Below are 144179 nucleotides of genomic sequence, written 5' to 3'. Positions count from 1 at the left end.
TCTTAATGGACTCATTGATCTAGCGTTACGGGTGGATGCCCGCCTCACTCGGATGGAGAGGAGGGGGCTGTTCAACACCCCATCCAGGGGCCCGGCGGACGGGCGATTCAGTGGCGGAGACGTGGTCAGCCCCACCTACGATCACGAGCCCATGCAGGTAGGGCGAGCTCGGCTTTCCCGGGAGGAGAAGGAGAGGCGGAGATCCCTGGGTCTTTGCATGTACTGCGGGGGAGCCGGACATCAAGCCCATACCTGTCCAGTAAAAGGCCAAGCCCGGTAGTACGCATGAGGCTACTATCGGGTGGGATCTCTGCCGAGAAGACCTCATCACCGCCATCATCTACGCTCCTTCCGGTAAGACTGCGGTGGTCAGCACAGACACACCACTGTCAGGCACTACTGGACTCTGGGGCAGAAGGTAACTTTATGGATCGTCACCTTGCACACAAGCTCCACATTCCCCTCAAAGCCCTGCCGCACCACATCACGGTCCATGCCCTCACTGGACAGCAACTCCCCACTATCTCTCACAGCACTGAGGAGATCACACTCATCACCTCTGGCAACCACTCCGAAACTATCTCATTTCACATCCTTGACACTCCCCTGGCACCCATTGTCCTCGGGCACCCTTGGCTCCTTCTCCATAACCCCAAAGTAGACTGGTCCTCTAATTCCATCTTTTCTTGGTCTCGAAGGTGTCATGAGTCTTGTTTAGTGTCTGCTTGTCCGTCTGTGTCTGTGTCTGTGTTACAGGAGGAGGCGGTGGATTTATCTAACGTGCCCGCTGAGTACCTCCACCTGAAGGAAGTGTTCAGTAAGTCTCAAGCTGCTTCTCTTCCTCCGCATCGTCCTTACGACTGTGCCATAGAGTTATTGTCAGGTAAGTCTCCGCCTAAAGGCAAACTTTATTCACTTTCTGTGCCAGAGAGGGAGGCTATGGAGAAATATATTTCTGATTCTCTAGCTTCCAAATTCATCCGCCCTTCCTCTTCTCCTGCGGGGGCGGGGTTCTTTTTTGTGGGAAAGAAGGACGGATCACTGCGACCTTGTATTGATTACCGAGAGCTGAACAACATCACGGTAAAGAATACTTATCCTTTGCCGTTGATGTCTTCAGCCTTCGAGAGGTTGCAGGGAGCGTCTATTTTCACAAAACTGGACTTACGCAATGCGTATCATTTGGTTCGGATCAGGGAGGGGGATGAATGGAAGACCGCGTTTAACACCCCCAGAGGGCACTTTGAATATTTGGTCATGCCCTTCGGGCTCTCCAACTCCCCAGGGGTCTTCCAGGCACTCGTCAACGACGTGCTGCGAGATATGATTGATCAGTTCATTTATGTCTACCTGGACGACATATTGATTTTTTCTTCTTCTCTCCAGGAACATGTGCAGCACGTCCGACAAGTGCTTCAGAGGTTGCTAGAGAATGGGCTTTTTGTCAAGGCGGAGAAATGCGAGTTTCATGCACAGTCTATTCCATTTTTGGGGTTTATCGTGTCGACTGAGGGAATACGCATGGATCCCGAGAAGGTTAGGGCTGTGGTAGAATGGCCAAGTCCAGATTCCCGTAAGGCCCTACAGAGGTTTCTGGGGTTCGCTAACTTCTACCGGCGTTTCATTCGCAATTTCAGTCAACTAGCCGCGCCTCTGACCGCCTTGACCTCCGCCAGGACTGCTTTCAGGTGGTCAAACACAGCGGAAGCTGCGTTTGCGAAACTGAAGAGCCGTTTCATTTCAGCTCCAATTCTCATTACCCCTGACGCCACACGGCAGTTCGTGGTGGAGGTCGATGCGTCAGAGGTGGGGGTAGGAGCGGTGTTATCCCAACGTTCTCCCTTAGACGACAAGGTCCACCCTTGCGCGTATTTTTCTTATCGTCTATCTCCTGCAGAGAGTAATTACGATATTGGTAACAGAGAATTGTTGGCAGTCAAGATGGCATTGGAGGAATGGCGACACTGGTTAGAAGGATCGGGGGTTCCTTTTATAGTATGGACTGACCACAAGAACTTAGAGTACATTAGCACCGCCAAAAGGTTGAACTCCAGGCAGGCTCGATGGGCACTTTTTTTCGGACGTTTTGATTTTACTATTTCGTACCGCCCGGGTTCCAAAAATATCAAACCCGATTCCTTGTCTCGTATTTTTGACCATTCCGAACGCCCGTCCACTCCCGAGTGTATTTTTCCTGAGACATTAGTGGTCTCCACTCTCACATGGGAGATCGAATCGCAGGTCAGAACGGCCTTAGAAGGGGTAACGCCTCCGCCCGGGTGCCCACCGAACCGCTTATTTGTGCCGGAGGGATTAAGGTCCAACGTTATCCAGTGGGGACATTGCTCTAATGTGGCTTGCCATCCAGGGGTTAACCGTACTAGATTTTTAGTCAAGCAACGATTCTGGTGGCCACTTATGGCTCGCGACATTCACAATTTTGTTTTGGCTTGCTCGGTATGTGCCACTGGTAAGGCTTCCAATCGGTCCCCGGATGGGTTACTCCAACCGCTGCCGGTACCTTCAAGACCCTGGTCCCATATCGCACTAGATTTTATTACCGCCCTCCCGCCCTCCCAGGGCAACACGGTTGTTTTAACCGTGGTGGACCGGTTCTCGAAGGCCGCCCATTTTATTCCTTTGGCCAAGTTGCCCTCAGCCAAGGAGACAGCGTTGACCGTCATAGACCACGTCTTTCGTTTACATGGCCTCCCGATAGACGTGGTTTCTGACAGAGGACCCCAATTTGTGTCTAAATTTTGGCGAGAATTCTGTAAATTACTAGGAGCGACTGTAAGTCTGTCCTCAGGGTTTCACCCCCAGAGCAATGGCCAGACCGAGAGAGCCAACCAAGATTTGGAAAGGGTGTTGCGATGTTTGGTCTCCAAGAATCCTTCCTCCTGGAGCCAACAATTGTCTATGGTGGAGTACGCCCACAATACCTTACCAGTATCGGCTACGGGCCTATCTCCTTTTGAGTGTAGTGTAGGGTACCAGCCACCAATTTTTCCCAGTATGGAATCCGAGGTTGCGGTCCCCTCCGTTCACGCCTTCGTCCAGAGGTGCCACCGCACTTGGACCAGAGCCCGCGAGACTCTACTCCAAGTGGGGGCGCGCACCAAGGCCAAAGCCGATCGCCACCGGTCTAGGCCTCCCGTATACGTCGTGGGTCAAAAGGTGTGGCTTTCTACTAAGAACATTCCTCTCCGTTCCGTTCCTAATAAACTGGCTCCCAAATTTATCGGCCCGTTTACTGTCACCAAGATCATTAGTCCGGTGACAGTCCGCCTCAAACTCCCTCCGACGTACAGGAGAATTCACACCGCCTTTCATGTATCCAAAATAAAGCCTGTATTTTATTCTCCCATTAATCCGCCTACCCCGGTCCCTCCCCCGCCGCGTCTCGTAGATGGGGAGACCACTTATTTGGTTAATCGTATTCTGGACTCTAGATGGAGGGGACGTGGATTTCAGTACTTGGTGGACTGGGAGGGTTACGGTCCGGAGGAGAGAAGTTGGGTACCTGCTAGGGACATCCTGGATCATTCCCTTATCGATGATTACAATCGACAGGTAAGAGATTCTGGGGACGCCAGGAGGCGTTCTTAGGAGGAGGGGTACTGTCACGGTTCGTGAATGCACCGTCTCCAGCTGTAGTCAGGTTACGTCATGTTGATTGTTTCATGTGGGTGTGGTCGCTGATCACCAGTCTGTGCTGCCACCGTGGTTCCTGCGTTACTCTCCGACCTTTCATCATCATCATACTTCTAATAAACTTACTCGTACTTGCATTTGTCTCCTGTCCTCCATTAGCGCCGTTACAGTATCAGTGCCGGGTGAGGAAGCTGTTGCTGTGCGCATCTTGCGAGATACGGGTGCTGCACAGTCCTTCCTCCTTCGCGGTTTGTTGCCATTGTCCGAAAAGACTGCAACTGGTAGTAGTGTTCTTGTTCGAGGAATTGAGATGGGTTTTCTTGATGTTCCCTTACATGATGTGCATCTCGAGTCAGATTTGGTGTCTGGTGATGTGGTTGTTGGTGTGCAAGACTTCTTGCCAATCCCCGGTGTCACGTTCCTCCTTGGCAATGACCTAGCCGGTGGGAACGTGTGGAGTCGGGGTGATGTCCCACCAGAGGTTGTGTCAGTGCCGCTCAGTCAAGGGTGCCCTGATGAGTGCTCACTAAAATTCCCTGACGTTTTTCCCACTAGTGTCGTCACTAGGTCGCAGACTCGAAGGTTGAGGGATTCCGTACCTCCTAAGGATGTAGACCTAAGTGACAGTTTTGTTGCTCACCCCGCAGAGTGTGAGAGGTTATTCGAACCCCCTTCCACTCCATGCCACGGTAGTCCTGTACCTGTGGCGAACGGTGAGAAAGAAAGAAAAACCAAAGAGCCAGATGTTTTGCTGTCCTTAGAGAAACTTATTAATGCTCAACAAAAAGACCCCTCTCTTGTTTCATGTTTTAAGGCAGTTCAATCTGTTTCAGACCATGTCAGCGAGAGCCCTGCTTATTTCATCAGAGACAGTCTGCTTATGCGGACGTGGAGACCTCAGGAAAGTAATGAGTGGAATGACATTGAGCAAATCGTTATGCCCGCTGAAAATAGATGTGCTATTCTGAGTGTCGCACATGATGGTGTTTCTGGTCATTTAGGTGTGACTAAAACATTCAACCGCATTCTTCGTCATTTTTTTTGGCCTGGGCTGAAGCGTGATGTGCGGCAGTATTGTAAAACGTGCCATGTCTGCCAGGTTAGTGGTAAACCAAACCAGATAATTCCACCTGCACCGTTATACCCCATATCTGCCGTGAGTGAGCCTTTTGAGAGGGTAATCATTGACTGTGTCGGTCCTCTTCCATGGTCGAAAAGTGGATATCAGTATCTATTAACAATTATGTGTACGGCTACTCGTTTCCCGGAGGCGGTGCCTCTGAGAAAAATCACTGCTAAAATCCTGACCAGGGCTCTTTCAAAGTTCTTTGCTTTTGTGGGACTACCGAAAGTCATTCAAACTGACCAAGGAACAAATTTTACTTCGCGTGTCTTCTCCCAGATCATGAAATCGCTCCAGATTAAGCACCGAATTTCTAGCGCGTACCATCCGGAGAGTCAAGGCGCTCTCGAACGTTACCATCAGACACTAAAATCGATGCTGCGTGCATATTGCTTGGAGACGGGTACGAACTGGGAGGAGGCGATTCCTTGGATGCTGATGGCCTCTAGAGAAGTAGTACAAGAGTCAATTGGTTTCAGCCCTGCGGAGCTAGTGTTTGCACATGACATTCGCACACCTTTGAGCGTCCTTAAAGATAAGTGGATGAGCAAGCCTACTTCTCGTAGTGCACTAAAGTTTATAAGCGATGTTCGCACCCGCCTACACCGAGCTCGTGAACTAGCTAGAGAGAACTTAGAAAAGACCCAAACTGGCATGAAAACTTGGTATGATCGAAAGGCAAGAGCCCGTTCATTTAAACCTGGAGACCAAGTGTTGGTTCTCTTACCCGTGTCCGGTTCTGCATTCCAGGCACGATTCAGTGGACCATATACCATTGAAAAGAAAATATCTGATTTGAATGACGTAATTTCAACCCCCGACAAGCAAAGACATTCTCGCGTCTGTCATGTAAATATGCTTAAACCATACTATACGCGCAAAGATGTTAAGACTGACTTGTGTAATCTTATCGTACACGGTCTTGAGTCCTCTGTGTTGCCTTCACTTGTAGATGATGATGATGATGATGTGGAGACCCCTCCATCGAGATGTGTGATTGAAGGTCGACTTAAAAACTCTGCTATGCTGTCGGTCATTGCAAATCGATTACCACATTTAACTCCCTCTCAAATCGCTGACATATTATCTGTGATGGATGATTTTCCTGAGTTATTCGGAGATGTTCCGACTGTAACAACAGTTTTGGAACATGACATAGATGTGGGTGATAAAGGCCCGATTAAACAACACCCATATAGGGTAAATCCAGAAAAGCGTTCTATTCTGCAACGAGAGGTTGAGTATATGACAAGGAATAAAACCTAGCTCTAGCCCTTGGAGCTCCCCGTGCCTTTTAGTTGGAAAACCTGATGGCACTTACAGGTTTTGTACCAACTACAGACGTGTTAATGCCATCACTCTACCAGACTGCTATCCATTACCGCGGATGGATGACTGTGTGGACCGGGTTGGCTCGGCCACCTTTGTCACTAAAATCGACCTCCTAAAAGGTTACTGGCAAGTGCCCCTTACACCAAGGGCAAAACAAATATCAGCTTTCGTGACCCCGGATTCATTTATGCATTATAAAGTTATGGCCTTCGGAATGCGTAATGCGCCTGCCACATTCCAGCGATTAGTAAATCTTGTTTTAGCTGGGATGGAAAACTGTGAGGCATATTTGGACGATATAGTCCTTTATAGTACACACTGGTCTGAGCACATAACACAACTTCGAGAGCTTTTCCGTAGGTTGTCCAATGCAAAGCTCACAATTAATCTTGCAAAATGTGAGTTCGGAAAAGCCACTGTCACTTACTTGGGGAGGATAGTTGGCAGGGGACGTGTTTTACCAGTGATGGCAAAAGTGGCCACTATTCAGGAGTTCCCTGTGCCCTGTGATCGGCGTGCGCTACGCCGATTCTTAGGAATGGTAGGCTACTATCGCAGTTTTTGCAAGAACTTTTCAACTGTGGTTTGTCCCCTCACTAACTTATTGAGCCCAAAGACTAAATTTGAGTGGACTGAGTCTTGCAACAAAGCATTTGAAAACATCAAAGCTCTCTTGCTGACTAGTCCCGTGCTGGCTGCGCCAGACTTTAACAGACCATTTCAGCTTGCTGTGGACGCCAGCAATGTAGGTGCCGGTGCAGTACTTTTACAGTCAGGGGTAGACGATGTAATCCATCCTGTGAGTTTCTTTTCTAAGAAATTTAATTCTGCCCAGTGAAAGTACTCCACTATTGAGCAAGAGACCTTGGCTTTAGTTCTAGCTATTCAACACTTCGAAGTGTATTTAGGTTCTACGGTACATCCAATTAAGGTCTATACTGACCATGATCCACTCAAATTCCTCAATCGCATGTACAACTCGAACAGGAGGTTAATGCGCTGGAGTCTCCTGCTTCAACCATTTAACCTCCAAATTGTGCATGTCCGGGGGATAGACAATGTTATTGCAATTGCGTTATCTAGGGTGGATGCTTAATCGTGTTTTTTTTTTTTGTTCTTCTCGTCTTAGAGGAAAAGGAGGATACGTTTGAAAAATTAAATTGCGTGACATCTAGGTTATGGTTAGTAATAAAACAATACTATATATATAGTAGCTGCTATGTTTCTTTTTTTGGGAGGGGATTTGTTTTAACTGTTTGTTTGTTTGGCTTGCTGATCTAAGGTAAGTCATTTGCATCGCGTATATTCATAAGTAAAATGAGTATTTGTCGTGTCCAGAGTATGGTGACAGGTCACCATTTTGGGGTGGGGGTGTTACGTCCCCCAGCCCTGTTTGATCCTAATCATGTGTTTGAACGCGGTGTCCCTTCTCTTAATTACAGATGATCCACACCTGTGCGGAGCCCTATAAAGAGCTGCTGAAACCACACCTGAGTGCGTACACAGAGAGCTGGAGAACAGAGCTGATGCACTGCCGTGCTGGTTAACTTTATAGGGATTGCTGTCCACCCAGTTGTAGAAAACGTTCCACTTTTGTAGTTGTTTTTTTTGTTGTGTTACCATATCTTTCATTTTTCTATTAAACAAGCATACCCCTACCTTTGACACGAGCTGATCTGTGTGCGTCTCTCCTTGATGTTAAGGGTGGTGTCCGTGCGCCCGTAACAGTTCAGACTTGAGCAAAGCTAGAATGGTGGTGGAATCTACTCATAGTGTCACTGTATTGATTTGGAGGGTGAACTCACTATTCAAGAGTTGGGCTTATTGGGCACTATTCAGGTCAGCTCTAGTCAGGCAATACCCAAGGATGTGACAGAGTGAGGTAGTGAGATACTTGCCAACATAGGTAATTCTAGCTCACATTCACACCAGGATTTCAAAAACTAATCATGTACACTGTTAGACGTTTCTGTAATTTCTACAGTTATTTAATGTATATCACCCAGTATAATACTGCAAATTCCCCTTACAGTAAGTAACTTTAATACCCTTTGTATCATGGGAATTTTCTGTGATGTCAAACTCCACATACAGCAACTTGCTGTATTTTTTTTTTAATTGGTGTATACTAATATATTTGCCGTAACGGCCTCTGTGATGCCATTCAATTGAGGTTGTTTTATTTTCCTAATTTCTTACATTTTGATTGACAAGATTTGTCCTGCACCGTGTTTTGTTTGAATTAGATTTTTTTTATAGCAATTTACTGTAAAACGATACAGTTTGCTACTGGAAATCTTAATTATAGAAACTTACTGCCACTTATTGCCACTGGGTGTTCACAAAGGCATAGGAATGCACCTAACAGGGATGGACTCAAGGCTGGTCCTGGCAGCAAATACTGTAGTTGTTCAGGTTATGGGCTTCAAAGTGAAATGAACAATTACAAACCACTCTGTTCTTAACATTGTGCTGCACAAGATGGTGAGGGATGAACCATGACTTGTTCTGTGAATGAACTATTTCAAGTGGTAGTTTGATGACATAACCCAAGGTCTCTAGTTTCTTCATCTCCTGTTGGTAGGCGGCTTCTCTGATAGGGTTTTTCTCCAGGCATTTCTCTGTGTTCCTAAGGTTTGAAAGTACTACCTCCATGGGAGCTTGAAGAATGGGTATATCCTTCTTACACAAGAGAGGAGTGGCATAGCGACTCTGACAGTCTTTCACTGGAGCAAGTCAAGGCTTCTTGGTCCTGCTTAGAATGAGTGACAAAATTCTCTGATCTGTCGGGAATCACGTCTACTTGTCAGAGTCTCTCAACACTCCGGAACAACTCTGTTATAGAGGGATTAGCCACAATGTGTAGACACTGTTGCTGGGCCTTGTAAAGAACAACCCAGTCTTGTCCTGACTGCTGCCGGACCTCCAGGTGGACCAAGTCAAACTGGTTTAATCGGAGTGATAAGGTGAGGATGATCTGCTCCGATCAGTAACCGGGAACAGACTTTGTGAACAGGCTGTAATGGTAAGCCTCTCAAGTGTCGTTAACGTCAGTAAGGCTCTGCAACATGGTAAGTATGTTCAATCAAGCTCAATTCACGGAAGCTGGTGAGGTTGACCAAACCGGGTCTTCAGAAAGATGACCCAGAGGTAGACCTGAATCCACAGCTCAGTCCACACCAAAAAAAGGAACTGACAGCTCTCGGCTGAAGCTTCTGTGATGTGTTTGGTGTAACAGAATATGTTGACATTTTTCAAAAACTGTACATTATTGTAGTTCCTCTACTCCCTGCCTCTCTCAAACATGTAGTTTTCTACAAAGCCCCTCCTTCCAACAAGCACAGTCTGCTATAATTGGGAACAGAGTCGCACGACAGACACAATGATGATCCTTTTATTGTTTTGCAGTACACAAGCCGCGATTAAGAAAGCTGACTCCACTATGAAGACCCTGTCTCTCTCTCTCAGGCACACGCACACACACACACACACACACACACACACACGACATGATACTCAACACGATGCACAACTCTGCATTTGAAGAAGTCAATAGCAAATACATAAACTATAAAAAAACCCATATAGTAGCTTATTCAGAATAAGTGCCAAATTGTCATTGCAAAGTCAGAATTTACCCAATTTTTTTAATAGCCTTTGCACAGCCAGCCTTGGTACTCTCTTATGTGAGTTTCGAGCTCCCGTTGGAGGCCGGCAAGAGCCTCCATTTCTATGGTCGTCGAGGCTTACCTGTCTGATGCTGTGAGTATTGAGCCCCCATTGGACTGCCGGCGAGAGCCTCACAGCAACACAAGCTTACCTTTTCCATTCTATGGCCTGCGAGGCTTACCCAGCCGATGCAGTGTGCATGGAGTTCCTGTTGGATGCTGGTGAAAGCCTCCTGGCCACATAACCACATTACCTTTCCATCTTACATCTGGAGAGGCTTACCCGTTCAATGCCGTGTGTATAGAGCTCCAGTCGGACATCAGCAAGAGTCTCCCAGCTCTACAACATTACCTTTTCCATTTCTACAGTTAGTGAAGTTTACCCGTTCAATGTTTGTGCTCCCGTTGGACGTCGTCGAGAGCCTCCTGGCTAGACAATCTTTACCTTTCCATTCTACGGTCGGCGAGACTTGCCCATTCGATGCATGTGCTCCCATCGAGACACCATGAGTCTCGACCTCCTGCCAAATGCTGTCTAAACCATCTCAGCTATCCTCACATCTTTTCTCCCTGCATGACAAGGCTTATCCGTTCAATGTTCTGAGTTTGATACCCCATCAGATGCCGCGAGAGCCCTCCAAGTCGGGTTTTCCTTTTCTCTCTCCCTGCCCGGCGAGGTTACCCGTTGATGCATGTGCTCCTGTCAGACATCGGTGAATTGCATTATAAGGCTTAGCCGTTCAATGTTCTGCGTTTGATACCCCATCGGATGCCACGAGATCCCTCCAAGTTTGGTTTTCCTTTTCTCTCTCCCTCTCAAGGTTTACCCGTTGATGCATGTGACATCAGACATTGGTGAGAGTTCTACAGGTTGGGTTTTTATACTTGCCGCCCGGCAAGTGAGTCTCATCCATCTGATGCTGTGAGTATTGATCTCCTGTCGGATGTCGCAAGAGTTCTCCTTGTCAGCCCAAAGCCTTTTTATCTGTCAAACTGAGAGGACCCACACGTCCGTTGTCCTGAATCTTGATCTCCAGTCAGAGGCTTCATGGGCCCTCTTGGTCAGCCATACGCTGATACCGTGATATATTCCAGTCAAGGCAACTCTGGCCCTCCTGGCCACTCTATACAATCACGCTGCTCCTCCCCATTGGCCAGTAGGCCACACCCATTCCAACGCTTAGAGCTCCCATTTTGCATCGGCTCGATCCCTCCTGACTTGGCACCCCAAACCACGTAGTCCAGTACCAGCAGCTGGTAGGGCCTACCCTTCCAATACATAAGTCACTCCCTGTGGAGTACGTAGGCTCTTCCGACCTGCCAACCAGCTGACTTCTCAAAAATTACCCCATCCAGTACTCAATGCTTATTTTTCGGGGCGTTCTTAGTCTGTCGGCTGGCCTTTGCTCAATTCCTTTTTTTGTGTATTCTAGGTTCAGGCCATTCCCGAGCTGGCATTAAGACCCGTTCACACCGCCAGCGACACACAGCAGCAGAGTGACACGATCCCATTCAATTTCAATGGAGAGCTGACGACTTATGGGAACACGCGCGACAGTGACCGTTGGCGACGTTTTATAAAAAGCTACATTTTACATTTCAGCCTATAAACCATTTTTAAGAAAATGAGTAAAAAGTATTTAATATTATATTAATTTGAACAATTATTATTGATAAAATATTATATTAATTAAATAATATAAATTAGGGGTATGCAATATCGACAAAAAATTATATCTCGATTATTTTTTGGGATTTTATCGATAATGGTAATTCGATAATATTTCCCTATAGAGTGTGGTGTTGTGCTGATATCTTAACTCTAATTGTGCTAACAGCTGTCTTCTGAATTCTTTATGGTAAGTTCACAGCAATATTATAAATTAATAATTTCCAACTAGTTTTATAGCCATTTTTATTTTTAAGCCATGGTGCAAATAAGTGTGCACCAATTCTTGCATTCGGGCTTTTACCAAACAAATGTAATCTGTATTAGGGGTGCTCCTATCACGATAAAGATGCGCATATAAACGCTGAAAAGGAACGTGGATTTGCAGAGCTTCTCAGTTAACAATGGCTCTGTGTAGTAACAGCGGCTCTATGTGAAATCACGTACCTGATGGAATTTACCACTGATTAGAGAACCGGCTTTACTGACGAGAAGCGCATAACGATCGGCCGATCGTGATCTGAGCACCCCTAATCCATATCAACAAAATTGATCTTTGCAATGCAGAGGAAACACAGAAGCGGCATTAGAAGTGTCATTTAGATGCATTTACACGCTGTTTAATGCAGGGACATGGAATACTTTAACTTTTAATACATGAATAATGTTTCCATTCATAGGTCACTTTGATGCTGAGGTGACGTCACGGTATGGGAACACCTCTTGGTGTGTGTAACGATAAAACTCCATGATCACGGCAAGAAGGAGGCGGGAACCGGAGGACAATCAAATAAGATTTGATAATGACAAAATAAAGATAAAACAGCACCCGTCCCCGGCAACTCACTCTAGCCCACCGCCTCGAGCGTCCATTGTGGCAAACTCCCTCGTCAGCTTGTTGGCACCATGGATTCACCACAGCGGCGAGGGATCTTCAGCAGCGCATCCCTCCTTCTCCCTTGTTTCGGCACCACTATAACGATAAACCTCCATGATCCCGGGAAGAAGTAGGCGGGAATCGGCAGACAATCAAATAAGATTTAATAATGACAAAATAAAGACAAAACAGCGCGTCAGCCCCTCACAGACAACTGACGCGCCCAAATGAAAACCAAACACAACTAAAAACCCAGGCCTGGTCCTCTCTCGTCCTTCACTGTCGTCGCTCCAGTTTTATATCCTTCCATCTCCTCCGTGGGACTCGAGCCCAGTGGGTCGAGCAGGTGTCGCTCATCTCCAATCACTCCACCGGCTTCGCCTCGTTCCCTCGTTTTCCTTCAGGAAAATGAAATTTCTGTATCCTAGTAAAGCATCTCGCATTCTCAGCAACAACTACACGAGCTGTGTTCAACTCCTCAACGAAAGTGTAAGGAGCCATTTAACAGGTTTATCACGGGGGGACACTCATGAAAGGTGTGTCGTGTGCCTGGTCCTGCATCATGCGCAGACGGTGCTTAGCAGCCTTTCTTCATGTCCTCACTGTGATAACCTGTGGCTAAAAGTTCTGCACTTAATGTTAGAAGTCTTCTCCAAGGTCGTCCCTGTGTCCAACCCCCGCCGTATCACGTCTGTGGTTTCTGAGGCACCTCACGAGGCGATGGCTTGGGGCAACATGGACTATGAGGATAGTGCTACGCTAGTGCTTCCCCACTTTGCTCACTCTCCCCCACTCGAGTGCAAGAAATCAGCAAAAACTTTGTGGTGCTCTTTGCTTTTGCAAACTAGGATCTACGGCCCACCCCGTAGGCCTGCAATGCTATTTCCTTTGGCTGCGGGCTGCATGATGACAACCTTTTGTCCACTGCGTCTTTGGATTCAGAGGACGTTCTGGCCGACACGTGGTTCTCTCCCTCTGAGTGGACAGGAGAAACACACCTCCTCTTCTCACAGTGAGCTGTTGGATGTGGTTACCTTTGCGGTGAATAAACTGGGGCTGGATTGGGAAGTGGATGTGGACCAGGCCCAATCTTCATCTAAGCTGGATGACCATTTTTTTTACCTAGTCATAAACCTGCACAGCCCCGTAAGTCATTGCGCTTCTTCCCGGACCTCCACCAAGAGATTTCGGGGTCCTGGAAACAGGCTTACTCAACGCTCATTACAAACGCTGCAGCCGAGGATTTAGTCAACATTGCTGAAGTGGAAGAGACTCGAAAGTCGGCCTGGAAGTCTTGCCCCCTCCCTCCTTCGAAGGTGTGTCGAGTAACATCTAACATCATCGGTAAGTCTTACTTGGCTACAGGTCAAAACACTCCATTCGATGGTGGTGCTTCAAGACTACCAGGCAGAGCTTTTAAAAGAGCTTGATTGCTCAACCTCACCGATATTAAAGAAAATGATAAGTCTTTTCTTATGGGCTGTTTAGTGAGGTGGTCACCTCGGTGGTGGAGAAATTTAGGGCAGCAAAGCAGCAATCAGCCGCTTACTGGCAGCTAATTCCTCACAGGCCCGGGGAAACAAAGCGACGCCAGCTGCGGTGGCTTGCTCGTGTTCAACATCCCCACACCGTCAACGGGTTGCCTAACAGGAAGAGCCATCACCTATGACACCCCCTCTTAAGGAATGGGGACCTAGGGCTTATCCACTGGCTTGCCAATGCCAACGAAAAAGGCTAGACCTGAATTCCACGGCAAAGACCTCTCATCAGGGACTGTGCCCTCCACTAGAGAGTGCTGTTGAACCACTAATGTGCATCCAACACTCTCACTGCAGTACCCAGGCTCTAACAGTGACTATCTCACCACAAAAGGTGCCTCGAGCACCATTGGTCTGACCTACCACTTTGAGCGCCCCCTCAGACACAGTTTTAGGGGCGACCCAAGTATCTGGCAAAGATGGCCTGTTTATGACGGCCCACAAAGTTGCTGCTTTCTCGCTAGCAGTGAGGCTCAATGTTCATCCTGTTGGAATAAATCCTGTCGTGAACACACTTCAGGATTATATACAACGAAACGCAGTGACTTTGACACATACGTTTCCCGTGCTTACAGACGCCGCAAACCTTCCGTGCTCCGAAATTCTAACGCATGTGGAGACATTACAGCCACAGGCGGAGGTCTTGAGACCATTAATGCTTTTCGGGCTGTGTGGGAATGTTTGCCCGGAATTCAGCAATGGGTGTTACGCACAATTCGTCACGGACACACCATTCAGTTTCGAAAAGGCCCGCCTCTTTTCCACGGGATTCTTCCCATGATTGTGTGTTCAAAAGAAACTGCAGTGCTGCACAAAGATGTCGTCTCTACTAAAAAAAGGCTAAAGAAGAAGTACACCCCTCTCAGATGAAGTCTGGATTTTACAGCCAATATTTTGTTTTGCCAAAAAAAGATAGCAGCTTACGACAAATATTGGATTGATGCTGTTTGAATCTTGCACTCAGGATGAGCAAATTCAAGATGTTGACGGTAAAATATATTCTGTCACAGATTCAACCGAACAATTGGTTTGTCACGATCGATCTGAAGGATGCATACTTTCATATTCAGATCATCAAGAGGCACAGGAAGTTCCTCAGATTTACTTTAGAGGGCAAAGCGTATCCATTCTGAGTTCTGACCTGCCCTGGCTCCTCTGACTTTCATGAAATGCATGGACGCAGTTCTGGCCCTGTTGTGGCTGCAGGGCATTCATGTGCTGAATTACCTGGATGATTGGCTGGTATTAGCACAATCACAGACTCAAGCACGCTCTCATCGAGATCTTGTGCTGAATCATCTAAGCGGCCTGGGCTTATGCACGAATCTCCAAAAGAGTGTTAGGGGTCTGTTTTTGCCATGAGACTGTGATGTTAGATGCGTCCTTTACAGGATGGGGGGCTGTTTGTCAAGGATGCCTAGACCACAGGACTTGGACGGAGGCACAGTGAGGGTGGCATATAAACAGATTGGAGCTGGTGGCAGTCTTTTTGGCTCTGGATTTTTCAAGACTGCTGTATGGCTGTCATGTGTTAATCAGGATGGACAACATAGCAGTTGTGTGGCATTTGAATCACCAAGGAGGATTATGCTCTCGCACCCTATGCAGGCTGGCGAAGAACATCCTTCTATGGTCTCAGAACAGATTTCTGTCAATCCGAGCTGTTCATGTCCCCGGACACTTTTGCACTTGCGAAGTGTAATGAAGGTTGCACCCCCAAACGAGAGGCGGAAGTGGACTTATTCGCGTCGAACACGAATATGCATTGCCCACTATGGTTCTCCCTATCCTTCGCATCGCCCCTGGGACTGGACGCTCTAGCACATGAATGACCCAGAACAAGATTGTATGCTTTTCCTCCGATTCTGCTAATTCCAGTGGTGCTATCCAGAATACGGTTGGACAGAGTGGAACAGTTGTTGTTGGTTGCTCCGTGGTAGCCCACTCAGCAATGGTTTGCAGAACTGATCAGTCTGTTAAGAGGTTCTCCATGGGAGATTTCCCTAAGACAGAACTTGCTGTCGCAAGCATGGGGAATGATCTGGCACCAAAGGCCAGATCTATGGAAGCTGTGGGCATTGCCTTTTAGCAGAGTGAGTTTTAATGTCCCGGTCTTTGAGTAGAGGCCACCAAGACTATAATTAATTCTAGGACAGTTTCTACGAGACATTTATATGCCTTGGAAACTGTTTACTACCTGGTGTAGACTCCATAATATGGATCCAACTTACTGCCCTGTCGTCTCAGTACAGGAGATTCTTCAAAACCATTTTTCAAGGGGAGTTACGACAGCCACTCTTAAAGTATATGTGGCAGCCATATCAGCTAACCACGCACACGTAGATGCCATTTTAGTGGGCCATCACTGGTCTCTCATTTTATGCAGGGTTCGCGAAGGCTTCGGCTTCTCCGCCCTGCAGGAGATCTATCCATTGTATTACGAGGGTTATCAGGACATCCATTTGAGCCCTTGTAAACTGTGTCTGAAAAAATTCAGACTTTAAAGACAGTCTTTCCTTTAACTTTATCCTCCCTCAAAAGCTCTTTCTGTTTCACCTTTGTGCATGAATTTTGCACCAGGATTTGTGCAAGTTTTTCTGCGACCAAGGCCTGACTATATCCCTAAGGTCGCTTTGAATCCTTTTCGCTTCCAGCAGGTAGTCTTGGAGGCTTTCTCCCCCACAGAGGCAGGGTTAGGATATCTAAGCCTTTGTCCTGTGTTAGTGCTGAAGATCTATGTTTTATTGTACAGCCCAAGGGTATGGGTCCGACCAGATTTTGGGAATAAAAATAAAGGCCGTGCTGTCACAAAACATGTCCCATTAGTTTGTGGAGGCTATCTCCTTAGCCTATGAGGCACACAGGCTCGCTTTGTCCTTAGGAATTCGAGTCCAATCCATAAGGGCAGTGACTTCCTTAGTGGATCTTCTATGGATGATAATGTGCTGCGGCAGGATGGTCCTTAACAAGCACTTAAAAAAAAAAGTTTTACAGCCTGGATGCGAGGATGGCTCCTGGCTCCCGCGTTCTTTCCGCTTGAGCAGATGCTTTCCTCGGATCCCAGCTATATCAGGTACGTCAGGCGTGATGGTATAGTGTTCCCATTCACTTACCACAGCATCGAAGTCACCTATGAAAGGGAACATCTCGTTTACGTATGTACAACAACAACAACAACAACCTTTATTTATAAAGCACATTTAACACAATAGAAATTGATCCAAAGTGCTGTACATAGTGCATAGCAGGACTACACTATATATATAAAAAAACAATTACAAATTTCCAAAAGCTAAAGAATAAAAAATGTGTTTTCAGAGTAGATTTAAAAATGTCCAATGAAGGAGCAGACCTCACATGATAAGGAAGAGCATTCCAAAGCTTGGGCCCAGCCACAGAAAAGGCCCGATCACCCTTTAATTTGTAACGACTTTATGACACATTTAAAAGCAAGTGATTTGAAGATCTAAGTGACCTAGCAGGACAGTATGGCACAATAAGATCACAAATATACCGTGGTGCACAGCCAGACAATGCCTTGTAAACAAACAAAAGGATCTTAAAATCAACTGTAAACTTAATGGGAAGCCAGTGAAGGGATGCCAAAACAGGAGAAATATGATCCCTCTTTCTAGACCCAGTCAAAAGTCTTGCAGCAGCATTTTGAACAATTTGCAATCGAGAGAGTTGCAATAGTCTAATCATGATGTTACAAAAGCATGAATTGCAACTTCTAGGTCTTTGCTTGAAAGAATATTCTTCAACTTTGCAATAGATCTTAAATGGAAAAAGCTTCCTCTAATAACCGCACTAATCTGTTTATCAAAGAGTAGTGAAGAGTCAAAGATCACTCCAAGGTTTTTGATTTGTTTGCATACATTCGTTGAGAGAGGACCTAACTGTGCTTTCAGAGCAGGAGAGGAATCTGCTGGACAACCGAGAATTAAAACCTCTGTTTTATCCTCATTTAACTGCAAAAAATTATTTGTCATCCACCTCTTGATATCATCTACACATTCCAATAACACATCAAATGAAGCAGTGTTATCATTTGCCTGGAAGGTAAAGCTGAGAATCATCTGCATAACAGTGATATGAAATGTTGTACTTCTGAAAAATGAGGGCCAAGGGCAGCATATAAAGGGAAAACAATAAAGGTCCCAAAATAGATCCCTGGGGCACACCAAACAAAACAGGCGTAGATGACGAGGAACAATTTCCTAAATTTACAGAAAAAGTCCTCTTTTCTAGGTAAGAAGCAAACCACTTTAGTACAGTGCCCTTGACACCAACCATATATTCTTGTCTTTCCAGAAGAATGTTGTGGTCAATGGTATCAAACGCAGCGCTCAGGTCTAACAAAACCAGCACAACACAAGAGCCTGAATCTAGAGCAAGCAAGATATCATTGGTAACCCTCAACAGAGCTGACTCAGTGCTATGTAATGATCTAAAGCCAGATTGGAACATGTCCAAAATGTTAAAAGAATTCAAATAAAATTGGAGCTGTGAAAAATACTACTTTCTCTAAAAGCTTAGAGATGAAAGGCAGTTTAGAGATCGGTCGATAGTTACTGCACATTTCTGGATCAAATTGAGGTTTTTTCAACATAGGTTGTACAATTGCATGCTTAAAACTAGCTGGAACGACACCTTTGGCTAAAGAACTGTTTATGATAGCAGTTACCAAGTGACTAATGGTAGAAAAAAACATCCTTAAAAAGACGAGCTGGGATAATATCTAGCTTAGAACCAGAACACTTCATAGTGGAGATTATATCAGCTAGTTGAGTAGGACAGACAGGTTTAAAGTTAGACAGACAACTCATAGGACAAGGCAATTGCAAGTGACATGGTTCGGATGGAACAATAGAGATTCTAATATCATAAATTTTTTGAGTGAAATGTTTTAAAAAATCTTCACAGAGCTCAATAGAGGCCTCAGATAAAATATTTGAGGTCGGATTTAGAATAGAGTCAATCGTATCAAACAGGACTTTTGGACGCTTAGCCTTGTCAGAAATTAATTGAGAAAAGAAGTTTGATTTTGCCTTTTTTACTGCCGTTTGATAGTTGAAAAGACTTGATTTTAAAATTTCAAATGAAACCTGTAACCTATCTTTTTTCCACTTTCCCTCTGCTTTTCGACACTCTTGCCTGAGAGCGCGGGTGACATCATTTAACCACGGCTGGCCAGCAACCTTCATCTTTTTACGCTTAAATGGAGCAACAGTGTCCATAGTTAAAGAGGATGCTTTATAAAATATCTCAGTCAAGCATTCAGTATCTGTTTCATTCAGAAAATCATTATTAAAATAAATGTTCAGAAAACAAATTTGCACTATTTGAGTGAATAGCTCGAGAGAGAGATGAAGGGTGAGGGGAACTAGAAGACGGGAGAAAGCACTCAGATTCAAACGTAATTAGATAATGGTCAGACACACATGCATCAATAACCTCCAGATTTGAAATAAAAACCCCATGAGACATTACTAAATCTAGTGTGTGACCCAAATTGTGAGTTGGACCACAGACAGATTGTACAAAGTTCAAAGACTCTAAAATATTTACAAATTCTTTGACCAACGTTCTAGAAGGGCAGCAGAGATGAATGTTAAAATCCCCAAGAATCAATAGTCTATCAGCCCGAGTCACCAGATCAGAGAGAAAATCAGAAAATTGTTGAATAAAATCCTTATTGCATTTAGGGGGTCTGTAAATCAGAGCACATAGCATAGGACCATTTAAATCAACCTTCAGTAACTGGACTTCAAAACTGGAAAAGGTGTCCGTAGGCACAGACTTACATTTGAAACAGTTTTTAAAAATTGTTGCAACTCCACCACCATGTCCAGAAGCCCGTGGAGAACTGAAAAAAGCACAGTCAGGAGGAGCTATTTTGGCAAGAGACAACAAGTCACCCTGTTTTAACCGCACGTCCTGATTTTGCCAAGTCCGATGTGTTCCTAGGTCAACATATTTTGTTGACCCTGGAACAACATTTTACTCCAAAAATATATTCTTAACCATATCCCTACACCTAAACCTAACCTTAACCATGAGTAATCCCTAAAATCAGAGGAAATGATAGATGAATGACACTGATGTACAAGCACCAAACACTGATTTTAAGCATAAACTTCACAAAATCTATAAACTGGTTCTTCAAATCTGATTGGTTATTCACAATGTTGTTCCAGGGTCAACAACGATGTTGTCCCAGGAACATGTCTCACTTGGTAAAATCAGGTTAGGCGTTTTAACCAGGTCTCAGTCACAAATAAAAAGTCTAAGAAGTGAGATGTAAACAAATCATTTAAAATAAAAGATTTGTTCGATATTGACCTTGCATTCACTAAGGCCATCTTTACAGTAGCAGGGCAAACAGAATGCCGAGATGTGAGAGGCGCGTGTTTGAGCAAACAAATGTTTTCAAGATTGACACTCTGACTCTTACCATTTGATCTGACGGAAGAGCGACCAGATGACCGGGATGGGAAAATTATCCTGAGACACAGTCGAAGTCCTCACAAAGGAGTCATGGTGAGATCCACGATGGATGTACCTGTGGCGGCGTGTAATTCCCAATGCGGCGCAGCGGTTGTAAATTCCGCCGCAAAGACGGGAGAACGAATTCAGTCTCTGTAAGTCCACCAAAGAGTATTTAAGCACCATATTTGGAGAATTATCCACACCGGGAACAAAAAACAGACCCCACTTTGAAGAATAAACAGTAGAACTCCAGCACACCAGTGTGCAAATGATATAACACCACATTTCAATCAGGATTCACACCTCCACGTTCAAGTTCACCAAGCGAGTTTCAATAGATCTATGCATTCAGATCCTCCGACTCATTTCACCATAGCACGCGATGAAAATACCAAACAATAATCAGGTGAGATCCCCTCGATCAAAGGGCATAAAATATCCTCAAAATTAGGCTAAATTCTAAAATAATAAAATAATAAAACATTAAAAACTTGCACGCACTCTGTAAGCGTTTAGTTTACTTTTAGCGATATACCAGATAATATCAAATTGCACATAGTTAAAACAACAAATGCGATATTATTGCAGGATTCGCAGACCACATAGCACACTATCGGATTAGAATCCCGCCAAATGTATTGCAGTCACAGATCGAAAAATAATAAGCATAAATAAAATATTTAAAAACACGTTTAAAATAATAACCCACAAAACCGAAAAACAAATGCTATTTTTTTTTTAAATAACAGACAGCGCAGTCATGGATTACACAAAACTGAAACATGAATTAAAAAATTTCCAAATCGCAACCAAAATCAGGTTTCCTGCTCATGTTATTTTTTTGTGTGTGCTTGTGGTCTTTCCCCCTTTGCTCTTGTTTCCACGTTCTGCGCTTGCATTTCTAAAAGTTGCAGTTTGAGTTTCATGTAAATCAAAGCAGATGTCGTCTTGGTCATGTGAACTTGAGCGAGAAACTCAATGTATGGAAAATAAATCTATAGAGAGTGCCACTCTTAGAGTTCAATGTCTACGCTCAAATGAAAAAAATAAAATAAAATAGAAAACGTGTTAGCATGGATGATTTACATTACGTGTGTGAAATGCACAATGTGCATTGTTTAAGATGGCTTTCAGTTCAATAAAATAACAAAAAAAAAAATTACATTTTACATTTTTATTTAACTAAAGTAGGCATGCTGTGATCTGTGCTGTATTTTTTCACTGTAACTGACAGATTCCGGCTGAAAAAAAAAAATACAACATTCGAGTGGAAGAGATTTCCCCCCAGTTTTTCGATCCATGACTGCGCTGTTTGTTATTTTAAAAAAAACTGCATTTGTTTTTCGGTTTTATGCGTTATTTTACACGTTTTTAAATATTTGATGTTTGCTTATTATTTTTCGATCTGTGACTGCAATACATTTGGCGGGATTCTAATCCCATAGCACACCCCTATACTTTTTAGATTTTGATAATGCATTGTCTTCTTATCGATCCACCAGTTCACATTTAAAGCTCTGCATGTTTGCAGGGCAAAAACATGGGTCGATTTTCGCATTGTTCTGAACTCTGAACAAAACAACAATTTTATTGAAAATGCTCATTTATTCTGCCAGCAGGTGGAGCGTTTGGTACAATATAACAGTTTCCCTGGTAACAGCAGAAAACGAAGTAGCAAAGCAGGACTACAAACATGCAGCACTCATGTTTTTTTTAATGAATTTATAACGTTAGCCTTTTTAAGTTTAATCGTCACATTCAGACATACTGAAAGTCTGGTCTTTCCGTCCCCAAATTAAAAACCTCTTGAGATCATAATTAAGACTTAATTTTTTCAGAGGCCGCTGCGAATATAGGCGGGAGCAGGATATAATATCAGAGTTCACCAAACCTGAACTTTGGAATGCACAAAAATGCAATATTTTTTCGCATGAGCTTGCGTTTCCGGTCTAACGCATTCGCATGCGTACGAATGGAAGTGCTAGAGTGAGGCATTTTAGCCCAGTCTGGATCAGCCTTCTCTTTCAGATAGAAATAGAATAAATCATTTTGTTGGACCATTCCCAGCCGGCAAATGACCGACCTTCAACGTTGAAATATGGTTGAAATAAGGTCAGTTGTGGTTTCAACGTTGAAACAACGTTGATTCAACGTTTAAAGCTGAATGGTTGAAAAACATCCAGCACATGACCAACTTTCAATGTTGAAATATGGTTGAAATAAGGTCAGTTGTGGTTTCAACGTTGAAACAACGTTGATTCAACGTTTAAAGATGAACTGTTGAAAAACTTCCAGCACATGACCAACTTTCAACATTGAAATATGGTTGAAATAAGGTCAGTTGTTTTAATGAAACAACGTTAAAAATGTTTAATGCTAAATAGCAGAAAAAGGTTAACAAGCTTTTAAATTATTTATATTAAATTATTTAAATTAATTATTATTTTAATAGCATTTAAAAATATTTTAGTCATGATATCTATTCTAAAATCTAAAGGTATATGTTAAATATTATCATCATTAACAACAATAAAACTATACATTTCGCTGCTTTATCACACTGAAACAACTCCCATTGGTAGTTTTATTTTATTACTTCTATCATGATTGGTTAATCTGGCTGTCATTCAGGAAACTGTACAATGAATCGGTTCGCGCTTTTCTACATTTAAAAATATGACCGTTATTGTCGTCTTTCTGTGAGTGAGGCGGCTAACTGTGAGCTGCTGCTCGTTATGACTGACTGCTCGGTCGGTCCCGAATTATTTCATATTTGCCTGTACATTTTTTATTTATTTTGAGCGAATTTGAGTCGTGACATGTCAATGGAGAACAAAAACTGTGAACACAAGAAGGGTCAGGTGTTCTGCGAGGTCCTGAAAACATCCTGTCAAAATGAGGTAAGAAAATCGCTAACTTTATCTTTATTATATTTTGAAAATAGTAAAGTATTACCAGAGTTTACAAATGGGTAGTTTAAAGGACATGTAACCTGCAGATAAATAAATACCCGTGTGTCTATTTTTGCATTGCTTTATCACAGATGATCAAGTTAGATGCTCACCTAATGTGTTACTGGTGAGTTATGTGTTAATGTCTGTCTTTTAGAGATTTTCCCATATTTTCCTGATATGAATCCCATGCATTAGGTGTGTTATATATGTTTGTATTCTTATAATAGTTTCAAAGTGTTTTCTGCAACATATAAGTGCAAATGTCGGTATTTAAATAATATAATTTTAATGAATTAATGAAAAAAAAAAAAAAAAGGATTGTTTAAAGCCATGGTTCTCAAAGTGTCAGGCCCCCTCTAGTTGTTATGCAGGTGAATCACTAAATTAAACTAATTAATGTTAATATATTTTAACTTAATCTTTGAGTAAGTTTTTTTTTTTTTTTTGCACATTTAAGTATGTTACAGTTAAAGTACAGTACAGTTTTGTAACTTTTATTACATAATTACATTTAAAATTACATTTTAATTTAAACTTTTTTTTTTTCATTTACCTGTGTATGTAAGCACAGTTGTAGTGTTAATGTTCAAACTGTATTTACCATGGTAAAAGTGTCTGACAACAATTAATATTCTTATTAGAATAAAACTGCCTCATTTTTTAACTGTAGACCTGTAGCTGAATAGTTTGGTCTACTACGCTGCTGAAATGTAATGTTGGTCATTATGGTGCAACTTAATATTTAATAACAAATATTTTCTGAAGTGGTACTTGGTATAAAAAGTTTGAGAACCAGTGGTTTAAAGAAATGGTATAATATGAAATCCTGCTTTTTAAGAACTTTTCAGTAAACCATTTATTCTTTCCCCTTGTAGAGTCATCGAGGATCCAGCTTGTTCTTGAATCATTGGTAAGAAATTGTTCTTCTGCTACATTGCACTCTCACTTCTGCTAGAGATGCTTTGACCTTTTGTGATAGGTTTTGATTGTGCTTAGTTTAATAAAAATGTACTGAATTTGATTTGACTTGTTTTACTACACTGTAATGTTAGTGTTCTGATTAAAACAGTGTAACTGGGGGCTCTGAAAACACTGCTTGTGAATAATTTGTTAATATTGTACATTTTCATCTGAATATATTTAAATAAGTGTTTAATGAATAGTGTTGTCCACTTTGTTTCCAACCTCACTGTTACTGAACTGTAAAGTGAAAATATTGTGTGATTTATTTTGCATTCAGTTTTCAGTTAAATATATTTCACAATATCAAAGTTATTGTCAAACATTGTGAACATACCTAAACTCACTGGTTAAATCTTATGTGTCCTCCAGAAGTTTGTGCTCTGCAAGTGAACGACGCCTTGTGGTGCCATCCCAAAGAGGTTCAAAATCACTCTCTCGGACCTTTTCCTGGACTGTGTCCAGCTGGTGGAATCACCTCCCAATCTCAATCCGAACTGAGCGTTTACTCATTTTCAAGAAACATCTTAAGACTCATCTTTTTCACCAGAACTTAACCAACTAATGCTAGCACTTTTCCTTCTTTTCTTGTCTTTTATATATATATATATATATAAAAAAAAACTGGCTATGCGTTCTGTACTAGACTAACTGAGACTTGTCATGGCACTTGTATCCTGTTGTTGTTCGCTTGTACACCTGACTGCTTCTGTTCTTCTCATTTGTAAGTCTTAAATGTAAGATTAAATGTAAATGTTTATACAGGACGGTACAGAAAGTGCACAAGTGGGAGAGAGTGGAGGGGACGGCGTCAGAAAGGACCTAGCGCTGGGACACTTTCAAGGATCACCCGAAGCACAACCACACTGTATACACTAAGGCTGCTGGTTCTAACATTTTAGAGTGCCCTGCGGTAGAAATCTCATTCTGCATTGGTAAAGAAGACACAGTCCGGGGGGGTTCCCATTAGAAATCAACTGGTGGAAGGTTCCCTTCTCGAACTGTTCAACACATTTTCACTGCACAAATGTACACAACTCTTGTAATGAGACACATTACTAAAACATGTTTTTGACAGAAACTGTAGGTTTCCACCAAAATAAAAGATCCACTGGTTTCAGTCATAAAGGTACAAGGGTTTGTCTTGTAAGTGCTGCAAAAAAATATGCATTTATGTGCCAAATTATTTCACAAAAACCTTTAAATATTATTGTATTTGGATTGTTCTACTACATGTTTTTAGCATTACCTCCATGCATACTCTGCATAATAAATTGTGGGATTATTGTCATCTGTTTTATACAGTATGTTTCCAAAATTAAACTGCTGTTTGACAATTTTGAGCATGTGGTAGTTTATTGAAGTTGTTTGTAAAAGCCATTGCTGCCAGTCATTACATTTTTAGCCTTGCATGTACCTTGTTGATCTAAATGCCAACTAGGATCTAGGTGTATTTACACACCGTGCGAGGTACGACGGGGAAACAACGTCGTGTTATCAACGTTGATTAACTTTTCAAAATCAACACCTCATTCAGCTTTCATCCCAGGTCTGCAGCACGACCCTAATTCACCCGTAATGCAGGTAAGACGGTGAAACAGCGTCGCGATTTCAACGGTGAATCAACGTCGTGATTTCAACGTTGATCCAATTTGCAAAATCGAAAGGTTATTCAACGTTGATTCAACGTCGGGATTTCAACAGTGAATCAGCGTCGTGATTTCAACCGTACATCAACGTCACGATTTCAACGGTGAATCAACGTCGTGATTTCAACGTTGATCCAATTTGCAAAATCGAAAGGTTTTTCAACGTTGATTCAACCATGGTACCTGACGTTGTTTCAACGTTGAATCAACGTTGAAATGCCGGCTGGGTTGTAGCTGCAGATCTTAAACATGCACAAATTGTTACAGAACACACTAAAGAAAAGGAAAAATAGAAATTGTATTAAATGTCCCCTTTTACTTACTTTGTGGGCCTTTGGTGAGAGTTCCATAAACCCTTCTGATTGACACAGAGCGGCTGTTTACGGAGTTAACGCTCAGCTGGTGCTGGTTAACCTGATTATCATCAGAACCACTTAAGCAGGAAAGATGTTGCTGTTTTTTAGTGACTGAAGATGATTTCAGGATGGCTGCTATTGATGTTTGTGGCCACTGCAATGGCAAATAATGGTAAAATTCTCATAGTGGTAGACAGTAACGGAGTAGTTTTACTTCATTACTGTAAATACATTGTTCAAGTATTTGTACTGTACTGGAGTAGTTTTATTTTGAGTAACTTTTACTTCACTAAATTCCAATGCATAAGATCGTACCTTTTACTTAACTACAATTCATAAAACATATCGATACTCCTTATATCATGTGCTCCGACATGTAGAAGCGGTGTCTGATTCAAGAACAAACTTTTAAGTGAACCTTTTAAATCGGTTCGCAAATGGCATCAAACGATTCTTTCAAGAATAAGAATGATCCTATTGCAGCTGTTCTCAAGTCGACAACTCCCTGATTCAAATGAACCATTTAGTGTGAGACTCCAGTGAACTGCTGAACTCCCAACCGGGAGATCTTGTGAGCACGCGCTAGTGATGCTGCTAAAAGTAACTTCACTAATATCGAATTTTTTGATTAATTATTGTAACTGAATCCTGAGGTCAAAGCTGTCAATTTGTTTGTGAACTAAATCTGCTGTACAGGGTAATCTGTTCAACTCCACTGAAATGCTTTATTGCAGACACATCAACAACAGTGTTTCTATATTTTAGGTAAAAAAACTAAACGTTAAAATAAGATTAAATAAAATAACTATTTGTACGTTCAAATTCCTCGCTGCCGTAACGTTAACCGTTTTAGTTTGTTTTTATATTGTTTGGATTAACTAGCCGAGTAGACTTTTTATTCACAACCATACTGAAAATAAGTAAATATTGTTAGCTGATGTTAACAGTCTAGCTAACAACCTTGCTGGTGCAACGTTGATGTAATTTTAGCTATAAAGTAAAAATGTGTGTGTAATATATATATATACCACCTATAAATGACATCTTGGGGGAAAAAAGAAAGGATGTGCTGTTCAGAGCATTGTAATTATCAAAGTGGGAAGTGATGCCCTCTGGGGTCATTAGACCAGGGGTGTTTTTACACCACAGACAAGGTTTGAGAAGGGGCAAAATCATTATGAAAATATATTTTTATATATTTCTTCTTAACGTCAGGCCACATGTAGCCTATTTTTTTTTTTCTTACTAGTGAAAATCAGATGTTCGAATTATCTCCAGGAGATCGCAAAGAAAGCTCCATAGTGAACATTATTTCATCACTCTTGTCAATTTAGTCCATATCAACAACAAACATCTTTTGAGCTGTGTGTGTGTGTATATATATATATATATTATTATTATTATTATTTTTTTTAAGTAGCCTATATAAAATTGCTTTTTTTCTTTTTAAGTACATAAGTTCTTTTGATCTCACTCGAGTTAAACTGAAAAAGGAGTGCTTTTAATTTTACTGGTGTAATATTTTATTATACCATCTGTACATTTTACTCAAGTAACCTGCTTGATTTGTGTACTTCGTCCACCACTGGTTAATTCTCATCTCATTCTGTCTCAGTATTCACTAACTGGAGTGGTTTGCATTTAGATTTGACTGTAGACTGTGGCAGCGGCAATTCAGTCACTGTCCGCTGGAGACCCAGACTGGATTCATCTCAGAAGCTGGATCCTTCCAGAGGTTTGTTGGGAAACTGTCCGCCGAGCTTCACAATGTCCGATGACATGCTGATCTTCTACGCGTTACTACGAGACTGTGGCTTTCTCAAGCAGGTACATGAGTGTGATTCAGAGATTCACCCGGACGAACCATCTCGCTGATTCTCTTCCACCGGTCTGACAGGTAACTGCAGACAGCGTGACGTACTCCAACATGCTGATCTATGACCGACAGCCGGAGCTGCCTTTCATTTTCCAAAGGGTCCAGTGCGTCTATGACTCGTAGGTGATGAGACAGTGGTACACAAGACCTCTCCAATCCGCAGTGTAAAGTGCAATTTATGCAAGAGCTATTTATACCTAGTGGCTAGTTCTTACCCCTAAATGTAGTTTTGCCTTCACAAATCTGTCTGTGTTATTGAGCGCTTCTCTGTTTGCCGAGATAATCCATCCATCCATCTCACAGATGTAGCATATCAATATGCTGATTAGACAACATGATAATTGAACAGGTGTGCCTTAGGCTGGCCACAAAGGATAGAAATCTTTGCATTCAGCTCATGAATAATAGGGGCAAAAACAAGTGTTGCGTTTATAATTTTTATCAGAATAAAGTGTGTATATTTATCCTAGAATGTTGTTCCAAATGCATCAATGCAAAAAGTCACCACATTCATTACTGATGTTGGATATGCAAACTGGGGAGAGAGACTCAATAGTAGCCTATGTTACAGCAGGTGCAACAATTTTCACACATGACATCACTGGTGGGAGGGGCCCCATCTCATTCTTGGAGGGTCTTCATAGAAATCTGGTGTGCCACTGTGATAGCACACTGGATTCTTGATGGCGCGGTGAGATTAAGCTTTCATTCAGTCTTTGAGCTTGTTTTCCACAGAGCTGTAAGCAAGATGACCACATTCAGCGCTGTGGAAGATGAGAAAGAAGGACTGGTGACCTTCAGCATGGAGCTTATGAACAGTTAGTGTTAAACTCTCATTTACATCACTCCTCATCTTCAGCACTCATTCCTTGATTTATTTTCTTTGTAGACTTTCAATAAAAGTAACAATCTCCAAACTAATTTACAGACACTTCACCACAATCCTCATGGATTTAATTCACATTATAATCGGTGAATATCCTTTTTCACTTGTCACATTGGGTCATTCTGGTATTCAGTGCCTTTTTGTGTCCAGTGTAAAGATCATGCTCGTACTGTACCTTTAAAAACTTCTAAAAACTGTGGCTTAAAATGGTGAGGAACATAAATGTTCAAGTTGTCTCGCACATATCCCCATTTGAACTTTAAGCATAAGGAAGTTGATGACATTTTACAGCATTTTAATCCACCAAATATCACAACCTTTCCTGTTTTATGATAAGGCACAAAAGAATACCAGGAATTAACTCATTATGAAAGTAAATGGGGTACAGATGCAGTTTCGTGTGGCGATGCTCTAAATGTGTATATAGCCCTAAAATCAACATCAGTGTAAGTAGTTAAGACCTAAGCAGAGAGTGCATGTGCTGCTAAACTGTCACGCATGTACACCTGAGTTCATCATGTTCCGGAAGATAACGACTCCTCTACTGATGATCTGCAGGTGATTTCAGTGCCCCGGCTCCGTCTATGAGGTTCCAGCTAGGGTCTATTATTCCCATCAGAGCCACTGTGGAGTCACCGAGCCACAGGCAGCTGAAAATCTACATGGAGAGCTGTGTGGCTGCAACAGATGCCAACATCAGCCGCGCCGCTCAGGTGCACCCCATCATCGCCAATGTCGGGTAACCACATGTGGCTTTCTTCTCCATTTACTAACGTCCTTCACCTAATTTGGTGTTCCAAGCCTTTATAAAACTATACAATCACAAAATATCAGATTCAATCTTTGTGAACCTGTTTTTTCAATTAGCAATGGTTCTGGGTTTCATTCTGGAGTTTAGGCACCTCAGTTTTTGAGTGAAAAAAGTTCTTGCAAGATTATTCACCAAAAAAAAAAAGACTTCTGTCATTCTCGGATCAATGTGCTAACTGTGAAAGAAAAGCTAAATAATCCATGTCTGCAATGAACCAAATAAATATTGTTCACAAATGTTCCAAAAAATAATTAAGCATGGGAATAGATTCTTTTGAAACTTAAGTTCAGTGTGTAGACATTAGTTATATTTGCTTTAATTCATGTTTTATCCTGCTCGTGAGCCTAATAAAGGGTTCTGGATGTGCATAACAACCATATTTAATTTTGACAAATTAAAAGAAAACTAGTTTATGAAGCTTTTAATCCAAGATGTAGCAATAAGATACAGGAGACTTGGAATCAATTTTTTTAGGCCAGTCATTTGAGTAACAAGGTGTAAGTTTCATAAATCACATTTATTTGGAAAAATGTTATACTTTTTGTGTGGGCTAAATCAGTCAGAATAACCCAACATAACATGGGCTCATGTTTATGTGTATTTAATGATGCTTGTCGTTTGTAGGTGTTTGATGGAAAGTAAATCCGGAAACTCCAGTTTTCTGCCGAGGCGTCATCCTGCTGAAATGCGTCTCCATCTCCAAGCCTTCAAGTTTGCTCTTGGACAGAATGTGAGGGCTGCGCATTCAGCTTGTATCATGATGTTATGCGTTTTGTTTGTCATTCTCAGTTGGTCAGTGTTTTTCCATGGCAGATTTTCCTGCACTGTGATCTGGAAGCGTGGGATGTCCAGTCCATGGACAGGAAGATGTGTCACTACAGGCAGCAGCAGCGCAGGTCAAACTAATGAACTTGAGGTTCTGGATCTCGCGCAGACTCTGAGCAGCTTGTTGTGTTGAATATTTTTGACGTGTGGTTTGTGGTAGATGGGAGCTCCTGGATGATCCATCCCAGAGCTACGTGTGCTCCTGCTGCGAGTTCTCATGCTTCTGGAGGATGAACTGCACAAAAGGTATGCCACTGAATGTTCTGCCACCAGGAGCGTCTGATCTGTGAGGCATTACCATAAACAATTGGCATGATTTTCTCCACGAGGCTTGTCGGCTCGTAAAGTTCTGGGGCCGTTTGTGATGGAAGGTGAATCTCGGAGCGATACATCTCTGGACACACAGTCTAGTGCTGAAGGCGGTCTGTGCTCTTCAATCGGATGTTTATTAAAGGCCGTGTGACTGAATAAGTTTGACGTGTGTTTGTTCTGGATTGTGTAGGTCTGACTGTAGCTCTGCTGTGGCTGTTGGTGGTTTCTGTGACCGCAGCGCTGGTGACCATCATGGGAGTTTTGGCCGTGAGCTACTACCTGTGTTTCTGGAGAGGAGGACGCTTGGGCTACAGGCCCATCAGAGATCTGCTCACCAAATACTGATTATTAGCTTTAATAAATAATAATAAAGATAACATTTAATGTTATTAAAATAGCTGGTTGCAGAGTTTCTCATTCTTTTGTTAGTGCTGTTGTCCAACAGGGGGCGCTGGATCACCGATTATCAAACGATCTCCTCTATCCTTTTCTCTCAGTGACTGATATCTGCGTAAGTTTGAGCAGATAGACATGTAAAAGAAAAGCAGAGTGCTTGAAAAACTGGGTTTAAGAAATCTTTGCAAATTCATAATTTGTTGTTGCTTGATTCACATCAAGCTTTTCCAAGACTCTGTGAACACTGATTCTTCAAACAGTTAAAATAAGAAATACAGTAGGCCTGTATGAGTTTAAATCTTTATTTTTGGTCTTGTATTTAAGCTGGTCTTATTTTGAGTCATACTGATGCCTCATGATGAGTATGCGGAGATCTACTTTTTTTTTTTATTTTTTTTTATCCACTTTTAAATTCATGCTAAGATAAAATTATGAAAAGCTGAAAAGTGCCTGTAAAAAAATTCAAAACAAAACTGACTTCATAAACCGACTGGTTATGTAAAATGATGCTGTGCAGGTCATAAGGCACTACAATATGAGATGAGTCTCTATGGCGTTTGGCTGCTGTCTGAGCTCTGGATTCCGGTTTGACGTCACTGCGTCTCACGTTGCTCTCAAACATGAGTGTTTCTCCTCTTGGTGGCCCCAGGGCTGAATCTCTCACTCATTACAATAATTAGAAATCAGCAATTGGCGGGTTTGAGAAGCACAGAGGTACTGTGAGAGTAATGTTTTAATTTGCCTGAGCAAACGCAGGCCCCTGATCACATCCACAAACACTCATTATGAGGAGCCTCCAGCAATATCAGGTCACATTAGGAGGCCCAAGGAGACAAAGGCCTGATGAATTGAATTAATTTGTAGAAGCTTGTGATGGAGGCTTTGTTCGGAAAGGCCACACTGTTCATCTGTCACTTACATGGCTCTTTGATTCAGGCAGGAGTCGCCCACACCTCTACATGCTTCGAAAAGCTCAATGGTGACTGATCTTCTGTAAATATTCAAAGAATAAAAACATTTGTTGACCTTCATGTCAACAGATGAAAATCCATAGTTGATAGTTTCTTGTAGCACATAAACTTTGACAAAGCCTCAAATTAGGTTTACTGTAAATTCAATAAAATATCAAGTAAAAATGATCTTAGCTGGGTATAAGGCTTAAATAAATGGCATAGTATTTTAGGACGGGTAACTTGATGTTCTTTACATCTCTGAGGATTTTAATGTTAACTGTCAGTAATACAATAATTAATAATAATTCTTTACATTTATATAGCGCTTTTCTAGGCACTCAAAGCGCTTTACATAGACAGGGGGTATCTCCATCCACCACCAGTGTGCAGCATCCACCTGGATGATGCGACGGCAGCCATATTGCGCCAGAATGCCCACCACACACCAGCTTACTGGTGGAGAGGAGACGGAGTGATGAAGCCAATCAGCGGATATGGGGATTGTTAGGAGGCCATGATGGTCAGAGGCCAATGGGCGAATTTAGCCAGGATGCCGAGGTCACACCTCTACTCTTTTCGAAAGACATCCTGGGATTTTTAATGACCACAGAGAGTCAATACACTGGGAGTCTGGTTCAGTTCTACGGCCTCATTTATGAAACACACGATCGGATTGATCATAAATGTAATTGAGTTTATATAGTATACATAAATGTGACCCTGGACCACAAAATCAGTCATAAGTGTTACTTTTTCAATTTGTACATCAGCTGAAAGCTGAATAAATAATATTTCCATTTATGTATGGTTTGTTAGGATAGAACAATATTTGGCTGAGATGCAACTGTTTGATAATCTGGAATCTGAGGGTGCAAAAAAATCTAAATACTGAGAAAATCATCTTTAAATTTGTGATATACTTAGGGTAGGAAATTTGCAAAATATCTTCATGGAACATGATCTTTACTTAATATCCTAATGATTTTATGCATAAATTATAAATCGATACGTTTGACCCATACAATGTATTGCTACAAATATACACCAGTGACTTAAGACTTTTTGTGCCCCAGGGTCACAAATACGGAACTAATCAATATTTATAAGGGCATAATCATGCACATGCCAACCGCAGTAGCCTACCATGCAGTAATTAAATGTATTTACCATTGTTTATAAAAAACTAAAACATGGAATTAGAATATGCATTAATATAATTATATGCACAAATGAGCACTATTTTAACTGTTTTAATAACTAAAATGTTCACATTTATTGGGGTCAGTTGTGGGCTTATACTGGATTACAACCTAAAACTGCTTATAGATGAACTGTTATTGATCTGAATTTAACGAACACTGAATTTAATAATGACACTACTGTCTTTTAGAGCTGCTTTACAATAGAGTCCTGACTCTCTCCATAGTTGAGTTTCCATCAGATTGTTATTTTCCTGTTTATCTCTGTGAAGCTGCTTTGACACAATCGGTAATGTATAAAGTGCTATAGAAATAAAGGTGAATTGACTTCATTTACAGTCATTTTCCAGTACAGTGTTGTCAGGTCTAGAATGTTGGTCTTCTTCAGGATTATCTTTTTTTTTTTTTTGGTTCTTGTTACATGGATTCATTCACAAATCAGCTGTGAATCTCAGAATGTCATGTTCATAAAACAGCTTACAGGAAGGGCTTGACTGTTACACAAACAAATAATGCTCAGTTCAGTCCCCAGCATCTTTCATGTATGTACAGTATTTGGTGTTTTTTCATTTGTGAATTATATTGCGTTCAGTGTACAGATTTAATGCATTATGCAATTTTTGCATTCCCTGGCAATCAAATAAAGTTGTACAGCATGCAGCCATGATATTTCCTCCTGAATTCTGATCAATTCAAGTGATCACAGAAGATAAAGTACACTGTATGGAGAGATTAGGAAATACTTCTTATACAATTCAGGTGTTTCAATCAGACATATTTCCATTTGTGTGTAAAATGAAGCAGCTAGTCATACAGTCTGCAGTTACAAACTTTTGTGTAAAAAAGGGTGATTATGAAGAGTTCAGTGAATTGAAGCATGGTAATGTGATAAGATGACAGCTTTGCAATAAGTCAGTTCATAAAATTTCTTCCCTGATATTCCACATTCAACTATTAGTGGTGTTATTAGAAATTGAAAGAGGCACATGGTGTGTAAAAGTTGTCAATGCTCTGCTGATTCCAGAGGTGAAGAGTTCAAAACTTCCACTGCATTAATATCAGCAAAAAAACGTTGCACCGGGAACTTCATGGAATGGGTTTCCATGGCCGATCAAGTTTTACCTCACCGTCCAGACTGCATTGGGCTGGCAGTAAGGTTTGGTGGAGGAGGAATAATGGACTGGGTTTGTTTTTCAGGGGTTGGGCTCAGTTCCTCACTTCCAGTGAAGGGAAATCTTAAAGCTTTGGCGTACCAAGATATTTTGGACAATGCTATGCTTCCAGCTTTGTGGAAGCAGTTTGTGTAGGAGCATGACTGAGCCCCAGTGCACAAAGCAAGGTCCATAAAGGCATGGTCAGATGAATTTGGTGTGGAAGAACTTGACTGTCTGCACAAAGCTCTGACCTCAACCCCATCCAGCACTTTGGGCTAAACTGAATCAGTGATTGAGAGACAGGCCTTCTTGTCCAAAATCAGTGCCTGACCTCACAAATGCTATATTAATGGATGAGCAAAAATTCCCACAGAAACACTCCAAAATATTGTGGAAATCTGTCCTAGAAGAGTGGAAGCTGCAAAAGAGGGACCAACTCCATATTAATGTCTATGTATTGTCACGGGGTGAAGAACCACTCGACAAGAGGTACGTGAAATCAAAAGCCCCGGAGGGTGGGTTTATTGAAAAGTGAAGGGTGCCTGGTGAAGTGTCCTGATCTGCTTTACGCTGGTTGGTGCTCCCCGTGTGCTCTCCGTGCTCCTCTGTGCCAATCAAGGGGAAAGTGGGTGTCCAGACGTGCTCCAAAGGGTGTGTGCTGTCGGTCACTCGCTGCTTTCTGTGGGGATAGGAGAGAGGGATTAGTCCAGCTTTGCGTTCTGTTTGAGAACCTCTTCTCAGTGCAACATGTGCTGCTTTTCAAGGTGCTGGCTGATGGGGAGCAGCTGTGACCGATCAGCCGGTGACGAGGGCGTGCAGGTGTTTTGGTTTGGTTTCCAGGGCGACGCTGATTCCTCTGGGAGTGCTCGTCACAGTATTTAGAATGCAATAAATCTCCTTCAAATTCCTGTTGGTGTAATTGCCATGGGTTCCAATGTACCTTTGTCCAAATAGTGTACATTTCCCACGTGACAACCAGGTGAAAATGATCCATCTTAGATGACCACTTGTGAGAAAATCAGTTATAAACAGGAGCTAGGAAAGGCTTTTTGTAGTCTGCAGGGCTTTGCAGTCTTGACTGGAGCTGTTCCCATACCACACTGAGATATTGAGTCAATACACGTTCTATGGCCCCTGAATAGAAATTTTTCAGGATTGCTGGTGAGACCCTGAATTTCCTCAGCTGTCGCAGATGGTACATTCTTTGCCTGGCTTCATTAACCTGTTATTGAACAGTGAACACCACTACTCTCTGCACCGGGGGATCTTGAACGAGCCTTTGTTTGTATTCTGGTGTGAGGAAAATGGCGGCATGGTCTGATTTGCCAAAAGCCAGTAATGAGTGGGCTATGTAGGCATTCTTAAACTGAGAGTAGCAATGATCCAGTGTATCCGGTCCTCTGGTTGGACAGGATACATGTTGATAAAAGTTCGGCATGACCTGCCTGCGGTTGGCTTTGTTGAAGTCCCCAGCGATGATAAGAGCAGTGTTGATGTTTGTTGATGTTGCTGCTGAATGCATTGTGAAGCTCAGACAAAGCTCAGACAAAGCCAAGCCAGTGTCTACTTGTGGCGGGATGTAAACAGCAGTAATGATGATCGATGAAAATTCCCGGGGTAGATAAAATGGATGGCAAATAATGGATAGATGTTCCAGATGAGGCGAGCAGGAGTGTGACAGAGTGGAGATATTCCTGGGGCCACACCATTTCTTGTTAATCATGAAACTCACTCCTATACCTTTGGATTTACCAGCCTCAACTGTTATATTCCCTTATGTCCAGTTGGAACCTTATTCTGGCTCTAAGATCGTCCATCTTATTCTCCAGAGATTGGACATTGGCATCCTCCAGAGGAGGACTGTGAGCTCTTGGAGGATAAAGTGTCCAGGTTAGTGAAGCGGTGTCCTATGTCTAAAAGTGTTCCTTTGTCGTAAATGATTAGTGCAGACATTGTGTGTTAAAAGAGAAAGCAAAAGAAAGTAAAAAGGTAAATGAAAGCACAGTCTTAGTGGAGTGACCTGGACGGCGTCCAAACTCGGCAGCACCATCTTGTATCAGTCAGCATCTCAGACATGGTCAAACAGAGGATGAGCACTATTAACAGAAATTATTAAATGAAGCAAACAAACTTGTAGCAAAATTTGGTAGTTCGGTATGTTGTTTCAGGGTTGGCATCATCTGAGGTCCTCTGAGGGGTTGGGATAATCTCTTCTCAGGTGTTCTGGATCCAATAAATCCAAAAGCAGAGGGAGTGTTGGTCATCATGTTGCCTACAAGGTGGTGTTTCTGAAACACATGCATAGCTGTAGTTCAGACATGGGTTGGATTTGAGATGGACCTTAAAACTGACCTTGACCATGTCTGTGATGCTGAGGTGTGTCTGGGCTTTGGCCGCAGTACAGAGAGCAGGAATGATGTGAACCTAGTCGTCATACAAAGATCTGCTCAATCTCAGTCCAATCCACCCTCCCTCCATCCTCACAGCCATGTCATCATAGAAAAATGTTTCTTTTCTTTTCTATTCTTTTTTTTTTCCCCTACCATGTTTATTGGTATCATCTGTTGATATATTTGCTTTCAACAAATTAATCTGTTGTTTAAACAGAATACCTAAAAATTCCCCTTTTTTTAATAGTTCAGTTGAATCATGAATGAACAGGAAATGTAATTTATACCATTACAGTGTTGATAAATGTTATGCTTGTTATTTGTCTATATTTGTCTTATTTGACTAAAGTTAATGGATTTTTTTTTCTTCAGCACAGGTTTTGTACTTCTTTTTGGAGCTGATTGATTGTTATGTCTCACTGATCTGATCTTGTTGAGGACATTATAGCCTGCAGTTTTGAGTACATTTTGCCAGAATTATCAACAAATAAATTTAATATTAGTTAATATTTTTAACTCAAAAACTGAAGTACATAAGCTCAGATCAATGAGACCTACAATTAATCAGAATTTAATTTACAAGCATTTTTTAAAAGGTGATCATTTTTGACCAGGAAAAAAATAATACACAAAAAATTATATCTGATCAGCAGTAGCTTTATTCAGGAGAAGGTGAGTATGGACTCCATGTTGTTGGAGCAGTGCTGTGTCTTTGTGAAGTGGTTGAGAGAGGTTCTCGCGCGACCACAATGCTATAATTTTCCCTGGCTGGATGATCGATGAGCTTGTGTTAGACTCTGTTCATTATAATGCGCGCCATCTATTCTTCTGCCAGACAGCCACTTTTTCCAGGAAATGCCATTGAGGTGTTTGGAGTCTGTATGAGTGTATATGAGTTTGTGTGTGTGCAATGGATGTTTGGGATGTTTTTGATTTGTTGGTGCACTAAACTGTTTTGATGGATTATACACATATTGAGGACAACATTTTTGTATAAACTTAGAATAAAACTTGCAAGATTGCAAGCGTCTCTAATATCACAATGCAATGAGATAATTATGCACTAGTGTAAGAGATCTTTTGTTCTTTTGAAGTTTCCAGTGTCAAATGCTTGATTGAAGTCACAAATGTTATAAAACCGCATTAGTCAAAATAATAAGCATGTTATGACTCCCTCAACTCGGGCTCATTCTGTGGCATTAAGGAGAACCTTTGATTTACCAGAGAATGTATTAGCTCTGAAACTCCCCAAAACATGACTGGACTGCTGCTTAGCAGAGACCTTTCCAGACCTGCTGGGCATATTAAACAAGATGAAGAAACTACAAATGAATTCTGTCATGTTCTTGAAGCAGTGAGATCGATATGTGCTATGCTCAGCTCTAATATGTCTGACACATTGCTCTCTCTCTCTCTCTCTCTCTCTCTCTCTCTCTCTCTTTCTCTCTCTCTCTCTCTCTCGTTTAGCAATAAGAAGAGGCATGATGCCAGAATCCTTTTCACCAGCAGAGCAAGTTATCAGATACAGCTGGGCTTTACAATGCATTACGGAAATAACTATAATTTGGCAAATGGGATATGAGCTTTGTTCTTATCACAACACTGATTGCTCCACTGAAGTTTATAGCATTTGGGTCAGGCCTCGCAGGACTTCAGTTTATTGTTCTGAACAGCCCTTATATAAAACCAGCCTTATAACTGCATGATCCAAATTAGTCCTGATCCATAAGACTGCTGTTAGTGGTTTATCAGAAACTGAGTTTAATATATACTGTGAGAACAACCTGATACCTACAATAACTAAACACAAAATTATGATGCGGATTTCAAGAACTGACCAACTAATAAGATGTTTGACTTGAACCAAGATTTTGGTTTGATATAACCTACTTATTTTATCTTATGCAGGGTACTGAAAGGTTTCTTTGTTCGCCATGTCCACATGTGTTTGTGTATTATTGTGATCAACAGCTGCATATATTGTAGATCACAGGTTTCATTTGTACTACAGGCAATTATCAAAGATGTAGATGGACTCTTGATATAAAGGAACATTATTTTACATTGTGTGGAACAATTATCATGGTGGCTTGAATATCATCCATGTCAGAGGCAAAAGAACAATACAATTAGCCTTAATTTTAAGCTATATAGGCTCCAACATCAGGATCTCATTTGCAAACAATATAAAATAATCACATCCTATAATAATGTATTTTTTTATTTTTTATTAATGCAGAACACAAAAGAGCATACAAAAGTATAAACATACATCACATAATATCAACCATAAAAAAAGAATAAATTAAAACAAATCCTATAATAATGTATAACTGAAATTTTTAGTGTGTCAAAACGTAAAAAAGAGTTTAAAAGACAACACCCTGTTGATCAGCAGCGCTACTAGTGGCCAAACCGCGTCATCACCGCAGATTCTCCAGCGCTGCCGTAATCCCTGATCACATGACCACAAACACATACACACACACACTCACACGCACGCACGCGGGAGCGCGCTCAGCGCTGCTGTATGAGCCATGCGTGAACAATACGCGCTCAAACTGGAGTCATTTTAACAACGCTGCGTGTTTGTGTGGATGATTATTGGCGAATGGACGGTCTTTATAATGTGTGACTGGCGTCGTTGTTTCGTCATGGCCTCTCAGAGAAAAGAGGAAGATGCGTTCACTGCTCACTTCAGTCTGAGGAGGAAATCTGGAGGATTTTAATGCTCTGTTTCAGTGTGTGTGTGTGTGTGTGTGTGTGTGTGTGTGATTAAAGTGAAAGCTGCGTGTGATCATGTGCGTGTGTGTGACATCTGACCGATTCTTCATTTCACTGTCAACCGGATGATCTGAAACTTCACGAGCGTCATACTGTCCTGTTGTGGATTATATGATTTATGGGGGCTTCATCTGTCATGGATTAAAAAAAAAGAACACTCGAGACTGAAGATGACTCGGTTCGGACCGATTACGGATTTAATCCAGTGAGAAATTATAAAGCAGAAGAATCTCATGCGCACATGTTTATTGCTTTGGTTCATCTGATCTTCTAATGTTCGGTGTGGATTCTGCGGGTAACTGCGATTAATTGTGATGATCGGCTCTGATCGGCTTTAATCGGGATGTTCGGCTCTGGATGATTATGACTACAGCAGCGAACTGGGCGGCGAACGGGGCGAGTTTAGAAGACTGTCATTCCAACCTCTTCTCTCTGGTACAGATCCCCAATCTCATTTATGTCTCATGTGTGTCTATATTACATTTATCTGCTCCTGAGGTCATGGGTCAGCTGCCCATAGTTTAGAGGTCATGCTCTGTCATTTTTTAGAAGTATTAAGGCCCCAATATAGGCTACTTCAAGCTAAATCGAAGGCGAACTGATATGACATAATTTCAAAAAATCTGGGCAAAACTAAGTTCGTTTTGTGTTTGTTTTGGCAATGAGTATAGAATACCAAGAGGTGAAACGCTAATGCTTTTAGTGTAACAGACACTAGGTGGCTGTTCGGTATGGCAGATGCTATTTTGGGGTGAAAATTCCAAATGAATAACAGCAAAGTTACACAAAAATTACGGAGCCCCGCATGGCATGCAGGAAAAAAATAGTCGACTAAATCATGTGCAAGATTTACTATTTCGTTACTTCGATTTATACATTGTGCGCACAATTTAATTTCGTTCCCTTGATTTATAAATTGTGTGCATGATTTACTAATTCATTCCATCGAATTTGTAAATTGTTCGCATGATTTAGCAAATCGAGGGAATGATATCGTAAGCTTGTTCATTGAGGCAACAAAATTAGTAGATCGTGTGCCCAAAGACCCTGACAGGTAATTATTAACAAAAGTGTAAAAATATTGTGTTTCGAAGTGGAACGTAGTGCTGTCTTATGCACCTGCTAACTTTAACTGTTTTTATTACAGTAGTAAACTTAAATCCTTTTAGGAACTGCAGGTTGTAGAAACCATAATAATGATTTATATGGATATGACACTAAATGATTACAATAATTACTATATTATTACTTACTATTACTCCACTAGGTCTGAAATATATATTGTATGTTTTAATCCCTTGGAACACACTATGAACATAATGCAATAGATTAGAAAATGATGCACATATAATGAAATAAACACAAATTTGGAATTTCTTTATTTATTTTTGTTTTTCAGTCTTCCTTTAATGGACAGTAATATAAGACAATACTGCACAAACAATTTGCTGTCAAAATGGTGGAAGCGCAGGGATGCTGCTGGGAGCTGCTGATGCAATGGAAAGTTTTACAGATTTTCACCTTTTGGTCTTCTATACTCTTTGGTTTTGGGAGTTCGAAACTTCTTGCCAAAGCAAACTTTCTTGAAAAGTTAATTCGAGCTGAAAACACCGTACTGCCATTGGTCCATGATGATTACATCATAAGAGGTGTGCACTTAGGCTCCACCTTCTTTCACATGGAACTCTTCAGTTATAGTTGCTGTATGTAGGATTGACACCGAGTGGTTGAACTAGGAATTGCAGTCCAAATTCAAAATATTAGAGAGGGTTCTTTTACCCCGGCCCCTGCTTAGACTTGACGCACATGCAGGTGGCAAAATTGATGGCACAAACAAGAACACACTTGACAATGAATTAAATTTAATACGCTGCGTTATCAGCCAATTAGCAACCCAGGGTGGCGAAATACAATTGGGTAAACTGGCAGTGGGCGGGTTTCACAAACCAAAACAGAGACTTACAAGTATGTTTCTTAAATATTTGCAAACATATTACGGTATTTTTATGGTTTAGTAGAGTCAAAAACTTACTTTAAAGTCTGTAATTATAAATTGAAAGTTCTTATTTTTTTACGGAATACTGTAGTGTTTATTATAAATAATTTACCTGTATTTATCGTCATTATTTTTTTCAAATGAATGTGCCCTCATAATCATTAATCAAAAACATTAACCTCCCTTCACCTTCAAAACGACTTATCTTCCAGTTATGGCGCAAGGGCGGAGCTAGTGGCGTGAGGGATAAATGCTGATGCTTCACTCTATAGAAATCAACAATCAGTGCTGACTCGATGGTGGAGTACAATACCCTTAAAGTCCCCATGCAGTAAAATATTGTATCCCTTAAAAATGATCTTTGATAATCAAATTGATATATTTAAATGTTTTTTTCTTGTGAAAATAATTTTCTCATGCCTTAAAATAGCTTGAATTTAACTCTACACCAGGAATATTCAAATCTGGTCCAAGAGAGCCACTTTCCTGCATAGTTTATCTCTAACCCTAATAAAACACACCTGAGCATGCTAACCAACGTCTTTGGGATCATTAGAAAATCACAGGTAGGTGAGATTGATAAGGGTTGAAGCTAAACTCTGCAGCAGATTGGCCCTCCAGGGCAAGATTTGAGGAACCCTGCTCTACACCCTTAAATCATTTACTATATATGGGTCTATGAATATACAAATTAGTCCCGCCTCCACTCAGTCCGTTTCACTAAGGTCGCTGTGATTTTGCGGAGTAAGACATGTTCCTGGATCAACATCTTTTGGTGAAATCATGCTCACTGTTCCACTAAGGAGGTTCAACCAACACTGAGATGGGAAACTCTTGAGTTTTCGCGTTCAGAACAGCTGAATTGTGTAAGTTCAGTCAACTCTGAGTAGGCTGACTGAGTTTAGCACGTGCACCATGACCATGAAAAGCCATAATTTATGGAGCTCCGATATTATGATTCACCATGGCAACAGCTCCGCTAGTTTTACTCAAGTCAAATGATAAAGTGCTCATAAAGTGGCGAAAGGGCAAGTGTAATGCAAATATATTTGAAAGGTCTGGGCGAGGATATCGTCACATTCTTGCGAGATCAGTCAGATCTCGTGAGACACAGGGTAGCACTTTATTTTACAGTCCTGTTCCCCATGTACATACTATGTACTTATTATAGTAATTACAATAACTATGTAATAACTAGGTTCTAACCCTGAACCTAGCCCTAAACCTAACCCTACCCCATGTAGTTACATTGTATTACCAGAACTTTCTTAGATAAATACACTGTAAGTACACTACAAGTACATGTTAGTACACGTACTGTAAAATAAAGTGCAACCAAAACCTGCTTACCCCCATTGAAAGACTTGGAGGGACCAGGACAGTTTTTAATATAACTCTATCACATACACCTGATGCTGATGCTTTGAGGGATAGTAAAACACAGGCTAATTTTCATTTTTGGGTGAACTAAACCTTTAAGGCTAGATGGCATAATCTACAGCAAAAACTACTGGGCATGCACACATCAATATAGCATAATATTTCTCACACTCTACAACAATAATTATTTTTGTGTGTTAGTGAGCACTTCTCCTTCACCAAGGTAATCCATCCACCTCACAGGTATGGCATATCAAGATACTGATTAGACAGCATGATTATTGCACAGGAGTGCCTTAGGCTGGCCACAATAGAAGGCCACTCAAAAAAGATGTCACAAGTTTTGAGGGAGCGTGCAATTGACATGCTGACTACAGGAATGTCCACTAGAACTGTTGCCCATGAGTTGAATATTAATTTATTTACCATAAGGGGGAAGTCATGGCTTAGTGGTTAGAGAGTTGGACTCCTAATTCTAAGGTTGTGGGTTCGAGTCTCACAACTGAGGTGCCCTTGAGCAAGGCACTGAACCCCCAACTGCTCCGCGGAAGCCTTTGCATAAATGGCAGCCCACTGCTCCAGCTGTGTGTTCACAGTGTGTATGTGTTCACTGCAGTGTGTGTGCACTTTGGATGGGTTAAATGCAGATCACAAATTCTGAGTACTTGGCTGTATGTCACTTCACTCACTTCACTCACTCACATAAGTCGTCTCCAAAGGCATTTCAGAAAATTTGGCAGTACATCCAACCGGCCTCACAACTGCAGAACAATTGTAACCACACCAGCCCAGGACCTTCACATCCAGCATCTTCACCTCCAAGATCATCTGAAACCAGTCACCCGGACAGCTACTACAACAATCGGTTTGCATAACCAAATAATTTCTGCACAAACTGTCAGAAATTGTCTCAGGGAAGCTCATCTGCATGCTCGTTGTCCTCATCGGGGTCTTGACCTGACTGCAGTTCGTGCCCACTTGAGTGGGCAAATGCTCACATTCGATGGCCTCTGGCACTTTGGAGAGGTGTTCTCTTCACGGATGAAGGCCCATTGTTGTGCCATTCATTCACGGCCATCACTTCATGTTGCAGCTTGATAATGCACGGCCCCATGTAGCAAGGATCTGCACACAATTCCTGGAAGCTGAAAACATCCCAGTTCTTGCATTGCCAGCATACTTACTGGACACGTCACCCATTGAGCATGTTGGGATGCTCTGGATCAGTGTTGTCAAAAGACCCGGTACTTCGGTACCTAGTCGGTACTAAAAAAATGAAAATGTCACGGTACCAGATTTATTTGCCCGGTCAACCGGGTTCTTGACGCATTCAGTGCTATGATTTCCGCGAAGCAGAAAACGAGGACGGATTCTCAAAATCCAGCCATGAAAATGAAACTTACATTTTAATATGGACAGTCACCGAATTTGTCAAAGTTAGCATAAATTAATCAAATCAAATCTCCATATGGACCAGTATCTGTAAATGTTAAGCCACAAACGTTGGTTGAAATATGAATCCTGCATGTTCTGCGCCTCTGTGTGAAGGAATGAATGGCAGAGATGTGCGGGTTTGTTTACTACATAAAACTACGACTGAAGCCCGTTATGCTTGCAGTAATTTCAGCATCTGCCGTCTCAATGAGGACATAAAAACATAAACATAAACAACATCAGCAGAACTGTTTTGAGTCACTTCACAAGCATTTTTCATTTTTTTTTTTATTTGAATAAAACCAGTGTCTATTCAAAGGTATTCACGGTAACACGTCAAAATAAAAGTTTTTTTTTTTTTTTACACAAAGGCATTGTGCTAGACATATTACTATTATTTAGTAGAATGTATGTGATACTGCTACTACTGTTGAAAACATTGCTAAAACTTTTTAAAGAAATAAATCACACAATATTTCTTACATGTTACATTTTTATAGCAAATGCCATTTATTTACCAAAAAATAAAATCAATAAAAAATAAATACAATTTGGGTGAAACTTGTTTACAGTTTTTCATAATTATATTACTTGGAGAAAAACTTTAATCACAATTGTAAATAATCATAAAGAATGGCATTGGTTTTATTTTTAATGATAAAAAAATGTGGGTTTTTTTTATTAGCATATTTTTGTGTTTTGCTTTGTAACCGAAATTGTGGATTTTCACTGGTATCGGTACTGAATACTGAAATTTTGGTACCGTGACAACACTACTCTGGATCAGCGAATACGACAGTGTGTTCAAGTTCCTGCCAATATCCAGCAACTGTAATTATATTTATTTATATTGATTTGTGGGCTCCACACTGGCAGCAAGTACAGTACCCAGGGATGCAAACTATTCGTAGGTTACAAGGACGAGCACCCCTCCAAAATAAAACCCTACATTTTTTATACTTATAATAATGTAAAGCCTTTATTATTATTATTATTATTATTATTAGTATTATTAATTTTTTTAATCTAATTTTTTTTTTTTTTTTTTTGCCAAAATTGTCTCTTCATGGAAAGTTATTATAGGAAGATATGTGCGTAAAAACAAGAACGCAGTAAAGAGTAAAGAGTGGAAAACTTAAAATCGCATCATATTATCCCTTTAACAATGTAATCAATATTCTGTTTATCAAAGCCAAGATATGCATATCAAGTTAGTTTTTTAAGCATTTTAGATTTATTCAAAAATATTAACTCAAGGCAGTAACAATTTAAACAAAATATTTATGTTAATAAACTTATGTTCAGATATTCGTTAACTGTCAACTTTTTTAATTATTCGGTTCATCGTTCATCAAAGCTCAGTAAATATTGGTCGCAGACACAGAGATTTACTTAACGTAGTGAGTTGTTTACTTAATTTTGTAAATGAGTCTTACCACTATCACCATTGTATTGTTCATTCAGACTGATTCGCTAATGTGGAATGTGCAAAAGCACAAAAGGCGGGATTTATCACATGGACCAATCACAACCTAACATAACCAGTCAAATCCAATCATGTCGCGATGGAGGCATTGCCTCCTCTCACATAATTTACCCTCCATCAAACTCACAGACAGTGTTGACAGATTTGCCTTCTTTTGGTAATGTCAGACTGGGAAAAATTTGTTGGGCAGGTTGATAAATATTGTGCTGCTTTATTATAAAACTGGTGGGTGTTTCAGCGTGCTTGTAATGCGGGATATACCCATAAATATTTCAGCGTGGAAGTTGGACAGATTACGGAATGTATCATTTGCACATGCTTTTGAGTCTTTCGATTTTAAACTGTGAGACTGCTTTATGTGAGCTCACACCCAAAGCGCACACACATAAAGCTGCATCTGAGAGCACGCAACTACATTAAGCGGTGTTGTGACTTATTGGGCCCTATTTTAACGATCTGAAACGCAAGTGTCAAAGCCACAATTTGTCAGATGTCCTTATATACACATATGTCTTGCCACTATTTGGCCAACAGGTCTGATCCTTAATTACTACAATTAGCCTGAATAATTTGTAAGCTAAATGTATGCCTATTTTTTCACATCTTCGTGGCACACCACAATGATTTCCGTCATCTCACGTGTTAATATTTTTTAGTGTAACAATTTATGATTTGCAAAAATAACTGTTGCATCTGTGTAGATTACATGAGGAAAGTGTATGCGCGTTGTGCACGCTATACATTATGGTCAAGCATGCGCCCTTAAAATAGCATAATGAACAACGCTCAACGCGCCGCAGACTTTAGACTAGGTTTTTTCTGGTCAGTGGCGCAATTGTTTAATGGAACAGCAAAATAGCACCAGGGATTGTTTGCGCCGGAACACGCCTACTTTTTTGCGCCGAACCACCCAGGGAGCGCAAGTTCATTCACTAGTTTAGCGACGTGCTTCTGTGGAGGGAAAAGCGCGCTTTGCGAGGGTGCAAAATAGGAATGCCACATGCGTGGGTGTACAAAGTCAATTGCGCTGGGTGCAAGATAGGGCCCATTGTATGTAAACGGCCAAATACATATAAAATTATGTATTCACGTAATCAGTCGATTTATACTAAACATTGTTGGTTACAGACTATTAAGTGAATTGTAAACAGTTGAGAAACAAAACTGTCTTAAAGAGACAGTAACCTAAATAAAGCTGCTGCTGTCTGTCACTAATGTTTATTTATACATTTAAGACTAACCAGTGTTATTTTAAAGTTAAATAGATTATTCAGTTTCTGTGGTATTTATGTACGTGCATATTTCTGTTATACTTACCTGAAAAACTTCAGGTAGCACTAGGGCTGTCAGGATAACTCCTATAATAGGGTTACGCCCTTCTCATTTTACACTTCGTGCATGTGTACTGAATATTACATATGTTAGTAATGATAACATACTGTGTACCATGCTGATTTGTACAGAGGATCCATAGATTTGCACTTAAAGGGATAGTTCACCCAAAAATTAAAATTATGTCATGACTCATGTCCTTCCAAACACGTAAGACCTCTGTTCATCTTCGGAACACAGTTTAAGATATTTTAGATTTAGTCCGAGAGCCTTCTGTCCCTCAATTAAAAACCTATGTACGGTATACCGTCCATGTCCAGAAAGGTAAGAAAAACATCAAGTAGTATTTGTTGCAGCATCGAAAATACATTTTGGTCCAAAAATAACAAAAACTATGACTTCATTCAGCATTGTCTTCTCTTCCGGGACTAGTTCAACGATACGAACTGAATAGTTTGAAATGGTTTGCGTCACCAATAAGCATTAATCCACAAATGACTTACTGTAAGCAGTGAAAACACCCAAAAAAAATTAATTTTGATTTTATGGGGACTTTAACAAGCCTAAACAGACATCGAATGAGCGAGAGATCAACTGATCATGTGCGATTTACTTGCGAGTCATATATATTTGTGAAAATAGGTTGTCATGTTCAAGGAACATGTCTGTCTTAGCATCAACGCATTGGTCAGCTGAGCCTTCTAACATGGCGATCAAAGTTAAAATGATTTCAACAGCACGTTTCATTACATCTCTCTTTGAATGAATCAGTGTTTTTGAATGTGTTGTTGAATGAATTAAAGTCTCTTGTCCAGTCGGACAGTTATAGCTCATTATAGCGTAACACATACACACACATACACATGTACTATGCACACACACACACACACACACACACACACACAGAACTACGTTTTTATAAGCTGTCGACCCCCCCCCCCCCTCCCAAAAAAAAAAGCTTTTAGGACACAAAAGTAGAGTGCAGCTTATCATATTACTGAGAACTGCACCCACTGGAGGGAAACGTAATGGGCAACAAGACTATTTATTATTTTTAACCATGTCAAAGGATTTTTTCACCACTCTATGTGAATCTGAGAGGAGGATATATTAAGAAACTACATTTTATTGGTCTGTATCAGTGCCCCTTTTCCTAACCTTTTGTTTGAGAAATTATGAATTTCTTGTTGTCTTGGAGAACTTGCATCATAGAGTTGCATTGCTGTTTGGTCAGTTCTGGTCTTGCAAATCCTGCAATGCTGAGCTGTGCAGCATCTGTTGGTTGCTGCTGCTGTCTTTGGTACTCGGTTGCATCTGTTTTCGGATCACCAGTACACTGAACCGAAAACCGTTTCTTTCGGAGGCGTCCGATTTGAGAACCGATGAACTGATGATACTGCGCATGCGTGTAATTTTTCAAGTATTTTGTTAAACATCGGAAAGTGTGATAAAACTATATATATATATATATATATATATATATATATATATATATATATATATATATATATATATATATATATACACGTTTTTTGTTAAGATAGGGGCTACATGTTTCTAATTTGTATATTGTAGATTATGTATATGGGCCAAAGGGGTTTTCAGGGAAGTTGGACAATAATTAAGACTCTAAAGACTCCATGTTTAATATGAATAAGGGATGATTTATGAAATATCTGTACTGTATTTATAGTTAATGATGACAGATTCACAAACTGAGTTTGTAGTAAACAGAACATGAACACGAGTAGAGCAGCTGATGATACTGAACTGCAGCATGTGCCGGTGTCCTGACATTTTATCCTACCCTGTCAGATTTTCCTACCCGGGTTTTGAGCGATTCTCGTTCTCGAGTCAAGAACCGGTTGTATCAGTTTTCAGATCGTCAGTAAACTGAACCGAAAACCCTTTCTTTCGGACGCGTCCGATTCGAGAACCGAGGAGCTGATGATACTGCGCATTCGTGATTCAGCATGAAGCCGACTGACTCACAGCGCGTCTGAACCGAACTGATTCTTTTGGTGATTGATTCTGAACTGATTTTGTGCTAATGTAATGAGTGCGGGTAAACCGAGGGCTTGAATGAAGGGCAATCTGACGAAACGTAAGTTCATTTAATAACAAATACATCGCAATGGATTATGTATCCGGTGAACTGTTTTTTTTTTCAACCGGTTTATTGAATCAAACCGTCCGAAAGAACCGGTTCGCGGAAAAGAATCGAACTTCCCATCACTAATCCACATTGATATCCAGTGAGTGGTGCGTGTGTTTCGTCTGCAAGCATGAGACTTCTGCCTGCCGGTGAGGTGCAGTAAAATGACAGAAGGGGAGACATTCATTAATTTATCATTTCAATTTTATGCTGGTTTTATTGTTACACATGACGTGGACTCGACTGTACTCGGAATATTTTCCGAGTCCAAAATGTTCAAGTCCGTGTCAAGTCCGAGTACAAATTCACCCGAGTGCGTGACAAGTCCGAGTTCATTCAAAGTTGGACTCGAGTCCGAGTCCAAGTTCGAGTACCCCAACTCTAGTAAACACTGTAATATTGTGAAATATTATCCATTTAAATATCTATTGGAATGTTTTAACATATAGGCTACTGTATTCTTGTGATGGAAGCTGAATTTTTAGCAGCATGACTTCAATCTTTAGTGTCACATGATCATTTTAATATGCTGATTTGCTGGCCAGTTACCATTTCCATTATTTTAATCATGAAAACAGTTGTGCTGCTTCATATTTTTGAGGAAACAATATTTTTCACTATTCTCCTGTGAATATTTGAAATGGTTATTTTTATCAGAGCAGCGGAGTTTATCAGAAATAGAATGGGGCATTCTAGTTCTCTATTTCTACAATATATAGTATAATATCACAAAAGATAGAGCAGCCTTTCATGTTTGCATATAGTAATTTAACTAATGACAGATTGCTTGTGTCTTTGTATTAAACATTATCAAAATTAATAATTTGAATTCTTATTGATTCATTTCAAATACCTAAATAAATAAAAATGTAAATGTTTAAAGATAATTATAATTAAACACAGCCTTATTTACCTTACAGACATTTCATCTTGTGTTAGTTTGCTAGTTTGATTATTAACTTTCAAAATGAAGACAGGAACTGTTATTTAAATGTCACAAAAAGTTAGATGTGTTTTGGATGATAATTCAAGTTTTTTCATTGGCTCATGACTGTGAATGAAGGGTATGCAATGATGGTGAGACTGTGATTCACAGAGTGACAGCTGTGCATTTGTGTGTTCTTCAGTAAGAAACTCTCTCTTCAAGTCAATATTGAAACCAGTGCACACATTCCCACAAACACACTTTCACAGAAGACTGACAGAAAACAGCACGCATGGAAACTCTTGCCACCAATAGGAAAACAAGACAGCAATGTCTAAAAACGTGTTTGAGCTCCAAAAACATGTCCAGCTGCATAGAGAGAGAGAGAGAGAGAGAGAGAGAGAGAGGAGTGTGGGAGCAGAGGAATCTGTTTTCGTTTTAGGAAAGTATTGTGTGTGTGTGTGTGTGTGTGTGCATTTCCTGAGTTCAAGCTACAGCCCAGTTTCTGCCTTGCTCACTGCAGTCACCACTGAAAGTTTGAGTCAGAGCAACAGACACACCCCCTTCAGGTCGCACACACACACACACACACACACACACAGTGCTCTGATCATGACGTGATGATACACAATGAACTTGTGCAACCACCTAGTTATTGCTCTGTTGCAGGATGTGTGAGAGAGATATTACTACTGTTAAACTGTAAATGTTGGTTTGCATGAATCATATTTGCAGTGAAGCTGAATGATAACGTTTAACAGTGCATATAAGCTATTAAATTATACATTTATTAAAGGACTGGTTCATCCAGAAATGAATTAATTTACTTACTGTTAATTTACTCATTCTATGATGGCCATCCAAGATGAAGCTGAGTTTTCTTTCTTTCTTTAGTAAAACAGTAAAGAAGATTTTTAGCTGAAACTGAGGTCCATGGTGATTCAGTTTAAGTCAATGTGTACCAGCTCTTCGAGGGTCAAAAAAGCAACACACAATTAATACCCATGGCTCCTGATGATATATTAAGGTCTTATAATGTGAAACTGTCAGTCTGTGCAAGAAACTAAACATTATTTACACCATTTTTACTTGTAATCCAGAGCCTCAGGCAAATGTCCAAAATGATGAAATGTTTGCAAACAAATCATTCTTCAGGACAGCAGATTTTCATTTTTGAATGAACTGTCCATTTAAATTTGTTTAAAAAGGTCAGCATGTGTCTATATGAAGTCCTCGCTGGTGTAGCTATATTAAACCATCAGTCAGAGTTCACATTTGATCAGGCTCAGTTTATACAGTAATCATATGGGAAAAAATCCTCTCTATGAATGTGATTATTGGTTATTTTTCCCTCTCCAGTTAAAATGAGATGGATTCACAAATGGATTTTTAGACCCCAATCATAGTTGTTTTTTTATTCATTTTATTGTGGCATTATCATTTCAGGGAAGGAAAAAAGAATACAGGCAAAATTGAATTAGGGGATACTGCTCATGACTGGCAGGACACTGAACAAAGCTCAGGACTGTCCTGCACGGTCACCCTATAGAGAACAGACAGATGGAGCTGACAGTGACACCTGGTGAGACCAGTGTCTGGCAGTGGGATACTAGGAGACTTTGCTGCAGTGTTTGAGGAGTGTCTGTAGATGTGTGTCATGTTCCTTCACAGTGGTGTAGGGAGGCCTTCAGAAGTGGGTATACTCTTAATTTATGCCCCCAATTTTTTTTTTTTTTAAAGCAAGCATGGTGTTTCAGTCTGAGATGTTTATTTTTAACCAACATTAACATATCATCATCATTAAAATAATGCAACAATATATTTACCTTAAAACAATATGTTAAACAAATAACAATATTTAGTTAAATATAATGTATACGTAAAATGTATACGTTTTTACAATATAATTATTAAAACCACAGTGATATATTCTCTCAACCTATTTTTTTTTTCTTTACAAAGACCATTTTCACTCTAAAAACAGACTGCACATAGTACAAGACTTGATTTTATGTTTTATTTTATTATTATTATTATATTGCTCTTATATTGTATTGCACGGATGTAGAATGCAGGAGACTGAACCTAAGTATTTAAGTGTGCAATTGTCTCTGACATTGTACACATGATAAATAAACTTGAAACTTGAACTTGCCAAATATCTCAATAAGTGTTCATATTTTTGGCTCAAGGTTAGGTAAGGAATGACATACTTGAAATAATATGAAATAACAAATAACTGATTTTGAACACAAGATTTATTGTCAGTGCAGGTTTTTACAGAATATTCCAGACAGACTTGCTCTCTGCAGGGGTTTTCACACTGCATTGTCTGGAACGCACAGAAGAGGCAGCACGGTGGCTCTTCAACCAGGTCTTTGTATACTTTCTAGGTTTAAACTTGGAAGTAGGGGTTCCATTGATGTTAATAATCATCAAGTTTGATATGTTTGAAGATCAGAAGGACAAACTTTTAGTCTGTGCATACATTGTTCATAAGGCTGAAGTTCCTCTCACACTCTGCTTTGCTGATAGGGAATGTTTTCAAATAGTTAATGAGTGGTTTTAGGTCATTGGTCTCACTGTTGGGCTCTTCCAGTAGGTCCCAGATCCCATTCAGTGCTTGGTTTGTGTGCGAGTTAAATTACTTGCACAGTCGCTTAACTTGTGGGGAAGGGGGAAGTCGTGGCCTAATGGTTAGAGGGTTGGAATTGTGGGTGGGGGGAGTGCATGTACAGTTCTCTCTCCACCTTCAATACCACGACTTAGGTGCCCTTGAGCAAGGCATCGAACCCCCAACTGCTCCCCGGGCGCCGCAGCATAAATGGCTGCCCACTGCTCCGGGTGTGTGCTCACAGTGTGTGTGTGTGTTCACTGCTCTGTGTGTGTGCATTTTGGATGGGTCAAATGCAGAGCAAAGATTCTGAGTATGGGTCACCATACTTGGCTGAATGTCACTTCACCCTCACCTTGTTTTTCACCATGGCAGATGCTGGGGTTCGATGGCCATATACTCTGATCAAGAATGTTGAGGTCCTTGATAGTCTCTTCTTCGAAAGAAAAGCGTTGCTCAAGATTCGTCACAAGGCTTTGTAAGAACTGGCCTGGATTGATAGAATTGAGCTTTGTATTTCTTTTCAAGGCTATAGATTGATACACCTCTCTTTCTTTTGCTTTTAAAGCCTCACCATATTTCTCACCTGGACTCTCTATGAATGTATGCATCACTCCGATTGCTCTGCTCTGAGGAGAGTTAAAGAACTAGCCTGATGTGACAGGACACTTAGTTCATGGAGTGTGTCATACATGAGCCCAATGTCACAAAGAATTTCAGTACTTTGAACACAGCCAAATAATCCTCTGTACATTTGCTTCTCTTTGTTGGACCTCCTCTCATCAGAACAAGCATTCTTAAAGGGCTTCTTAAAGGGCTTTTTATGCCAAAAATCAATAGGATATTAAGTAAAGATCATGTTCCATGAAGATATTTTGTAAATTTCTTACCATATTTCAATGGTGATTTCTAAGTAATTTTATTGTTTTGCATTCCATATGTTCAAATAGTTGTATCAAGCCAGATATTGTCAAATCCTAATCCTGATCATGGAAAGGTTATTTATTCAGCTTTTAGATGATGTATAATTCTCATTCTCTTTCGAAAAATTGACATTAAGACCAGGGTCACATTTGTGTAACTGTAACAAAAATGAAGTATTAAGCCCATCTTTATACCATTCAGTCCCTGCAGCTCAATGAGGTTTTCATGGTCAGAAAAGGGTTTGTTCTTTTTGGCCAAGTGGTAGGCTGTTTGAAATACAGCTTCAGTTTCCTTCATGTAGGACTCACTCAGCCTCCACTACATTCTCAATGACCGCTTCTTTCTATTGTTCTACCATCTTCACACATGAAGTGTGTGCCCTAGAGCATGTTCCTCACCTTTCTCAAGGCTGACAAACTTGTCTCTCTATTTCCCTGGCTAGGTGCTTGAATTTCATTCATTCTCTTTCTAGAGAGATACACCTCGATGCTCCTTGATGATATCAATGGACTTCACACTGCTAAAGAAGAGACAACCTGTGAAGCATAAACAAAAAATGTATCTAGTTGTGTGTTAGTGTAGTTTAGTGTAGTGTCCATTTCTCCCACATACATACAAGCACACAAACACACACACTGTACATTTGGCTGTCCACAGGTCTGTCCAGTTTTTACTGGTGTCTTACAAAAACAATGAGTGATTGAATTATGGGCTATAAATGTAACAATGGACATCGAATTACCATAACTAGAATATTACCGATTTTATTTCATTGACAAAAGAATTTCAAAAAACAGCCTCATTATATTAAATCCAATCACTTTTATTGTCACATCACTACAGCACATGTGCCTTGGTGATTGAAATTCATGGGAACGTGCTCCAGACAGTGCAGAAACAATTTACATATAGACATACAGACTTATACAGATGACAATGTGCAATATTCCCCATACATACTGTATACTCAGTACACACAGTGTACTTTTAGACATACAGTACAGTTAGCAATACTCAGTTATACACAGTATGACTATGTACATACTTACAGTTAGCAATACACAGTATGTACACATTCTGCATTTTGTACACATAGATTTACATAATTCATTTTCATTTATTTATTAATTTATGCATTTAGCAGACACTTTTATCCAAAATGGTATCCAGTGGTAGCAGATACATTATTGTATTTAGTGCATTATGTATGTATAGTCCAGTATTGAACTGTGTTGGAGTTAAATTGCAGTGTGTGGCATACTGTATTGTAGGAGTATGCTGTAGGGTGCTGTATGGTGTATTAGTTCGGACTGTTCATTAGTCATTAGGAAAAAGCTATCCCTCAGTCGGCTAGTACAGCAGAGAGAGCAGTCTGTAGGACGGGTGGCTAGAGTCTCTGAATGTCCTCCAGGCTTTCCTTATGCTCCGATGTCCTGGAGGAGGGAAGCTCACCTCCAACAATGTGGCGGGCAGTTTGCATGACCTTTTGCAGACCTTTTCAGTTTCCAGCGGTGCTGTTTCCAAAAAAAGAATAACCTGTATAAATCCAATTTGTTTTTTAAATAATAAAAACTAAAATAAAGTAATAAATAGACTGCAGCATTTTACAATTTTTCTGAACCTCTAGTAAATTACATGCTATTTTGTTTAGTTGTCTGTTCAGAATCGTGGTCTGTATTTGAAACAAAAAAAATTGTGATTCGCAATAAATCCAAAAAATCCTTCCCTTTCACACTGTAGTGGTGCTTCGCCCAATTGCTCTAATGAAGAAACTGCCCGTTTTAAGTTACTAATAATCACTTTTAAAGACCTAATTTGCAGAAAATATTAATATAAACATGCATTTGTATGACATAATACTAGGATGTCCCTAAGCTTGCAATCCAAGGTGTGTACTTTTTCATCTTCACCAAATAAGTACATACTTTACTGTTCACACTGGGGTGAAGGGGCATTATGTCACGAAAGTATGGACTCAGAGGAAGACCGCAAGGGTTTAGGGTGCAATTTGGGACAGGGACTTTCTTGAATGAATCAAAAATGCTGGACTAATTTTGGAAAACCACAAGCTACAGTGGCTGGTGAGCACAAAAGTTAATGTCATGCCCTGTATACAAGGAAGGTTTGTATTATTGCAGTTAAAAATGTGGTGTTTAACTGGAGTAGTGCGGTGGGGGTGATAGAAACCAAGGAAGTGTGGGAACCACTGATTTAGACTAATGAAGAACACTACTGAATGATGCACATCAGAGGGCATAAACAATGCCAACTGATAAAGCAGTGGGTATGCGCCATATACTTGGGTATACCCTGTCTGCACTACAACAGTGCTTCTTCTGATCCAGCATGTGAAAATGGTCTGATCACTCAGTGAAGTATCAGGACACTCTTCTCAACATCACGCCTGATCTGAGGATCATTCATGACTGAAGCATAAACACGTACTCAACCACCTCAGTGATAGAGGATTTGGCGCATCACTGTCATCGCTAGTCCTAGTGAACAATTGACATCTAACAACACTAATTAAGCGAATGACCTCTAATTTGAGAAGCAGCTCTGGATTTAATGGTGTTGTTAATGTTTTAATGGCTGAAGTGCCGCAGACACACAGCTTCATTGAGTTTCATCAGTGCTGCGTCTGCAGGCTGATATTCGTGAGCGCTGGTGGTTTGACTGTGAAATATGTAAGCCCTGCAGTGCCAGCTGTGTGCTATTCTTAGCTTCTGGTGTTCCTGCGTGCAGAGACACACCAGGGAATAGCAAAGAAGAACTGGCAGAAATGCAGGCCGACTGGCAGCCCGTGCTGGCCCTGCTGCCACGCATGCTGGACTTAAAGGATGGTGATGGTCCTAGCCGTCTGCTCCACCTCAAGGTTATATTGATGTTTCCAGTGGTGCTGCTGAATGCAGCCGACTGTTACATTCCGACTGCAATATAGTCAGAGCATTTAGTCTTTATATGTGTCCAAAGTTCAAGCAGTTAGTGATGAGGACTTGATATAAAGATAAGCGTTGAAGAAGAGGAAGCCACTGTGTGAGGTTTGATGCTTTAACTGAAACTGCAAATTCAACAGTGCAACTGTTGTCCTGCATTGTTATGATGGATGTGCAGTGAAATCAGGTTGTACTTTATGAATCAATCCCACACCCATTTGGCAAGCAAATAAGTGGTAGAATATAAATGGCGATCTACAGTGGTAGGCTGTGACCTGTTCAGGGTGCAGTGCTCAGATGATCACTGCTATGAGCTTTGACTGAGGAACTTTGTGAATTAAACACTAAAAAAACACTAAAAATCGAATGGAAAACAGAATTTAGGGGAAAATAAAACAGATTCCACGAAGCCCTAAATTAAAGGGTAATCTGTGGAGTTTAATTGTGAAAAGAAAATACAAATAATTATCTACATTCATTCTCAAGGTCTAACAAACTTGTGAAAAGCATTTCCTTCCCCATCCATAGTAAATGCATGTTGTGATAAATATCGCTATCATAAGATTTGGAAAAAATAAAAAATATATTGTTATCACACATTTGGCCGTGTTGAGCAGCCCTGATGTTGACTGCAAATGTTTTCTTCAGCTGCTGCTCATTTTGCATGCAGTGATGTTTCATGAATGGTGATCCTCACAACAGTGCTGTAATGTTATGCATTCTGCTGTGGATTATTACACTACTGTGATCTGCGAATCATGTGACTGATCTCCTTTCCCAAACAAAGATTTCAGCTCAACAACTCAACAGAGTATGGCTTTATCAACTGCAAGGTCGTATCCAAAGAAATGCATGAAGTACGGTATATACCCTTAAATGCAGTGTGAGTCCCTTTGGATAAAAGTGTCTGAAAAATGTAATGTTTACAAAGCTACACAGTGACTGACCAGAGTGTCTGCCAAATGAGTCTGTTTGGGTAGACAGATAGTTATGAGTAGATAAACAGGAGTACTGAAGATCTGAGTGGGTGATCTTTGAACCTTTTGAATGCCAGGTTGATCCAGCGATACGATCCTGCCGGACAGAAGCGTGCAGTCAGCTGTCTGGCGACAAATCAAGACTCTGTTCACGTTTTCCAGTGAAGTTATGATCATGGAGCATGTGAAACCTTGAGCTGGTGCGAATTACATCCCTTTTGTCCTGTGCAGTCAATAGAAAAGCCTTGCGAATGGCTGGCAACAGCATCACTCTGCTGTAACCCTGGAGACAGAATCCTGAAAATGGAATAAGTTGCTGAAATCCTACAGATGTTGTATGTTGCCTAGCAACTGTTTCGACTTCCCTCTCTTTCTCGCTCCCGTCTCTCCGTGCCTGTCAGAGTTAATTAAGTCACACAGGAGATGAGCTGGTAAAGGAGGCTTTGGTTTATTTATCTGCCTGTTAATAATTTAGCATAAACAGGGACAGCGGTTTAGGTTGCTCTGCCGTGTTGAACTGAATCTGCCTTGTGGCCTTTGTTTGCCAGCAAAGCGACTTCAGTCAGCTTTGTTCATTGTTCATAACTACAGTCAGGCTGTTTGCCCGCTGAGACGGCCCTTGACAGGTGAGAAGTCGGCGCTTGACACGGTGTTTTGTGGTGCGAGGCTCCTGGCTGATGATTGGCAGGTCCATCCGTCACTCTGCCCTGCGGGACGATGCCTGCTCTAATTAGGTCGCTTTTCTTCTCTGCACTCCCGAGGCTGATGTCTGTGACGGAACGGGTACAGCGGCACCTTCTGCTGTTGTGTGGCCTGGTAAAGGTGGCAGCAGAATGAAAGCCTCTGTTTAGAGTCCTGAGGCCGTCGTGTGCTCCTCTCAAACTCGAGCGAGCCCAAAACAAGAAATGACACAGTGATTGGGTTCATTTAATTCCAGTGGGTTATAATTGAAGGGGTCGGACTGTTGGCTTATTATCTGCTCTAGAATTCTCCTACTGTCTCTGTGAGTTTTGTTATTGATGTCCTTTGTGGAAAGCATGGAGATTCTTTTATTACTGATAATTTAAGAGGAGCAATGAAAGCGCCTCGGTTCATGCTGTTGAGTCTCCAGTGCCGATCAGAACATGTCTAATGTTTCATGGACACTATGTTTTGTGTCGACAGACCCTAAAGGCTTCCTTTTGTCATTGATACCCTCTTTCTGATTTTCAGAGAACAAACACTAAATGAATACAGAGCCCTGCATATGACAGATATGACAGAATCATTATTAAGATCAGTTCCGTTTTGTTCTTATAGTGTCAGTGCTGTCAAATTGATAATATGACTGAAAATTAAGTGTCTTTTGAGTTCTAACTAATCAAGCCAAAGGCGACAGTAGCAAAAAACCTTAATTCCACAAGGTGACTGTACTTATAATGCTAAGAAAACATCAGTAGCTTCCTTGGTTTCTGGAGACCTGTCACAGGACGGTGACCCTTGAGGTCCAGACCCTGGTCTACAGTCTCTGATTCAGACTCTCTGTTGGAGTGCTTGTAGAGCTAATGGAAGTGATAGCAGAAGAAGCTCTGGATGACTGTGTTGGTGAAACTCATTGTTTATGTGCAGTTTCTGCCATTCTCATTGATGTTTCTGCAGTAGGTTTGTCATCCAGTGTGAATGACTTACTCATTGACTTATGTCTTGTACTACAATTTAGATTTAAGTCTTGCTGTTAACACTAATGTCATCCCCAACTAATTCACCAATGAATAACCAGCTGCATTATGGTATGTTTATAGCATATTTGTGGTTGTTAAAGGAGTTAAGAACTTTATAGAGTATATTAGCAAATACTTGCAGGAACACTTTTGCAGGAGAATAGACTGACATCAGCATTATTTCCTGATCCCGTGAACACTTCAATCCATGGATATGATTGGAGATGACAGCAGTTCTGCAAGTGTGAGAGAAATATATTGTGTGTGTGTGTGTGTGTGTGTGTGTTTCAGAAGTCCAGGAGATCAGAGCTGGGGCCATCAGGAGCTCTTCCTTGCTTCAGATAATGTTTGTTTTGACACCCGCCAAGTTTTTTGCTTGAGGCCTGTCGATGCAACAGCATTTCTGGGTCATTCTTAGGAAACAATTCTACAATTGCAATTTTGCAATTTGTGCCGCAACATCTCAGGAACATTTAATCTTTGTATCATTCACGTGAAGAGGTTACAGCTGCACTGTTAGGTTTGTTGTGATCAGTATAAATTGAGTAAACACTGGTAGAGTCACCATGTTTTATTGCGTAGCCAGAGCTTTGATCGAACAGGAGATGATCGCACCGCTGCTTATTCTGACGACCTGACCAACATCTACAGCAACTAACAAGATGTTTACCTGCTGCTTAGAGGCACTGTTATTTGAAATAGTTATTACTTCAATAATAGACCAGCATGAAAAATAAAATAAATCATTTCAATAATGACAACAGGACACATGTACTGACTGTGTGATCTGTCTGTTAAAATATATAAAATATCTTTTGTGTTGTGTTGCTTCTAAAATAAATGTTTATTGTTTCAAGAATCTCTAGATATTTGGAAGATACATTAAAAATATTTATATTTTTGCTCTGTACGTCAATGTTATTTAGTATCATTGAGATACTATTTTTTTATTTATTTAATTCGTTTTACTTTGTATTTTTCATTTTTATTTTCATTTTTAATTGTTTTAGCAATTTTGTGTTTGTTATTTTTATATTTTTTTAAATGTCTATATAGTTTTTATTTTAGGTTTAGTTATTTTAGTACATCGAATAAAACTAAATGAAAAGTTTTTTTTTTTTTGATTTAGTAAACTTTAATAATCCTGGTACACATACCTCATAACATTTCTGCTTTTGGTAATCTTTAGTTGTTAGAAAACTCATGCACTAGTTCTCCTTAATAGCTCTTGCTCTATTAACCCAGTAACTTGTAAATTCACTTTTGTTTCCAGGTGAGCTAATAAAAACCTTTTATTGCATTTTGGAAGTTGCATACTGTAAAACTATGACAATGACAATTTATTTATATAGGACAATTAACTACAACTTCTGTCGTAAACATAACCAATGTGCTTTCCATTAGGTCATTAAAAACAGAGAAAAACACACAACGAAAAAAAAATAAAAAAAATAATTATAACATTGTACAATCGCTTTTGAAAATAAAAATGTCTTTAGCCTGGACTTAAAAATATTAAGAGGCTAGTCTAATGGACAGTGGCAAGGTGTTCCAAAGCCTGGGGGCAGCAATACAGAAAGCACGGTCTCCCCTGCACTTAAGCCTCAACTTTGGGGTAAACAATAGATCCTGGTTGGAAGACCGAAGGGATCTAGTGGGTTTATACTTGGTCTGCAACTCCCTGAGATAAAGTGGAGCCAAACCATTCAGAGATTTAAAGATGAGGAGCAACATCTTAAAATCAATTCTAAAACAAACAGGCAGCCAATGTAGTGAGCATAAAATAGGAGTAATATGCTCCCTCCTTTTGACGCCACACAAGAGTCTAGCCGCATCATTCTGAACAAGCTGCAAGCGGGATAAAGCTGTCTGGCTAATCCCAAAGTAAAGTGAGTTACAGTAGTCCAGCCTTGATGAAATAAAAACGTGAATTACTTTTTAAAAATCTTTAAAAGAAAGAAAAGGCTTAGCTTTCGAAAGCAGACGCAGCTGAAAAAAGCAAGATTTGACAACTGAATTTATTTGTCGGTCAAACTTTAAGCCATCATCAAAAGTGAAGCCAAGGTTTTTTACCCATGATTTTAAACACAGATTCATCCCTCCCAAATCAATTTTTGGGGAATTTGAAAATTCAGATGGACCAGAAAATATAATTTCAGTTTTCTTTTCATTGAAAATTAAAAAAAAATAAGGAAAGCCAAGTCTTTACATCTGCCAAACATGTCATAAGAGACTCAAGACCCACAGAGTTTCGTTTGACAGGCAAATAAACCTGAGTGTCATCCGCATAACAGTGAAATGACAAACCATGTTTTCTAAAAAATTGAGCCAAGTGGGAGCATATAGAGGGAAAAAAGCAAAGGAGCCAAAATAGAACCCTGAGGAATCCCACAGGGCAAAAAAGCATTACTCGAGTAATGTTCACCCATCTTGACTGAAAAACTCCTATTTGCAAAATATGATTTAAACCAATCAAGAGCAACACCTCTTAGACCAACACAATGTTCTAAACGATCAATGAGAATAGCATGATCGACTGTATCGAAAGCAGCCGTCAAATCCAAGAGCACCAGGACTGCAAAATCACCCAAATCACATGATATCAAAATATCATTAAGAACCCTCAAGAGTGCAGTCTCGGTAGAATGGCATTTACGAAAACCTGACTGAAATGTTTCAAACATTGAATTGTCAGATAAAAAAATTTGTAACTGTGAATTTTTTTTTTTCCAGAATCCGTCCAGATTCTGTTTTTTAAGCAGTGGGTAAACCACTGCATGCTTTGCCAGATTCTAAACTGCGATTAACGATAAACAAAAGATATGGAGCGATGTCAATAAAAACTTGCTTAAGTAAAAAAGGAGGAATAATATCCAAAGACGTGCCCGAGGGCTTTAGGTGCTCAACTATTTGCAGCAAATCTGGAAGAGAGATTAGTTTAAACTGACTAAAAAATGTATTTGCGATGGAGCAATTAGATGGATAACAAACCGAGGGAGATATCCCCAGCCGGAGATCCCTAATTTTACCATCGAAAAATAATAAAAAATTCTTCACATGAAAGAGAAGAATCCTCAGAAAAACGACAGGCCGACGGATTAAGAGTAGCATTAATAATGTTAAAAAGAGTCTTTGGTCTAGAACAGTTTTTGTTAATAATATCTGACAAATGTCGACATGTCATATTTAAAAAGAGAGTCCTTTAATATCTCAAAGGAAACATGAAGCCTGTCCTTTTTCCACTTTCGTTCTGCTCTTCTACAACAACGTCTGAGAGAACGAATAGAATCATCAATTCAGGGTTCAGTACGGGCTTTAGACTGAAAAGCCCTTAAAGGAGCCACAGCATTTAAAACATTAGAACAGGTGGAGTTAAATCTGGAGAGAAGTTCCTCAACGCTAAAATCACAGCTAACTAAACAACTAGCTAAACAGATTAGATTGTCTTACATGGAGAAAGTGTTGTGTTCAGTTTGTATCGGATGCCGAGTGAAGGAACTATGGAGCATCTGAGATTAATAAATCACACATAATCATCTAAAAAATATTAACCTACAAGCCAGTCCCTTTCCAGAGAGGTTTTGAGTCAATCCTTTAACATTGCCAAAAATGACCTCAGCTAGCAGATATCATTAAACTCCTCCACATTACTTACAGTCAGTGTTCTCATGCTTAATGAGGCCAGTGAAATACTGCAGCATGTGATAGGAAATATTATTGAAGATGTCATCATCATAAATACTGTGAATATCAAACCATTATTTTTAAAGGGTAAATGCCGAAACATAACAAGATTGTATAGAAAGTGCAGGACAGGACAGATTCTGTTATGACAGAGTGATATTATAATTTGAATCGAAGTAAAAAGAGGTGACTGTGCTGGTAATGAAAGCACACACGTGTATTTCATGTTCATGTTCTTCAGATATCAGCTGTGAGATCTGCTGGATCAGTGATGCTCGTGAAGCTTCTCACTCACTTCTCTTCATTAAGAGAGAATTCTCTTAGTTCAGTTCCTCTGTGATGAAGCATGTGTTTCCAGCGCGTCCGATCACACACAGTTTCACACGCTTCTCTTAGATCTGATCCTTCACGCTGAAGATGTCAAACACTGACTGAGAGGATTTCTCACAACACTGTCTCTCTCAGACTCAACACACTGATCACTGGAGTTAAAGTGAACAGCTGTCACAGTTAACATTTGTCTACAACAATTTACCTGTTTATTTGAATCTTTGTTTATCCATTCTCATAAAAATGTGTCTTTGGCTCCCACAGGTGGAATATATCACACTCTTTCAGCTTATTCATAACACAAAATATGCATACTACACACATCATAAAGGAAAACAATGATCAGCAATTGTTTAATAAACCAGTTGACAGTATAAGAAAGGGAAACTTTTTCATTTTATTTTTTATATTGATTTATTACATTGACAGTGATGTGTTAATGAATGAACAGATTATATGCAGCATTCACTGATGCTCCCAGGTAAATGTCTGTGCACACATGCTGTTTCAGACAGGGATGTTTGCAGTGACCCAATGACTATTAATCTCCAGAGATAATGGCCTTATAAACAGGAGAATTGCACACAGATAATGCAGCATTATCAGATACAAATAGAGCTGCTCTTTATTGTGTATCATTGACTTATCAAAAGCGTTTCATTACAGTGATATGACATTATAAATGGCATGTATAGATCCAGGTGTTGTGATTGTCTGATGTGTTTATTGTTCTCCTGTGCAGGCCGAGCTGACGGGCATTAAATGGCGCTGCTACAGTGCTGGCGCTCTGGCGTATGGGCCAGGGATTTCCGCTCCAGCGCAGGACGACCCGGTTCTGCGCAGCTTCATGCAGTGCGTCCGTGCGAACCTGCTGTGTGTGTGGAGGCGCAAGATCAAACCGGATGCCAAAGAGCTCTGGATCTTCTGGTGGGGTGAAGAACCGAACTTGACCGATATCATCCACCGTGAGCTGGAGGGTAAGACTGACTAACTGGTGCTGAACAGCAACCACAAATAATTTCATAATTACTTTTGTTGTCTTTGAAATATGGTTAAAGTACTGCTGAGTGTACTAATGTCAGATTGTGCCAAAGTACCTTTACAGTGTTAAACAAGAAAACAGTGATTCAAGAATGCAAACAGAATTCATTATGCTGCAATGCAGTAGTCAGTTTTGTTCAATTGAAGTCAGTTGATTTTTGATTCAGTTCGATTCAATAACTGTGTCAAGTTCATCAATTATAGAATGAGCTCAATTAAAAAAAATACAATTTGTATATATATATATATATAAACTGTACTTGTGAGCATGATTAGGAGCTGGACGCTCATTGCTCGAGTTGTTGTCTTGATGATACAGGGATGATATTGTTTTAAACAGCAAGTTTGTTTTCTTGTGTGCTGATGAAGCTGACCGTGGCATGTGTGTGTTTTGGGTTACAATTTAGTTTAATAGGTGCAGTTTTGAATCATTTAATGGTTATTTATGCACTGTGTTTGAGAATGTAAGAGCGGTCGTGTTGTGAACGGCATGTTGAGCACTGAATGCACTGCTGTGTGACAAAGAAACTCCTCTTTGCTGCTTAGTCTGTTCCTTTTCTTGCTCTCTCAAATCTGTGCCGTTCCCAAATATCCTCTCAGCTACAATTTTCACATTTTCCCTTGTTCTCCTCGGGATCCACTCTGAAATGATTTTTTTCAGCATAATCGTAAATCTCTCTCATGCTGATGATTGATGGAGAAAATCTTTTGCTTTTATTACACAGTCTCATATTAAAAGATCCGCGAGCGAATACTGTACAAGAGCTGCTGTGAGAACGGGGTGGTCTGAGAGCCACACTTGTCAGAAAATAAGGTTGTCAGTCCCAAACTCAGAGTTTTAAGTTGAATTATTATATTGTGATGTATACTGTTACTGAGATATAATGACTGGAGTGGTGGTGATTAGAGTGACAGTTGATGACATGTGTTCACCCATAATGACTCATTAAGCAGAATCGTCTACATCATTATTTACACACACAGGATTACTGCACCTGTAATAACGCTGTGGTCACTCGCTGAGATGTTTTGAACCGGCAAGGAGAATCTGACGTCTGCGAATGTTTCACAGGACTTCCTGTTTTTTTTGGGCATGACCACAGTCACTTCCTGTTTATGCCCCAGTGCACCTGAATAGAAGGAAGGAATGAATGAGTCAAGAGCAGTGTTAAAAGCGTCATCATCTGAGTCATGAAAAAGGAAGCACAGCATCACTGTTTGCTGAAGTGAACAATTTTTTTTTTTTTTTCGCAAGAAACCAGGTGACTCACACTACTTCCTTAAACAGCAGAAACACACAAAGTTCAGCTGATGAAAATAGAAACAGTGAGCGATGATGACAACTGCAGTGAAGATCCTGAATGCTAACTGGCTTCTTCTCCTCTCATACACTTTTATTATAAATTGTAGCAGTGGCCACTGATTGGTCCATTGTGTGTTTCAGTTTTGCCTAAACACATGACATATTAAAGGTATAGTTCACCCAAAAATGGCTCTTCTGCAGTGAATGGGTGCCATCAGAATGAGAGTCCAAACAGCTGATAAAAAACATCACAATAATCCACAAATAATCCACACAATTGCAGTCCATCAATTAATGTCTTGTGAAGCCAGAAAATGCATGTTTGTAAGAAACAAATCCATCGAGACATTTTTAACTAAAATACAGGTAGTCTAAAAAGTTGTCTGATCTAAATCAGGAGAGAAATATGCAGAGACCAAGCACCATTTACAAGCCAAAGATTTTGATGTTGAAGAAAACGGGATGGACTTTTTCCCTGGACAAAGCATTATTATGGATTATTGACTCAGAACAGAAATAAACATCAGCACATTCTGACACAGAACATAAAAACAACATAATGAATGTCAATGACTTTTAGGAATGTCAACATTGCTAAACTACTAACATAACTGAATTAATATCCCCATAATACAGTGATTCATAAACTTTTTGACTTCAAAGGTCTCTACTGTCCATAACAGAATTTAACGGATTAATTATCAGGAAAATATGTGTTCTCATAATTTGAAGGATTTAAAAATTATGCACGTATGTTTTACTTTACATTTTTAGAACTAGGCATATGCAAAATCTATATTCATTTTAAATTAGAGTGGATTATTAGTGTCATGTAAATGCCACTGGAGTGAGATCTACAGCATGAGTTGTGTGTATAATATGACGTGTTGTGTCATTCACAATCACATGCATGCTGCCATTGCGTCGATTTAAAGCAGAACTCAACACTGCAGCTTTATGACTTCAGTCGAGAGAATACAGACATCATGAAGGGAACAGATTCTTATCGCTTGTTTCCCTTTCCATAAATCAGAGCAGGTGGCTTTAATGAAGAGCTGCTGATGATTGGCTGATTAGAGTCAGTGCAGTTTGATTCCTGATGTTGTTCCTGATGGATTTGTCTCTTCTGTTCGCTGACACATTGCTCTGTTCTTCATGCACAGTCAGTCAGTGAGTGAGTGAGTGTTTATGATAACAGAAACCAGTGATTGGCATGTGAGTGTGTGTGAATGTGGAGTTTTTAAGGGATGAGCATGAGATGATCTGATGTACTAGATGGATCATGATGTTATGCAGAGAGAGAGAGAGAGTGACAGAGTTTCTGGAGATTCCTACAGTTGGGTCCACTCTTATGAAAAATGACTCATACGTGCAAAAGTCAAACAAAAGTTTGAGTCATGTGAATGAGTTTCTGGAGTTTTGTGTTAGCTGGAGCTTTGTGTGTCGGTTTACTCTGAAAGATCAGAAAGTCTTTTTACCTGGAAACACAGATGTGATTCTATTTTTGAATGTGCTGTCGGACTGAGTTCCTGTGGTCATACAGCTCCAAAAGTACTTACATTCCTTTCACTGAAGCCTGAATTACACAGACCAGCCTGTATGTGCTGTGGATGGAGAGTCAACATTACATGATTGTTTATTATGACATCTTATTTTACTGCTGTTAATGGACGTTTGAGACTGTCAGATGTCTCTCTCGTGTTTTCATACTTGATTCATCTTTAAAAGAACCTAAAAGCTGTACATTTAATCATTTAGCAGACATTTACATTTAATAGTTTATCCAAAGCGACTTACAAATGACAACAATAGCAATCAGACCAACAAGAGAACAACAACAGTATACAAGTGCCATGACAAGTCTCAGTTAGTCTAGCACAGAACACGTAGCTTATTTTTCTCCTCCTCCCAAGAATAAGAAAAGGTAAGTGTTAATATTAGTTGGTCAAGTGCTGGCGAAAAAGATGAGTCTTTAGAAAATGAGTCTTTCAAAATATATCAATGGTGGATTAGTAAAAAAGAAAAAAAAACATAATTCTCAGAATGTTGCTGTGTTTACCACTGTGTCAGTCATCAATTTCATGAGTGATGTGTGAACTGTACACACCCTTGATCACTGAGGTGGTTCAGTCCCGCATTCAGATTCTTTCAGAGTGCAGTGTGGCTTCTGCTTCTCAGTATATGGATCAGGACTGGACGGACTGAAGACATGCTGGCATCGGCTGCATGACTCTAGAGGAGCTTTACCACCAGCAAGACTCCCACTAGTGGCCAGACTGAGGCCCTGCAGCACATGCAGTGGCGACCCAGTTCAGTCACTGCTCATTTGTGTTGAGCAGAGAGAGAGAGAGAGAGAGAGAGCAGCCTGAAATAAACACGTGTGAACTCACTCAAGATCTACTGGCCAGTTACTGAAGCATGTGAGATCATACAAGAGTGGAAGTAATAACAGCTTGAATGAGTGCAGCAGATTCAAAACAAGCTTTGTATTTCAGTACTAAAATCTCTTACCACTTACCACCAAATAAAAAATAAACTCATCTGAGACCTCATGTGCTTACAGTAACATGCTTTCAGTGGATGTACAGGACACATATCTAGACTGTTTCTGAAATCACCAAACACAATTGCTGTCTGTGAAGTTACATACTGTATTTCATATCATGTCCATGTAAAGCCATACAGTGATATTGTCTATTCGACTGAAATATCAAGAATAAAGAACTTTACTATGACAAATAAAATTTATCAGCTGAGAATACAACACCCTGAAAACACGGCGGATTCAGTTACCCCCAAATGTAATATGGAAAATTACAGACAAACATTGGTTTACAACTAAATAAAACTTGACAATTTTCGGTTTCATTGTTTCTGTAAAACATTAAAGCTGTGGTAGGTAACTTTTGACGCACTAGTGGTTAATAAACAGAACTGCTTGCGTCTTGCGGAAGAACATCGTAGCCGGAGCTACTTCTCTCTGTTTATGTCTATGAAGAATCACAAAGGTACTGGGTTACTCCGCCGCGGTACCCCCGAAGCAATCTCGAATAGTCAGAATATAAACACTTATTATAGGTTCAACCTAGTGATTCAGGACAAGCTAAAAACACGGTTTGGAAAATGGATTCATGGTGTACTCGCTTATTATATAAATTTTTCTACATTTTGAACACAAACAAAGTTACAGACCGCAGCTCTGATTGGTTGTTTCTTACCGGGAGCGGATTACTTTCTGCAAATGGAAATAGGACCACTGGGAGGAGCCAGAGGAGCTTGATTTTTTCACAGATTATCTGTCTCATATTCTACTGTCAGGACATAATGACAGGTTTAACAAATATGTAAAAAATATATTTTTACAAAAGTCACCTACTGCAGCTTTAATGCCAGTGCATCGTGTCTGTGTGTTGCAGACAGCAAATGCACGTCAGGAACATGTCAGTAGATGTTCAGCACTGCAGCACTATGATCATTCACATGCTTTACAGATCAAATCATAAATCATTGAATTAAACAAAACATAAGCTGCACATTTCTGCTTTCAAAAGGCAAACAGATCAATGAAAAGTGCATGGCTGTCTTTAAAGAATAAATACACAGAGAAGAGATGATTTTTTTACTTGAATTGACAAAAACTGTTGATAGGGCTGAGTGTGTGTCACATACTGTCACATGAGACACGTAGTAGTGTGAAGATCTCATCACGTGTGTGTGTGTGTGTGTGTGAGAGAGAGAGCTGCAGGTACAGACAGTCAGATCTTCACTCAGTGCTGCTCATCTGTGTGTCTGTGTCCATTAACAGTACAGTGTGTGTGTTTGTGAGTGTGTGTGTTCTCTAGCTGTGTTGCCATGGTTATGAGGGAATTCTGGCAAGTATGAGATTTCATTCAGTCTGCTGTGAAACATCAACACAGCAGCAGCTCACGGAGTGCCACCACACCCAAACATCAGCGTGTGCTCCACGGTTTGTGTCTGTGATAGAGATTCAGCTCTCTCAAAGCCTCAGTTCAGTGCTTTATGCATATTTTAGCTTATGACTTTCACTCAAAATGGCATAGACAGACAATTTTTTTTTATGTTGGTGAAGTTGGAGCTAGTGGCTTTAATTTCCCCTCGATTAAATCAGTTTATCTTCTCAAAATGTTATAGTTAAAAAAATAATTCCTCAAATTCAAATTAATTTCTCAGAACTTCACCACTATGTATTAAAAGCTTTCTAATATTTCACACTATGGCTGTATGTTTTTCAGTGATGTATTGATGTGCATGTCATTGGCAGCATGTGTACAGAAAAGGGTTTAGTGAGGAGAAACATGCCTCTTAATTTGTTTTGTATCTCATATTTCTGTGTGTTTGGTCCTGTAATGACTGTTTGGCAGCTGTATGTTTCCTTTTGTTTTGTATGTATATGAGCATCTGATGTGTTTCTGTGTTGTTCAGGGGCCCCGGGGGCCCTTCAGAGCAGACATTGAGTGCTGCTACTGAGGGGACATCTGAGCGCTCACAAGATGAGATGACAGATGAGCAACACACACGATAATCCTCAGATCAACTGCTCTATGTGTGTGTGTGTGTGTGCACAGTTTTGTAACAGTACAGGTAGTGGTGATTAACTTCTGTGTTGTGCTATTGTCTTACAGTGGTGGAGGAGGGATTGTGGGAATGTGGCCTGTCATATGAGTGCCGGACACTGCTTTTCAAGGCTATTCACAATCTGTTGGAGAGGTACGTGTTCATACTGTACATGCTTCTACTGTACACTCGCTCTTACTGTACATGTTCATTTTGTACATGCATTTATACTGAACAAGCCTCCATACTGTACATGCTCATACTGTAAACACACTTACTGTACACACATTCATACTGAACATATTAAAGCGGTCATATGATGTTGCTAAAAATAACATTGTTTTGTGTATTTGGTGTAATGAAATGTGTTTATGCTGTTTCAGGTTCAAAATACCTTATTTTACACAAACTGTACTTTATTGTTTCTCCTCTATGTCCTGCCTTTCTGAAACAAATTATTTTTTACGAAGCTCTTCGGTCTGAAAAGCGATGTGTACGCTGATTGGCCAGCTGTCCAGTGCTTTGTGACTGGCCCAATGCCTCAAGCGTGTGACGGAAATGTTACACTCCTTGTCATACTGTAATGCATGTCTCGTTCAGAACATCAGTGCTACAAGACAAAAACAATAAAACCCGTTACAAACGATCCATTTGTAGCATCCAGTGGGGACATAATTATTGATTATAATGACTTATACTGTGTTTTTATGTGTTGCGTTGCATTGCATTGCGCTGCATAAACATAAAGCCATGTCTGCATTTTTGATCAGAGAAATGAACGACAACAAGCTCTACCCTACACCAGCAGTTCTCAATTCCAGTCCTTGTGCCCCCAGCTCTGCATATTTTGTCAGATGTGTTAACATATATCTCTCTGTTAACACATCTGATTCAGATAATCAGCTCCTTAGAAGTAAGCTCTGTGCATGAACTGTGTTCCCATTGACATGGTCCCTACACAGTGTTCATTGCTTCCTACTCCCTGAGCAGGGGAAATCTGTTCTTTACCTCACTTCAGAACATTCATTCACAGATTTGTGCTGCGCAATATCTCCACATACGGGAACCAGAGGACTGGAATTGAGAACCGCTGCTCTACACTGCTCAAAACACGTTAGGGCTGTCAAAATTGCTCAAAAATGACGTTTGAAAAAACACGAATATTCAAACTATTCGGACATCTGTTTGAATGTTGTCAATGACACGCATTACGTCAATAACAGGACAAAATAATACAAATGGACATTACTACTTGTATAGGTAGTCTATTTACGTTTAAACATATATGACAATGTAATACCTACACAAAAACAAGGGAATCAACTAATAGGCAAAACTGCAGACCTCACTCTCTCTCAGCCTCACGTTCCCTGCGCATAACGGTTTAAATGAACAAACTAATTTTGAGTGCTGATCAAGAGTTTTGTGCAAGCAATTTAAGGTCGCGATTGTTGTCCCAAATATAGCAGGCTTCATTCAGTGATTGAAACAAATATTATTAATATTAATTGAAGTTTTACAGCATATAGAACTGACATTGAATATTCCCGAGCGAGCTGTGCTGTGGTAAACATGGAACTATTCCTTGACATGAAACGATAAATAATCAAATCTCGGTTCCATTGCTTGACAGAACTCCCCGAAGCCTGCCCCATCCGTGATACTGATCGGTCTCATGTCCTTACAAATGAACGAAATTATTTTATCCGTTATGGCCTCTTGTCGTGTTGCAGACAAAGAACTTGTGGCGGGTGATGCAAAGTAATGTTAAGTGTCAAGACGTGACTGTTCAGCTGGAGTTCCACACATTCATTATGCCATACTCATTTGGGTGCACCTTTTTGAGATGTGACCTCATGTTGCTAGTGGTCGAATGGTATGCTAACTGTATCTTAAATAGATTGCATACAACTTTTATCTTGCGGTTCAACAATTTTACCCCACTTTCTCTGCTGTGGTCGAGTTGGGCTCTGCACTTGCTGGCATCTTCCATGAAGACGCGTCAACTTTCAGCAGTGATGCTGTGCCAGACAGTGCGACTCCTGTGACCTGTCCCTGAACCCTCAGGCCCGCTCGCGCGCCCACTCGCAAAGCAGACAACCACGCCTCTATTACTGCGGGCGTTTTTTTCCACATTTCTTTTTATTCGAATATAAATTTTCACCTTCGAAATCAGTTTTTTAAAAACTATTCAAATACATATTCGAATTTAGAATATTCATTGACAGCCCTAAAACACGTGTTTGAATCATCGGTGGCAAATCGTTTAAATATGTAAACGTACTTATAAGACTGTGAGTCAGAAGCGCCAACATTGTAGTCTATTCTCCCAGGATCAGAAAACAGTCTGATGTTAGCTGAATATTTGGGTTGAACTGTTCTTGAACAGTGTTGTTAATACAAATTGACCACTGATTTCTAGTTGTGTCCTCTTTTGGAAGGCCAAAAAAGTATTTTCGCTTTCACAGCGAAACAGCGTCTCCACGGCATTGGCCGGTGGCAACAGCGAGAATTAAAGTTACGCCATCTTTCTATGCGTAAAAATTACACAAATCTTCCCACATCATGATGTAGACATTGGGATATGTTTAAACGAAGTTTGTAGGAGGTTTTGAGAGAGTATTAACGTTTATAAAGAATATCTCTTTGGGTTTGAGACTTTATTCTTTGCAGTTTTACAGATCTTATCTATTTATGAACAGCATTTTAACACTTCAAAGAGAAAGAAAAACTTGAAAGTGCATCATATGAGCCCTTTAATACTGCACATAGACACAAACCTGCCCATAATACAAAGTTCTATGTAGCTTCGCTGATTTGAATCGCTGATGTGTTTGATTTACAGATGCTTGATGGATAAAGATTTTGTTCGCATTGGGAAGTGGTTTGTCAAGCCATACAAGAGTGAAGAGAAACCCCTCAGTAGCAGGTAAGTGTCCATCCAGCATCTTCATCTACAAGCCTTTCTTCACGTGTCACTGCAGAAGAGAAACTCTAAACATCTCTGATTATGAAAGTGTGAATAACTCACAACAAACTCCTCAGAGGAAACACTTTCACAACAGCAAGTTGCCACACCAGATAAGTGTTTGAAGGGCTTTTGAGGAAAACTTAGGGAGGAGAGTTTGAGGAGTGTATGGGTTTGTCGCCCCCTGCAGGCTCATACAGTGATGAACACACGCACATGTGGTTTCATATACTGTACTTCAGACTGTTTAGCTCTCTCTCTCTCTGTCTGTGTGTGTGCAGTGAGCACCTGTCGTGCTGCTTCTCATTCTTCCTGCATGGCGACAGCAGCGTGTGCACCAGCGTGGAAGTTTCACAGCATCAGCCACTGTATCATGTGACAGAGGATCACGTGCATCTGGCCCAGAGCCGCTCATTGCAGGGTTCGTCCCATCATCCTCACTGCATTCACTGCACTGCTGAATGAACCAGCATCATACATGATGATGAGTGCTATGTGTGTGTATGTTGTAGTGGTGTTGAGTCCGTATGGCCTGTGCGGGGCACTGACGGGTCGGGCGTTTAAGATGAGCGACCCTGCAGTGCGGAAACTCATGGAGGACTGGAGTCATTTCTACCCCATGGTGCTGAAACACAGAGAGATGGATGGCGAGGACGGCTACCTGACCTTTGACCCTCACAGTTATGTTGCACTTGAGGTCATCGTAGGTCAGCACTTCATAACAACATGTGTAAATGTGTGTGTCAGTGTTGTGAAAGACCTCACGTCTGTGTGTGTGTTTGTGTTTAGGAGGAGTTCGGATGGTTTACCCAGAAGCCCTAGTTCTGGTGGCTCAGAGTGACGCACCTGCGCAGGTGTTGCTCAGAGATTCTTCCAGCTGTGGGACACCTCTCACACCCCCCACCTCACCGGGAAGGGCCTGCTCAGGTAACACTCCCAAAACATCTTGTAGAGTTGTACACCCTCACAAATTAATCTTCTTAATTGGCATCTGTGGTTCCATGTAGAACATTTTCAAATACATGAAACATTTGGGATTTAAACACTTGATATAGACTTAATATTCAGTAATGTCATCAATTTGACAGCAATGACACTGATCAGATTAATAATGGCACTATTATATTATGTCTTAAACCTGAATAATTTATTTACATAATACATTTTTGCACCATATACACTTATTAAACTGAACTGAATCAACACTGAAATTAATTGATCTAAAAGGGCAATATTGTCTTCTGTAGAGCTTATTCAGAGCAGAGTTTTGAGTTAAGTTTGCATCATTATTTTCCTGTTTATTTCTGTAAAGCCACTTTCATATTGTATAAAGTACTATATAAATAAATGTGACTTGACTTTCCATTACGAAAAAAGTTCTTTATAGTGGAAAAAGGGTTTTGAGATAATTAAAATGTTTTTCACACCGAGAAAAATTTGTTAGTTCACCCAAAAATGAAAATTGGCCTGAAAATTACTCACCCTCAAGGCATTCTAGGTGTATATGACTAGAAGATGCACAGTGAAGTGTAGTTAGAGGTTCATCTGGTCATCCTCTTCAGATATCCGTTGATCTCTAAAAATCTGCAGCATTTCTTCATGACATAAATGTAAACGTGTGTAATATGCACGTGTGTGTTTGAACTGTCATCTGTAGGAGACAGTGGCTATCAGATGACCATCTCCAGTGTGTCTGGTCAAGAGAATGCTCCAAACGTCAGCCCAAAGCATTCTGGGAGGAAGCTGATGAATCAGATGCTCCATGAGGCCTGGAGGGAATGTCACGTCAACCCTCTTCAGTGCAAGTAAGCACTGCATGAGATGAGTTGCTGATGTGTGTTTATTTGTGTTTACATAGATTATCTTTTAATACACTAATTATTGTGGTCTTTTATCTTGTGTAATCCAGCAGCAGTAAGTCTAACAGCAGTCTATCTGTGTGGGGATTCACCTGCCCAAGAGAGCGAGTCCCTTGTGGCTGCTCCAGGTGAGCATCCTCATCACAGCACAGACACACATTTCCAGCTGCTTTCAATTTATGATGATTTCCGACTTCCCAATCACATTAAATCAGTGCTTTCAGTAATCATACAATAAATTGCTCAACTGAAACTAGAAAGTGTTTTTTTTTCTTTCTTTTTTTGAGTAATGAAGAAGTTTTGATTTCTGAAAACCGTCTCAGGTTACGAATGTTACCATGGCTCCCTGAGTAGGGAAGAAGACACTGCGTCCTCTATTGGGCGCTATGGGCAACACCTCATTGTGACCCGTGTCTGAAGCATATATTGGACTATAGAGCTTGGGAAACTACATCACTGCGCATTGCATTCTGGGTAGTCGCGGCCATTTTTTGGGACACGCTTATCAGTAAAAGTGAAAGTGAAAGTGACATGACATACAGATCAAGTGTAAGATTACATATAAAGAAAAACTCAACAAGGAAGCAAAGATGCGGTATTTAGAAAAAAAATCAAGACAATCAACTAACTCAATCTGCACGAACACAAAGAGTGGTTGGATGATCTTAAAGAGCTGCCGCTCGTAACCTTCCCCAATGTGTTTTCTAACCTTGTTTGTAGTGTCAGAGCGTACACCTCTGATCAGTTTAAAAATGATAAATCTCTCGAGTCTCACCTTCAATTTACAAATGGATGGGTGCAGAACCTACACATTTTCCGCGTCAACGAGCGAGTTACACTGTCCCTTTGCTTTTTAATATGCGTTATTGTAAACTGTACAAATTAACCTCAGTGTGTTATGATGCACAAATAAAGAGATACAGAATTGATCAATTTTTGCCGTTATTACTGTAACAGGTGGTATGCAATATGCATAACACTGATAATGCAGGAGATGTGGTTCATGCATAGGTAACATTTAATGTAAGTCTGTCAAATCGATTAATCACATCCCAAAAAAAGTTGTTTATATAACGTACATTTCTGTATATTTATATATATATATATATATATATATATAAATGCACATACATACGTGTGTATATATCAGACCAAAGGGACAATCCTTCTTTTCCTTCTTACTGCTGCTAACCAAGCTATGTGACGCCGCTTTGTTAACTCGGAGACCTGAGATCAAGGTGCGGTTTTCCAGCGGGAAAGCTGAAAAATCGCACTCCATTCAAATTATTTTTCCATGCCGGTCATGAGTACGAGCATGGCAGTTAATGACACAACAAGGTTTTACCATTGTAACTTATTTTTTAGCTGTAGAGAGCAAACAAAACAGTCTATTATCAATCCAATACAATACATACAGCAGTGCCCGTGTCCTAAAGTCCCAGAATGCATTGCGTTGCTGACGACGTCATGTTCCCAGACTCTATTGGACATATATCCTACTCAGGGAACCATAGTTACATTCGTAACCTGAGACGTTCCCTTTAAAGGGAATTTCGAACTGCGTCCTCTAGGGGGCGCTATGGGGAACAGTATACCAACACCGCTATGCTGAGGGGAGTGCAGGTCCGAATAATGGCAAACACTAAGTACCAACTCTACCATTTCCATGGCAGTTTCCCCTGGGATGTTTAGACAGCTGTCCATGACATTATCCCCTACTGCAAAAGGCCTACATACCCAGTTTTTATTTGTTAAGGCCTCGGCCCGGGGTAGAGCTAAAGGCTTGGAATCAGGAAGGATTCCTTTAAAGGGATATGGCTAAGAACCCAGTATTTATACAAGGTCTTGCCTGTCACACAGGGGCTACCGCTTGCTCTTTCATAAGCTTGCTGAAGGAGCTGTCTCAACAGATCCCTTTTAGCAACACCCTGTTTAGATAGGTATCTGAGGATACATAAATGGAGTGACACCAAAGATGACGGGGCTTTTATCAACTCATGAAAGGGCACAAAGCAACCGTGCAAAGCCCTCATCATATAGGATTTTGGAAAGAACGCAGAGCATGAGCACTAGGTTTCAGAAAGTGCGCAAAGACCTCACATGCACATTTACCATAAAATGGATTTTGAAATACTGTTCTAGGGAGGGGCTCTTGTGGCACTCGGATCGAGCAGCTCATAGATGGAATGGTGCATCTCAAACAATATGTTTGAGAGAAATCAAGTCGATCTGTTAAAATAATGTTGGAGCGCTCTTGGGAAAAGACAGAGAACTCAGTCTCATATGAGAGGAGAACCCCGAATTCAGAGTAGCGCACTCATAGGCGACCCTTCCTGGAAAAGGTGAGTGCTGCTAAACTACCATGAGAATCGCCCAGATAGCCCCTCACGTTGAGGGAAGCGATGCTTGGAGTGTATAAACAAATACACTCTGGCTGAATGTAGCCCAAGGAACCAAGGTCTAACCATCTCAAAAAGGGAACGAAGCTGAGCGCGTAACCCTTACCGTACAGGATTTCAGTACAGAGCTTAGCGTGTGTAAGCTTCCTAAGCATCGCAGAGATGCTGAACCGCACGGGAGAGGCAAGCTCAAATTTTACAAACCTCTAGCGAGGGGTGCATCACCTGAGGCAGTATATACAGGAAGACTTCCGTAATTACCACCTCCACTTCCCGCTGGATGCGATAGCACAACTAAGCAGCCAGGAGGCCCCTCAGGGTGACCTGGCCGGACATCCATTAAATTCCCTGCAGTGCTGTGCCAGTTCTGATGATCAGCGAAGCTCCCACAGAAGCCTGTGATCTCAGCCACCTAATACCAGAGTAAACACCATAATTGAGCACTGTAAGGGAAATCACAGAGTTTGTTAGTAGACACATAACCACCAGCAATTTAATACAGATAAGTATATACAGAAAGGGTTACATACTCACCCACTCTCATGCACTGGAGCCCCACTCAAGGGGCTCCCCCTATTAGTCCTGACCATAAGTAAGGTGGTTACTACGAACATAGTACCAGCCAAAAAGATCATAGGTCCAGCATAGGAGACTGTTATGCACCTAATCTCGATCAGGTGGAGAGCTGGTGGTTACAGGGGAATTAGGCAGGGCAGGATAAAAGCAGAAGTTAAAAACACCCAAAGGGAATGAGTAGCTACCTAGGTATCGCTCCGATTTGGATGAGAACGCTGCCTTGTCTGAATCACATCCCTCAGGCCCTGCTTATCTCCACGTGACCCACAATTCCTCTTACCCCTGCCCTTACACTAGCCTTTTGCGCCCGTCTTTGATCCTCAGATCGAGACAGGCCAGGACCCCTATGTTGTTCGGGTTCGGACCTGGACCTTCATGGAATGAAGGATTTAAAGGCAGCTGAGCACACCCTTGCCTCCCTGAACTTCTCGACCACAGTGTTAATTTCGTTGACTAAATATTTTCGTCATTATTTTCGTCACGAATATATTTTTGCCGACGAAAACGAAACGAAAACTAAAATAGAAGGCACTGATGGAGACTAAAACTATGACTAAATTGATTGACATTATCGTCAACGAATAAAGGACGAGACGAAAATAGACTGTGACGAAAATCAAATCAGCAGACGGGAGAGATGCGAGGAATGAGCAAAAGAACCGGCAAAACAGAACAGACTGCATGAGAGAAGAGAACCAATCAGAGCCTGACTTATTGAGACGTGAAGCGAAGGTTTTCAGCTTTTATGAGCTCCCGGGAAGTCGGCATTCGAAGAGGTGATAGGGACTTTAAGCAACAGCCTCTGGTGGAACGGCAACGCCATTCTGGCGTTGTATTGCGCCTGCGCGAATTTAACTGCTACTTTATGACGTTCTAATTTAACGGTCTACTACGGGAGAACAGCTGATTTGCCAGAGTCGCTACAACGTGAGAGGTTAGGTAAATAAATGTTATGTTTTTAGACTTATTTACATCATACAATATTAAAAACTCCTCTTCTGACAAAAGATTGTCATTTAACGCCAAAAGCAATCCTTCTCTTGCTTTTTTAAATTATATATTTTTTTGGATCTCAATAAATGAATTAATGCTGCGTTGCGCTGTTCTGTTTTACCGTTGCTTAGTGACTTTTACGTTCTTGGCTACAGCGGTGTGACGGCAAACTTCCGGTCGCTGTAGCCGTTCCATTCGCAGCTGTTGCTTAAAGTCCCTACTGTCTAAAAGAGCGACAAAATGTCCACAGCTCACTTCACGTTTGACGACGAACAAAACAAAACAAAGTGTAAAGCACGCAGAGCGCTCATTCGTGGCAAGAACACAACCAATTTGAAAAGACATTTACAGACGAGCCACCCGGACATTTTCTCAAATGTAATTTCACAACGATGTTCTTTTGTTTATTGAGCTAAGCAAAATTGGAATAGTGCAGTGCGTAGATGTTGTAGCATTAAATATTACGAACTGAAAAGTACTGTAAAATAGCCCCTTCTTCAAATTAGATGCGAGCACAATACTAATACGTAATATCATGATAAATACATTTGATTAATACTAATGTTTAGTATATTTTATAATGTTCTACTTGTTGACAATATCACAAATATTTCTATATTAGTCATGTGAAACATGAATGTTCACATCCTATCATTATACATACAAATCTAGCAATATTGTAGTATTTAAAACATACAATATTGCTAGACAAATGAATACCTTATAAAATCTTGTTCCTTTTTTTTATCCACCTAGCTGCCAACTTATTAAATATTTACTTTAAATGTATGCACTTATTGTTCAGCTCAGCTGTAAGCTTTAAGGTCCTGGACCTAACTTTATTTTTCTTTTATTGATGGTCAATTGGCAGCTAGTTATTGTTTACATTATCATGACAGTGTTTGTTGCTGCATAAAAGCTTTTGAATCGAAATAAAGACACAGTTGTGTTGAAATAAAGTTGAATTTGTGTTTCATATATTTTGGTTAAGTTTGTTTCCTATACCAGCTGTAAAAAATTGTCTAGTAAATCTGTTATTGATTTTAGTCTTATTTTAGTCGACTAAAATACCAAGCAATTTTAGTCGACTAAAATACCAAGCAATTTTAGTCGACTAAAATAAGACTAAAATTAAAACAAATCAGATGACTAAAACTTGACTAAAACTAAAAAGAATTATAGTCAAAAGACTAAGACTAAAACTAAATTAAAATTTCGTGTCAAAACTAACACTGCTCGACCACCATCTCGATGGATGTAACGAAAAGTTTAGAAGGCGAGACCGGAGCATCAAGAAGAAAGCCCCTTTCTTTCCTCCCGATGTCTGCCAGGTTCACCCACAGATGTCTCTCCGTTACCACCATGGCCACCATAGAGCTACCCATGGTGGAGGTGTCCTGCTTGGTAGCACTAAGAGAGAGAGGTCTGTGGTGCGGCACAGCTCGGCTACCTGGTCAGCTGAAAGGCCCTCGCCTTTATCCAGGTCATCCAGCAGATCAGCCTGATAAGCCTGAAGCACTGCCATCATGTGCAACGAAGCCACAGCCTGACCTGCTGCTGCGTATACTCTGCCATTTAAGTGGGATGTATTCTGGAGGGGCTTAGATGGCAAAGAGGGAGATTTAAGAGAGGATGTTTCCCCCACAGAGAGATAGCTAACCAGCGTCTCTTCTACAGGGGGCATCCTTTCATAGCCGTTTTCGCACATCGCCTCGATATTGGCATAACTTGTATGCTGAAACCGATGGATGCGAGAAGAAAACAGCCTCTTCCATTCTTTTTCGACATCTGCATGTAAATCAGACAAGAATGGAAGGCTCACCTGGGCTGGGGGGCTATGGTCAGACAAATAGTGCGATGCGACCTTGTGGCATCACTTTGCTGGCACGCTTCCATGGCAAGCCCAACTTTGCCATGGCGTGATCCATAATCTCTAACAACTTCACATACGCAAGGCAGGAGGATTGAGAAAGCTCAGCCTCAGCATCTTCGCCACTCTCTGACATCTCCTGCTCTTCCTGGGCAGAACACAGCAGAGCACTAACTTTAGTATCAGAAAGGGTTAATGACAACACATCTTCCTCCTGAAGTTCACTCTCGTCTGTCGCCGAAAAGCGCGAAAGGGAAAGTCCCTCTCTAAACTCCTCAGCGAGATTCACCTGCGATCCCTAAGAGCTCATTCTCCTCCGTGCCTCAGCAACGGCGGGTCCCGAACCGTGGGAAGCAGATGGCTGTCCCTCTTTCCCCGAAAAGAGAGACAGACGAGAGCGGAGCTTTTTCATAGAAAAATGCTCGCAATGCATGCAGATCGCCCCCTCAAGGACATCGCGCACGTGCTCTTTGTCCAAACAAGAGACGCAAAGACTGTGTGTGTCATAAGGTGTCAAATAATGCAGACACGGATGTACACAATGTCTAACCGCCTTGCTAGTGGATGCCATGATAAACAGAGAAAAATCGCTCTTACTGTGGTCGTTTCTCAGATGCACGCTTCAAACATAACAGTCAATGAAGATGAAGAAAAGAATGATGTGTTCTCCTGGCGCTGATTTATAGTCGCGCCTGTAGTGATGTCAGAGGCTGTCACCGGCCAACTTGTTGGTGTTTTTTCAATGTATGCTTCACACACGGGTCACAACGAGGTGTTCCCCATAGCGCCCCCTAGAGGACACAGTTCGAAGTTCCCTTGAAAGGGAATACAAAGTTTTCTTTTTAGACTCAGTACCATTAACTCACATACCATATTTTCCGGACTATAAGTCACACTTTTTTCATAGTTTGGCTGGTCCTGCGACTTATAGTCAGGTGTGACTTATTTATCAAAATTAATTTGACATGAACCGAGAGAAATGAACCAAGAGAAAACATTACTGTCTACAGCCACGAGAGGGCGATCTATGCTGCTCAGTGCTCCTGTAGTCTACACTTGATATCATATAGTACCCCCTCGTGGCTGTAGATGGTAATGCTTTCTCTTGGTTCTAAATAAATGCGACTTAGTCCAGTGCGACTTATATATGTTTTTTTCCTCATGACGTATTTTTGGACTGATGCGACTTATACTCAGGTGCGACTTATAGTTAGAAAAATACGGTGTGTCAAAACAATGATTTCTCAATACAGGACCCCTATAACCATTAACCAATGAATTGATTAATTTATTAACAACCAGTAATGAAAACATCCTGCTTCTTATCTACTTCTGGTCAATGCAGGTCCTGTACGAATATGATTTGACTTTTTGATTGTGTCCAGAGATCTTGTGTACTTTAATTTTGAGCATCACAAATGTGCTAGGCTGAAAGATGGACACTGTATTCAACTATTTCAACAGTATATTAATAGTATAAAAACATACAGAAAGACCCTACAAATCATAAGCTACTCTCAGACTGATCATCTGCACTCGCTTTAATCTCAGACTGCATCATATCACAGTTATTATGCGAAGAATTTCTGAGAACATGGACCTCAAAACAATCAATTAAAAATTTCATTTTTTAACCTTAAAATTACAGGCTACTCAAAATAATATTCCAGAGTTTGATCTTTCTTTAAATATTAAAGCATGATTCTTTACAGTAAACATTCTTTACCATGTGCATTCTCATTCTTCGAGGTCTGAATCTCTTTCTGGTGTAGGTTGAAGCCGGAGCAGATGAGCAGCATAAGTTCATACACCGGCTCCATCCCTCCAACCTCCACCCAAAAACACAAGTCAGTCGAAAAGCCTGATAAACCCGAGAAGATCCCCAGACGTATGTCTTTGACCGCCTTCCACCACCGCATGTGTGTGGATCCGCAACTCTCCTCTGGGCCGGAGCTCAGCCTGATGCCTTTGGATGCTACTCTCCAGCCTCTGTCCGACTGCAAATACTCCAAATCTCACTCCGTCACTAGAAAAGCCCCTGAGTCTCTTGTTCAATCTCCTGTATCACCACAGCCACCCACGCTGAGCCCCCATCCGCGGACAGGGGACCCCGAGCTGACGGAGACCCCTATGGCTGTCCCAGACTGTCTGGAGGGGCAGTCAGGACCCATGCATGTGGAGACCAGTGAAAGTGTGCTGTACGGGATGCCTCTAGGAACAAAGAACGATGCCAACAAATGGTGGAGAAGGTACAAGATTCCCATGGCAGATAATATGGAGTTTAAACCTCCGGATCTTTGCTGCGACTCAGAGGAGAACCGGCCACAGAAGGAAGGAGCCGCCCTTAAAAGGTACAAACACATGTTAGGACAGAAATACGCTCTATGCAGACGTGAAGCAAGTGCATGTACACACGTAATGATGAAGAAATATCTGTCATTAATATGAATGTGCTATCCAGATAGTTCTCACTAGGTGATTGTGGAAAAAATTATAATCAAGATGAACACGATTACTCATGGATTTCATCCATCATGCATTTCTTGAACTTTTACCAAAAAGCTTTTAATGAAGCACATTAGAATTATAGTTTTTGTCATCTTTGGAAAACACAAGTGTAATTAAAATTATATTTGATTAATTATCCAGCCCTAATTTTCACTTAACTAGCCAGATTAGCATGTTTCGCTCAAACCATTGATCTGTTAAAACTAATGCTCCTATAGCGGCCCTTGTGATGGTGCTGAGAATACAAACACATACAGGGTTTGGACAAAATAATGTGAATACCTCAAAACTAGACAATATTTTAAAGGGGTGGTTGATTGCGATTTCATATTTTAACATTAGTGTGCAGTGTTGCTGTTTGAGCACAAACAATTTCTGATAATTTGAAGCGCTGAAAGTTCAATGCAAATGGAGATATTGTCTTTTAAAATTCTGAAGAGAAGAATAGGGGTGTGCGTAAAAATCTGTTCATATATGAATCATGATTCTGTCTTCTAACGATTCTAATGGATTCACAAGTTTCAAAACCAATGTTCTAAAGCAGCGATTCTCAATCCTGTAACTAGCATCGCCCTGCTCTGCATCTCTCTCTCTCTCCCCCTCTCATTCAGATGATCAGATCAGCTCAAACAAACTGTTCCATCTATACACTTATTTTCACATAGCAATGAGAAGCATTATACATGGTATCGCATTATACATGGTACATAACCAATAAAGCCTAGAAAAAAGACAGTCAACCACCCCTTTAACACAGCTTTGTGCATACACATTCTGAATAGTCTCCGACTCTTCAGTTTAAAGGTGCCATCTGTAACGTTTGGCAAAAAAAATCAAGTCATACTCCACATTCCATAACAGATGGGGGCAGTATGCCTCAATAAAGTGAATTGGTCTACTCTAGAGTAACAAACGAGAAACGGCATAGTCTCTATGCTCCGCCCCTACTTTCACAACAACACTACAGCCATAGCTGAAGCCTAACTGTGCGTTTACACCGCCGGCGTCTAAGCGTCAAAAATCGCTCTTGCCGCTCTGCTCACGATGCTGCAGAAAGATTTGTGAGCGCTCAGACGCTCTAACGTAGCTCGAATGTTTATTTTGTATTTAAAGCGGCCGCAAAGCAAACAAGCTTGTTGATCTCGTGCAGACTAACCACAAGGAGTTATAACCTAAAATAGGTTATATTAAATATTACGGACGAAATATTAGGATCCTTTACTTAAAATGAACAATCTCAGACACCTTGGTCCACGTATCACTTTTAATTTATTTTTTTATGTCCCTGTAGGCAAACAGGGACACATCATAGATTAATACAAACGCTAAACAGCAATAATCAACCTGTCCTTTATTCTGCTTGAGAACTAATGTGCCAACTCTCAAGCATTCACCGTGAGACACACGCAGTTTTTCTCTTTTCACACGCTTTCACGCCACACATCAATTTTTTTATGCACAGAAAAACCACGAAGCAAAGAGGACACGGAGACCAACAGACTAGACAGAGCAGGTTAGTTATGATACATAGGGCTGTGCAAAAAATCGAATGCGATTTTCATGCACCTCTCATCAGTAAAGACGCTCCTGTAATTAGAAGTATATCTCCAGCATGTGCATTCAGATCAGGGTTGCCAGGTTTTCACAACAAATCCTGCCCAGTTGCTTCTTAAAACTAGTCCAAAACTAGCCCAATCGCGTTTCCGGGAGGTTTCCCGATAAAAATTGCTTCCCGGGGTTAAAATAAAAAATCGCTTGCAAAATCGACAAAGAATCGCCTGCGATTTTAACATCGATGTTGTGTAGATTGTCAGTGAATTACGGCTCCGTGTAGTAAATGCCAACCAGCGTTGCCAAGTCTGTGGTGGTTGTTTTTCATGTCCGCTGGTCACAGCGACCCCAATACAAATAACGTGATACTTAGCCCCTAAAATGCGAATTATACCAAGGCAACCCCGCTAAAATAACTATATTTTAACCCCGGGAAGCAATGTTTTATCGGGGAACCTTCTGGAAGCGAGATTGGGCTAGTTTTCAGAAGCAACTGGGCAGGATTTGTTGTGAAAACCTGGCAATCCTGATCTGAACACACGTACTGGAGATATACTCCTAATTACAGGAGCGTCTTTACTGATGAGATGTCCATGAGTAAAGACATGCACAGCCCTATATAATAAAATGGGTAACGTTAAGTTATAGCTAGCTAATTATCAAACGCAGCTACGGTTAGCCATCGCTAACATTAGCACGTTTATCGAACAGCCTTCGATACATTTCTATGTTATAACTTCCCGAAAACAAATACACAAACATATAAAACAAACTTCTAGCGAAATACTAACAGCATCTAACTTGCAAGTTCGGAGTCAAACCTCATTTCTTTCAGGTCCATCAGTTGTCTCCAGCGATTAAAAGCAGTGCCGATGTTTACTCTGGTATTCTTATCGGATTTGATTTGTGATTCCGAGCGCGGTTGTTTCCCTGTAGCGGGTGTTGGTCTTTTGCCAAGGGCTTCAGCTATCCTTACGCTCTCTTCTCTGAACTGAAAGTAGTGGGCTGTACTTTCCACACGATTGACATCAGGTCCAGGTACGCCCTGCGAGTTATTCGTGTATTCGTTGCAGGTTGGCTGGTGGTTATGTTGTCCGCATACCGCCTCCCACGGCCGAAACTGGTATTACAACACCTGCCGGGCGGGGGCTAGTAATGCTAATGCTAATTAAGGTTGATATCTCTGCAGCACTATAACTTGAAAATTTTTTAATGACATCATCGCCTTTATTTCTTCTCATTCTTTTGATGCGTGTAGGTCATGTAATGGATATTTTTACCTCAATTTCTGCATATGGCACCTTTAATGTAGTCTATCAGAACATCCGTCAGGTGTTTCAGAGATGTTGGAGTAGGCAATCGGCATCTCACTCCAAAACTCTCCAGTGAACATATTCGGCTCAAATAATATGTCTGGTCAGATGTTGAAGTTTATCTTGGTGCTCCAACTGTCCAGGTTTTGTGATCATCACAACATATTTTTCACATTTTGCATTGGTGCCTGTGACCAAATGTTAAGGTTACAGATGCTCCTGGTAAACAGGCCATAATTTGCACTTTTTGGAAGTCTGACCATCTTTCTTTTTTTTTTTTTACTTGTACTAAACACTGCTGAACACAATGTTTGTAAGCTACACAAAATTATATTAACCCTATAATAATGGGTGTTCGGATTATTTTGTCTAACCCCTGTACTTGCACTGTGTGATGAACTGCATTCAGAATTCTCAGATATACATACACATACACAAACTCACAATATCAACACACTTAAATGGCTCACACTTCCTCTCAGGCTGTTCAAGCAGATGCAGAAGAGGTTAAAGATCTCAGAAGAGCATGTGAGGAGAGACATACTGCCACAGGCTGAAGTGGACGATCCTGGCGATGATCCATATGACTTCAAAGAGGGAGACATTGAGTACAGCTTCCCTGCCACCAAAAAGCTGAAAGGACTGAGCCGAGACCCAGACCGCAAATCTAAGGTTAAACTGCTGTTTATTGCATTGTTGAGAGCAAAACATTCTGGTCCATTTAGACAGGAAGAGGCACATATATTGACAACCCACCGTTTAATGAATTTTGTTGCCATTAAAAATTGATAAATCTTAAAATGATCGCGGAACAGTGCAAGACGCAGTAGTGATTTCAGAAATCCCACAACTAAAGGCAAAAACAGAAATGTAAGCAGAATTCACTTCAGAAAGAACTTAAATGCAGAAGTATTAAGGAGCTTGATGCTTGCTATAACATGACTCAAACAAACCTAAATATATTGCACTTAGATTCTGTCAGATGAGCTATTTTTTCTTTGTTAACAGGACTTACTGTATAAACACTGAGACCTGTGACTATGACCTACTGAAAGTGTGTGAAGTCAGCCATAAGATAAAAACCGGCAGATTTTGGAAACTCACATATTTTTGTGTCTAACATGAACAAGTTCAGCTGTGTGTAGGGTTGATGCTCTTTTGTTTGTTTCATGTGAAAACAGTTCTTTGTTACATCTTTGTCTTGTGTTGTTCAGGCAGAGGAAGTGAATGGTAACAGCGTGGTTCCTGAGGGGAAAGACGCCATGTCCATCTTTAGTTCAGCCCCAAAGTCAGGTCAGTTCACACTCAGTCATTGAGATATTCAACAAATAACTGACTAAATCTGATATCACTAACTCTGTCTGTCCTATTCAGAAGAGTCAAATCCAGATGAATCAGATGCCAAAGTAAACCCTCCATTGACCAGAGAGAAGGATCTCATTGTGCTCATCTCTGACCTGGAGAATATCTTTGGGGAGGAGGAAGATGAACTAACGGTGAGATATTGAAACTTCTTGAAAGGGCTGTGAATGCATCCTCTGAATTGTGAATTGTGAATTGTTAATGTGCTGGAATAGACAAACCTGATAAACAAATAGATAAACAACTGGATTGCTTGTCACATCATTACCAATAACACATTACAAGTAATGTGAGTAATGTAGATCAGATTTCTTTTTCAATTAACAAGTAAAGAAAGGAGTGAAGCGCACACCAGAGGAACTTCCTTCAGCCTGATGCTTATTAATTTCACTTTTGTTCTGAAAAGGCCTTTACGGTCCCAAAAATATAACTTTTGGATTTTTGTTCTAAAACAATTAAAATCATAAATAAGCAATTCCATCCCAATCCAAAAGTAACACAAAAGTAATGCAATGCATTATATTTTCAATTAAAAGTACCTAAGTAATGCAGTAACACAATACTGTAATGAATTAATAACTTTCCACAACACTGGTCATAACAGTGCTGCCATATTTAGCATTCCCACATTCTGCTGTCTTAATAGTAAAAGCTATTTCATTTGACCATTCAGTATTTTTATATCTGAAGTCTCCCTGTACTTTATACTCTAAGACTAGAGGTTTAGTGATAAGAGATTTAACTACTAGATATTATACAGTTGTCAGATATTGATACGCTCTGGTGTTTGGGAATAGTAATATAGCTTCTCAAACTCTTCCTAGAACTTCACCTCCTTCTCCTGGTTTAGAACTCCACTAGCAATTATGTCAGCCAATGTCAGCCAATTTATCACACTGTGCTGTGTTTTCTGTGTTTTAGTTTTAGAAACTAACGCTCACAATGATCTATTTAGACTTACGATGCTTTTGGTAAACACTGACCTGGCCATCAGTATTCTAAAATGTCTCAAGTTTGGCAAGATTCAGGAAAGTTTGTCCATGTACCCAAACCAGAGCACATATCCGAACCAACAGTCAGCCAAGTCCGGGTCTGTGGCAGCAGAGGAGCGGCCAGTAGGGGTCGAGGGGAGAGCTCCAGTGCCGTATCCCTCAAGTAAGTTCCGCAACACTACAGATCAGCAGATTCTAGGAGACCCATCATCCCTTACAGTGTATGGATGTGTCTTCTCAGCAGTAGCAGAGCTCCAGCGCATGTTCCCCACACCTCCGTCTCTAGAGCAGCACGCCGCCTTCTCTCCCATTATGATGTATCGCGACACCCCCAGTCAAGAGCCGGCCGGTCCCGCAGCAGCTCATGATCAGCCCAGCTGCTCTCAATCCAACAGCCAGATCACAGACTTCAAAATGGACATGGAGGAAGAAATCACAGAGGATGTACTTGTGCGTTTTTCAAACCCTTGTGTGAAAGTTTCAAATGTTGAAGCCTAGTTTGAAAGGAATAAAGGATTTACAGACAGACATATAGTATTGCGGGCAGCTTGACCAGTTAAACACTGATTCATCCTAAGCACAGTTCTACCCATTTATTTTGTTTCTATGTTTATTCATTTGTGTCCCATTTATCCCCTGTCCAGCCGCTGATTGGTTGCTCCATGTATGCCCCACTGCGTTCCTTACCCAGCCAGTGTTTGACTGCTCTTAAAATCCCTGAGCACTGCTACTACAGACCATCCTGGACAGATATGAACAAGATGGAGCAGTACTGCTCGACTACTCAGAATCCCTTCAGCAGAGACACATACGTGTAAGTCAAATGGTCAAACTTTTCAAAAATTGCTTGAAGAAATGTCTGTGTACTATTTGACCCCACAATACAATGTGTGAAATATGAAATAAAAGGCGAAATTATCTTGGTATTTAATTTTAAAGATGTTTATGTACTTCAAGGTTATTATGAACTTTGTTGGTGGGGATTTTTGCAAAATACATTTGGCCATTGCAGTGAAAGTTTCTCACATGAATGTTCTTCAGCAGCAGTGCTCTTCTGGAGCAGGACTACGCCTCCATGACCATGAGTGCTGCCTTCACTGGAACTGCCACAGGCGTCCTACCCTCCCCGTCCGCCTCTCGCTTCTCTGTGCCGACCCCTCGAACCCCACGTGGCATGGGTGCAGCCAGTGGCCAGGGCTCCGTCAGGCAGGACGGCACTGAACTCAGCTCACCAGCATCAACCCCCTCCACCAGCGTGCCACTCAGCTCAGTCGAGCCATCTGTATCGGGACCACCGCTGCCTGAGGCGCACAGTCTCTATGTTACACTGCTGCTGTCCGATTCAGTCCTGGATATTTTCAAAGACCGCAACTTTGACAGCTGCTGCATCTGTGCCTGTAACATGAATGTTAAAGGGGCAGATGTTGGTGTCTATATCCCAGACTCCACCTGTGAGGACCAATACCGTTGCATGTGCGGCTTCAGCGCGATTGTAAACCGAAGGCTGGCGCACGGGGCAGGCCTCTTCCTGGAGGATGAGCTGGACATATTTGGCCGTGGCTCTGAGGCGGGCCAGGCAGCAGAGAGGAGACTGGCACTGTGTAGACGAGACCCTACCGGCCGAAGAGCTGAGGAGCAACAGACGCCTGCCTCAGTGATGGCTCTGTTACAAGAGCAGTGCTCTCAGCCAATCACATCCTTGACCTCCCTGCACAAATCACCCAGCTGTTCCTGTCACGGCCGCCAGGGGGCACTATTGCAGAGCTGGGCAGCAGACAGGCTGTGGGTGGACAGCAGTGATGCGTGTGTGGAGTGTTATAATGCATTGATGCAGGGACTGCAGTATGTGGACAACTCAGCTGGAGGAAAGGTGGAACAGGCTACAGTGAGGAGCAGTGCACTGCACACCTGGCCACAGACTAATGGTAAGACTCATTAAAAGGCAGGACTCAATCCATATCTAGAGACCAGAACATTATGCTTGACTTAAAACCATTATTCAGAATACCTTTGAAAACCAAATCAGTTGCATAGTAGTGCAACTAAAAAACATATAACAGCAACATCTTAACTACCACTTTAAAACTTATCACCTGTATTTCAATGCTCTGGCAACCACTCAAAGTTCTCTAGCACAGGGATGGGTAACTCCAGTCCTATTCAGCCAAACTCTCCAGGATTGCTTGAAAATTGTAAGCAGAGGTGTGTTCCTGTAGGACTGGAGCTGAACTCTGCAAGCCAGTCACCTTCCGGGATTCAAATGACTTAGGACTCTTGGGGGGGTCCCCTAAAATTTAAAGGTTCTGAAGACTACCTTGCTACACTATATACTGTAGGCAAAATTATATGGACCAATGTTGAAGGTGGGATAATGGTCTTGGGATGTTTTCCCTTGCCCAGCTGCAAATATCTAGACACTAACATCGCCACCAACCCCTGCCACCCCTGTAGGCACATAGAGTAAAATGAAATTCTGACAAACTATTACACACTTCTTGCTTTACTACTCCTTCCTCTTCTTCCTGAAAACAATTTCACCTGATGATTTAGCTCTTTTTGTAAAGTTCTAGGATGATTGGGGTAATTTTGTAGAGTAGGCCTAGTGCCTCTGCATAGAAAATAATAAACAAAGTACCAGAGGTGGACAGAGTACACAGCTTCATTACTTGAGTAAAAGTACAGATACCCCTTGCAAAATTTGACTCAAGGACAAGTAAAAGTACTACAAACAGATGTCTACTTAAGTAAAAGTACTGAAGTACTTGTTTTTAAAAGTACTTGAGTATCAAAAGTACAACAGAACATTTTCTAAATATTGAATTACTACTGCTACAGTGCTTGCATTTATGTACAGAAATATCCTACATGGAGTTATGAAAAATGTTAATAACTTGGAGAATGTAAAAGGAATTGAAAGTAAAATCAAGTCATTTTCGTCTATTTACCATGTTGCTTTATTTAACATTTCTCACTTGTCCACAAGGCAATAGCACAAGCACAAGTGTTGGCTCTGAAAACGTCTGCTAGAGTTTTAATGGATTTTTGCACTCACATTCGAACCTGACTGTGTTAAACACATGGCATATTCAAGAACATCAAAGAAAATGATTTTTGAAACAGGGTCCCAGAGTGGATACATTTGAGAACGCTGTCTATGCATTTTCGTCTGGACGGCGAATCCGTACATTTTGTGAAACGATGATGTCATCAGCCCACTAGATGTCATCACACCGCTACGTCACGTAACAGAAACAAAAACATGAACAAACACGGAATGATTGTCTTTTTATTAACTAACATTAACACAGATCAATAAATGTATTGTTCCATGTTCGTTTGTGTACCACTCGCAAGGTTTATGAGCATAGTCCGTCTCTTCTTAAAGCGCGCTGTTTTTGCATCCCTGATATCTACAGTTTCCCCCAACAACAGCCATGTTATCACATAAGCACAATTTACCCTTGAAAAAAGTCGGTGATCTTTGTTTTTCCTCTTTTTCTCTACATGTTCAGGATTCCAAATTGAGAAAAATAATATTAGCTTCTTTACCAAGCTCTCATGTACAGTCATGCTCAAATCACATTCATTTTAATCAACTCACAGACTTGAATTAAGTCCTGGTTATCTTTCGTAATCACTGACTTGACAAGTAGGTTGTTAAGCTAGCTTTGAATAACTAGTCTAGCTGCTCATTCTGCTGTTAGCTGGCAGATCATTTGGCTTCATACACAAAGTTACAGCTAGCAAGAAACGTTGACAAACGTACTCTTCTAATCCTTACACTGGGTATCTAGTTAATGCAACTTTTGATATATGAACTCGAACTCATAATATTTTACTATAAGCAATTATGGAGATATAAACACAATCGAAGCACTTACAGGATTTTCATTTAGGATTTTACTCTTTGTAATGTCTCGTTTTGCCGTGTTCATCTAGTACGTGTCTGCGGGAGCACCACAACAACAATCTGTGATGCTGAACTCCCATTTAGCTAATAGCTGCCCTGATTGCTGCCTCGCGCTTGGAAATAAATTAATTACTGTTATAAATACAAAACGTCACTAGACTTAAGGAGTCATTAGGGACCCAGAACCCCCTCATTTCGAACCCTGCAAGAAATGACCTGGTAACCGCTCGGAACACTCCATCATTATTGCGTCGAGTTTATCGAAGTGTGTTCTTATTGATGCATCTTATGCATATTATTGCATTTCCTCAGTGTTGGACATCAGCAAGCTGTCCTCTCAGGATGTGGTACGGATGCTGCTGTCCCTCCAGCCATTCCTGCAGGATGCGATCCAGAAGAAGAGGTCAGGCAGGAGTTGGGAGAATATCCAGCATGTTCAGGGTCCTCTCACATGGCAGCAGTTCCACAAGATGGCTGGACGAGGTTCTTATGGTGAGACTAAACTCATCATTACACAAAAGATCTTCATTACCGTATTTTTCGGACTATAAGTCGCACCTGAGTATAAGTCGCATCAGTCCAAAAATACGCCACGATGAGGAAAAAAAATATATATAAGTCGCACTGGACTATAAGTCGCATTTATTTAGAACCAAGAACCAAGAGAAAACATTACCGTCTCCAGCCATGAGAGAGCGCCCTCTCGTGGCTGTAGACGGTAATGTTTTCTCTTGGTTCATTTATCTTGGTTCATGTCAAATTAATTTGATAAATAAGTCGCACCTGACTATAAGTCGCAGGACCAGCCAAACTATGAAAAAAAGTGTGACTTATAGTCCGGAAAATACGGTACTTGTATTCGTAATTGTTATTAAAAAAATATATTTTTTCACTCTGATCTTGAAATCGTGTTGCAACTAAGCATCTGTTTCCAATGGTCAGGTTCGGAGGAATCCCCAGAGCCTTTGCCTATCCCCAGCGTGCTACTGGGATATGATCGAGATTTTCTGTCTCTGTCTCCGCTTGCACTTCCCTTCTGGGAGAAGTTTCTGCTGGAGCCATATGGAGGTCAGAGGGATGTGGCCTTCCTGGTACTGTGTCCTAATTATGACGCCCTGCTCAGCAGTGCCAAAGCGTTCTTCCATGAGCTCAGTGCTGTCTATGAGGTATATCATTATCACTGGCATGTTCTATCCTGCTAGGCACGTATCTTCCTTATGTAAATGAGTGATTCTTCAATTAGAGGCACTTTTTGTTCCATCCATGTCAGGGGTGTCCACTCCCATGCAGAGTTTGACTTAACCAGCATATCTGCCTGGATGTATTTAATAATCCTGAAGACCTTGATTAGTTGGTTCAGGTGTGTTTAATTAGGGTTGGTGCTAAACTTTGCGGGACAGTGGCTCTCCAGGAGCTGGATTAGTGTTCCCTTATCTATGTTCTGTTATGCAGTTATCTCATAAAGCAGGTGAAGAATAATTCAGATATGTCCTGAGTTTAAAAGAAAAGTTGCTGCGACTGAACAAAATTCTCAAATGCATAAATCTTTAGGTACACAAAACATGTATGTTGCAAAAATGTATGCTACTTTTGGTTTTATCATATATGTCCTCTTAATGTGAGTGTACTCCTAAAAGTTGACAAACCCTTTCCTTTGGGAAAACAAAAAATGCTGAGGTCTTACCTTGCACTCAAATTACAAATTGTTGTCCAATCAAATACCTCCATGCAGTAGAAGCAAACTGTGTCCATCAACAGATTTAATGAGGTCTGTCAACTCTCTCACACAGATACTCTCTTTTGCTCCTCTTTCACACAGACGTGTCGACTGGGGAAACACCGTCCACTAGCACGGGTGTCCAGAGATGGGATTGTCCCAGTGGGATCAGTGGAGTGTAAGGAGGAGACAGATGATCAGTGGCTCTCAGGGCTCTGGGCTGGACAACAGGAGGAAAACCTCAACAAACTCAAACTCTACAAACAAATCTGCAGACACACACTCGGTAGGAACCCCTCGTGTTATTCTGTTCCTGTTTCATTGGAGTGAAACACCAATCATTGTGCCAGTGCTCTGTGCCATAAATGTGACCATTATTTGGCCAAGTAGGATGTGTTCTTGGATTAACTTCTTCTGTTAGTCCTGGAGCAACATTTTTCTCAAACAAACTTAACTCTTACGACCGCCCAAGTCCTCACTATGTCACATGCTACAATCAGACTCGTTCAAACGTCGGGATTCCAGCACTGATCTCAATGATACTACTAGGGTCTGATGCAGTATGCTCACCTGCAATTTCATGGTAACTTTGCAAAATTACAAGGTCTACAATCCAATCCTGCTCCTGGGGAGCCATTGTCCCACAGAGTTCAGTTTTATCCCTAATTAAATACACCTAAACCAAATAGTCATCACCTTCAGGATTACTGGAAACTTCCAGGCAGGTGTTTCGGGGCAGGTTGGAGCTAAAATCTGATGGAAATTGGACCTCTAGGGGCAGGTCTGTACACCCCTGTTAAAAAACAACAACAACAACAACAAAAAAAAACTTTTGCTGGTTAAGTATGTTTTTAAGCATGGCAGCTGGTTTAAGCTGGTCCTTAGTTGGTCCCTGAGCTGGTTATAAGCTGGTTATGAGCTGGTCCTGAGCAAGAGCTAGTTCCTTAGGACCAGCACATTACCAGCTTATAACCAGGTTATAACCAGCTCATGACCAACTAAGCGACCAATTTAAGCCAGCTCAAACCAGCTGTCATTCTTCAAAACACACCTAAGCAACAACATGAACAGTTGGTCTACAGGGTGTAGTTTAAAGTTACACTGCACTTTTTCAGGGCCGCAGCTCTCCACCCTGATTCTGGACAGTGGCCTCCTCCTCCCACCAAAGCCTCCACCTGCTTCTGATCCTCTCACCCCGCCAGCATCCACCCAACAGCCTATATCCGCTGATGGAGACAGCAACTCAGGAAACACCCCTAACCCCGCCTGCGGTGCCATATGCCAGTCCAGCGGCGCAGAACCGGGACAGGTAGTTACGGGCGACTCAAACACCACTCCATCAGCAGAGAGTGCCGAGAGGTGAGACGTCACTCCACAGCACAGAGCACCGACAACTTCAGTCTGTAACAGTAGTTGAGAACGTCATGATGTGAGAACTGGTGTAATTCATGTGTGTTCCATGACTGACTACTGATATATTTACCAGCATACTGCATACTCACATTATTTCATAGCTTTTACTATTATATTTTTTGGATCCCCCCTAACCTCTATGTGGTGTGATATTTCCTGTAGTGTTACTCAGTCCCTCCAGAAAAATGCGATCGCTTGATTTAATGCATAATCAGCCAAAGGCCGCATATTTATGCGGGGTCACATTTTTTCAAATACGCCGCTCTTTTACCGCATAAATTACCGATTTCAGAAAGCAAAATATGCGGGGCTAGCATGATTTCATAATCCCTGTATTTTCGTTGAAAAAACTTTTAAACTAATATATAAAACATATATATTAGCAGAAAGTTGAAAAATTTTGCGTTTACGTCACACAAGTAAAGCGCAATTTTCCCCTATTGCCATGGGAACCTTATAAAGTGACGTAATTACGTGACGTGAACATCATCTGCAAACCCCGCGGTGAAACCAGGGTGAAACTTGAAACGCACAAATCATTCTTATTTGCCAACAAAAATAAGCGCAAAGCAGTTTCCCGATTTGTTACATGACATGGGGCCATATTATATTGCGATAACTTGTGAAAACTGCGGTTTGATGAAATAGAGAAAAAAAGGTGATTCCCCCAACACCCCCTTATCACTAGGCTACTAACACTGTTGTAGTTTCATTCAGAAGTTGATGCAACTTTACAGTTCAAATATTGCACTTTTTTTGTTACAGAACAGTACCAAAAACTTACAGTTGTAATTATTTTAGTAGTATGTAAAATAATTTACGATGCAGTAAGAGATTGCAACTTAAATATTCTGTGATTTAGTATGCCTGCTTATCATAGGAAGTAATAAGAAATTACTCTTTACATTAATATAGTAGCCTAGTGAGAGAAAGGTTTTGGGGGAATCGCATTTTTTTCTCTTTTTCATCAAACCGCAGTTTTTGCAAGTTCACGCAATTTCATGGCATAAAATTGCAAAAATATCCCGCATATTTCATCGCATTTTTTAAGAAAACGTCTGCGTTTTTCTGGAGGGACTGGTTACTGAGTGATACTACCAGAATTTACTCAATTATCTCGGTTAGATAAAATGTGCCAGGGTTAGAATAATGCAGCACTTTAAGGCCAGTAGCAGTAAATTTGTTGAAAAACCCACATTTGTATATTTTTCTAAATGTTCAGCAGAATCCTTTTCAAGTGAACAGATTAAAGTGTGATGCACAGTTTACAGATGTGTATATAATGTCCCAAATTATTAAATCATTATCATACTTATTCACTTCTATTGTTAGTTACTCAGTGTTGCATTTAGATATTAATGTCATTGTTGTTGTAGCTCAGCAGAGAGGGACCGGATTGGCATTCCTACAGGGGCGGAGTCAGCAGACAGCCACGCCCACCCACCAGCCATCGTGCTTTATGTGGTGGATCCCTTCCTGTGCTCAGGGGCGGGGTCAGAAAGTGAAGATGGCGGGGAGGACGTGGATGTGAGCAGCGTGTGGCTTTTAGCACTGCTGCGCTGTTACACAGATATGCTGAGTACGCTGCCAGAGAGCATTCAGCCTGCACTAGTGCTACAGGTCAGGACAGATTCAGGTCCTAATGACTCGTGCCTTTCACAAATCATTAGTGGCGTTTCAATGGTTAACTTTGATTTGCAGGTGTTGCCGTGTCAGCATCTGTTGCAGCCGGCCAGCGGAGAGAGTCCTGAGTACCTGCAGCACCTGCGATCGCTGGCTTTTTCCACATACTCACAGAGTCGCCGTCTGTTACCCAGACAGACGCACATCAGGTCCCTCACTGGATTCGGCCCAGCGTCCGTCGTACAGTCAGCGCTCAAGAGCCCAGAGGTCACACTTCATTATACTGTGTCTGCACTGGATTAGAGTAATGTGTTGTGATGCAAAAATCACTCTTGTCATAATAAAGGGTGCTGACATTGACATTTAATCATTAAATTGATGCTTTTATTCACAAAATCATGAGACACAGGGCAGGGGATGAAACAAAATTGAGACACTGCTGAAGATTTGTTAAACGCGTCTGTCTAGCACAACGTTTCTCAATCCTGTCCCTGCAGCCACCGACACTGAATACTTTCAAGGGGCTTCAGGAACGGTTGAGAAACACTTGTGTAGTGCATATTCACATAGACAAACAAATACAATTAGTTCATTTAATTAATCTTGCTGAACAATGCTAATAAAATACATGATTATAAGTACTTTTATTGAAACAACTTTTCTGTTACATTAAATCCAACTTATGTGTTTGCTGTTTAAATCATCAAACAGATTTTTACAAATGTTTTTGATATGAAGTCTCTTCTGCTCACCAAGGCTTCATTTATTTGTTTCAAAATACAGTAACACTGTAATATTGCTAAATATTTTTACAACTTAAAACAACTGCTTTTGTATTTTAAAGTATTTTGAAATGTACTTTATTCCTGTGATGCTAAGCTGAATTCTTAGCAGCCATCAGTCTTCAGTGGAAATTCTGATACACTAGCAGTAATTGAATAAAATAGAATAGATTAATAAAAATACATTAATGCTTTTATTCATCAAGGATGCAATAAATATATCAAAAGTGACAGTAAAGACATTTATAATGTTACAAATTATTATTTTTTCCAATACATGCATTTCTTTTGAACATTCAACTCATCAAAGAATCCTAAAAACATATAATGTATCACAGTTTCCACAAAAATATGAAACAGGACAACTGTTTTCACCATTTATAATTTTCAGAAATGTTTCTTGAACAGCAAATCAGCATATTAGGATGATTTCTGAAGGATCACGGGAGACTGGAGTAATGATGCTGAAAATTCAAAATATTTATAATATATTCACATAGAAAACAGTTACTTTAAACTGTAATAATAATAATCTGTATTTTTGATCAAATAAAAGCAGCGTTGGTGATCAGAAGAGACTACTTTCAAAAACATAAAAAGTATTAACCACCCCAAACTTCTGAACTGTAGTGTATTTGCATATTTTGCAAACTGTATATTACATTCATTTCATTTGTATACTTGCTACTGTCTTGTGTTTGTTTTCTCTTGAGGTAATGATATTTCCTGTGATACAGAGCCCCAGTGTCACGCGTCTGTATTCTCCGCCCTTCATCCTGGGTCTGACCCGCAGTAAACAGTCTGAGGCGGGTGACGTGTGTTCAGACGCTTCCTCGCGCTGTAATGTGCTGTTCGTGGGATACTGTCTGTCACATGACCAGCGCTGGATCCTGGTGTCCTGCACAGATCAGCAGGGGGAGCTCCTGGAGACCTGCGTCATCAACATTGACGTGCCCAACAGGTGACACCTGCTCATTTGAGTTCATCTACCTGCCATATTTTCAGTTCCAGTATAAAGAAACAGAACCTCCTCTCTTTACTCGCAGAGCCCGGCGGCCCAAGTTTTCTCCTCGTAAAATTGGCCTCCAGAAGTTATGGGAATGGTGCGTGGGCATTATTCAGATGACATCATTACAATGGAGGATCGTGATTGGCCGTTTGGGAAGACTGGGCCACGGGGAACTGAAAGGTTGGTCAGTGGGTCCGATATATTTTCAACAAAGACCCTCATGAATATTTATTCTCTCTCTCTCTCTTTCTCTCCCAGACTGGAGTGTGCTGCTGGGCGAGCATTCACTGCATTCTATTAGCCGTCAGCTGCGGGAGGCGTGTCTTGTGTGTGGTTTGTCCACTGCTGATTCGCCCTCCATTCTCAGTGCCTGCCTGGTTTCCATGGAGCCGCAGGGATCTTTTGTGGTGATGCCAGGTGAAATGTACTTCTGTGCCGAGCTGCTTCTGTGACACCAGCATAAAGACTTAACAGTGATAGGGCTGCACTGCACTGACTCGATGGAGATGATGATTATGATAAGCTAATCATAAAAAGTGTCAGAAAGTGCAACCTGTTGTGTGCCAACAGTCGTGTGTCTGTGTGTGTGTGTGTGTGTGTGCAGATGCGGTTACGATGGGCTCAGTGTTCGGCCGCAGCACCGCGCTCAACCTGCAGACGTCTCAGCTCAACACTCCTCAGGATGCGTCCTGCACGCACATCCTGGTGTTTCCCACCTCCTCCACCACACAGGTGGCACCCAGCACTTACCCTGCCGAAGACAACCCCGGTACCACAGCACATCACACACACACACGTACATCCATACACCTGCTGCAACACAGCACACGTGACTGCAAGTGTGTTCTCTAATGGTCAAGAGCCGTAGAATAAATCACTCTCACATCACAGTAAACAAAAAGACCTTGAGCATTCAATCCATGAACTGAAGTCCTGAAATCATTCATACCACATTAGGCTTGCACTTTATTTTGCAGTACGTACAGTACACTTACAGTGAACTTCCTTAAAGAAGTATTCATTAATATGAGGTATAAGGGTTGGTGCCTAGTTATTACTCAGTTATTGTAATTACTATAATAAGTACAAATTATGTACATGTGGAATACAGTAGGACTGTAAAATAAACCGCTACCCGCTTTACTTAGAAAATCAGAGGATTCCCTTTTAAAATAAAAGCTGTTATATTGTGTAGGAGTAATAACATATCATACGCATAAAAAAATAAGACGAACATTAAAGTGCAAAACTAATATCATTTTTTGACTAATATCAAAAGATATTGACTAATATCACCCCCCCCCCCCTCAAAAAAAGAAAAGAAAAAAAAGTCACAAAAAATAATTTTAATATTTATATCATCTTAATATTCTTCACATTTAGCAGATTAGAGCTGGACAATAATGGTTGCACTTTATTTTACAGTACGTGTACTTACATGTACTTATAGTGTACTTACAGTGTACTTATCTAAGAAAGTTCTGGTAATACAAGGTAACTACATGGGGTAGGGTTAGGTTTAGGGGTAGGGGTAGGTTCAGGGTTAGTACCTAGTTATTACATAGTTATTGTAATTACTATAATAAGTACCTAGTATGTACATGAGGAACAGGACTGTAAAATAAAGTGCTACCATAATGAGTTGCGTTTTGCAACAAAATAAACAATCAAGCAGATGATATTTGCTATATAGTATATATCTGGCTTCTCATGAGTGAATAGATTTTAAATAAAGAGTCCAGATGATAAATGAATGTAAGCACTGTGGAGTTCATGTGATCTGCCGAAGATGATATCTGTCTTTCTGTCCGCTCTGTAGATGACATGTTTGGCTTGCCTTTCCCCGATGAGCTGGAGAGTGACATCGGCCATGATGACATGATGCTGCTGACAGGGACACTGCATCCGTCACCCAACACGTCCCCTGTCCCGTCTCCTGGATCACCATCTTGCCTGGGCTCTGGATCACACTTCCAGCACACACGGGTGAGTCCAACGCATGCTCAGTTCCTGTATGTCATGCTGTCGACGTGCCTGTGCGAAACAATCCGTTTGGGTGTGTTTGCAGAGTCAGGGTGAGCGCCTTCTGTCCCGGGACGCTCCAGAAGAGCTGAAGCAGCAGCCGCTGGCTCTGGGATACTACGTGTCCACAGCTCCGGCTGATAGCCTACCGCACTGGTTCTGGGCGTCCTGCCCACAAGCACAGCATCAGTGTCCGCTCTTCCTCAAGGTACGAGACGCTGCAGTCAATCATTAACTCACTGACTGACAGAGATGTATGTGTATTTTGCATCAGTCAGACATATATCTCTTGCAGTTTCCAGCTGGTTGGACCTGCTTACACTGAGAGATAAGATCGATTTCTTTACAGTTTGTTGCTGACATCCTCATTGCCACAAAAAATTGTCTACAATTAGAAGAAACTCTATATCTCACCAGAGTCTGATAGCAGATGAAATAGGGAAAGAGCTTCAGGACGAGCATTGATTCTGATGTGCATCTGTTGCTTTTTCTATCTACATTTATGTCAACCTGTCCTCCAACCAATATGCTTGTATAGGTTGTTTGTCCAAATCCCTGAAATAAAACCCATCAGAGCGTATACTACAATTGCGCCCCTATCGGCAAAAGGTCATTTTCATATTAATGTTTTGTACTATTTTATTTGCCCTCTGGTTTGCGTTTCGTGTAGCTCAGTTAGTAGATTATTGCGTTATACCTTGATATGTAATCATGCTATCATGGGTTCTATCCCAGGGAACAGACATGCACGAAAATGTATATGCTCAATAAATCATAATTTAGCATTATTTCTGTGAGGGTTAGGTTTAGGGGTGGGGTTAAATGTGGTCATTCGAACGAATAAGCCACCTAGTAAAATATGTAGGAAATACTGTGAGATCAGTGTAAAACGCCCACACATTGCATTTAAATAAACGTGCGTTTTGATTGGTAATGACATTATACATCAATTCATGAAGACAGATGCAACGCGATACTGTCATTATTTGTACGCCCCCTAGAGGGCGCTTAACTTTAAAACGTAAATATAGGTCGTAATAAATGCTTGCACAAACGACCTATATGGTCATTTTTTATTGGAGGACAGGCTCATTTATGCAACTGGAAGACACTTTTATCCAGAGAACTTTTATCAGTTCATGCATTTCCTGGGAATCTGCTGGTGTTGTGATCTACAGGAATCTATAGGAACGCAGATGACTAATGCAAGTAAATTTGTGGCACGTCTCATCCTGTGATCATTTAAGATGTGTTTGTGTCTGCAGGCATCTCTGCATCATCACATATCCATCGCTCAGACAGATGATCTGGTGTCTGGTAAGACGTCTTCAAGGGTTCACCCGCTGGACTCCAAAACCACCTCAGATGTGCTCAGGTCAGTAGTAGTAACCTATTTATTTATGTTAAATGAATCCTTTATATGACTCAGGAGTACCGAGATGTGTTCAGAGTGAAAAGTTTTTGTGTGATCGTGATCGATGATGTTAATGAATGAAATAATTTCTGTTTCCTGTATACTCTGTAAACTCTGTATTAATCACTTAGTTCACCTTGGTCCGAGTCGTTTGTTCTTTAGTCTTTAGACAGCCACATGCTATGTACAAAATGATTAGTAATCACCCATTAGAAATTATTAGTTCACCCATGTCCCGATTGGACGCCATCAGTTTCACACTAACCTGACCATAAACCAGCCTGGACCATCATGAAGGTTTGCTCTGGTCTTCAGAGAGTGAGGTTTGTATTGTTTTCTTTCAGGTTTGTTTTGGAGCAGTATAACGCTCTTTCCTGGCTCACCTGCAGTCCTGCTGCTCAAGACCGGCGCTCCTGCCTTCCCATTCATTTCACCGTCCTCACGCAGATGTACAACGGCATCCTCAAGCTCCTGTAGATCTCCGATGGGATACAGAGCCATTCCTGCAAGTACCTTATGGATCCGGACAGCTGGTGTTTTCACAGGATGACCAGCCAAGTCCAATCATGAGCCCTCAGATGAGCTGGACCTCTGGACAGACTGCTGAAAACAGGGAAGCGGTTTGATGATGACAGTGTAATGCTCCCCTGTCACTTCATGCCATAGAAATCCTACAGAGTGTAATAATGAGCTGTATTTATCCATATAAGAACAACTCAGCATCATCATGTTTCTGACGAGTTCTCTTAAAAAGGCACTTTCATGATCCGACATTAAATTGATAAACTTGATAAGTAATGTCTGACACTCAAAATGTTTATCGTGCAAAAGCAAAATTTACAGAGAGTTATTTTTGTCAAAGTTTGAATCAATTTAATCAAGGCCTTTTTTTCCAGATTCAGAATGGAAGCCTTGAGATGAGAAAAACAAACTCTAATTTTAAATGATGCTGAAATGCCATATTTATAGATGAATTGTATTTCTGAATGTATAATGTTGTTGTAGTGAGCAGCTGTGCTCCGGTCTACATCTTAAACACTTTCCAGAGAGACGACACATTATAAAACCTATATGAATAACAGTGCATTACTTTTTACTTTCTCTTGTGAAATTTCTTCAGTGCTTTTCTTATTTAATAACTTAACTAAACTGCAGCGTAAATTATATTTATAAAGCATTTTCTGCTAAATAAACTTAAATTGGCAATAGAGTTCATTCAGCTTATCTCAGCATACAATTTTAACTGATATGCATTATTGCTATTTGCTTTTTTAAGATGTCAAATCGGTCCATCAACAGTGAGCTGGTTGCAGAATTTGTCCTGCTATTTGTATTTTCCTGCATGTTTTGTAAATACACTTTACAACAGTGTGTTTTCATATTTCTTAAAACTGTACATTTCGTGTCAGTTTGATTCATTTTACTCTACATGACTCCTATGAAGTTCTTTTTACTTTTTGCCTTTTTAAAATATGAATATATACAGTATATATATGAATATATATATATATATAACATTATTAAAGTACAGCCACGGGTGTGTTGCCAAGATATGACACTATACCAATGACAGCATTTGTTACTCAATCATCATTTGAAATATCAAGCTGATGTGACTCAACAGTGATTTGTATCTTTTACACATTTCTAAGTAAATGACTGACAAATGAAGATTGACCTGTTTGTGGTTTATGTTCAACGAATTCATTTGTTTGATCTTCTGCTCTGTTATCTGTCACATCTGCAGCATCTTTGAAAAGTTAATATCACACCAAACATGACTAAAGTCTTCGGAGAAACTTCGGGGAAACTCACATTCAGATTTTCTTTTTAATTGGGTTTTCTCTGCTGTTATTTCTGCCCTCTTGTAAAAACAGAAATGGTTGCTGAGGGGACTGAACTAATGAGACAAAGATATTTCAGATTAACGTTCCATAAACTGTGTGCCAGATGTAAGCAAAGCTACTCAAGAGTTGATATAACAGATCTCAAAGAAGTGCTCATTCATAGCAAACTCGCAATCTAACGTAGACGTGGAAAACACTTTATTTTTATTCTAGCCAAACCTGCCATGTACTTTTTAGTAGATGCACAGAAATGATTCAGAATTAGTTATTTTTGGCCTGACATTCTATTCTTCTATATAGATCAAATACATAACAGATGATATATTGATGTGGGATTTCCACTGTGAGTATCACACTTCAGATCATTCTTAAATATGCTCACAAACGCATGGCTTTATAATCATGGAAAATGTTTCAAACATAACGTCCCTCAATTAAGTGATCCTACATAAGGTTGTGGAAATGTTGGCACGTATCCCAGTGTACTGGCCAAAGTCTGGGAAACACCCGGATCAGGTCAGTCGTAATGGCTAATATGAAATTTGAGTTGGTTACACTTTCTATAAATTGACATTGTTACATTATAATTACACAAATGAATAAAATTAATTACATTTACTTACAGTACTATTAGGTTAAAGTTTGGTTTAGGGTAAGTTGCTTGTAATTATGCATAACTTAATGTTTTACAATTACATATTAAAATGAAGTGGTACCTCTGAGATTGACACTATTTTTGTACACACACACACTCACACACAATATTATTTAATATTTAAATATATGGATATTTAATATAAATGTAAAGCAATAAGATATTCAGGAGAAAATAAGACTTTCCAAAACTTTCTTTAAAATCTGTTTTTAAAAATACAACAATTTGTGGTGAGAAAAAATTAAGGACATCAAAGTCAAAGTCACCTTTATTTATATAGCACTTTAAACAAAATACATTGCTTCGAAGCAACTGAACAACATTCATTTGGAAAACAGTGTCTCAATAATGCAAAATGATAGTTAAAGGCAGTTCATCATTGAATTCAGTTATGTCATCTCTGTTCAGTTTAAATAGTGTCTGTGCATTTATTTGCAATCAAGTCAATCATATGGCTGTAGATGAAGTGACCCCAACTAAGCAAGCCAGAGGCGACAGCGGCAAGGAACCGAAATTCCATCGGTGACAGAATTGAGAAAAAAACCTTGGGAGAATCCAGGCTCAGTTGGGGGGCCAGTTCTCCTCTGACCAGACGAAACCAGTAGTTCAATTCCAGGCTGCAGCAAAGTCAGATTGTGCAGAAGAATCATCTGTTTCCTGTGGTTTTGTCCCGGTGGTCATCTGAGACAAGGTCTTTACAGGGGATCTGTATCTGGGGCTCTAGTTGTCCTGGTCTCCGCTGTCTTTCAGGGCAGTAGAGGTCCTTTCTAGGTGCTGATCCACCATCTGGTCTGGATACGTACTGGATCCGAGTGACTGCAGTGATCCTCTGGTCCAGAGATGTATAGTAACGAAGTAGAACTACTTCACTACTGTACTTAAGTACTAAAAGGCGGTATCTGTACTTTACTAGAGTATTATTTTTTTTCTCCTACTTCCACTTTTACTTCGGTACATATTTTCGCTGAGTTTAATACTTTTACTCCGATATTTTTTTTTATGTGCTGCATCGTTACTCGTTACAATTATAATATTGTTACGAATCATTCCATTACAAACCACTGCCAGAACTGTAGATTGCAGATTTCATGAAGCTGGCACATCATTGAGCGAATCAAGCGATTGAGAAGACTGCGCGTGCTGACTGAACTGCTGTGAAGAGAGAGATGAACACCGAGCCGAGCCAGATAATGACTCGTTCACGAGTCAAGAACCGGTTGCATCGGTTCTCGGATGACCAGTAACGTTAGTTCTTTCTGACAGTTCGATTCAATAAACCAGTTAAAGAAAACAGTTCACCGATTCTTTTGCGCTCGATGCAATGGCGTCATTGGCGTTGACTGCACATGGGCTCATAACATTAACACAGAATCAGTTCAGAATCAATCACCAAAAGAATCAGTTCGTTTCAGACGCTCTGTGTGTCGGTTTGCTTCACGCTAAATCACACATGCGCAGTATCATCAGCTCCTCGGTTCACGAATCGGACGCGTCTGACAGAAACGGTTCTTGACTCGTGAACGAGTCATTATCTGGCTCGGCTCGGTGTTCATCTTCAGTTCTCTCTTCACATCAGTTCAGTCAGTGTACTGTTTGAGTCAATGAATTACTCTGGGATATTGGTTTGTTTTAACTCAGAGGGTGTGTCAGACACATTAAGCAAGTTAAGCTTAATTCATCTGTGGATTAATGCGTATTGGAGACGCGAACTGTTTAAAACGATTCAGTTCGATTTGGTGGACTGTTTCAAAAAGATCCGGTTACATCGAATGATTCGTTCGCGAACCAGATATCACAAACTGCTTTGTTTTTAACTGTCTTACAACAGACACGGAAGAGAAGACAATGCTGAATAAAGTCGTAGTTTTTGCTATTTTTTGACCAAAATGTATTTTCGATGCTTCAAAAAATTCTAAATGACCCTCTGATGTCTTACGGGTTTGAAACAACATGAGGGTAAGTTATCAATGACATCATTTTGCAAATTGGGCTAACTAACCCTACTAACCGTTTTTTATTTACAAGAAGTTACAGTCAAAGGAATTGTTATTGTCCTTTAGGTTAATCATTTGAAATAGTAAAAACAATATGTTCAAACTTTTGACTATTTTCTTTAATAGCTACATAACACAATACTTCTACTTTTACTTTCAGTACTTGAGTAGTAAATTTTAAAATAGACTACTTGCAATACTTCAAGAGATTCAAGATTGGTCTATAATTAAATAGTTCTTTGGGGTGAAGTTGTGTTTTTTTGATGAGAGGCTTAATAACAGCCAGTTTGAAGGTTTTGGGGACATATCCTAATGACAATGAGGAATTAATAATAGTCAGAAGAGGATCTATGACATCCCAACAATTATTCCCTCTTAAATTGGCTTAAATTGGCTAAAATCATATCAGGTACATATGATCAGAAAATGTTTACGAGGAGGCTTGCCCTATTTAAATCTCACACATTTGGTTTGGTGTGCTCTTGGCTGTTGAGGTGAGAGTGGACACCATTGTGAGGTCAATAGAGCTATCTGGGGCCATCAAAAAGAAGATTGTAGAAGCTTATGATTCTGGAAAGGGATTTAAAAAGATCTCCAAAGATTTTGAAATCAGCCATTCCACTGTCCGGAAAATAGTCTACAAGTGCAGGACATTCAAAACAACTGTCAACATGCCCAGGCCTGGCCGTCCAAGCAAGTTCACCCCAAGAGCAGACCGCAAGACAGGCCCGTCGTCAAGGGGGGGCATCGGGGGGCAGTGCCCCCCCAAATGACTTTTTGTGCCCCCCTAAACGTAACGCACAGAACAATTAACCAAACTTGCATTACTGTGCATTCACACCGCCGGCGTCGAGAGCGTCAAAGTGGCCGGAAGTCATTCATTTTCAATGTAAGCCGGCGTCGAGCAGCGGCGAGGAGCGGCGCGACTTGGCCTTTGAGAGCGTCAAGCAGAGTTTAAATCAAGGCAACTTTATGGTAATGAGCTATGACGCGGTTGGGCAGCAACCAATCGGAACGTAGAAGTCAACCGCTTGAGAGGATTCCAGAGGACGCAGCTCCGATCACATTAGTTTCCAAGCAAAATAGAGGACAGGTTGATTATTGCTGTTTCGCGTTTGCAGTAATCTATGATGTGTCCCTGTTTGCGTACAGGGACATAAAAAATAATTAAAAGTGATACGTGGACCAAGGTGTCTGGGATGGTTCATTTTAAGTAAAGGATCTTAATATTTCGTCCACAACAACATTTAATGAGATTAATTTATAACGTTAACCTCCTTGTGGTTAGTCTGCATAAGATCAACAAATCTGTTTGCTTTGCGGCCACATTTAATACAATATAAGCATTCGGTCTACGTCACAGCGTCCGAGCGCTCACGAATCTTTCTGCAGCGTCGAATGCAAGAGAGATTTTGACGCTCCCGACGCCGCCGGTGTAAACGCGCAATTAAACGTTAGAGATTGAATGTTATTCATTTAAATCATTGCACTAATAACGTTGTTTCAGCAGAACTTGGCTCACAGGAACAGTAATCACTACAACGGTAACACCAGAAATGCATAACACATTACCTTACAGAAATGATTCAGACGATTCATTATTCAACGCATTATTACACAGAACATAATTTTAAATATAATTATATTCATAAATGACTGTTAAAACATCCCAAAACAGCACCCACACCTTGCAAAGACCTACCTCATTAATTATTCAAAAACAACAGCCAATGGCAAGTCTCCAGCAGCAGACCTTCAATATGTTATTTTTGTGTTAGTAGTTTTATTAATTCAAATTACAATATGCAGTTTGTGTGTAAGTATATGTATATGTATATATAAATCATGCAATTCATTTAGTTAAGCATACAGTATTGTATTGTTTATACGCAATTCCCTTGCGCAGCTGAGCTGCGCGTTGCATGCGATCTCAGAATAAATGTTTGGCGGTTTTGGAAATGTTAAGAGACAATAAACAGAGACGATGAGATCAAACGGTGAAGTATTTTATTTGAATAATTGAACAAAACAAGACTATTGTGGTCTATTTTAGTTATAGCCTAATATGGGTTTATGTTATGGTCTGTCTCAGATCATTAAAAAAAGTGTGCCCCCCTATGAAAATTAAATGCCCCCCCATTTGGTTTGTTCTGGCGACGGCCCTGCCGCAAGATGCTAAAAGAGGTCACCAAAAACCCTAAAATTTCATCACAGGACCTACAGCAGGCTCTTGCTACTGTTGATGTGAAAGTGCATGCCTCTACAATCAGAAAGAGACTACAGTAGTTTAATTTTCATGGGAGGTGTGCAAGGAGGTGCTCTCTAAGAAAAACATAAAGGCCAGACTGAAGTTTGCCAGAGAGAATGTAGACAAAGACCAGGACTTTTGGAATAATGTTCTTTCGACAGATGAGTCTAAAATTTAATTATTTGGACACAGAAACAGAGGACATGTTTGGCTTAAATCAAATACAGGATTCCAGGAAAGGAACCTCATACCAACTGTAAAACATGGAGGTGGAAATATCCTGGTTTGGGGGTTTTGCTGCAGCAGGACCTGGCCAGCTCACCACCATAGAATCCACCATGAATTCTAATGTGTATCAGGGGGTGCTTGAGGATCATGTGAAACCATCCGTTAAAATATTAAAGCTGCAGCAGAATTGGATCCTGCAACATGACAATGACCCAAAACATACCAGTAAATCCACCAAGAACTGGCTGAAAACTAAGAAATAGGGAGTACTGGAATGGCTGAGTCAAAGCCCAAATCTGAATCCCATTGAGATGCTGTGGGCTGAATTGAAAATGTCCACTCTAATAACGAAACAGTTTTCACGAGCAAAAATGTCAATCACAAGAAAAAAGAAACCCAAAACAAAACAGTTCAAAAGATACAGTAATATATACAAGTTTTCAGATTACAAATTTCATTTTTCATGTCCCTGTTTGAGTGCCACTTCTACACAGTTACACCCACTTACTCCAAAAACCCATGTAAGATTTTCCCTTTCACCACCAGGAGAAAGGGCTCCTCGTCCACCGACTAGTGACATGCAGTTGTGCACTTCCCTGGAACTTACACCTCCTTCAGAAACACAGCATGACTTGCCTGGATTTCTCCCGACCCCTGGCAGAGGAATGTATCAATTATCAGAGCAAGTACAAGGGAACTGGGATATCCTGTTTAATTGCCTCAAACAGCAGGACACAGTTTTGAAAGTACTCATCTAGAAACTTGCAACTACCACTTCACAGCATAATGCCTAGATTGAAACCTTGAGTGCTAAAATTAAAACCAACCACCAACAAATTCAGGCCTCGATCACTGATAAAAAATGACATGATGAAGAGGACACTGATCAGCTGACAAAAGCCATGAAGGTGATGGTGACAGGAGAACTGCAGAAAAGTGAGCACACCATTATCTCTGAAGTCCGATTTATGGTGGAACAATTGCAACTAGAGGTGCAGAAAGACATCCAGAAAATGCAGCACAGTACTCAAAAGGATTGTGGCCAACTGTTCCAGGAAATCAGTCAATGTTGCTTCCAATTGAATACCATAAGCGACTCCTTGAAAGAGCTGAAATCAGAAATAAGCAGTTACTTCAAATTTCCTGGGAAAACAGTCACTGACTTTCCTTCGATGACACGAAAATCACCTCCTCATTCAACCGCTGCAGAAGGTGAAACATCAACACTCCACACATCCGTGTCTGTACATCCACCTCCTCTGCACCCTACATCTGTGGTCAAGAGTGATCATTTGAAACTAACCTTCCCCACCTGTGGCAGATCATCAGATGATACTGACTCTCTGTTATATTTAACTAGATGTCAGGACTTTCTGGCATTACACCCCTTAGAGGATACAGACATTCTAGCAACTTTTCGCACTGTCCTTTATGGAACAGCACAGGACTGGTGGGCAGTGGCCAGATCCTCTGTGTGAACCTGGAATGAGTTTGAATCTGCATTTCTCGCAGCGTTTCTTTCAGAGGATTATGAAGACGAGCTAGCTGAGCGTGTCCGCACCCGAATTCAAGGGGAAAAGGAGTCCATTAGAGATTTCGCTTTCACTTACAGAGCTCTATGCAAGCGCTGGAAACCTTCACTGACGGAGTATGAGTTAGTCAAATTGATACTAAAAAAACATTAAACCATACCTTGCCAGTCAACTTCGCAGCAGAGTAAGTACAGTGGATGAACTGGTAAAACATCAATTAGAAAAAGACTATCTTCATCAGCTGCATTATGAAGGGCGGACAATGACTTCCCTTATACCACAAAAACCTACCTCTAACCATCAAGGTGAAAGACCCACTGTCCAATGCTGGAGATGTAAAGGTCAGCATCCGCCTGGAAACTGTCCACAATACTCCACTTCACCTCACACATCGCCTCAAAGTCCTTTTCAACCTGCAGGAAACAAGCGAAATTTCCCAGCACAAAAAACAGGAGGAGCACCATCAAATAACGCCCTGTCTGTTACACCTCCATCCCAATCATCTATTGTAACTGCATCTTTTACTTCTAAACGTGAGTTTATACCTCAACAGTTTGTCGTCCTGATTGCCATTGGCAGATGGACAGGAAAGGCTATAGTTGACACCGGGGCAAGCTATACTCTTTTACACGAAAGCTTATGGATGGAGCTTGCATTCTCTGATCCACTCCAGACTTGGGCTCTTGGTCCACTCTACTTGCCAAATGGGGAGACCGTTGTTCAGTTCTGTCCTCCACAGCACATGCCACAGGTGGTGTCTCAATCCCCAGATAATCTGGATGAGAAAACTTTAGTGAAACCCTGGTAGACTCGGCACACTTACCACCCGAGGGAAAGTGCCACCTGCTCCACCTCTTGGAGAACAATCCACAAGTCTGTACCCTCCAGCTTGGAAGAACAACAGTACTCCAGCATTGTCTTTATACTGTCCATCCTGTACACCCATCAAACAGTGTCCATACAGATTAACACCAGAGAAACAAGATATGGTACAAGAACAAGTTAAAGAAATGTTGAAGAATGGTATCATCGAACCATCACACTCTGCTTGGGCCTCCCCTATTGTCCTGGTCCCAAAGAAGGACGGTAGCCAGAGATTCTGTGTGGACTATAGGAGGGTCAATGCTATCACTGAGAGAGATGCCTATCCTCTGCCTAATATCACTGAGATCATGGAATCCCTCTCCGGTGCAGGTATTTTCTCCAGCATTGATCTCAACAGTGGCTACTGGCAGGTGAGCATGAAACCAGAGAGCAAGTCCAATGATTAACATTTTCATAATATTATTGTTATTGTGTCATGAAATGTAATTTTAAAAGCATTTCACGCGAGAATGTAGTTGCTTAAAACTCAAATCAGTGGTTTATTTATAAAGACAGCGCCTATTTAAAAAATGTGTTTCGCCGATCTCAGCTCCACGCAATCAGCGAGAGCTCAGTGATCATCTATCCGCCGAGAAGCAGCCTCACCTCGGCTAGACCTTCTGATATGTGCCGCTGGCTCTGATGTCTCTTTAGTGGTTAAACATAAAATATAATTCAGCTGCGGGGTAAATCTAACAGGTTTTCTTTGGTCTGTATTCAATTTATCTATATGTTAAAATGAAAATAAAAAGGCATATTTATATAATATTTCGTTTTATTGTAATGGCTGTATATATATACACATATCCCTGAACTAAGTACATTTCTGCAGCTGTTCTTATGTTAAAATGAAAACGAAAGGAGGCAGTGGTATTTGATATCCTATTTATTTTATTGTAAATATACATAGAGGAAAATTGCAGTAGCCATGATCAGCTGACTGAAGTTATCAGGAACGCAGCTGTATGCAGATTTACCAGATTCGCGTCGTCGCGGACATCACTCCCGAGACGAATGCACAAAGTCTGAACTACCGAGGAGGATGCACATCCAAAATCAGCGTACTTTGTGTTGAGAAACGCGTGCATTCCTACGTCACCAGTCTATTTGCCTAATCTTTCCGATACTTTACACCGCGGTGGAAACGCAGAAAGCAACACTTCTGGGGGGAAAAATGTTCCTGGGAAAAAAGGTTCCTGGTACAAATGTTCCCGGTAATTTTGGTGGAAACGCGGCACAAGACTGCATTCATTGCCCCATCCGGCTTATACCAATTTACTGTCATGCCGTTTGGGCTGAAAAATGCTCCAGCGACATTTCAGCGGTTAATGGAGACTGTCATAGGTGAGCTGTGAGGAAGAATTTGGAAGAATTTGGAAGAAAAGGGACGCCAGTTCCAGTGGTCACCACAGTGTCAACAATCCTTTGAGAAATTGAAGACCTGTCTTACCTCATCCCCCATCCTAGGTCATGCAGACCTTCAACTTCCTTTTGTTGTCTACACTGATACCAGTGACTCAGGACTCGGTGCTGTGTTGACAAAAAGAAAAATGCATGATTTGGAAGAAGTCATATCCTTTGGGAGCCGAACGCTAACCAAAGCAGAGATTAATTATTCAGTTACAGAGAAAGAGTGTCTGGCAATAGTATGAGCGCTAGAAAAATGGCAATATTACCTTGAACCCAAACTCTTCACAGTAGTCACAGATCATTCAGCTCTACAGTGGGTCATGAATTCCACAAAAACCACGGGACGTCTAATCCGTTGGGCACTCCGACTGCAAAAATTTGACTTTGTGTTGGAGTATCGAAAGAGAAAACTCAATGAAGCACCAGATGTGTTATCCCGAATGTATTCTGTACCTGGATGCCAATTATACTCCAATCAGAAGGAGGACTTTGGATTTCCAATTTCAGCAGTAGACATCTGGGAAGGGCAGCACAAAGACCCGGTAATAACCAAACTATTTCAGTCACTAGCAAACAATGATTCATATATACAAGACCACTATGAAGTAGTTGAAGACAAGCTGTATCATCGAACGCATCTGACTGATGAGCAAATGTATTACAGAATCTATGTCCCAGCCATCCTTGTCCAAAATCTACTACACCATTACCATGCACATCCCTGAAGTGGTCATCTAGGAATTTACAAAACTTACTTTCTGGCCCTCCATGTAGACATCTGTAAAACAGTATGTAAAAAGATGCATGAAATGCCAAACCTTGAAAAATGAGAACCGCAAACCTGCTGGGAAAATTCAACAGACCACCACCAGTCGAGATGTTGGGAGTAGACATCATGGGTCCACTGCCTCGAAGCTCCCACCAACACGAATATCTACTAGTGTTCATGGATTATTATTTCCGGTGGGTAGAACTGTTCCCTTTGCGAAAGGCCAATTCTCAAACTGTTGCTTCACACCTCAGAGAAGAAATCCTCACTCGATGGGGGGTACCTGATTTCATCCTGTCTGACCGAGGCACACAGTTCACATCAGCTGTCTTTCAGGACATCTGTGCCAAATGAAAAATCACCCAGAAGATGACTACAGCATACCACCCTCAGACAAACCTAACCGAACGAGTGAACAGAACATTAAAACAGATTATTTCAGCATATGTGGATGACAATGATAAAAAATGGGACCAACACCTACCTGAACTATGGTTCGCCAATAATTCAGCAGTACAGGAAACCATCGGTATGTCTCCAGCTGAGCTTCACCTAGGGAGAAAATTACAGGGGCCAATGGACAAGCTGCTGCAAGGGCAAAATCTTGCTCCAACTGCTCCATCTTACAATGTAACAGAGCATCTGTCCCAGTTGCAAGCTAGAGCCAAAAAATGCACCAAGAAAGCGTCAGTAAGACAGCTCCGAAGCTACAACAAGACCCGAAGAGATGTCCTCTACCAAGAAAAAGATCGTGTCTGGGTGAGAAACTTCCCTCAATCAAGTGCCCTTCACCATTTTTGTGCTAAACTCGCCCACAAATGGAAAGGTCCCTACAGAATAATAAAATAGCTGGGACCACTAAATTATCATGTGGCATTGGAAGACACTTGTGAGGATGTGTGTACCGTTCATGAATGTAACTTAAAAGCCATGTTTTCCTACCGCTGATGAGTTAAACCATCTGGAAAAATGTAATCTCTTGGAAATGTTCCACAAATCGAGTTCCTTGGGTTCTGACAATGCTACTTTTTTAACAACCTGGGGTTGTTTATTTCCAGAGGGGAGGAGTGTGGCGGAGCTAAAAACATTCCAAGATCAAAAATGTAATCAATGTTGTCTCCGCCCATTTTAGTTTACCAAATGAGGAAATCTAATTAAAAGGAGGAATTTAAACTGAAGGAGGAGAGGAGTAGGTGTTGAAAGAAACATGGAGTGTTGTTGTTAGTGCACTTTGGAGATGAGAACCGGAAAGCCTCAATGGAAGCCGAATGCCATCTTAAAATTCCCAACAAACAAATTGCTGGTAATATAGTTAAACGCCATTTGGAAGTACCCAATAAATGAACTGCTGGCTGGTAGTTGGAGAGAAAATATTATGGGAGAAGGAAGGTGTCTACACTTACTTGTGTGGCGGTTACGTAATCCTCTGTGGGAGAACGCTGTCTTTGCCAGAGTGGATGCTAGAGAGTGGACCGCTCTCCATGGCGATGTCTTCAGTGCAGAGTGTTTAAAAAGTCCCGAGCGAGCTGTTAACGACCATCTGGATCCTGGTTGTTTTCGTTTACCACCAACACAAGTTCACCAATTACTGAAGGTTGCGGCTAACTGGATATGTGGCTGGTCTTATCCCAAAACACTCACACAATTCATCTCTGCACTTTCCACACCCACATTTTACCAGGTTCCTCTCAAACTGCAGTGAGTTAACATATATATTTTTTATTTTATTTGTATTTTCTTTTTACTGAACCTCGACTGATAAAGAGTTTTTTTTTTCTTCTTGTTCTGACTGATAATTTAAAATGGTGTTTTTTTTCTGTTCTTGTGAGAAATACAGTTGTCTAAATGGAATCCTATGACATTTGTGATTTATTTCTTTGAATTTGAGTTTATATATGTAACTGTATATATGTAAGGTGGTATTTATGCTATCTGGGATATTTTTCTTCTTAAACTTTTGACAGGATTACTCCTGTCTGGCACCCGAATTTAAGAATAACCTAAAGAGAAAATCATTTTTTTGTTTGTTTAATCGGTGCAATTATTCTAAAATAATAATATAAATTTAAATTATATATCATAATTTTTTGTCAATGTTATTAATGTTTTTTTTTTTTTTAATGAGATCACCAAAAGGTGTAGAAACGCACTTCCAAGGTCAAAGTTCAGCATAGGAAGAAGCTGTTCAGATGTGATTCTGTTTTTTTTTTTTTTGTTTGTTTGTTTTTTATTAACATGTTTTGAGAATGATCCGTTCCAGGACTTCAGGAGTCCATCTTCCCATTTGTCTTTGTTAGAGGAGTTACAGCAAATAAAAGAGCTCCTTATAGGATCAAACTACACATTGGGCAGAGAAGAGTTCAAACTGATTGAAGTGGTGACTTGGATTATAGAGGATTACTACTCTCAAACAGTTACTAGGTCTAAGGTCAAGAGATCAACATCTCACTGGAATTGTTTTTATAACAACAGAAATCTTGACTTCGGTCACTAAACATTCAAAATTGTTTGTAATATCAATGTGTGCTAAAATATGCTGTTTTAGAATGGCAGAATGTTTTCAAAGGTATCCATCCTTGCTTTAGATGTGAGCACATCACATGACCTGCTGACAGTGCATGCAACTTGATTTCAGCCATCAGTATGGATCCTTTGTTATCTGTTAAAATGAAAAATTATCACTCAATGTTCTAGTTAATTAATTATTTTATTTGTTAAGGTTTATTAAGGTATATAGCATATCTGTAACATTGTGGTGGAGATAATAACATTGTGGGTGTTCTTCACAGTCTATTGTATGTAATGTTACATGCAAAAACGTTAATTTATGCGTTCATGACCTCAAAGTTAGATTATTGTAATGCTTTATTGGGTGGTTGCTCTGCACGCGTAATAAATAAACTCCAGATAGTTCAAAATGCAGTAGCTAGAGTTCTTACTAGAACCAGAAAGTACGACCATATTATTCTGGTTCTGTCAGCTCTGCACTGGCTTTTTTATTGAACATTGAATACATTTTAAAATCTTGCTAATTACTTATAAAGCCCTAAATGGTTTAGCTCCTCAATACATGAGCTCATATTGCATTATAGTCCTTCACGTCCACTGCGATCTCAAAAATCTAGCCATTTGAAAATACCTAGAATATCAAAATCAACTGTGGGTGGCAGATCCTTTTCCTATTTAACTCTGGAACAACCTACCTAACGTTGTTCGTGAGGGAGATTAACTAGGCTGCATTAATTAGGTCAACCGGAACTGTTAACACTTCCCATAACAGCCAATATACTCTCTACTTCGTAAGAAAAATGGCATCTACACTAATATAAGTCTCTTTCATTCTTATTGTGAGGTCACCGTAGCCACCCAAACCCAGTCTATATTTAGACCAGATGGTGGATCAGCACCTAGAGGTGACCTCTACAGACATGGATGTCAGCAGAGACCATTTACAAGACCACGGGAACCAGACAAGTCTTCTGCACAGACAGACCTGTGTTGTTGCCTAGAATTAAACCACACTATGCTGGTTTTGTCTGGCCAGAGGAGAACAGGCCACCCCAGACTGAGCCTGGTTTCTCCTAAGATTTTTTTTTTTTTATCTCCATTTCTGTCACCAATGGAGTTTTGGTCCCTTGCCACTGTCGCCTTTGGCTTGCTTAGTTGGGGACGCTTGGCTGATTGCACAGACACTACTGGAAGAGAGCTGAGCTGGATGATGACATCACTGAATCATCGATGAACTGACTTTAGCTGGAAAGATTACTCTTTGTTACTGTCCTCTTGCATTATTGACAACGTAAAACTGCTTTGACAATATGTATTGTATAAGACGCTATTTAAATAAAGGTGACTTGACTCTGTTGTAGTAAATTGTTATTGCTTTTACAAATGTCCTTTTTTTGTACTTTTTCATATTTTTTGTGGTTTAAGGGTGAGTAGAATAATATCACCTTATCGTATTTATTTTTAAATCCTTATTATTGCATTTCAGAGCAAATCTTTGGTTGATTACAGTTTAACGGAAGTTAGTCCAATTAATAATGCAAAGCATGGATAGAAAGAATGAACTGTATACATGTAGCCTGTTTATTTTGCATGCTATCAAATGGATTACACATTGAAAAGTTGTATGTTCAAATGTAGGCACATGCTAAGTATTCAAAACTGAAGTATACTTTGAACAACTCTTGAAAAAAAAAGGTGCTCTAGGTAGAGTGCAGCTACAATTATGTCCAGTGCATTTGCAGTGCACTAGATGGAACCGAATGTGGAAACAAGTATAGATAGACATTTACTGTTTCTATGTTTTACAGTCGGTTTAAAACTGAAAAATGTGCTGATGAAACATTTGTATTGATTAGATTCCTTGTTCTGATCAGTAACGTGTTGACCTCATGGTCACTTGTGTCTTTCATCAAGACACAAGTGACCTCATTTAAAGTCCAACAGAACAGCTGTTCTGGTAAAAGCACAGACAGACACAGTGCTCAGGAACATGAACAGATGATCCAGCAGTGAGACCCATGAGTGCCCAATTGAAGATCGGGGTCGCTGAAAAGGGAACACACTTAAGAGCAACCCTGGAATTTTAATGAAGTGGGACCTTGGTGCTACTATAGACAAATAATGAAGGGAACTAAGGGCCAAATAAGGAGGCTGGCTTTGGATGCACTGGTCATTGAATAGAGGCTGAAGAGTCACTTTAAGAGTTGGGTGGACGTCTAATGGCAGTAATGTATGAGAGAAGGTCTGGGCTAATTGTGTCGCACACACAGATGACGCACATTCACCTCATAAACCCTCTTCACCAAATGCCCTCTATAAAAAAAAATACAGTCTGAGTGTTTCTGTGTGTGTGCACATGCACTTAAGGTCAAATATGCAAAGGTCTGTCAAATAAAACAGCAGACATGGTTTGTGACTTAAAAAAGATATAGTGCCTTACTTTAGATATAGCAATAATATTTTGGAGGGCGGTGACATTACCCTCCACCCTGCCACCCCAAAATGAACATTTTAGCCTTTATATTTGCCTTCCTTGGAAATAACAAATAGACTTTGGGGTAGTGTTGTCACTGTCCACCCCATACTGTGCAAATGTCTTCAAACCGGTACCGTTTGTTTGTGCTATTTTGTGGCATAAGAAGGAAACACCATAACTTATTCCATTCTTTAGAATTTACAAAAATTTCTGGAGGAGAAGTGACACAACGCAAGCCATTCTCCATCCATCTTGTCTACATACACACTCTTTTGTGCTCGCTGTGCTGGTATTTAACTGTTGCTGTCAATGTTTTTTTCCTTTAAATATGGGATTTAGTATTTTAGAACTCTGCTTGATATTGTCAGATAACTTTCTTTCATTCTAAAATAATTGCAAATGCACTCTTAAATCTTACCTGTAATGTACTGTAACTTCTCTGGCTGTACTTATAATGTAATGGGAATTATGTTGGATTTTGTCCTAGAAAATGAGGGGAAAATATAATTGTGTAAAATTTCAGTTGTTGTCATCAGTGAATCAGAATTCCTGCCATGTGCCATCAATTTGTAGCAGTGAATGAAGAGGTATTATATCGCAATACATGGGTCACAGAAATCTGTAAAGATTGCAGCGCATCAAGATGACAGAGACAATCTACATTTCCTTCAGGAGCTTTTCCCAGATATCATAAGAATGGCATGCTACCTCCCTGTTTGGACAGCTGTGATGGTTCCACACTTCAGAAGTGTAAACAACACAGCAAGCACTGCAAATTTTGAGGCTGAGTTAAAAAAAAAAAATCAAACATGGCCTCTTGGACAAATATTTATAGCAGCCACTATTTGCACTAAGTGTAAATAGCAATTAGATTATATTTACACTAAGTGCAAATAGCAATGGATTATATTTACACTACGTTAAAATATGATTATTTTCATCTATTTATATTACTTATTGCAAACCTCAGTATTATAGTACATTATAAAACAGTATGCAATAATAAAGTATTGAGTGTAAATTATAACTTCAGTTCAAATTATTAAATGGATGCCACCTTATAGAGACAATAAAGCTCTCCATACACCTACTGTGCCCTAACCCTACCCAATACTTTTTCAACTTTTTATTTTCTTCATTTTATGTAAAATAAATGCCCGGCATTTCTGATGCAATATGAGATTAAAAAGGGAGAAAAAGAAAAAAAAGCTTGGCAAAAGGCGGGTTGGAACACGGGTTGATTGCATTTAAAAGTACAAAAACAAAACAAATAATGAACTGTCTATGCCACTGAAACTGATGTTTAACGAGCATCCTTTCTCAGTATTGACTTTCCCAATCACACGCCGGTGGGCAGAATCAGTGTAAATAGCCTATAGGGCTATTTGCACTTAGTGTAAATAGACATTTTTGAAAATTTATAACAATGACCAGGCTAAAACACCCAATACAGTTGATACAATGCTTGTAAGTGTAAATAAACCCTGTGCCTTTGACTCTTTTGCCATTGCCTTTGCTCTGCTTTCTGTGACAGTGGATCATTCTGCCATATATCTTGAAGAGAACAAAAAATTCAAATTTTGGAAGGAGATTCTTATGCAAAGAGGGCAAGACTCTTGACCAGTCTGCAGGTCAATGCAGACTGCAATGTTTCTAACATAATCACATCAATTATGAAATAAGTACCAGAATGTTTTTGCTCTGATTATTTTATCATCTGAATTGCTACACATCTGCAATAGCTACACATTAAAACAACTGGCAACCCTTCAATCATGCTTCATGGGCTATCAATGGAGCAAACAGATGTTAAAGCAATGCAGTAGCCTAAACTTAACTAATCCCTCAGCTAAAGTTATAGACTAAGACTACTACTTGGTTTGAAGGAGAAGAAAAAGAAAGAAAGAAACATTCTTTAAACACATTTTTGTTAGTATTTTTGTTAAAAGAATGCAGACATTACTCTGTGCACAAGGTGAACTCATGATAACCTGTAGTGTTGAGGACCTGTGATATCTCCACCATCAGCTCTAAGCTGTCATAGTGTGTGTGTGTGTGTGTGTGTGTTGCAGGCCTCCAGTCACAGGTAGGTCAAACTGAAGTATAGTCAACAATGTTCTTGCTGATGTTGTAGTTTATTAGGTGAGAGGGCAAGCACACTCATTTGAACATACCGATGTATGTACACACATGCTCTTGTGTTTCTGTAGGTCCAGCTGCTTTATAGTGTGTGTGTGTGTGTGTGTGTGTGCACAGAGAGACTCATCACAGTTCATACAGTGTTCTGAACAGTTTTCATGGTTTACTACATGTGTTGAATTTGAATTAAGTTGAATAAAGTGTAATCATTGTTGCAGCATTGGTTTTATTTACATTGTAATCTTATCACATACGTGTTAAAAGATATTTAAAAAAACACAGCAAATAATATCAAAATGACTTAATGAAAATATCAAAATCTGCACACAGTGAAACGTCTCTGATTTGATTTTCTGTTGTGTGAATGTGAATCGGATCTGGTTTTGTCGTCATCTGCAATGAAATCAATGTCATTTGACAGCCTGAAAAATTGTGAAAACAGAGTTTATTTTTCTGTAAAAGCCGCATTTAACAAATGGAGAAAAAATACGAATGAAGATTTAATCCATGGTAAATAGAAAGAGAGCAGCTCAGACCACTTCAAAGACGCGTTGAGTTCACTGATCCACTTCGATAATCAGCCATGACGCCATTAATTGACTCTCGACAGGTCTGGGCAGATTCAACTGCGCATAAACAGACGCTCGCAGTCGCAGGGCATGTAATAAAACGTGGAAGTCACATGAACAGTTACAGCTCTCTGTTCTGATTCCCACGCAGCGTTTCTCCACAAGAGGCTGCTGTTGCTCAACATATGAAACCCGGAGAGCGTTCAGTCTGATGATCGGATGAGACGGAAAGATCTCACGCGAGCCAGTTTACCTTTAAATGGAGTTTGTTATTTAAATGGAGACGTTCCATAGACTTCTATTGTTTTTCTGTACATCTCGTTATAAATAGCATACTATCTGAAACTAAACCCACACACTAACAGAAAATGTTTTTGTCAGATGTGGCTCACTTTTGGGTACAAGTTTGCCCGAGAAAATATGTAAACACACATATATATATATATATACATACACACTAATTTCTGCCTTTAAAATGTTTACATTTTCATGAAGACATTGTGTTTATCATTATCAATTTTTTTCTTATTTTCATTATGGGGAGTGTTTACTGCTCCTTACAATGTAATTGATTTTAGCTTTAGTGTCATTTGGTCACAGTGTAGTCAAAACCAAACCACAAAAATGCAACATGAAAGAAAGAAAGAAAGAAAGAAAGAAAGAAAGAAAGAAAGAAAGAAAGAAAGAAAGAAAAATAAAGACTGTCAGCTGCAGATGTTTTCTTGTCAGTAACTCTTTGCAATGGAGATTGACACATGGAGTCTGCGCTCAGATCACAGATATGATTTTATCACAACTCACACTGACAGTGTGAGAGAGAGAGAGAGAGAGAGAGAGAGAGAGAGAGAGAAGCACTGCTATACTAACCAAATAAAAGCATTGATTATTATCATTATTATTATTATTAAAAAAAAATACTTTGTACTGTAGGCCTAAGGTTTTATTATTTATTTATGTGTTTATTTATTTATTACTATTCATTTATTTATTTTTCTGTATTCAATACTTTATGTAAAATGTACATTTTTGTATTCTCACTCTATCCATGTGTAATAATTTCCCTCCAGCTACTCAAATCCGCTCAGATTTTTTTTTAAAACCCACATTAAACTATCAACACACCAAAACAAATTAACATTTGAGACAAAGAGAAAGTTAAATTGAAAACACTGGTCAGAAGAACTTGCCAGTTCATTGAAAAAGACAGATTTTCAAACAATCTGAGCAAGGTTATTCCTCTAGTTTAAGAACTGACAGATGATTCACATTCTCATGAAGGTATTAGAACAAACTCCTGCTTTCATTTCAGCATCAAAGTGTCTATTTCCATAAATCAAGTATCTGATCACAGCACACACTCTCCAGATATACACACAACCCCCACACACAACCCCTCCCACACACTCCATACACACATTTACTAGACTAGCTTCTATTGTTTTTATACAGCTTGTTGTAAATACTATAACCGAACTCTAACCACAAATAAAATAAAATAAAATTTAATACAAACGTTATTTATTTTATAAAAATAAATAAATACAAAGAAGGACATGGTCAAAAAGAGGTTTTGTCAGATTTAGTTCACTTATGAGTACAAAGTGTCCCCAACGTTTAAGACACACACACACACACTGACGGACAAAGAGAGAGAGAGAACGAGTAAGAGATCATGTCATAAATGTTTAATGCAAGGAAAATTAAATTTAAATATAGCGATGTACTAAAAATACAATTCAGCCACGGCAGGGCGCTAAATGCCATTATTTTAATTATTATTATTATCTAGTTGACTATGACATGTCAACGCTTAGAAAAATGTGCAAATTGTGTATTTATAAATAGACGTACACATATAAAGTATTAAGTCGACAGACTTTTTTTGTTTTTGTTTACGATTTTATGTTAATTTAGTTAGCCTACTAAAATTACTGTAATTCGATTAGTAACTCCAGTGTCTGTGAATTATATTATATATCACTCTGATAATATTCACGAGTTCTTCAAAATGCCAGAGCTTGATCAGATACATTTGGCGAGTCGTTTCTGATCCTCAGAACAGGATCCGCAGGAGCTGAGGAACCTCTCAGACTTAAGAAGTAAATACAATAGCAAAATACACATATGAAGTACGCAAAAGTTAAGCGTTAAGGAAAATATATTTAAATCGATAGCCTGTAGCCTATATAGATGGACAAACTCGTGTCAAATTTACAATTTGGAACTTTATTTCAGAACGGTTTCTCTTCAATATTAACAATAACGGAATGAATCAACGATGTTTATGAACAGGGACAGTGTACCGTGGATTTTTAGTTATTATACAACTAATTATAGTACAGACAAATCATAACCGATTTTTTTTTTCATTTTAGAATATATACAGCATGGCCTCACTTATAAATTCGTTACTAAAGTACAGTATACGTAAACACACACATACACACACACACAGAGAGAGAGAGAGAGAGAGAGAGAGAGAGAGAGAGAGAGAGAGAGAGAGAGACAGAGCTGTCTTACATAAACATCACTCAATTATTTTCAAAATTAATTGTTTACTGTATACATTTTAATTAGCCTCGGTAAATTCACCTCTGACCATAATCAAGCTGTGAGTGAAATCTGCAGATGTCACTGTAATCATATCCCAGCATCCCTTTGGCTTTCTGTTGAGCTGTTACTCTCATGTCACCCCTTAGAAATATTAACCATAGTTTTAACACACACACACACGCAAGCACACACACACACACGCACGCACGCACGCACACACACACACACACACACACACACACACACACACACACACACACATATATATATATATATATATATATATATATATATATATATATATATATTGTTAAACCATAGCAACCACATATCAATCATAGTTTTATGTTTAGAATTGCACTAGCCATAATTTAACCATAGTATTTGTGGTAAAACTGTGATTGCACAAATGGTGATACATTTTCCAAAAAAAAAAACATGGTTAATTTTTGTAAGGGAGGGGACTTTGGATTTCTGCTTTTAACATAATTTATATATAATAGTTCACTAATAAGCAAGTGGTAAATAATGGCATTCATTAAATTAATCAATTAATATGTCCAAATAAAGTGTCCAGTCAATGGAAAGGCGGATGTAGAAAAGATGAGAGAAATCACTTCCATATGACGTGAAAGTGTGACTGATGAACTGAAGCTCCAGCATTCACAGCATCTGTACTTCAAGACCTGTATCTTCCGTTCATGGACTCAATCTATATGATTCCCTACGTCTGAGAAACCCACCATTCCCCCTGCCTTCCCGTCTCTCTCTCTCAGTGATCAAAGGCCACATGAAGTTATTGGGAAATGTATAACAAACACACAGGCACCACTAAAGGCCCAAGAGCGGCTTTTATTCCAGCAGAAGAATGAAGCTGACGGAGAGCTGGGTTGTGGGAACGGCGACACTGAGTGTCTGCATGTTCTGAGGAGGAAAGATTGAAATCAATTAGTGCAGAATAGAGCAGTGAAAGCATCTATCACAGATGCTCCATTCAGCCAGGCAGACAGACACGACAACATGAATACACACTTAAAACACACACACACACACAATGACATCTACAGGGACCGTCAGTGTGTGCCCCACTGAAGTTGTGTTTCTATACACGACTGGACCACGCACTGATTCAAAATGTTTTTTAACCATCACGGAAATATATCATTATTTTACTCGATCATCACAAAACCTCAAAGACTTATGAGCAGCACGAACTAGCTAGCTAGCTAATGTGGTTTCTTGCATAGAAAAGGTGCCAGCTAACATTTCAGAGCATTTCTCAAATAATGAAAAACTATGCATGAAAACAAAGATCAGTTCAACCTAGTTCAGAATAATCAACTTCAGTCGTGCAGCAAACTTGTATTGCTCTCGCTACGGCTGTACTCTCTCACACACACAAGCAGATTTAAGACGGTCAAAACCACATTCACACAAATTTGCTGCTACCTTTAAGCAATCTGCTCCAGACAGAGAAGACGTTCTGTTCTTAAGATGTAAAAAGTCTTTGATACTGAAAATAAAGCAGAATGTAATCCCTTTCTTTTAATGTGGTTTCATTTGTTTGATCATCTTTGAAAGGAAATGCGTGTCTGCAGATTTAATAATGACAACTGTAACTGAATCTGTTGTATTTGACCAGATGAATTCACAGGTTATTTAACATTAGTTGAAGCACAAGCTAAAGTATATTAACCTTAACAATGAGCAGTACTTTTTACATTGTTCATTTTTATAAATATTAATACATTTTCACATAAGGTAATGTATAATATTAATTATTGAATAATGAACAATCTTGAATAAAAAATGAACAATATTGTATTTAGAAGTGAACTTTTTGTTTAATGCCTTAAATGTTTTTTTTATATGATTTAATTGAATTAAAATTCAATTAGCAAATTTTAACACTCTAAACCTTATTGTAAAGTGTTAAACATTTACACTAATGATTATACTTTACTGTAATTGTAAAGTCATCAGCAAAACAGCATTCACACCACATTTAACATGATCTTAGAGAAACAGTTTTCTGTAGAACATGTAGCTCAAGCTTTGATATTATTGTTGCCCCCCCCCCCCCACCACCACCTTTCTTAATTCATAATTTAATAAGAGCAAATAGGACAAACCAGTCTTTATACAAAGCTTCATTATGACGCAGCAGCTCTTCTATAACCTTCACCCTCCATACTGAAATCGTTCGTTTGAGACCCAGAACCTTTGTGCTTCAGACCATCACAAAAAATACCAGAAGCATCTCAACCCCGGAGAGCAAGGTTCCCTGAAATAATCTGCAGGTTTTTTTAAATGAGAATCTCTTCTATAGCGGGTTATAGTGTTTCAGCATTGAGATCGGCTTGCTCAGCAGCTGCCAAATGCAGCTGTTATTCAAGCAGTTGTTGTTTCTGAGCCGCCGTTAGCAGACGCTGATTAGAGCTGCCGAGAATCGCCTGAGCCGCAGACTGCAACGGCGCACAGAGTCCACGGGCCTGCTGCTAAAGTGCTGCTGACAGGAACATACGCAAGCAAACATGATGTTTGTGCGAAAGTGAACAGAACTAAATACAACACAGTCATTTATTAATTTGATTACTGATTTTACAAACTCTACACTGCTACTGTGTACTGTGTCTTTTTTATTTTTATTTTTTAAATCACATTTGATTTCAGAATAAAAACTATAATTCTGTGACATCTGTGGGCGGTAATAGCAAGGAAGTAGCTGTTGTTTGGCAAATGAGAATGAACTGCTCGCTACCAACAACATTTATTAACTGGATGTCACTCACTAAAGTATACATGCAATGCAGTGAGGCCATGTGATAATAATGTACTTCTGTTTGAGACATTTGTTGTTGCATAAGACAGTGTCCAGTGAGAGTATATTTACAAAATACAGTGTACAGGGTGCATCATGAAATGAAAAGTACACTGTTGTTACATCACCACTTTCACCAGAAAACATTAGAGGAGGAGGAGGAAGGTTAAAGCAGAATGTAGAATGTAAAAAGAGGAAGGCAACGTCTACTCAGAGTTTGAGGGTTTCTTCATCGGTGCTAGGAAACTGGCTCTCAGGGGAAAGAACAGGATAAAATTCAGGCTTATACTTGAAATACTCGACAAGATCAGTGATCGATGAATAGGTTTCACAGAGAATGATGACTGTCCTCCCTCCATCACTAATTAAATATGTCAGAGGAAAATTATCACCTGTCCAGACAGTCTGAAAGAAAAAGTGTGTTAGTGTACATTATATGCAGTAGATTCAGCAGTTTCATATCTACTTAAGATGTGGTGACATTTCACATGAAATTAAATGTTTTGTCACTGTTTATGTTCCAAACCTGTATGATTTTCTGTCTTCTTAGGACAGGATGTGTCCGATTCTGCTCCTGGAGGACCACTGTCCTGTAAAGTTTAACACTAACCCTAATTATACATACCTGAACCACCTAATCAAGGTCTTATTAGGCATACTAAAAACTCCCAGCAGTTAGAGTTAGAGCTCAAATCTGCAGGACAGTGGCCCTCCTGGACACCCTGGCTGTTTCTCAATTCCAAGAATGCAAAGAACGGACTTGTGTTCTCGTGGAGACAAGCTTCCTTGGAAGAACGAACTATGTGACCGCATAATCACAGCATTAGCAGTGGCCATTGAACCATAAATATAGCATAACTTTACAAACATATGTCTTAACTTATTGTGGATTTTTAATGGCTGGATTCTCTCAAGTCTGCACTCGATGCATCCTCGATATCAAGAACGCATCCGGGCACTTCCATGCATCCTCTTTACCTGCGTTCTTGAGAATTGGAACTGAACTTCGACGGTTAATGATAACGTATAGCGAGAACACAAGGACGCAAGATCGCGTAAGAACGCATATTGAGAAACAGCCCCTGTCTTAGGACCTGTGAGGTGCTGCAGGATAGTCCTGGTGTGCAGCAATCCTCCACCTCCCCCAGCTCCACAGGTCTAGATCTGTTACGGGATTAAAGTATGTTTATTCACGCAGCAGCAGCAGCATATCTTACATGCTCACAGAAGTGTGTCTCTGTATGTATAAGCAGTAGCAAGTCCAAACTCACTCCGTAGCAGTTTGTATATCAGATCTACTCCAAAAAAAAAAAAAAAAAAAAAAAAAATGAATACATTAAAGCTGTCATATCCATTAACCTGCTTAAACTTTTCTGAAAGTTGCCATGATCAGATCATGTATAGTATAAGGCAGCGCAGTATGTATCAACAGCAAACACTTCCTTCAAAGTACTACATTGCTGTATATATATATATATATACATATATATATATATATATATATATATATATATATATATATATATATATATATATATATATATATATATATATATATATATATATACATATACATATATATATATATACATATACATATATATATATATATATATATATATATATATATATATATATATATATATATATATTAGGGGTGTAACGATACGCGTATTCGTATTGAACCGTTCGGTACGACGCTTTCGGTTCGGTACGCGGTACGCATTATGTATACCGAACGGTTCGTTGGACTAATTCATTATATTTAAAAAAAAAAAAAAAAAAAAAAAAAAAGAGAAATATAATGATATGCGTTCAACAAGGTAGCCCAATAACCCAAACGACGTAACAGGCAACGCCCCTGACACTCCCGAAGAAGAAAAAAACACCAACTTATATGTTTATGTTAGGGTACTACTCAGTCAGGCGCTCGCTCACTCAGTACACGCTGAAGGCTCGTTGCAAAATGGCCAATGTGTTTAACAGACTAGAAATGAGAAGATCCTCCAATAACCAACAGGTCTGGTGTTTGGGTGCACTTTGGATTCCCTTTAAGCTATAATGGTGATGGCAAGAGAGTGGTGGATAAAAAAACAACGGTATGTCGCATCTGCAACATGACAGGGTACACCAGCGGGAATACAAAAAAAAAAAAAAAAAAAAAAAAAAACACCAGCGGGAATACTTGAAACATGTCAACTCATTTACGCTGACATCACCTTATTGTGTCAGTATCTGGGAAAAGACGAAAAAAATGAGAAACAAGCACGCAACAAACTATCCCTGCAGCATTTAGACACCGGTATTATAGCTTTCAGGGAATCCAAAGTGCACCCACACCAGACCTGTTGGTTATTTTAGGATCTTATATTTCTGGTCTGTTAAATGCATTAGACATTTTGCAACGAGCCTTCAGCGCGTGCTGAGTGAGCGAGCGCCTTAGGGGCCGTTTACATATCGCGCCTAAAAACGCGTGGAAAACGCTAAGCGCGTCTTTCTCCTCCTTTTCAAAGCGCTCGGGCAGAAGCGCTCATGAGGCGTCTGTCTTTGCTAAGCAACAATGACATGCTCTCTTCATGAGACGCGGAAATTTCAGCGAATGATAAATGGATTTGCAAGCTCTAAAAATCGCTTGCAGTAGCTCTGCTACTAAATTTATTTCAAAATTGCAATCCATATACAACTGTGAACAGCTGTTCCTTCATCTTGGCTGAGTTTTCAACGTTGTTACGGGAAAGGATGAAGCTGATTGGTTAGTTCTTGTCACATGACCCACGGTGCGCTTGCGGCATTCTGAAAAGTTGAGATGTTTTTACATTTTGCTGTATCTAAAACGTACCGAACCGAACCGTGACATCAGTGTATCGTATCGAACCGAACCGTGAATTTTGTGAACCGTTACACCCCTAATATATATATATATATATATACAATGATGTAACATCTGCCAGTCTGAATAAAAAATGAGTAAATGTATTCGTGTATTGTTTGGAATGAGTGACTGATGACCAGACATTAATTTTAAGGTGACCTTTCCCTTTAAGTAAAGTAAAATGCATTTATCTAGATTGGAGATGGTGTTATTAACCAGCATTGGGACCCCGATAACAACAATAACAGCAACTCCCACACATACCTGACGTGAGATGAAGATGAGGACGAGACGGACAGAGGGACAAAGTGGCTTTCTGATGGCGGCTCAAGGTGAACTAATGAGGGCCGCAGCCTCTGCAGACAGGACAAACATTATTTCTAGCATATTGTGGCTGCCAGTCGCTTATTTATGGCCTGGCCTTTGTGCTCTCGGAGCTAATAACGCTTCAAAAAAACATGGGAGTGGAAGCAGTCTCCCTCACCGCACCACAGCCACTCCAGAGCCACATCAAACGCTCGGCTCCAGGCCCTGCTCCTGATAATTGCACACCTATTGTTCCCAACGTTGAACCCGAGCAGCGGATGAAAAAGAAAATGGAGGTAGAGAGAGGGGAAAATAGGCCTCCCTAATGAGTCCACTACAGCTGAGTAAATATACTCTAAAACAATATGAACTGTTTTGGTACCTCCCCGCTTGAGCACACAGCTCACCTTGATGACCAGCAAAACCCTTGTTTGGGGAGATACACATTTGTGTGTGACATGGAAGGGCCAAAACCTGCATTATGAGCAGTGTGCAAAACTCACCATCACATTGCTACGTACTGATACCTTGCTGAGGTGTTCTGAATGCTTGCCAATGAGCACATTCCCAAGAGCCTGTTCAGTCCATTAAAGCTGCTCTTCATACACAAGAAATAATGAGATAATGAGTTTGGGCAATAGCTATATATTAGCGTTCCCTTGTCATTTAAGGTGTAACAAGGCTTACATCATAAAATGTTGGAAACAAGTATGTAAAATATTATTTCTGTGTCAACTGTGTAGGGATTCTGGTGATGTCATCCACAGTAGCTTTTGTGTCTGTTCTATATTGCTATGGCTCGTCATTATTGTAGTGCATTCTCAGGTTTGTTGTCATGTGGGTGATTTCATGCGCAAGGTAAGCTGTCCGTGAAATGCTCAGCCAAGCGGAAAAATGTGCTTATGATTCCAGTTCTCAATTACCGAAAATCACAATGAATTTAATGCAAAATTAACTGGACAAAGTCAAAGGAAAAAACAAACAAACAGCGTTTTCTATTTTTTTCTTCTTTATTTGTGTCATAAGTATAAACTACTCTCAAATTTCCAGCATTCTGTTTCAAGACTTCTGTCCCTGTCATCCCCTTCCACAAGTCACTGCCTCTTAAGGGCTATTTCTTGCAACAGCATCACATTTAAATGGATGCTTGCCTTAGTGTTTCTTATTTACAATATATGATGAATTAAATAATTTAGCCAGTTAAAGATGTCACCGCTCACCACTACTATGATACTTTAGATCGTCCTGTGGTGCAAACATCAGCAGTGCACTTTTTCCCAGTACCTACTGTATAAACAACAACAACAACAAAAACATTAATATTGGAAGCAAGAGCAGCATGTCAAAACTTTGTGTGAGATTAAAATCCGTTCAAATGACAGTGCAATCAATGTGATTTGACATAATAACTACAAATTGCACAAAATAAGCTTTTATTCCAGTAAAGTATGTTTTGCTATGAAGGAACACACCCATTGTTTGAATACGTTCTTTTGTCTGGTCTGGAACAGGAAACGCAGGGAGCACATGATGTGGAGAAAAAAAGCCACATTCCACCATTTATTCATATCATTTTAGTTAAATCATAACCAAATTAAAATGAGGGAACAAGTATGGTCACGATAAGTCATGGGAACAAATTCCAAACCTCTACCATGTTTTTTTTTGTCCATGTCATGTGCGGGGCTCATTAGTAGCACACGCTAACTGTACACAGCCTGTTTTACCACTCAAGGGTTTGGGTTTTATGTAAATTGTTTGCGATTTAGATGCAAATGTGTTCTTCCTTCTCATCTAAACAAGACGAAGTGTTACGAAGAAAGCCTTACTTTGATAATCAGCATGCAAATTGGTACCCAACTGCTGCAAAGTGTTCTGTGCTTGCAGCAAGGTGCAAATTGGAAATGGCCGATGGAAAGCAGCGAGGCCACACACGCAGAGGTCAGCGAGAGCGCAGAGGCCAGCGCAGTCTTTATGAGCTATTATATTTATGGCAATGAAAGTAAAAGCAGGTTCAAGTGGGCCACTCTAACCTTGATGTGACTGACTCTGACCTGAATAAGAGCATGAGAAAAACATCTCCGGGCTGTAATTAGTGGCCACACTGAGTCACGCATGCATCAGCGTGGCAATGGGACGCTGCGCAGGTGAGGCAAGCCGCTCTCCTTCAGCCCTGTACGTGAGGGGACTGTGTGATCACGGAAACACACTGCCCTCGCATTCGGATTCGCTGCAGGACACATGGATGTCTCTGGACAGCGCAACAAACCAAACTGACAAAGAAAAGGCTTTTTCTCGTGAAACAGCTGTGCGGTGACCAACAGCATCCTCTCGTCCTCTTGCAGATAGTCTCAACGGCGAGGTGGCTGTAATTGAGTTGTAAATGCGATGTGGCTCTTTTTGCCCCATGTCAGTGTCCAGCGCCGTCCGTCTTGAGCCCAGAGCAACGGCACCGCTCCCCCCGTTCCCCCAAAGTCGGGTAGAGCAAGGCTCTCTGACAGATGCACCAATCGTCTTGGACAGAGTGAATATGTAGCAGGATCTCACTGGCTATCTGCACACAGGCTGCCACATTCACTCAGCGTCAACCTCCAAACTAGCAATTAACTCTGCAGCCCCGCTCGGCCCTCCTGTGCCCAGCGAACCACACAGCCCGGGGCGCACTGACCCACCCCCACAACACGCCGTGGCCCCTGAACATGGATACAAGGATCAAACACCTCCAAAGGAAGTCAGTTTGCCCGTGTTTCCTGAAAGAGATTGCTGCAGACTCAGACCTGAGGAAAACTGCAGATGTGAGTGACTGAGGACGATCTGCAGCATGGGCGGCCATTTCTGAACAACCAAAGCTGATTCCAAATCAACACAAGAAATAGTCTTATCTCAGATCAGCCTTTCCATAACTGATTATATTCACTTATTTATAACATCGGATTGCATTTGACTGCTTACTCTTGCTTAGAAAAGAAGTAAACAGAGCTACTATTTATATCTTGTAATTACAGTGAACGGCATCCCAGACAATACAAACTGTTCTCAGAACATTGGCTAACATTCTGACAAGGTTCTCTCAAAATTATGAACAAATGTACAGTGCGACATGATGACTGTAAATTTTGACTTCAGTGTCTTCAAATGGGTTTGTGTTTCAGTCATTTTCAAACTTCAAGCCACATTATTGGAACCTTTATTATATGAAGATGGATAGAGAGAATTCTTCTTCTTACAGTAGGCTATATTTGGTGAATTTTACTGCGTGTTTGGTGTCTTTCAAACCTTCTAATGTTTGTATTTTCCTGTATATTTTAGCAGATAATCGTGATTATGTCATTTGAGTAGTATCTTGTCTGCATCAGGTTAGTTGAGCTGCTCTCATGAAGATGCTCAGGAGAGCAGCAGTGAAGCAATGTTTTCCACCAAGGGCTGTTAGCAATGCAGTCGCTCCTAGTATCACAAGCTCTGTAGGATGTTAGTAGCCGACAGCAGTAATTACACTAGCATGACTACTGAGTGTCCACCTGGGGCAAGATGATACACGCTTCTCTAATGAAAAACTCAACCTACAGTCCCTTTCACCTTCTCCATGTGCTAATTATTGAATAGCAGCTCCCAGACTGAGAAACGTACACAAATTCCCATACCATGTCTCCATTTATGAATCTACTCTTTTGAATGTGCATATGGTTGTGTGTGCATGAGAAACTGCCTGTTTTGTATACGTCTGGTAAACAAACGTGCCACATTAGGCATTTGTGACATCACTCATTAACGAGGTTTATATTCCCAAGTTTATGCTCAGTCGTTGCCAAACAAAAGCCTAAATGAGGGTGAGCTGAAGAACTTGAAAGGGCAACCCTAAACAGATCATGATGTTTGTCCTGCTATTACACTACTTTGCTTGTTAGACCAATAAATTTGAGGCACAGAAGTCTCGTTTAGCCTTATTAAATATGCAGAAAAGCTCAGGTTCAGGGACAAGATAAAAGAACAATTGACATTCTTTTTTAAAACACCATGAGGCAATGAGGAAGTGATTTGGAAGATTTGGAAGCGACGGCGAACATTTGATCCAGTTTTAACTTATATCTGTAAACAAGCTCTCAGTGGAGCCTCGGGGGAGTGATGTCATTGACCATAAGCTGAACAACACAATGAAGAGGCTTTCAGCTCCTGGAGGGGTGTTTCATTAGCTCTTATGTGCCAGCGGCAGACAGAGGTTCATTGGTTTGTTGTAAACCGCTGCCTTTTAGTGAGAAGAAATTATATTAAATGCTTCAAAATTTCAAACAATGAGACCAGAGTGAAAATTTTATAGAAAGAATCAACAGAGTCCATTGTCTTGCTTCAGCAAAAGTCACACTATGTTCAAATGATTAAGGATGGATAACTGATGGAAGGAAAAGAGGATTCAACTACATCTCAGAAAGCACAGCAAACCACATGATCATACTGTAAATTGCAAACGATTGAAACTCTGTTTTGACACCGGCCATGTGCTGTTACAATCATATCACTAACCAAACATACAGATTTATATCCTCAGGAGGAAACCAATGGTTTTTGAAGAAAGGAATTCTATCAGATTCAGTGTAATCATTGTAAACGTATGCAACAGAATCTCACACACTGAGAGAGTTCAGACTGACACAGAGGAGATAAATACTTGATTATTACTGAAATATTGTTATTCTTCATCCCTAAATTTTTTTCAGGAATATTAGCTGTAGGTATACAACTGTTATACTAACAGTATAATAAGCATAAGGCATTTCAATATAAATCGTGCTGCATATATATTGCGTAGCATCAAGATTAAACTTAAAGGGATAGTTCATCCAAAAAAGAAAATGTGGTGTTTATCTGCTTAACCCCAGGGCATCCAAGATGTAGGTGACTTTATTTCTTCAGTTGAACACAAACTGAGATTTTTGACTCAAACCGCTGCATTCTGTTAGTCATATAATGGAAGTGAAAGGGAATTGTGGCTTTGAGAGTCAATAAAAACACAAACAAACTAACAAAACAAACGAAACCAAATTTAACCCTGCGGCTCATGATGATATATTCATGTGTAAAGACACGAAATGATGTGTGTGCAAGAAACTGAACAGTATTTATATAGTTTTTTTTTTTTTTTACCTCTGATTTTCCATCTTCTTCTTCTTGCTTTATGGCAGATCGCAGATTTATAAGTGCATTGCCACCACCTATGTCTCAAATGGACCACTGACACTCCTAATTGACATTGTAGATAGTATATCAGTCTTTCATTGTAAATTGAAATGTAATGCATGAATTTACTAATAACTTGAAAAAATGTATCTGATTTGAATCTGATTTTACGCAACTCAAGTAATGCATTACACCCAACAGGAGTTATGGAGTTAACAGTCATTATACTTGGAGAGAAATTAATATAACTCCTCACAATTCTGTAAGCATCACTAACACTGTCAAGCCAGATGCTGATATAGGTCCTAAATATGAAATGATGTCAGTGTCTGGCTCCTAATTGCTGAGCAGAGGTGAAAGGTCATCTTCTCACGCCGGGCTGTCACCTCATCCAGCCAAGGGAGAGTGGAGCGCACGGGGCGAGAAATAACAACAAAGATCAGCAGCTAAAAAAGGAAAAGAGGAAGTGACTTACAATAGACGGGACCTTTGATCCATTGCTAAAGGAAGACTTCTCTTTGGGGCGTAAAGTATTAATGTGAAAGTGACTCTACCCACTGCACATATGTTACAGCAAATAATGGACCCTAAAATTAGTACACAATAGAAGGCAGACAGGCGACACTCGCACCCTGCCTTGCGCAGGAAGGGAAGAGGGACTGATTGTATGAAAATGAGTGATTTGGCGGTGCACAGACGTGTCAGAAGTGGCGGCCGGCCTTTCACGGCGCGGTAAAGGGGAGGTGACGGGTAACGGCATGCAAAGGTTTGTCCCCAAGGTCACATTCTCCACAGGTCTATTGTGAGAAGAAGGCCTTGACAACTGACGCTTGAAGCAGCTCATGCCAAACGGAGCAGAAGCAGCACCTCAGGTGTGCAGCTGACCATTTTTTCACTTATCTCATGAGCTCAACATTCAAATTGTCATATGTGGGGTTGTGGGGAAGTTGGAGACTGATGGAGACCCTCTTGATGGTCAGTTTATCACAGGGATTATTTATATATTGTGTTCAAGAATGTGTTCAGGTAAGCATCCTTAAAATGTAAAGTCACAGTTATTATCTGTGATAAATGTGTCCTTGTGTAAATTTGGAATTGTATCACACCAAACTATTTTGGGTTCAATGCAATTTGTTCTGTGGGTGGCAGTAATGGAATAAAGTAAACGTCACCAGCTGATGAATTCAAATCTGCTTCACTCTTTGGCTGGCAAGTGGCCTCTATCTGGCCCTCCATTTACTGGGGTCTAGAAATGCATAAGTTAACATCTAAGATAAGTGAACACTCTTTTACTCATTTCACTGTGCATATTGAGTGGTCTGCATGATTTATTTCTAAATGAACCATAAACAAGTTTTAAACCAAGCATCAAGTTTAACAGTCTTGCATTTGTATGCAGAGGTGTATTCCAGAAAGCAAGGTTTACTTACTGTCACATATACCCTGAACTCTGAGATGATTATCCCAAATTGGGGTACTTGAGGTATGCTGGTTCCGAAAATGCATTTGGGAGTAAGTTCAGTCAACTCAAGGGCTTTTCACACTGCGCTTAACCCTGGGTCATTGTCGTTTTAAACACCGCTTTTAACCCTGGGTAAAGAAATGGTTCATTCCTGTAATTTGAAAGCGGTGTTAGCACCGCCTTTTACCCGGTGTTATGAAATGCGCTGTTAAACTCGCATTGCGGTGCTTAGTTTGTTCAGTGTGAGACGGGGTTTGCTTGTTGCTGCTGGACAACAGGCAGCCAATCAAAAACAGCAGCCGGTGAGAGATGAACTAAGAAATGTCAAAAGACAGAAAGCATGTGAACTGAAATGTTGAGGAGACGGTATTATTCTTACAATTATAATCATAAAAGTCTGTTCAAGACATTTTTTTTTTAATAACTGGCAAGATGCGAGAAAAACATGTAAACTTGTTTAATCCAACAGCCATGTGCTGTTAATCCAATCAGTGAAACTGCAAATATGCAAATAAGTTTGAAACATTTGTTAATGAATACCCAGGATTAAAGGGTTAGTTCACCCAAAAATGAAAATTATGTCATTAATAACTCACCCTCATGTTGTTCTAAACCAGTAAGACCTCCATTTACTGGAGGAACACAGTTTAAGTTGTTTTAGATTTAGTCCGAGAGCTCTCAGTCCCTCCATTGAAGCTGTGTGTACGGTCTACTGTCCGTGTCCAGAAAGGTAAGAAAAACATCATCAAAGTAGTCCATGTGACATCAGACGGTCAGTTAGAATATTTTTAAGCATCAAAAATACATTTTGGTTAAAAAAATAGCAAAAACTACGACTTTATTCAGCATTGTCTTCTCTTCCGTGTCTGTTGTGAGAGAGTTCAAAACAAAGCAGTTTGTGATATCCGGTTCGCGAACGAATCATTCGATGGAACCGGATCTTTTTGAACCAACGAAATGATGATTCAACATGGCAACGACACTCAACCAAAAGAGTCTAACTTTTTCCCACACTGTTAATGTAAATAGTCTACTTTCAGGTCAATACATTAGTTTAATTCTTAATCAGTGATATAATATCAGAGGTAAAAACTGAAAGAACGGTAGCTTATTGAACTAATATTAATTTTCAATATTAATTTATCCCACAGGCAAAAGATTAAAAAAATCAGATAAACATGAAGAATAAAGGCATAATTCAATCAAGTAAAGCTTTAAGCATAAAAGGTTCATGGGTGTAGGCTAAATGACTTAACAAACATTGACATATTAAATCAATATCATCCATGTTTATTTCAATGTGCAGAAGCTTTTTCACATAGTCTAATGCTCTTTTAACATAATTAAATGTCCTCTAATCCAAATTGTTGCATTTCTAAATTAGAGTAATGAAATTACCATTTGACTTCTACTCACCCAACAGCACGAAGGCTCACAAAACAATGAAGAACAGATGAAAAGCATGGCCACAATAGTATTGAAAGAATATTAAAATCCAGCAGGAAAAAGAATAAAAACTTATTTTCATTTGTAGGAAATAAAGATAACCAAATAAATTTAACAGCTGTGGTGTTGGTGGTTACTGCATATCTCTCAAACGACCCTTCTATCTGGCATCTTTTCCATTCCATTTTTGATGGGTTTGTGTGGAACAAACTACAAAAAACGCTCACACACACACACACACACACACGCACACACACACACACACACACACACACACACACACTCACGCACGCAGCACACACACACACACACACATATATATATAGAAGTTGGGACACTGTACAAATTGTGAATATAAAAGGAATGGAATAATTTACAAATCTCATAAACTTTATTCACAATATAAAATTAATACACAAAAATGTATTAATGTAAATTAATTACATAAAAACTGTTCAAAGTGAGACATGTCATGAAATGTCATGCTAAATATTGGCTCATTTTGGATAACATGAGAGCTACACATTCCAAAAAAGTTGGGACAGGTAGCAAGAGACTGGAAAAGTTAAATGTACATATAAGGAACAGCTGGAGGACCAATTTGCAACTTATTAGGTCAGTTGGGAACATGATTGGGTATAAAAAGAGCCTCTCAGAGTGGCAGTGTCTATCAGAAGTCAAGATGGGCAGAGGATCAACAATTCCCCCAATGCTGCAGTGAAAAATAGTGGAGCAATATCAGAAAGGAGTTTCTCAGAGAAAAATTGCAAAGAGTTTGAAGTTATCATCATCTACAGTGCATAATATCACCCAAAGATTCAGAGAATCTGGAACAATCTCTGTGCATAAGGGTCAAGGCCGGAAAACCATACTGGATGCCCGTTATCTTCGGGCCCTTAGACGGCACTGCATCACATACAGGAATGCTACTGTAATGGAAATCACAACATGGGCTCAGGAATACTTCCAGAAAACATTGTCTTGAACACAATGCACCGTGCCATTCACTGTTGCCGGCTTAAACTCTATAGGTCAAAAAAGAAGCCATATCGAAACATGATCCAGAAGTGCAGGCGTTTTCTCTGGCCAAGGCTCATTTAACATGGACTGTGGCAAAGTGGAAAACTTTTCTGTGGTCAGAAAAACAAAATTTGAAGTTCTTTTTGGAAAACTGGGATGCCATGTCATCCGGACTAAACAGGACAAGGACAACCCAAGTTGTTATCAGTGCTCAGTTCAGAAGCCTGCATCTCTGATGGTACGGGTTGCATGAGTGTGTGTGTGATGGGCAGCTTACACATCTGGAAAGGCACCATCAATGCTGAAAGGTATATCCAAGTTCTAGAACAACATATGATCCAATCCAGACGTCATCTCTTTCAGGGAAGACCTTGTGTCTTCCAACATGACAATGCCAGACCACATACTGCATCAATTACAACATCATGGCTGTGTAGAAGAATTCGGATACTGAAATGGCCAGCCTGCAGTCCAGATCTTTCACCCATAGAAAACATTTAGCGCATCATAAAGAGGAAGATGCGACAAAGAAGACCTAACCAAGAGAAGACCTAGTGAGTGTAGACATGTTATTGTTTCTGTTTGTGCAAAGCCAGTGACCCTAGCAAAAATTAGATTAAAAAAAGTTAGCTGCCTAGCTAGTTTTCAAGTTGTTGGAACAGTAAGTGGTAAAGAAATAAATTAAATGATAATTGTATACCTGCTGAACCCAGAAATCCAGTAACAAAAACACATTACTATGTTTAGAGTGCTGGTTTATCAGTCAACAGAGTCACTGTTGCATCCAGAGTACTGCTAACTTCACTTCACTGCACTCTGTTCCTTTAAAGCAGTCTGACAATTACACCATTCTGATGGAAAGGAGGGATTGCTGTGCAAGGGTTTTACAAGGCCAAGCTTTAAAAAATGTGCTCTGTTGCACATTAACGTTTTCTTTTGTGGATTGCAAGGAATCTTTCCCAGGTGCCGAGGTCCTCCAGCGCTCCAGTGGGAGCAGGGTTTGAGAACAGTAGGGGTCTAGCATGCATGCTTTTGTCTATTTTCCCATAAGGCTTGGATTCACTGTGTGTGTCACCCAAACCCGCTGCTGCCACTGCTGCAGCAGTAAAATGCATTACCCCCACTTGTCCCTCTTTGCACTTTTGAGAGAACACAAATAGCAGGGATTACAAGATCTAATTTCCACAGAGCCGTTGCCTTCTGAAAGCGCCTTTACGCAAAAAAGGGCCCCGGCTCACAAGTAGCTTGTTTATGTTGGTCGCCTGAGAGCTGTTAAACGTTTCAGTTGCGGTAACTGAAGCCAAAGTCTCCGGCTGCAAATAAGCTAACGTGAGATCAGACGGCCGAGCCTGAGAAAGAACAAGAGGAAACTCCGGTCATGAAGACAGTTTTCATTCTGTGGACTCTAATAAAAGTCCACACACAATTTGGTTTTCATAATTTACTTGTGTATTTAATATTTCACTCGCTTGACTGACAGTTTGATAATTCTGAGGATGTCAAATACAGTTATTTAAGTTCTCTCACCCCGTTACTATATAACTATTAACATTACTGGAGAGATGCCTTACATAGAAAAGATGGCAACCTGCAAAAATACTTTTCTACTTGATTTAACCCATGTAAAGTAGTTTTAGCAGTATAAATTAATTTAGGTTGATTCTGCAATTATTTATTTTTTTGTAGCTTGAACAAATTCAGTTAATCTAGATGTTAACATTTTTTTTTCAGTGTAATCTATATTAATTGTATTGTTATCTTAAAAAAAAAAAAAAAAAAAAAAAACATGAAAGCCCCAAACTCTTTCATTTTTGCTCATTTATAAGATGAAGTCATGCAGTAACATTACATGTTAAATTGATAGATTGGCTTATTTTGCTAATGGCATACATGATCATGTAAATGCAAACTGTATGTGGTGTTCACATAGGTTTCTGAAGTGCATTCATGTGTCTGAAATGACTGGACAATTAAGGAAACAGAAAGGTGTATGGTTCTCGCTTTAAGCTGCTCATGCTTTCTTCACAATAATAGTGATAATTAGCGTTAGCTTCAGTTTGCCTCTTACCTGTCATCTGAGATGGACTCGAATGTCTGGTAATAAGTTTATTTGTATTCGTAAAAACAAATAAAAAATTCAAAGGCATATTGAGCATTTCAGGTAAATTCTCCAAAGGTCTGAAAGACTCTGACAGACAGCTCTGATGACAAATGCCCGCAATATGAACCGGTCGCAGCTGGTTCTGGGTATTTAATAAACATGTAAACAATCCAGTTCACCTCATTAGGTGATTGCAAATAGCCACGCTGTCCATAAATCAAGAGTCAGGTTATCATGGCCTCTGATCTAAACTGTACCGGGGCGCCCAGCTGTCTGCGCTGTGGAAACTGTGAACAGCGGGCTGTAAAGAATTAAATTCCTCCTGACTAGCTTACCTTTCCTCCTCTGAGACTCAGGAGCGTACATACAGAAGATATGAGCTTAAAAACCCCAGCAGTCGCTTGTTACACTTACATAAAAGAACATGACCAGATGCACACAGAATGCTGTGTAAATGAATAACTTGTGAATGTAGCTTTGTCCTGCAGGTCATTTAGGGACTGAATTGATAATGTGTTTCTCTAGTTTAACACTATCATTCAATATCTTTTCCAGGCAAGTCTTTTGTCTCTAGTAAAGATACTGTAAAAGTTACATAAGATCATCTGATTGTACAGTGTAGATTTTTCATGGATGCACTGATATTTGTGTTCTTCACATATCATCAGAAAGAAACACATTTATTCTTTACTGTTGCAGTTTTGTGCTACACTCTTAATGGTATAGAGCGCAACAATAAATAAATGTAATTCTTTTTTTTTATTTTATTTTTTTACAGTAACTATAATTATTTATTTTTGTGAGCAAAGACATGGCTAATTGTTTGTATATGTTTTTGTTGAACCCATCATATTAATTTTTTTTTTCCCTTTCTTTAATAGCAGAATAATTGCGGAAAAACTACATACAGAAATTCCACCAATCAGAAAGTCACATCTGGCAAAGTGTGTTAAAAGAGTTCTGCCCAGTTTCTCTATGCTCTTAAAATATATATGCATATTTTTTCAATAAACGTCTTCTTTAAAAGAATAGTTTTCTTTCTCCATTTTACTTGCTTCATGGGATTGTACTGTAGTTCTTAATAAATATTTATTTTTGTAACATTCACAGTGTGGGGAAAAATGAATGGGGAAAATACTTTCATAACCATTCCTGCTGAAAAAGTGGATGGACCACTAATGCACTCTTATTACAAAATAAATAAATAAATTAATTAATTAAAAATAAATAAATAAATAAAAACAACAATAAAAACAATGGAATTAGTCAAAATATTTAATACACATGCAAGAGGCTAGAGATGTGTTGAACTTTGTGATGGAGGTGGTTCAAGTTTTGTTGTCAGTATGATCCTGCGTTATGTCATTTTCTCCACAGTTTTATGCAGTTCCTTGATTAGAGACATGATCCTGACAAGTACTGAGAATTGTAATCGAGTCTCTGATAGTGAAGCACATGTAGACTTGACTTCAGTGGTGGGGATTTGCAAGAGATTAAAGTTCAGGCTTGATTTTAGTGAATCTAAGTGCTATTGACAAAAGCAGAAGATCACGTGGAGTCATCGGCTGTAATCAGAACAAGTCTTTAATCACACAGGCTTTCAACTTACCCGGCAGTATCGAATTACCTCACCTCCGAATCACAGCATATGGCCGCTCACCGGAAATCGCTGACGCTCACCTATACACAGAAGCATGTCTGAAAATATGCTATTCACAGCGACTCCATGAAATGAATCGAGTATTGTTGCCATTGTCATTATTATTCTCCATGGCGGATGTGCAGTTTAGATTATCTGTGGGGGTCATGGAGTATTGTGTCTAATTTGGGAGGCCTGGCTGAATGAGGAAGCGAGGAATATCCTGACTACATCTTTAACCTATTCAGGCAGAATGATGTCATGATTAGAAAAGGAAACTAGCCAAAAAGCAAACACCCCCCATGCGCTAAGAACGGAGAAAGAGGAGACAGCAAGAGAGACAGAGAGAGATCAAAGAACAGCAGCACGTCTCATGCTTGTCTCCATACCAAACACACAGTATGAATGTGCTGGATCTGTTCCATTCCATCACCGCTCCTCTCTCCCTCCCCATGCAGGACATGATGAGGTGACGTTAGACAGTGAGCAGGAGCATCACCCAGACACTGGTGCTACAGAAACAAGCAAGGCTCACATTTGAGCCAAAGAAAGTTCCAAAGAAAATCTGGCCTTTTCTGCATTACTTTTGTGATTATTTCCAGTACCTACCTTTCCTG

The 144179-nt window shown here is 40.3% G+C and overlaps 2 protein-coding genes across 7 annotated transcripts; both read left to right on the top strand.

Annotated features, from left to right (window-relative positions):
* The first annotated feature begins 26339 nt into the window (after positions 1 to 26339).
* Positions 26340 to 31379, top strand: LOC127993067 (zona pellucida sperm-binding protein 3). The gene is made up of 10 exons (XM_052591694.1): positions 26340 to 26444; positions 27918 to 28099; positions 28170 to 28267; positions 28884 to 28966; positions 29593 to 29773; positions 30470 to 30575; positions 30659 to 30741; positions 30831 to 30916; positions 31000 to 31092; positions 31173 to 31379. The coding sequence occupies exons 1-10, from the start codon at positions 26390 to 26392 to the stop codon at positions 31325 to 31327; spliced, it is 1122 nt and encodes a 373-aa protein (XP_052447654.1). The 5' UTR covers positions 26340 to 26389; the 3' UTR covers positions 31328 to 31379.
* An 8179-nt stretch (positions 31380 to 39558) lies between these two features.
* Positions 39559 to 104602, top strand: LOC127992986 (mediator of RNA polymerase II transcription subunit 13-like). 6 transcript variants are annotated; one of them, XM_052591690.1, is made up of 31 exons: positions 39559 to 40293; positions 64474 to 64708; positions 70719 to 70803; positions 73496 to 73579; positions 73900 to 74039; positions 74131 to 74325; positions 74408 to 74545; positions 75276 to 75423; positions 75531 to 75605; positions 83088 to 83666; positions 87170 to 87359; positions 87902 to 87980; positions 88062 to 88183; positions 89105 to 89204; positions 89283 to 89491; positions 89686 to 89855; positions 90083 to 90966; positions 93264 to 93443; positions 93894 to 94117; positions 94771 to 94954; positions 95784 to 96027; positions 97458 to 97701; positions 97783 to 97971; positions 99224 to 99447; positions 99533 to 99675; positions 99754 to 99912; positions 100100 to 100264; positions 101315 to 101481; positions 101564 to 101725; positions 102783 to 102892; positions 103276 to 104602. In XM_052591690.1, the coding sequence occupies exons 1-31, from the start codon at positions 40216 to 40218 to the stop codon at positions 103406 to 103408; spliced, it is 6039 nt and encodes a 2012-aa protein (XP_052447650.1). In that variant the 5' UTR covers positions 39559 to 40215; the 3' UTR covers positions 103409 to 104602. The 6 variants fall into 6 exon arrangements, with proteins under 6 accessions (XP_052447650.1, XP_052447651.1, XP_052447652.1 ...); XM_052591691.1 differs by having other exon boundaries at positions 75528 to 75605; positions 89286 to 89491; XM_052591692.1 differs by having other exon boundaries at positions 75528 to 75605; positions 89283 to 89485.
* Positions 104603 to 144179: the final 39577 nt, after the last annotated feature.

The sequence above is a fragment of the Carassius gibelio genome, chromosome A5 (genome assembly GCF_023724105.1).
Source record: "Carassius gibelio isolate Cgi1373 ecotype wild population from Czech Republic chromosome A5, carGib1.2-hapl.c, whole genome shotgun sequence".
In the NCBI taxonomy this organism is placed as follows: domain Eukaryota; kingdom Metazoa; phylum Chordata; class Actinopteri; order Cypriniformes; family Cyprinidae; genus Carassius; species Carassius gibelio.
This window is presented reverse-complemented; position numbering and strand designations above follow the sequence as displayed.

Excerpts from the sequence above, each read along its gene's own strand:
- LOC127993067 (XM_052591694.1), top strand. The coding sequence starts at position 26,390 with ATGATTTCAGGATGGCTGCTATTGATGTTTGTGGCCACTGCAATGGCA. Across the intron at positions 28,100-28,169 it reads ACTGTGGCTTTCTCAAGCAG|GTAACTGCAGACAGCGTGAC; the intron begins GTACATGAGTGT and ends CCGGTCTGACAG. Across the intron at positions 31,093-31,172 it reads ACAGTCTAGTGCTGAAGGCG|GTCTGACTGTAGCTCTGCTG; the intron begins GTCTGTGCTCTT and ends TGGATTGTGTAG.
- LOC127992986 (XM_052591688.1), top strand. The coding sequence starts at position 40,216 with ATGATTATGACTACAGCAGCGAACTGGGCGGCGAACGGGGCGAGTTTA. Across the intron at positions 83,667-87,169 it reads GAAGGAGCCGCCCTTAAAAG|GCTGTTCAAGCAGATGCAGA; the intron begins GTACAAACACAT and ends ACTTCCTCTCAG. Across the intron at positions 99,913-100,099 it reads ATCTTTTGTGGTGATGCCAG|ATGCGGTTACGATGGGCTCA; the intron begins GTGAAATGTACT and ends GTGTGTGTGCAG.